The following is a 120,738-nucleotide window of genomic DNA, read 5'->3' as shown; positions in this document are numbered from 1 at the left end:
GTCACGATACTAAACATAAAGAACATTTAGAATTTAGAATGTGTGTGTTGTCACCCCAGGGTCACAATACTAATCATAAAGAACATTTAGAATTTAGAATGTGTGTGTTGTCACCCCAGGGTCACAATACTAATCATAAAGAACATTTAGAATGTGTGTGTGGCCACCCCAGGGTCACAATACTAATCATAAAGAACATTTAGAATTTAGAATGTATGTGTTGTCACCCCAGGGTCACAATACTAATCATAAAGAACATTTAGAATGTATGTGTTGTCAACCCAGGGTCACAATTCTAATCATAAAGAACATTTAGAATTTAGAATGTATGTGTTGTCACCCCAGGGTCACAATACTAATCATAAAGAACATTTAGAATTTAGAATGTATGTGTTGCCACCCCAGGGTCACAATTCTAATCATAAAGAACATTTAGAATTTAGAATGTATGTGTTGTCACCCCAGAGTCACAATACTAATCATAAAGAACATTTAGAATGTATGTGTTGTCACCCCAGGGTCACAATACTAATCATAAAGAACATTTAGAATGTTTGTGTGGCCACCCCAGGGTCACAATACTAATCATAAAGAACATTTAGAATGTATGTGTTGTCACCCCAGGGTCACAATACTAATCATAAAGAACATTTAGAATTTGTATTATTCAAAAACATCAAATACCATCTTTTTGTTTTCTACGGTTCTATGATATTTTGGCCATATTGCCCAGCCCAACTTGGGATTTGGTGTAGAATGCTCTGTGTGAGGCCGCCTTTTGAACCTCCCTGGAGTCTGTGGATCTGAAGATCCTCTCCTATAAAATCTCCTTGCCTCCACGTGTTATCCATACACCCTTCCTGCACTCAGTTCGCCTCGGGCATCTCTTAAGGTCACATTTTCGTCCAAATGCGGCCTTTGCCCATGAAAGTCATGGTTAAATCAAATCAAAAATTGTATTGGTCACATACACATGTTTAGTAGATGTTATTGCGGGTGTAGCGAAATGCTTGTGCTTCTAGCTCCAACAGTGCAGTAATATCTAAAAGTAATATCTAACAATTACACAACATATACCCAATACACACATCTAGTTGTCACGTCCTGACCATAGAGAGCTCTTATTTTCTATGGTAGAGTAGGTCAGGGCGTGACAGGGGGGGTTTATTTAGTTCTATGTTGTTTGGTTCTAGTTTCTGTTTTTCTATGTTGGGTTTTTTGGATGATCCCCAATTAGAGGCAGCTGGTCATCGTCTCTAATTGGGGATCATATTTAAGTAGTTGTTTTTCCCACCTGTGTTTGTGGGAGATTATTTTGGAATTAGTGCATGTTGCACCTCTGTCGTCACGGTTTGTCTATAGTTTATTGTTTTGTCTTGCAAAGTTTCACATTCAAATAAAAGATGTGAAACGATACTCATGCTGCGCCTTGGTCCGTTCCTACACACAAGCGTGACACTAGTAAAGGAGTGGAATTAAGAATATAAAATTATATGGACGAGCAATGTCAGAGAGGCAAAGAATAAGATGCAGTAGAATAGGATAGAATACAGTATATAAATATATGAGTAATGCGAGATATGTAAACATTATTAAAGTGACATTATTAAAGTGACTAGTGATCCATTTATTAAAGTGGCCATTGATTTCTAGTCTGTATGTAGACAGCCGCTTCTCTGTGTTAGTGATGGCTATTTAACAGTCTGATGGCCTTGAGAAGCTATTTTTCAGTCTCTCGGTCCCAGCTTTGATGCACCTGTACTGACCTCGCCTTCTGGATGGTAGCAGGGTGAACAGGCAGTGGCTCGGGTGGTTGTTGTCCTTGATGATCTTTTTGGCCTTCCCGTGACATCGGGTGCTGTAGGTGTCCTGGAGGGCAGGTAGTTTGCCCCCGGTGATGCGTTGGGCAGACCGCACCACCCTCTGGAGAGCCCTGCGGTTGCGGACTGTGCAGTTGCCGTGCCAAGCTGCAAACTTGATGGTTAAGTTGGAGGCGTGCTTGGTCACGCAGTCATGGGTGAACAAGGAGTACAGGAGGGGACTGAGTACGCAGCTCTGAGGGGCTTCTGTGTTGAGGATCAGCGAAGTGGTGTTGTTTCCTACCTTCACCACCTGGGGGCGGCCCGTCAGGAAGTCCAGGACCCAGTTTCACAGGGCGGGTTTCAGACCCAGGGCCTCGAGCTTAATGATGAGCTTGGAGGGTACTATGGTAGTGAATGCTGAGCTATAGTCAAAGAACGTTATTCTTACATATGTATTCCTTTTGTCTAGATGGAATAGGGCAGTGTGATAGCGATTTCTTCATCTGTGGATCTATTGGGGCGGTAAGCAAATTGAAGTGGGTCTCGGGTGACAGGTAAGGTGGAGGTGATATGATCCTTAACTAGCCTCTCAAAGCACTTCATGATGACAGAACTGAGTGCTACGGGGCGGGATTCATTTAGTTCAGTTACCTTTGCTTACTTGGGTACAGGAACAATGGTGGACATCTTGAAGCATGTGGGGACAGCAGACTGGCATAGGGAGAGAGCTGGTCTGCACATGCTCTGAGGACGCGGCTAGGGATGCCTAGTGGGCCGGGAGCCTTGCAAGGGTTAACACGCTTAAATGTCTTACATCGGCCACGGAGAAGGAGAGCCCACAGTCCTTGGTAGCGGGCCGCGTCGGTTGCTCTGTGTTATCCTCAAAGCGGGCAGAGAAGGTTTAGCTTGTCTGGAAGCAAGACGTCGTTGGGGGGGGCTTCTGAAGCGCAACAGAGGTCACATGCCCTGTATCCGATCCGAGCTTTTCGAACCCGCGATATCCGGTTATGTGACCAGCTTTTTGCAGCGTCTCTCCCACTGGCATATAGCAGCAAGGGGCAAAGGTTAACTAGAGGTGTACACGCACACTCCACCAGGGGTCTGGCAGCGTCTTGGGCAATATTTAAAGGTTTGACTGTAGGAGATATTTGTGCTGCGGTGAGTTGGGCATCACCACCCATTTGTGTGAGGTTTTATTACTTAGCTGTGCTTACAGCCGGGAAAGGGGAACATCACTAGGCAGCGCACCATGTGCGCAATACCCCGACTGCCACATCTTGTGGGGCCGTTTCATTTAGTGTCCGTTGGGGTTGGCTTGGGATGGGATTCTATTCCCCCATAGTATGTTGTACCGATGTTGACCGACTGAAACGGAACGTAATGTCATGACTTTAACTACTGTTCCCTGAAGGAGGGAAACGAGGAACAACACCTGTTTGGCCTCGCACCACCCGTTTCTGAGCTCAATGAAGAGTGGTATTAAATTGAAGGAATGAATCTGAGCCTCACACTTATCACCGGTGGAAGGCTGGACAGCCAGCCAGGCGCAGATTTAGTAGTATGTTGTGCTTCGTTTCCCTCCTTCAGGGAACAGTAGTTATAGTCATAATGTTACGCTTGTCATATGATGTATTAAGCGCTTAAGAGTTAAATTAGGCCTCGGCATTGAACTTCAACTTAAATACTGGATCTTGCTTTCGGACAGTTTTTTGGTATTCATATCTCTGAAATGGACTCAAACTACGTAACATTTAGTGTCTCCTTACATTACGCTGGGAAAAACAGTTTTCATGTGCACAGAAATCCTAAATTATTTCAGTTTGAAAAATCCAATGGTTGATATAAATTGACAAATGACCAGTGGTGGAAGAAGTACTCAATTATCATAATTGAGTAAAAGTAAAGATACCTTAATAGAAAATGACTCAAGTAAAACTGAAAGTCACCCAGTAAAATAGTTATTGAGTTGAAGTCAAAGTATTTTGGTTTTAAAATACTTAAGTATCAAAAGTAATTAGATTTGGTAAAACATACTTACGTATCAAAAGTAAAAATAATTTCAAATTCTTTATATCAAGCAATCCCGACGGCACAATTTAATATTTTTGTTTTATTGACGGATAGCCAGGGGCACACTCCCAACACTCAGACATAATTTACAAATTAAGCATTTTATGTTTAGTGAGTCTGCCAGATCAGAGGCAGTAGAGATGACCATGGATGTTATCTTGATAGGTGTGTGAATTGGACCATTTTCCTGTCAAAATGTAACAAGTACTTTAGGGTGTCAGGAGTAAAAAGTACATTATTTTCTTTGGGAATGTAGTGGAGTAAAAGTTGTAAAAAAATTATAAATAGTAAAGTACAGATAACCCCAAAAACCAACTTTAGTAGTACTTTAAAGTATTTTTACTTAAGTACTTTACACCACTGCAAATGACAAACTGCATGCGAGGCAACAGCCAAAGTGCGGGGAAAACGTTGTTCAGAAGCAATGTCTAGAATATCTATCAGGGAACAATACTGTTCTCCACATTGGATTCAATATCCCTAACAAATGTATGTTCATAAGATTTACAGTAGGTTCTAGTCTGATTGATTTACAGCAGAGTTTGATTGATTTACAGTAGAGTCTAGTCTGATTGATTTACAGCAGAGTTTGATTAATTTACAGTAGAGTCTAGTCTGATTGATTTACAGTAGGTTCTAGTCTGATTGATTTACAGTATGGTCTGATTAGATCTAACAGAAAGCATCAAGATAATGTGATAAGGTTTTATGTGTTGCTGTGTGTCAGTTTGGACACGGAGATAGTTTCCACATAATGTGTAGAGACCTGTTCCTTGATGGATAGGCTATTGTACAACACACAGAGCTATTTTCCTTTATTCAGGACATTTAGAATGACAACTCATTACAGAGTAGCTAGTGGGATTATTCACAAAGTATTATTGGGTCCTCAGTAGATCATTGTTATTATTAGGTGAAGTTATAGGTCCTACAGTAGGTCATTGTTATTGTTAGGTGAAATGATGGGTCCTAGGCCTATGTTAAACATTAGGAACACCCTCCTAATATTGAGTTGAACAGCCTCAATTCGTCGGTACATGGACTCTACAAGGTGTCGAAAGCGTACCACAGGGGGTTTGGCCCATGTTGAATCCAATGCTTCCCACAGCTGTGTCAAGTTTGCTGGATGTCCTTTGGGGGGTGGACCATTCTTGATACACCCCGGGAAACTGTTGATCGTGAAAACCCAGCAGCATTGGGGGTTCTACTAAGCTAACATATGGAATTGTTTTAAGGTGGATCATTTAGCTATTTAGAATTTTAGGACCCCTTTTAGGTTTCAAAATATATACCGGTATAAAAAAAAATATTTTATGAAACATTGAATTTTGCCTCACTGCTATTATCCCATAGAAATGCATTGAATAAAAGATCCATACATGGAATAACAGATCCATACATGGAATAACAGATCCATACATGGAATAACATATCCATACAAGGAATAACATATCCATACAAGGAATAACAGATCCATACATGGAATAACAGATCCATACATGGAATAACAGATCCATACATGGAATAACAGATCAATACATGGAATAACAGATCAATACATGGAATAACAGATCCATACATGGAATAACAGATCCATACATGGAATAACAGATCCATACATGGAATAACAGATAGTACGAATCTAAAAGGAAGTTTGTTTTGAAGTCTCTGAGAGATATAAGAAAGATCAGGAAATGATTTTAATTAACACATGTTATACCCCTTTTTTTTGCCACCAAATGATATACTGTAGACTAACATTCATTTATTAAACTGGTACCGGACGACATTCAGACCAGTCTTGTCAGGCCTCTGTGTGTACACATGTACTTGTTTGTGAGGGACTTACCTTTCCACAGAGGGATCATATTATTGTGTTGCCAAAAACTGTTCAGATGTTTTTGTGAGAAGACCGATTTTCGGAATGTCTCATGGTCTGACAAACAATGATGTATCCCTACCACCTTTCACCGCATCTTAAACAGACACATTTTTATGGCATTGGTTTGTATTATGCTAATTAGATTACAGTGGGGGTGACCACATCAACTCGAGGGGGTTAACCTGTCTCCTCCCCTTCATCTACACTGATTGAAGTGGATTTAACAAGTGACATCAATAAGGATCATCATCTTTCACCTGGATTCACCTGGTCAGACTGTCATGGAAAGAGCAGGTGTTCCTAATGTTTTGTACACTCGGTGTATAAAGTCTTCTGTCCCTGTAAGTTCACATGTGGAACTGCATGAAATGTGTTTTAGTTTCCAGTCATTTAGAAATGTGATCCCAATGTCCCACATTGTCCTCTTTATTAATAGAAAGACTCATATACAGTATAGTATTAGTTTAAAACTAAAATGGACTAATCCTGGATCGCCCCCTGTATTATCAGCCACTGAAATAGGAGCGTCTTTGTCCCCTCTCTGTTTGTCTACTCAACCCAGAGTGAAACCAAAACACCCCATGTAGCCCATGGCAACCTGATGACTCTGAGTCACTTCATAAACAAGTACAACGGCCACCGTGGGGGAAAAACAACTGATATTCACCATCTGGGACCATTCAACAGTCTAGATTTACCAGGTTATTACTAAATAAACTGTTCACCATCTGGGACCATTCAACAGTCTAGATTTACCAGGTTATTACTAAATAAACTGTTCACCATCTGGGACCATTCAACAGTCTAGATTTACCAGGTTATTACTAAATAAACTGTTCACCATCTGGGACCATTCAACAGTCTAGATTTACCAGGTTATTACTAAATAAACTGTTCACCATCTGGGACCATTCAACAGTCTAGATTTACCAGTTTATTACTAAATAAACTGTTCACCATCTGGAACCATTCAACAGCCTAGATTTACCATGTTATTACTAAATAAACTGTTCACCATCTGGGACCATTCAACAGTCTAGATTTACCAGGTTATTACTAAATAAACTGTTCACCATCTGGGACCATTCAACAGTCTAGATTTACCAGGTTATTACTAAATAAACTGTTCACCATCTGGGACCATTCAACAGTCTAGATTTACCAGGTTATTACTAAATAAACTGGTCACCATCTGGGACCATTCAACAGTCTAGATTTACCAGGTTATTACTAAATAAACTGTTCACCATCTGGGACCGTTCAACAGTCTAGATTTACCAGGTCATTACTTCTAAATAAAAGTGCTTTTTAGGGTTCTCATGATTTCACAATTGTTGTTTTGATTATTGCTTGAACAGTCCCTAAGATAATATGTGATCTGTTACAGAAAACTGTGTGTGTGTCGCACATCACCACTTCACAGGAGAGGCATTTGAACGAAACCATTTTTTTCCCAGAAATGCCTTCTGGAACATGTAAACTTTCATCTGCCTTAATAACAAACTTGTATGCCATCTGTAAATCCCAATAAAATTGTTACAATTTAGTTGGTTTAGCCACGGAAAAAGTCAGGAACCTTCCCTCTAGCCACGATTGGCTGAGATAATTGATGGGCTGGACATGCCGAGAGATGAGTTTGGATTGGTCTGCCATGTAGCATGCTTCTGTCTATAACATGAGCTGCTCAGTATCTTTCTAATGTTTCCTCTTTTCTCCCATGTTATTCCATTGATACCAGGCACCTGCAACAAAAAGATCAGCTCAGATGTGCGAGTGCCGTTTTCGAAGTTGTGATGGTGGCAAAATACCTAATTTTGGATGCAGTGGTTGTTAGCTTGAATGCTAACGCTCATTGACATAGGCTGGTAGCAAAGCTAGCCAAAGAGCAAGTGCTTTTTAAGTATAAAACAATTGATTTGCGACGACGACACAAACATTATACTTTCAAATGCGCCTTACAATTGTAATTCAAAAGTAGTGTGAAATGGACTCATAAGCAACCTGTAAATGGAGGCTATTTTTGCTGTCAGCCTATGAGAACTCCCCTGAGTTTTCCCCCAATGAGAGTGAATTAGTGAATAGCGACACAGATCTTTAATGCTGCAATTTTTGTAATCACAAGAAAGGGGTCTATATTGGTGACCAAGAGTTGTCTGGCACACTGCTTGGGGTTTCAGCAACTTTAATAACTTATTTATAGCGTAGAACCATCCACTTTACTACTAATATATAAAAAAACAAGACAGAACATGGATGTTGTTGCTCACTTGACTGTTTTATTAATACTATTTTCAAATAAGTTTATAAAACCATTTAAACATTCATTACAGATGTAAGTTGTTATACAACATCATGGGCATCACCTTTTAGCTCAAAATCAACTGTAGATTTCTACTGTAGATTTCTACTTAACCATCTGTCTGACTTTGTTGTTCACACAGGAGAGAGACGTGACTATTGTGGATCCTCTGGGGAGCCTCAACAACATCATGAAGCTGACGAGGCAGAGAAGAGTCTCTCCACATCAGAATGTCTCAAACACCAGCAGAGACCCAGGGGGAAGAAACCTCACCACTGCTCTGACTGTGGGAAGAGTTACTCAAGATTAGATTCACTAAAGGTACACCAGAGAATTCACACTGGAGAAAAAACGAATAGCTGTTATCAATGTGGGAAGAGTTTCACTACATCTAGCCAGCTGACTATACACCAGAGAAAACACACAGGAGAGAAGCCTTACCATTGCTCTGACTGTGGAAAGAGTTTTGCTGTCTCAGGATATTTACAATCACACCAGAGAACACACACAGGAGAGAAGCCTTATAGCTGTCATCAATGTGGGAAGAGCTTTGCTCACTCAAACACACTGATATCACACTTGAGAATACACACTGGTGAGAAATCTCACAGCTGCTCTCATTGTGGGAAGAGATGCACATCTCTAGCAACCCTTAAAATACATCAGAGAATCCATACAGGAGAGAAACCTTATAGCTGTGCTGACTGTGGGAAGTGTTTTGGTTTGTCAGGACATTTAAAATTACACCAGAGAACACACACAGGAGATAAACCTTATAGGTGTGATCAATGTGGGAAGAGTTTTAGTCACTCAGGCGGCCTGATAGTACATCAGAGAATCCATACAGGAGAGAAACCTTATAGCTGTGATCAATGTGGGAAGAGATTTGTTACATCTAATAGTCGTAATATACACCAGAGAACACACACAGGAGAGAAACCTTACCACTGCTCTGACTGCGGAAAGAGTTTTGTTTCGACAGGACATTTAAAAGTACACCAGACAACACACACAGGAGAGAAGCCTTATAGCTGTAATCATTGTGGGAAGAGTTTTGTTACATCTGGTAGCCTGAAAAGACACCAGAGAACACACACAGGAGAGAAGCCTTATAGCTGTGATCAATGTGGGAAGAGTTTTGTTACATCTAGCTGTTGTACTATACACACAAGAACACACACAGGAGAGAAACCTTATCACTGCTCTGACTGTGGAAAGAGTTTTGTTTCATCAGGATGTTTAAAATCACACCATAGAACACACACAGGAGAGAAGTGTCATAGCTGTGATCAATGTGACAAGAGATACTCTGATAAAAGATCTCTGATTAAACATCAGAAAATTCATACATGAAGGAGTTTATCAATGAAATAATGTCACAATGTAGAATGTTTAACATTGTAGTATGAGTATGTTAATTAATAATGTCACAATGTAGAATGTTTAACATTGTAGTATGAGTATGTTAATTAATAATGTCACAATGTAGAACCCTAAACGTTTTCCCCCTTTTCTATTGATTTCAGCGTGATATTAGCCTCATCAGGGGAAAAATCCAGGCTCTGAATTAACAAAAAGTACTATTTATGTCATTAACAAAAAGTGATTGACAAATAAAGTGTTGCGTTACACTTATGTTGGCAACCCACTTAAATCAAAATGCATCACTTCAAACTTTAGCTGGCTGTTTTCTACTAATTGTCCTCTAACCAGTGATGTACACGTTATTCCCAGACTCCATGTGTTTTTTTAACTGTTCTAACCGTACGTGCAATCTCATCTCCCCCTTTCGCGCAATTGATTTCATATCGATATGAGTGATGACAAATAAGTGTTGCGTTTCTCTTCGTTTTAGTGACCCCTACATTTAAATGCATCACTCCAAAATGTAGCTGACTGTCTTCTGCAGGTTGTCGTCTAACCAGTGAGGTAAAATATATCTCCCATCTCCTTGTGTTTTTTGTTGTTGTGTTAGTTTCAACAGCACGTATAACCTGATTTCCCCCCTAATCATTATCAATGGTTTATTGCCAGTTGGCGCATGTCCACCTACGTAACAGCCACTGAAATCCAGTGGCGCGATTTTTGAATCGTTAGAAATACTATTACTTACATTTCTCAAACATATGACTATTTTACAGCTATTTAAAGACAAGAATCTCGTTAATCTAACCCCACTGTCCGATTTCAAAAAGGCTTTACAACGAAAGCAAAACATTAGATTATGTCAGCAGAGTGCCCAGCCAGAAATAATCAGACACCCATTTTTCAAGCTAGCATATCATGTCACATAAACCCAAACCACAGCTAAATGCAGCACTAACCTTTTATGATCTTCATCAGATGACACACCTAGGACATTGTGTTATACAATACATGCATGTCTGTTCAATCAAGTTCATATTTATATCAAAAAACAGCTTTTTACATTAGCATGTGACGTTCAGAAAAAGCATAACCCCGCAAACTTCCGGGGAATTTACTAACAGTTTGCTAAATTACTCACGATAAACGTTCACAAAAAGCATAACAATTATTTTAAGAATTATAGATACATTACTCTATGCACTCGATATGTCCGATTTTAAAATAGCTTTTCGGATGAAGCACATTTTGCAATAATCTAAGTACATAGCCCGGCATCACAGGGCTAGCTATTTAGACACCCACCCAGGTCAGCCTCCACCAAAATCACATTTCCTATAAGAAAAATGTTCTTACCTTGCTTGTTCTTCATCAGAATACACTGCCAGGACTTCTACTTCAATAACAAATGTAGGTTTGGTCCCAAATAATCCATCGTTATATCCAAACAGCGACGTTTTGTTCGTGAGTTCTAGACACTATCAGAATGCTTCATCACGGTGTCGCGCATGGCGCATTGGCGTGACAAAAAATGTCTAAATATTCCATTACCGTACTTCGAAGCATGTCAACCGCTGTTTAAAACCAATTTTTATGCCATTTATCTCGTAGATAAGTGATAATATTCCGACCGGGAATATGCATTGAGCCTAAACAGCCGAATAAAATTTCTCCTCAGGAGCGAATCGTGCACGCGCCTCATTCAAAGGTCCTCTGATCCGCCACTTGCCAAAGCCGATAATGTGTTTCAGCCTGAGGCTGCCTCGTTAACCTTCAGTTATTTCCCGGGCTCTGAGAGCCTATCGGAGCCCTGGGAATTGTCACGTTACAGCTAAGATCCTTACTTTTCAATAAACAGATGCAAGACGCACGACTCCTTGTCAGACAGGGTACTTCCTGCTTGAAACCTTGTCAGGTTTTTGCCTGCCATAGGAGTTCTGTTATACTCACAGACACCATTCAAACAGTTTTAGAAAATTCAGAGTGTTTTCTATCCAAACCTGAACAATAATATGCATATTCTAGCTTCTGAGTTGGTGTAGGAGGCAGTTAAAAATGGGCACATATTTTTTCCAAAATTCTCAATACTGCCCCCTATCCCAAACAGGTTTTAAAACAGTGTTTTTGGTGCTCGTTTACATTTTTTTTTAAGTAATATGATTACTATTGTGTTTGTGTAGATAGTACATTTTATGTTTAGGTTTTCAATATAGAAAAAAGAAAGAAACGCACACCTATAAAGGCGAGGTGCTGGCTAGCGGAGTAGAACACTAGAAAATAAAGGAAAAGCCGCACACTCTAAGAGCTCAGATGCAAAAATTTAATAACCAACGTTTCGACCATTTTTTTAAATATTTGAGTTAACCAATGATATTAGGCCACACTTGGCCATGATTACAAACACTTGTGTGTCTCCTGACACTATATAAATGACTCATCTCGCAGTGTTTGTGATGATACCCTGATGAAGACAGCTTAGCTGTCGAAACGTTGGTTATTACATTTTTGCATCTGAGCTCTTAGAGTGTGCTGCTTTCCTTTATTTTCTAGGTTGTCAATATATCACAAACTGTTTCTGCATATTGGTTATTGATTAGGACATGTTAAAACTGTTTTGACATTGGGCTATCCCACCTAGCAAAATCACATTGAAAAGACAAGAAGACTATGCCCGAGGTCCAAACATCGTTCGGTTTTGGTTGAAAGTTGAAAATATGTATTTTTCAGGTCCTTGTTTCAACGACTTGAAAACAACTTAATTCAACGTACTTGCAGCCTATACACATGGACGCAGTATTATTATTATTATTATTAAAAAGAAATGGGTCTATGAACAATCCATCATCACTCCAGTATTTCTTTACAACATTCAGGTTGTAGTTGACTTCTTTCCACTGAAGAAGTATGACTCAAATCACCTACTATATTTTATTCATATAATATAAATATTATTTATATTTCAAACATTCAGCCTGAAAAAATATAAATGTTTAATAATTCCATTCCTCACCATTAATTAAGTGAATTATTGCCAATACATATTAACATTCTGTTTTGATATTTCATCATATTTGCATTTCATGTAACATTTAGTAATCTTAATTATTTATGCAACCAACTGACAATTTTTGGGTTCAAATTATATTGTTTACAAAGAATGGAATAAAACAAGCTTTTCCTTAGAATGCTCATTAGTCTTTCAGTTTTTATTGTTATTCTTTAGTTTTTTTTACCCTTATGATTGTTTTGTAGTAAATATTTCTGTTTTTATTATTATTGCTTTTATTCGTCCATGTCTGAAATGTGCTGTATAAATAAAGCTTGATTTGATTTGAACATATTGTAAAACAAACGAACCCAATGACCGACCAATCAACAGACTCTTGCAAAACCAATGAACAAATATGTGCAAAAGCAACACGTATCTTGGTCCATTCTAGTATGAAAAACAGATTAAATTCAGTATATCTTCCACTGTCAAAATAGTACATTGTATGTAAGTTTAGTATCTCTTTTCAACCAATCCAGTACATTTTTTTGTTGAAAATTCTTTTTTTTTTTAAATAAAGAAATATGTCAAAGGATTCAACTACTGAAAACTGGAACAAACAAATGGATCAAACAGATCAATCCCACTTTTCCAGCCTGCTGAAGGCGTGGTGGGGTGGTAAACACCACCCCCGGCTCTACCAGGGGCTTGAGGTGGTCTCCCACAGCTCTGCTTATGTCATGTTCTGTGGCCTTGCTGTTCCATTTCTTGACTGTCCCTGCAGCACAGAAACACATTTAGTCATATTATATAAAACACTCAAAGTAATGGATATGGAGCATCTACGGCCTCAGTTACACCTGGCACCTAAATGTGACTTCCGTCATCCGATCAAGCTGGTCTGGATTCACAAAAGTCACAATGTGCTCGCATTAGATTTAGATTTGCCGGGATGGGCATTGTGTTCGGAATTTGACAGTCTGGACGCAATCAGGCCACCAAATATGCATAAGAAATGTAAAGAGACGGGGTGAATGAGTGGGGAAAGTACATTCTACACTGAAGAAAATTATAAACGTAACATGTAAAGTGTTGGTCCCATATTTCATGAGCTGAAATAAAAGATCCCAGAAATGTTCCATAAGCACAAAAACCTTATTTCCCTCACATTTTGTGCACAAATTTGTTTACATCCATGTTAGTGAGCATTTTATCCTTTGTCAAGATAATCCATCCACCTGACAGGTGTGGCATATCAAGAAGCTGATTAAACAGCATGATCAACAGATGCATATCTGTGTTCCCAGTCATGTGAAGTCCATAGATTAGGGTCCAATTTATTTATTTCAATTGACTGATTCCTTATATGAACTTTAACTCAGTAAAATCTTTGAAATTGTTGCGTTTATATTTTTGTTCAGTCTAGACAAATTACATTCATACTAACAAAGAACAAATGTGTGCCTGAGGGGAAATTAACTTACATACAGCCAAAAGGGGTGAGAAATTACACCAATATCAGTGGACAATTTGCACTAATGTAAATAAACATGGATGATGGAACATATTCCCTTTTGCTGATGTGATGAACCACTAAGGGGACATAAATATTTACTATCTAAACCATGTGTGACCTCTCACCTCTCTGGCTGTAGAAGTGTTCTTCCTAACCAGTCCCTCAACGGCTCTCAGACTGAGCTCCACCCTCACTGGGTCCTCAGAGGAGAGGAAGGCTGAGGAGGGATGGAAGGATGAATGGATCAATCAGTCAACAAGTCAGTAATATAAAGAGAGTGTTGATCATCTTAAATGTCCATCTCCCACCCATGGAGAGACCTATATACTGTATCCAGGGTTGGGTAGGTTACTTTCTAAATGTAATCTGTTAGTTACTAGTTCCTGTCTGAAAGTGCCATCAGTAACGTAACTGTTGGATTCCCCAAACTGAGTTACACAATCTGATTACTTTGTTACTTTTAGATTACTTTCCCCTTATTAAGAGGCAAAGGTTAGTACCACAGTAATAAAATCTGATTTGAAACCTAACTTTAACCACACTGCTAACCCTAATGCCTAACCCTTACTTTAATCACACTGATACCCCTAATGCCTAAACCTTACCTTAAATAACCCCAAACTTTTCCACACTGTTAACCCTAACACCATGCCCAAACCTGACACATCGCATGTGCGAGCGTTGCAAAATAAATGTACACATGCATGTTATTCAATCATTGCACCCACACTGCTCGCGTGCGCCAACGAGCGTCTGCGTTGCCAAGCGCTAAAATAGAAGTTGATTCTATTTGTGATGCAGAACCCGCTGCAAGTCCTGCCGCTCCCACCTCCTCATTGGTTTTTAGGAACATATACTCATGTGGGTGATTGAAAGATGAGCTGAGATCGGTCGTGGTAATGCATTTCATTATGAAAGTTAGTTTCCAAATTGCCATAAAAAGTCCAAAAAAAGAAAAAGAAGCCTGGAAGGAGGTGAGATGAATAGAAAGGATTTGGTTTGATCGTTTTATGTGTGGATTAATTTCGGAGTAGAGGACCTTGTTTATATCCTATGACAAATTAGCTAGCAACTGCAGGTTAGCTAGCTAAATAAAGAATCCAAGCAGTACATCTCTCCACAATAGTGTAAGATCTTCATAAATGTGTTCAATTAAAAGTTTACTGATGTCTTGCCACAGATTCCTTACATGAATACAATGCCAAAAAAGATGCAACGCTGTTTCTGGGTGGTCATTACAAAAGGTACAATTTGAGTTTGTTTTCCTACTTCTTCATATAGTGGTTTTCAGGATAATATTTATGAATAATTTTAAAGGAAACTCCCTTAATTTTGTTAACAAGAAGGTATGTGTGTGGCAACATCCAAACTTTTTTCCAACAGATGTTATCAATAAATCCGTTCCAACAAGGAATGACATAAGGTATAGATACAGCATCCTGCTGAAACAAGGTTTGTGTCGCTCTGTTGTTGAATGGACCAAAAGAGAAACAAATCTATCCTACTGATGAGTCAACACGGTCAATGGAAGGTAGGCTCTAAGGGTCAGGTCTTGACATGTTCCTGAATACTAAAACAACACCTGAGGGAATGGCAGCTAAAACAATGGCAACATCTTTAGGTGTTACAGGGACCTTGTAAAGCGATAAGAATTCCTTATAACTGAGTAAAAGGCCCTCTGCATTTACCAGTTGGCTCACCAATAGGATATTATTTACCAGTTGGCTCACCAATAGGATATTATTTACCAGTTGGCTCACCAATAGGATATTATTTACCAGTTGGCTCACCAATAGGATATTATTTACCAGTTGGCTCACCAATAGGATATTATTTACCAGTTGGCTCACCAATAGGATATTATTTACCAGTTGGCTCACCAATAGGATATTATTTACCAGTTGGCTCACCAATAGGATATTATTTACCAGTTGGCTCACCAATAGGATATTATTTACCAGTTGGCTCACCAATAGGATATTATTTCGGAACCAATATTATGAAAACAAAGAAGTATTTTCATACAATATGTCCCGATTATTCCATATATAATCTGTGTGGAGAAAAATGATGCTTATAAATGAAGGACCATGACAAGAAAACCTGCCGATGAAAAGCAGAAAGTTTCACTGGAACTTTGTCAATATTATAATTACAAACCAACATGAAGTTATGGCCACTGGAACTTTATCAATATTATAATTACAAACCAACATGAAGTTAAGGCCACTGGAACTTTATCAATATTATAACTACAAACCAACATGAAGTTAAGGCCACCAAAAGTAGAGAAGACATGATGAGGAATAAAATTCCATAGAAGTGGGTCTTAGGAATTGTTTTATCCAATTGATATTATTAGTATTATTTAAGGTAGTAAAGTCCAGAAAATTCAGGCCACCATTCTCATAAGTGTTCATTACAACAGTTGCCCTAATGTAATGGGTCACGGTTTCTCCACAGAAAGTTGAAAAGTTTCTGGTCTATCTCCTTGCTTATTTTACTGTCAAGATATAAAGATAGAGTATGAAGCATACGAACTTGGTAGAACAGAGTAGATCAATATGACGTTGCGAAATATTGCATTATCAGTAGTTTAGAAGATAGCCGGAAACAAGTTAATAAATAGGTAATAACGCAAAAACATAGCTGTTTGTACTTATAGGTATCCAGATCGTGACTACAACTCCGTTACTAAGTCTTTAACCACACTGTGTTGTTACATTGGTGGGTAAAAACGAATGCCCCCGAACCGTTAACTTGTTGTCTGAAAATAAAATATACATTTTACTCAACTGTGTTACCCACTCCAGCCAGCAGATGGCGGTATGGGAATTTAAGGCAATGCTGTTAGTGTGACGTATAATCTAGTGGACGGAACGCTTCTTTCAACAGCAGCAACAGTTAGTAAGAAACCTCGGTAGCTTGCTAGACAAAATAGCCGATCCAATAAAGCTCTTTAGACGCTTTCGTGTATATCAGCCTCTGTGTTTTAAACCCACTTCTTTCGTCTTGTTTGTTATCCCATTTATTTATAAATTTTACGTTGTTATTAGTCAGCTAGCGGGCTGGTTAAGTTAGCATTAGCCTAGCTAGCTAACATTCCCGACCATGAGCTCACTAAGCTACTCTCCTCCTGCTAAAGAAGAGCAGGCCTGCTGGACGGAGAAAGAAACTCTCGTTAAAGAGGAGGAGGAAGAGGAGGATGTCACAATACAAAAACAAGTAGAGGGTGAGGCTTTTACCGTGAAAGAAGAAGAGAAAGACGTTACAGTGAAAGAAGAGGAAGACGCGTTTAGAGTGAAAGAAGAGGATGTTACTGTAAAAGAAGAGGAGGAAGAGAACGTTTTTGGAGTGAAAGAGGAGGAGGGGGAGATGACTGTCACATCGAAAAAGGAGGAGGAAGAAGAGGAGGAAACTGGATATCTGGGCCCGGTTTCCCAAACGCATCTTAAGGCGTCCAATGGTTCTAATGATGAACTCAGCCGTAAGATGGTTTTGGGAAACCGTTCCCTGATTAACACTAGTAAGTACTGTCTTAAATACAGAGGCACAAACTCTGCAGTTGTTGAACTGATGTGTGTTAAAGGGGAAATCTGCAGTTGTTGAACTGATGTGTGTTAAAGGGGAAATCTGCAGTTGTTGAACTGATGTGTGTTAAAGGGAAAATCTGCAGTTGTTGAACTGATATGTGTTAAAGGGGAAATCTGCAGTTGTTGAACTGATATGTGTTAAAGGGAAAATCTGCAGTTGCTACATCCATAGTCAGACTATTTATTTATAGCCATTGATTCTTGAAGAATATAACACATGCCTCATGAGCTTAGTTCAACTGTTGTACCCCATCAGAACCTCAAATAAGCTTGTTTTACTCCAATGTTCAGAAACAATGTAAATCAACACTGTATAGCCTCAACATGGTTAAAACTATAATGTTGATATCATGGATGGTCAGTCCTTGTATCCATAGGTCTGTCTATGAATTTGAGAGTAGTTACATTTCTCCAGCCCCATCCATCATCTTATTACCAAAACAGTGGTGGAATTACAGCTTTGTTATTGTTTGAACTGCAGATTGGTTGGTTGATTGATGTGGCTTTTTTAAAGGGACAAACTAGGATTTAAACAGAAACAAAATGGCTCCCCAGAGACTTGGTTTGGTAAACAGCTGAGGGATGGGGGCTGGAGAAATATAACCACTCTCACATTCATAGAGAAAGCTATTGTATCAACCTTAACCCAAAACCTAGAGACCTCGTCAAGAAGTTCAGACATCTTGGCGTAACAGTTATAAGGTGTTGGCTGGACAGTCACTGGACCCAGGTTTGAGTTCAGCTCAGGGCTTCCCCCTGAATTCACTACACTATGAATACAAGGACTGGCCATCCATAAGGTCAAAATGCTAGTTTTCACCAGATTTTGATGCTCTACAGTGTTTGTTTACACAAGTTTATGTTTTTGTTTCTGATGGTGTTATACAAGCTTATGTTTTGGTTTCTGATGGGGTTCAAAACAGCTGAAACATTTGAGTCATTTCTAAGTTATATTCTTCAAGAATCAATAGCTATTATGGCTGACCCTATTTAGTCGTTTGTTCGGTCAGATTGTTTTAGTCAAACTGTCGCAAATATATTATTATGTACGTACAGTCACTGTGGCGACGACGTCATCCATGCCCTTATTAATGAAGCCGTTGACTGATGTGGTAAACTCCTCAATGCCACCGGATGAATCCCTGAACATATTCCAGTCTGTTTTAGTGAAACAGTCCTGTAGCTGAGCATCCGCTTCATCGGACCACTTCCTTATTGAGCTGGTACTTCCTGTTTCAGGGTTTGCTTGTAGCAGGAATCAGTAGGATAGAGGAATGTTGATATTTACCAGATGGAGGGTGAGGGAGAGCTTTGTATGTGTCTCTGTGTGTGGACTAAAAGTGATCTAGTTTTCCCTCTAGTCCCCCTGATCTTACCAGATTCTGCTGTTCTGATCTAGTTTTTCCCTCTAGTCCCCCCTGATCTTACCAGATTCTGCTGTTCTGATCTAGTTTTTCCCTCTAGTCCCCCCTGATCTTACCAGATTCTGCTGTTCTGATCTCGTTTTCCCCTCTAGTCCCCCCTGATCTTACCAGATTCTGCTGTTCTGATCTAGTTTTTCCCTCTAGTCCCCCCTGATCTTACCAGACTCTGCTGTTCTGATCTAGGTTTTCCCCTCTAGTCCCCCCTGATCTTACCAGATTCTGCTGTTCTGATCTAGTTTTTCCCTCTAGTCCCCCCTGATCTTACCAGATTCTGCTGTTCTGATCTAGTTTTTCCTTCTAGTCCCCCCTGATCTTACCAGACTCTGCTGTTCTGATCTAGTTTTTCCCTCTAGTCCCCCCTGATCTTACCAGACTCTGCTGTTCTGATCTAGTTTTTCCCTCTAGTCCCCCCTGATCTTACCAGATTCTGCTGTTCTGATCTAGTTTTTCCCTCTAGTCCCCCCTGATCTTACCAGATTCTGCTGTTCTGATCTAGTTTTTCCCTCTAGTCCCCCCTGATCTTACCAGACTCTGTGGTTCTGATCTAGTTTTTCCCTCTAGTCCCCCTGATCTTACCAGACTCTGCTGTTCTGATCTAGTTTTTCCCTCTAGTCCCCCCTGATCTTACCAGACTCTGCTGTTCTGATCTAGTTTTCCCCTCTAGTCCCCCCTGATCTTACCAGACTCTGCCGTTCAATCCTGTCGATGCATAGAAAAACCAGCTAGATGTATATTGTCCTTGTTCAGCCATGACTCTGAGAAGCAGCTATATTATATTAGTATATTGCAGTTCTTAATGTTCCGTTGATAGGAGAGTCTCAAACAGACCTTGTCCAGTGTATTCTCCAGTGATTGCACATTTGCCAATAGAACTGAGGGTAGAGGAGATTTATTCACTCTAGGCTCATCAGGGTGCCCCCTGCGCGGGGCTCTATAGAACCTTCTTCGAGTATCAGGGATTTGGGCCTGGTCCCGGACAATCAATATGTCTTTCTCCTCTGACTTATTGAAGTAAAAGTCCTCGTCCAAGTCAAGGTCAGTGAAAAGTGTTCTGATATCCAGAAGCTCTTTCCGGTCATAGGAAACAATGGCGGAAGCATTATGTACAAAACAAGTTATGATCAGCATAAAAAACCTCACAAAATACCAAATTGGTCAGGAGCCCATAAAACGTCCGCTTTCCAATGCAGCACCATTCTAAATACAATTTTCACGAATTAGACTACGTGAACAAGAAGCACAAGATATTTTAATGGATGTGAGATAATTACCTTCTCTGTAATATAGTATAGCTTTGAAATCGGGACATTATGTACTTTCGAGGAAAATAGGCAGGTTTCTTGACTGGTTTTTAGAAGGGGTTTCGTGACTATGAGCTTAGCAAGCACGTGACGCAGCGTGACAACGTGAACTCGATTGGTCGACAGTCTGTTGGACGGGCGTTAGATGTTTGGAAACTTTTGAAACTTTTCCAGAAAGTTTTTCCTTTAAAACATTTTGGTTTACTAGCCTGTTAAATTTGAATCGCATGACGCGTTTGCTCTCAGTTAATCATGTGCTTGTAGATATTTCAATTTCTACTGTTTTTTTGCGATTGGCTTTACGAGCTGTGCTGGCTGGAATTGCATGGAGTACCAGCGTTAGCCTACGTTGCCTCCATCATGCCGCCCAAAGTTAAAGGTTGGAGTAATGGAGAGAACAGTGTTTAACTGTGACAGGTACGTGATCTTTTACATCAATATAAATATGTCCACAAGCAATCGTTACAGCAACAGGAAAATAGCTTCAAGAGCCTTGTCCAAATACTGGTGGATTGAACTAACAACAGAAGGGACGATCTGACCAGAGAGGTCCAAGACCTTAAGAACAGTTTACAGTTCTCCCAGGGAGAGGTTCATGTCCTGAAAGAGACTTGCAGCAAGATGGCAACAAACTGTAAGTCCCTGTGAGATGACGTCATCACTGTCTGTGAATTATTATTACAGATGACATCATCACTGTCTGTGAATTATTATTACAGATGACGACATCACTGTCTGAATAATTATTACAGATGACATCATCACTGTCTGTGAATTATTATTACACATGACATCATCACTGTCTGTGAATTATTATTACAGATGACATCATCACTGTCTGAATAATTATTACAGATGACATCATCACTGTCTGTGAATTATTATTGCAGATGACTGGGGAAACAGACTATCAAGATCACGTGTCAAACACAAGGACCACCGGCCCAATCCGGTCCGTGACACATTTCTATATGACCCGCGCAGTTATTTGGGTTGTCAATTCAGTTTGGCCTGCTTCCATACCGCTCGTGATGTGCTGCACTACAAGTCCCAGAAAGCACTGCCAACGTTCTGTACGCCTAACGTCAGTGGATTGCCACAGACACACCCCTCTTCCCAGATCCACACACAGACCAACACACGAGCCAGCCAGTGTGCTGTATCATAACACTAATGGTATCTACCAGACTGAAAGTTTAAACATGTAGGCTTAACAATGAATAACCTAAAAACGAAACTATTTTATTTAACACATATTAAACCACTTTCTTTTTTAGGCACCAAACAATTTCTATATGCTGTAGACTTCCATTCATTTATTAGACTGGTACCGAACTACCTTCAGACCAGTCTTGTCAGGTTTCTGGGCCTCCTAAAGCAAAACAATGTAGGTGATCATATTAGTGTTGGAGCCCAAACTGTTTGGACGCAACAAACGTTTTTTTTTCCCGTGAGAAGACTGATTTTTACAACACCACTGTTGGGAGGAGTTTCTGCAACATATTGCATGTGCTTCGCCCTCGTGCGGCAATTTCAGCACAGAAAGGGGACTATATTCTAGCCTAGAGTCATCAATGTTACTACTCAAGTGAAAAAAATAAGACAAAATATGACTGTTGTTGATCACTGACTGTCATATTAAGACAATTGTCAAATAAGTTTATAAAAGCATTTAAATATTCATTACAGATGTAAATTGTTGTACAACATCATGGGGATCACCTTTCAGCTAAAATAAACAGTGGGTTTCTGCTGTTATGGGCCTTTAACCATCTGTCTGACTTTGTTGTTCACACAGGAGAGAGACGGGACAATCGTGGATCCTCTGGGGAGCCTCAACAACATCATGAAGCTGACGAGGCAGACAAGAGTCTTTCTACATCAGAACACCACAAGAAACACCAGCGGAAACCCACAGGGAAGAAATCTCATTACTGCTCTGACTGTGGGAAGAGTTACTCAAGATTAGATTCACTAAAAGTACACCAGAGAATTCACACAGGCGATACAGCTCATTGCTCTGATTGTGGGAAGAGATTCACCTCTTCAGCAGACCTAAAAAGACATGAGAGAATCCATACAGGAGAGAAGCCTTATAGCTGTGATCAATGTGGGAAGAGATTTACTCACTCAAGCTGTCTGAAGGTACATCAGAGAACACACACTGGAGAGAAGCCTTATAGCTGTGATCAATGTGAGAAGAGATTTGTTACATCTAGCCGTCTGACTATACACCAGAGAACACACACAGGAGAGAAACCTTATAGCTGTGATCAATGTGGGAAAGGTTTTAATGTTCGAAGCGGCCTGAAAACACACCAGACAACACACACAGGGGAGAAATCTTTTAGTTGCTCTGACTGTGGGAAGACCTTTTCAAAATTATATACATTACAATTACACCAGACAATTCACACTGGGGAGAAACTTTATAGCTGTAATCAATGTAGGAAGAGTTTTAATCACTCAAGCTTGCTGAAGGTACATCAGAGAACACACACAGGAGAGAAATCTTTTATAGCTGTGATCAATGTGGGAAGCGATGTGTTACATCTAGCAGACTGACTATACACCAGCGGACACACGAGAGAACCCTTGTAGCTGTAATCGATGTGGGAAGAGTTTTACTCAGCCAAACATCCTGATATCACACCAGAGAACACACATAGGAGAGACACCTCATAGCTGTGATCGATGTGGGAAGAGATACGCTGGTAAAAGATCTCTGATTAAACATCAGAGAAAATACATATATGAAGGAGTTGTTTCATGACATCAATACGATAATGTCACAATGTAGAATGTTTTAACATTGTAGTAGGAGTATTTTAATGATGTCACAATGTAGAACCCTAAACGTTTACATTTTTGAAAACATTTTAGTCATTTAGCAGACGCTCTTATCCAGAGCGACTTACAGTAGTGAATGCATACATTTCATAATTTTTTTTTCCCGTACTGGTCCCCTGTGGGAATCACAACCCTGGCGTTGCAAACACCATGCTCTACCAACTGAGCCACACGTTTGCCCCCTGTTCTATTGATTCCAGCATGATATGGATATTAGCCTCAGGGGGAAAATCCAGGCTCTGAATTGAAAGAGTCCTATTGATGTGACACAACAAGTGGTGTGTTACACTTACCACGTTGGCGACCCACTTGAATCAAAATGCAACTCTTCAAAATGTAGCTAGCTGTTCTCTACAAATTGTCCTCTAACCAGTGATGTACACATTATTCCCAGATTCCATGTGGTGTTTGAGCTGTTAGTTTTAACGGGACGTGCAACCTCATCTCCCTCCTCTCGCGCAATTGATTTCAACGTGATATTCGTATGAGTGATGACAAAAACGTGTTGCGTTTCTCTTCGTTTTGGGGACCCCTACATTTAAATGCATCACTCCAAAATGTAGCTGACTGTCTTCTGCAGGTTGTCCTCTAACCAATGAGGTGAAATATATCTCCCGTTTCCATGTGTTTGTTTAGTTGTGTTAGTTTCAACAGCACGTACAACCTGATTTCCCCCCATCAGTGATTTATTGTTACAACAGTGTTTTTGGTGGTTGTGCAGTTTTATAAGGTGGTTGTTTAAAAAAAATACAAGTAATATGATTACTATTGTGTTTGTGTTGATAGTACATTTTATGTTTAGGTTTTCAATATATCACAAACTGCCTCTTCATGTTGGTTATTGATTTGGACACGTTATAACTGTGTTTTGACATTGGGCTCCTCCCACCTAGCAAAATGACATTGAAAAGAAGACTGCCCTGACATCCAATCTACGTTTTTTTTTTAACATTTATTTAAAGACGTATTTTTTCAACGATTACATGTTTTATTATTCCATGCCTCACCATGAAGTGAATTCTTGCCAATACATATTAACAAAGGGCTGTACATTTTGTTTTGATATTTCGTCATATTTACATTTCATGTAACATTAATCATAATTATTATTTATCCAACCAACTGACCATTTTTTGGTACAATTATATTGTTTACAAAGAATGGAATAAAACAAGCTTATATTTTTGGTTGGATATTACGTCCTATTCTTACTATTTTAATCAATGTCATTTCCTTAGAATGCTCATTAGTCTTTCAGTTTTTATTGCTATTCTTGAGTGTTTATCCTCTTATGTTTGTTGTGGTGTAAATATTTAGTGTAGTTTTTATTCGTTTTTATTACTTTTTTTCCTGTGAAGCGCATTGCGTTGCATCCATGTCTGAAATGTGCTGTCTACTGTAAGTCGCTCTGGATAAGAGCGTCTGCTAAATGACTAAAATGTCAAATGTAAAATGTATAAATAAAGCTTGATTTGATTTGAACATATTGTAAAACAAATGAACCCAACCACCGACCAATCAACAGACTCTATCAAAACCAATGATGAAATATGTGCAAAAGCAACACAAATCTTGGTCCATCTCAGTATATATTCAGTGTATCTTCCACTATGTCTAAATAGTGCATAGTATGTAAGTTCCTTATCACTTTTCAACCAATCCAGTACATTTTTGTTGAACATTTTGAAATTGTAGTGTAATATAGAAATACTCATCAACTGGCTGAGTCACCATTTAGTTTGGAAATGATCCAACCATTATGTAAGTTGGTGGAAATGATCCAACCATTATGTAGGTTGGTGGAAATGATCCAACCATTATGTAAGTTGGTGGAAATGATCCAACCATTATGTAGCTTGGTGGACATGATCCATCCATTATGTAGGTTGGTGGAAATGATCCAACCATTATGTAGGTTGGTGGAAATGATCCAACCATTATGTAGCTTGGTGGACATGATCCATCCATTATGTAGGTTGGTGGAAATCCCCATTGACTGGATGAGGGGTCTACATTACACTCAGTGCCCTCCACTAATATTGGCACTAAATATGAGCAAAACGTTTATCCTCTTGGTCTTTCATTCAAAATATTCACAAAAATCTAACCTTTAATTAAAGTCACATAATTAGAAGAAATACATTCTTATCAAATATACACTGCTCAAAAAATAAAGGGAACACTTAAACAACACAATGTAACTCCAAGTCAATCACACTTCTGTGAAATCAAACTGTCCACTTAGGAGCAACACTGATTGACAATAAATTTCACATGCGGTTGTGCAAATGGAATAGACAACAGGTGTAAATTATAAGCAATAAGCAAGAAACCCCCAATAAAGGAGTGGTTCAGCAGGTGGTGACCACAGACCACTTCTCAGTTCCTATGCTTCCTGGCTGATGTTTTGGTCACTTTTGAATGCTGGCGGTGCTTTCCCTCTAGTGGTAGCATGAGACAGAGTCTACAACCCACACAAGTGGCTCAGGTAGTGCAGCTCATCCAGGATGGCACATCAATGTGAGCTGTGGCAAGAAGGTTTGCTGTGTCTGTCAGCGTAGTGTCCAGAGCATGGAGGCGCTACCAGGAGACAGGCCAGTACATCAGGAGACGTGGAGGAGGCCGTAGGAGGGCAACAACCCAGCAGCAGGACCGCTACCTCCTCCTTTGTGCAAGGAGGAGCAGGAGGAGCACTGCCAGAGCCCTGCAAAATGACCTCCAGCAGGCCACAAATGTGCATGTGTCTGCTCAAACGGTCAGAAACAGACTCCATGAGGGTGGTATGAGGGCCCGACGTCCACAGGAGGGGGTTGTGCTTACAGCCCAACACCGTGCAGGACGTTTGGCATTTGCCAGAGAACACCAAGATTGGCAAATTCGCCACTGGCGCCCTGTGCTCTTCACAGATGAAAGCAGGTTCACACTGAGCACGTGACAGATGTGACAGAGTCTGGAGACGCCGTGGAGAACGTTCTGCTGCCTGCAACATCCTCCAGCATGACCGGTTTGGCGGTGGGTCAGTCATGGTGTGGGGTGGCATTTCTTTGGGGGGCCGCACAGCCCTCCATGTGCTCGCCAGAGGTAGCCTGACTGCCATTAGGCACCGAGATGAGATCCTCAGACCCCTTGTGAGACCATATGCTTGTGCGGTTGGCCTTGGGTTCCTCCTAATGCAAGACAATGCTAGACCTCATGTGGCTGGAGTGTGTCAGCAGTTCCTGCAAGAGGAAGGCATTGATGCTATGGACTGGCCCGCCCGTTCCCCAGACCTGAATCCAATTGAGCACATCTGGGACATCATGTCTCGCTCCATCCACCAACGCCACGTTGCACCACAGACTGTCCAGGAGTTGGCGGATGCTTTAGTCCAGGTCTGGGAGGAGATCCCTCAGGAGACCATCCGCCACCTCATCAGGAGCATGCCCAGGCGTTGTAGGGAGGTCATACAGGCACGTGGAGGCCACACACACTACTGAGCCTCATTTTCACTTGTTTTAAGGACATTACATCAAAGTTGGATCAGCCTGTAGTGTGGTTTTCCACTTTAATTTTGAGTGTGACTCCAAATCCAGACATCCATGGGTTGATAAATTGGATTTCCATTGATTATTTTTGTGTGATTTTGTTGTCAGCACATTCAACTATGTAAAGAAAAAAGTATTTAATAGGATTATTTCTTTCATTGAGATCTAGGATGTGTTGTTTAAGTGTTACCTTCATTTTTTTGAGCAGTGTATGTGTGGCACAATTATTGGCACCCCTTCCTTCAATACTTTGTGCAACTTCCCTTTGCCAAGATAACATCTCTGACTGAGTCTTCTCCTATAATGCGTAATGAGGTTGGAGAACACATGGCAAGGGATCTGAGCCCATTCCCCCATACAGAATCTCTCCACATGCTGAGGTCTACACTTGTTGACTCTCCTCTTCAGCTCATCCCACAGGTTTTCTATGGGGTTTATGTCAGGGGACTGGGATGGCCATGGCAAAACCTTGATTCTGTGGTCAGTGAACCATTTTTGGGTTGATTTTGAGGTGTTCTTTGGATCATTGTCCTGCTGGAAGATCCAACCACGGCCCAGTTTAAGCTTCCTAGCAGAGGCAGTCAGGTTTTGGTTTAATATCTGCTGGTACTTGATGGAGTCCATGATAATATGTTTCCTAACAAGTTGTCCAGGGCCTTTGGAAGAAAAACAGCCCCACAACATCAAAGATCCACCACCATAGTTCACAGTGGGGATGAGGTACGTTTCTGCATGGATATCTTTCTGTCTACGCCAAACCCACCTCTGGTGTTTGTCTCCAAAAAGCTATATTTTGGTCTCATCTGAACATAGAACCCGGTCCAATTGAAAGTTCCAGTAACGTTTGGCAAACTGTAGGCGCTTGAGTTTGTTGTTTGATGACAGCAAAGGATTTTTTCATGTCAACCATCCCAAACAACTTGTGGTTACGTAGGTGGCGTCTGATCGTAGTTTTGGAGACTTTCTGACGCCAAGACCCAACTAACGTCTGCAATTGTCCAGCTGTTATCCTTAGAGATTGTTTTGGCCACTCTAACCATCCTCCTCACTGTGTGTGGGGTCAATATAGACACGTCTTCTTTCAAGCCGATTGTTAACATATTCAGTTGCTTTAAACTTCTTAATTATTGCCCTGATTGTGGAAATGGCCATTTTCAACCGTTGCGCTATGGGAACTTGGCCTGTGTCAGCTCATATTTATACCCCAGTGAAACAGGAAGTCATGGCTTACCACGTAAGTGTTCCTAATTACTCAGGTGAATTTAAAAAACGTAAAATATGAATTTTAATATACATCTGTTAGATTTTACTAATAAGAATTTCTCGGGGTGCCAATAATTGTGGCACACATGTTTCGGAGGAAACTTTTTTTTTTTCAACCATTTTACTTCAATTAAAGGCTCAATTTGTGTGAATATTTTTGAGTGAAACACCAAGAGTATAAACAGCAAATACATTGTTTTCACAGCCCGATTTTGCTCATATTTACCAAGAGTGCCAATATTAGTGGAGGGCACTGTAGATGTGTAATAATGATGTTGAATAATAATAATAAACTACATTCATCAATCTGACTCCATTATCATGTGAATGCTATAGGGCCCATAATAGAATCCAGTGGATATAGCCAAGGTTGTGAGCCTTGCGTCACCACTCAGAATATTTTAAGATGCAAGTGTCTAGGTTTACCATTATGCAATTTCTTCAGAGGCCGAGGAACAAGGAGCTAATATCTTGCAATTGATGTATTAGCATTAAATGATTGAGCAGAGATGCACAGTTAGAGACCGAGCATATATGCTATGAGAGATGTTAGAGACCGTGCATATATGCTTATACAGTGCCTTCAGAAAGTATTTAGACCCCTTGACTTTTTCCACATTTTGTAACGTTACAGCCTTATTCTAAAATTGTCAATACCCCATAATGACAAAGCAAAAACAGATTTGAGATATTTTGCAAAATAAAAAAATAAAAGTCAAAATCACAATTACATTATTCGGACCATTTAAGTATTCAAGTATTCAGACCATTTACTCAGTACTTTGTTGAAGCACCTTTGGCAGCGATTACAGCCTTGAGTCTTCTTTGGTATGATGCTACAAGCTTTGCACACCTGTATTTGGGAAGTTTCTCCCATTTTTCTCTGCAGATCCTCTCAAGCTCTGTCAGGTTGGATGGGGAGCGTCGTTGTACAGCTATTTTCAGGTCTCCAGAGATGTTCGATTGGGTTCAAGTCTGGACTCTGGCTGGGCAACTCAAGGACATTCAGAGAAATCCTGAGACACCTTTGATAATTGTCTCCGTACTCAATAAATGGTGAAACACTATTTATTTATTTATTTTTTAAACCTTTATTTAACTAGGCAAGTCAGTTAAGAACAAATTCTTATTTACAATGACAGCCTACCCCGGCCAAACCCGGACAACACTGGGCCAAATTGTGCGCCGCCCTTTGGGACTCTCAATCACGGCCGGATGTGATACAGCCTGGAATGGAACCAGGGACTGTAGTGACGCCTCTTGCACTGAGATGCAGTGCCTTAGAACACTCGGGAGCCCCACTATTTGTGATGGTGTCCTTTGTTCCAATGTATCTGTATGAATCGTCCATTTCTCTCAGTCATAGTTAGTAGAATAATGAATGGATTGGTAAGATTTTAGAAGGTTAGTAGGAAAGTGAATCATGTAAACCATTTACATGTACTCACATTCATGTGAACATTTAGTATTTGAAACTCAAACATTCATTTCGAACATTCGTGAGACGCAGAAAAAGTGAAAAGATGCTGGAGTGCTTGACGCCATCTGTCAAGCATGGTGGAGGCAATGTGATTGTCTGGGGGTGCTTTGGTGGTGGGAGATTTGTACAGGGTAAAAGGGATTTTGAAGAAGGAAGGCTATCTACTATTATTCTGACAGGGACAGGCTATCACTCCATTTTGCAACACTTAATTGGACCCAATTTCCTCCTACACCAGGACAATGACAAAAGCACAGCTCCAAACTACACAATAACTATTTAGGGAAGAAGCAGTCAGCTGGTATTCTGTCTATAATGGAGTGGCCAGCACAGTCACCGGATCTCAACCCTATTGAGCTGTTGTGGGAGCAGCTTGACCGTATGGGACGTAAGAAGTGCCCATCAAGCCAATCACACTTGTGGGAGGTGCTTCAGGAAGCATGGGGTGTAATCTCTTCAGATTACCTCAGCAATTGACAACTAGAATGCCAAAGGTCTGCAAGGCTGTAATTGCTGCAAATGGAGGATTCTTTGACGAACGCAAAGTTTGAAGGACACAATTATTATTTCAATTAAAAATCTTTATTTATAACCTTGTCAACGTCTTGACTATATTTCCTATTCATTTTGCAACACATTTCATGCATGTTTTCATGGAAAACAAGGACATTTCTAAGTGACCCCAAACTTTTGAACGGTAATGTACATGCTATTCTGCATTTATTTTTGGTTATAATCATGTTACAATGCTGAATGTACAAAACATTAGGAACACCTGCTCTTTCCATGACATAGACTGACTGGTGAATCCAGTTGAAAGCTATTGATGTCACTTGTTAAATCCACTTCACACAGTGTATATGAAGGGGAGGAGACGGGTTAAAGAAGTATTTTTAAGCCTTGAGGCAGTTGAGGCAGTGTGTATGTGTGCCATTCAGAGGGTGAATGGGCAAGACAAAAGATTTAAGTGCCTTTGAATTGTCACGTCCTGGCCAGTATAAGGGTTAATTAGTATTGTAGTTTGGTCAGGACGTGGCAGAGGGAATTTGTTTTATGTGGTTCAGGGTGGTGTGTTTGTTAAAAGGGTGTTTGAATAAGTATTCCGGCGTTTTTGGGCACTCTTTGGTTTTCATGTATTTCTATGTTTAGTCTAGTGTGTGTGGTTCTATGTTGAGTTAATTGGGGTTGGACTTCCAATTGAAGGCAGCTGTTTGGTGTTGCCTTTGATTGGAAGTCCTATATTAGTTGGGTGTGTTTGTCTTGTATTTTGTGGGAGATTGTTCTGTGTTTAGCCTTGTGCCTTACCAGACTGTTTTTTGTTGATCGTTCGTGTTTTGTTATTTTTGTACATTCATTTTTGAAAGTAAATAAACATCAAGATGAGCCTGCACATACCTGCTGCGTTTTGGTCTACCTTTTCAGACGACGATTTCACATTATCGTCAGAAGACGAAGATAATTGTGACATGAATGGGATATGGTAGTAGGTGCCAGGCTCACCGGTTTGAGTGTGTCAAGAACCATCCAAAGGAAATCCAGCCAACTTGACACAATTGTAGGAAGCATTGGAGTCAACATGTGCCAGCATCCCTGTGGAATACATTTGACACCTTGTAGAGTCCATGCCCAGATGAATTGAGGCTGTAAAAGGGGGTGCTACTCAATATTAGGAAGGAGTTCTTAATGTTTTGTATAATCAGTGTACAGTTGAAGTCGGAAGTTTACATACACTTAGGTTGGAGTCATTAAAACTCGTTTTTCAACCACTCCACAAATTTCTTGTTAACAAACTATACATTTGGCAAGTCGGTTAGGACATTTACTTCGTGCATGACACAAGTATTTTTTCCAACAATAGTTTACAGACAGATTCTTTCACTTATAATTCACTGTATCACAATTCCAGTGGGTCAGAAGTTTACATACACTCAGTTGACTGTGCCTTTAAACAGCTTGGAAAATTCCAGAAAATGATGTCATGGCTTTAGAAGCTTCTGTTAGGCTAATTGACATAATTTGAGTCAATTGGAGGTGTAGCTGTGGATGTATTTCAAGGCTTACCTTCAAACTCAGTGCCTCTTTGCTTGACATCATGGGAAAATCAAAAGAAATCAGCCAAGACCTCAGAAAAAAATTGTAGACCTCCACAAGTCTGGATCATCCTTGGGAGCAATTTCCAAACGACTGAAGGTACCACGCTCATCTGTACAAACAATAGTACGGAAGTATAAACACCATGGGACCATGCAGCCGTCATACCGCTCAGGAAGGAAACGCGTTTTGTCTCCTAGAGATGAACGTACTTTGGTGCGAATTGTGCAAATCAATCCCAGAACAACAGCAAAGGACCTTGTGAAGATGCTGGAGGAAACAGGTACAAAAGTATCTATATCCACAGTAAAACAAGTCCTATATCGACATAACCTGAAAGGCCGCTCAGCAAGGAAGAAGCCACTGCTCCAAAACCGCCATAAAAAAGCCAGACAACGGTATGCAACTGCACATGGGGACAAAGATCGTAATTTTTGGAGAAATGTCCTCTGGTCTGATAAAACAAAAATAGAACAGTTTGGCCATAATGACCATCATGATGTTTGGAGGAAAAAGGGGGAGGCTTGCATGCCGAAGAACACCATCCCAACCGTGTAGCACAGAGGTGGCAGCATCATGTTGTGGGGGTGCTTTGCTGCAGGAGGGACTGGTGCACTTCACAAAATAGATGGCATCATGAGAATGGAAGATTATGTGGATATATTGAAGCAACATCTCAAGACATCAGTCAGGAAGTTATAGCTTGGTCGCAAATGGGTCTTCCAAATGGACAATGACCCCAAGCATACATCCAAAGTCGTGGCAAAATGGCCTAAGGACAACCAAGTCAAGGTACTGGAGTGGCCATCACAAAGCCCTGACCTCAATCCTATAGAACATATTTGGGCAGAACTGAAAAAGTGTCTGCGAGCGAAGGAGGCCTACAAACCTGACTCAGTTACACCAGCTCTGTCAGGAGGAATGGTTCAAAATTTACCCAACTTATTGTGGGAAGCTTGTGGAAGGCTGCCCGAAATGTTTGACCCAAGTTAACAATTTAAAGGCGATGCTACCAAATACTAATTGAGCGTATGTAAACTTCTGACCCACTGGGAATGTGATGAAAGAATTAAAAGCTGAAATAAATCATTCTCTCTGCTATTATTCTGACAGGGACAGGGAATTTTTACTAGGATTAAATGTCTGGAATTGTGAAAAACGTAGTTTAAATGTATTTGGCTAAGATGTATGCAAACTTCCGACTTCAACTGTATGTTCAAACTATTGTCACCAATCAACTGCATTACACTGAAAATAATAAAATTTCAGATGCTAATCTGGTCGACGACATTAGCTAGCTAAATTGGTTAGCTAACAAAACCCATTATGATGGTAAGCTAGCATGCTAGCTAGCCTGACTGCTACTTCAGTAATAATTGTTTGCAACAATAACAGCTGAGTTTAATGTCTTAAACAGTCCAAAACAACATATACTGTAAGCATGTTAGAGAAAAAACAATTATTATGAAATGTACATGCAAAATGCAAATAACTACAGAATCCGTCTAGCTGGTTACACTTTCCTTGTTCCTTGTTCTGTACAGTGGCTTTCCTTGTTCCTTGTTCTGTACAGTGGCTTTCCTTGTTCCTTGTTCTGTACAGTGGCTTTCCTTGTTCCTTGTTCTGTACAGTGACTTTCCTTGTTCCTTGTTCTGTACAGTGGCTTTCCTTGTTCCTTGTTCTGTACAGTGACTTTCCTTGTTCCTTGTTCTGTACAGTGGCTTTCATTGTTCCTTGTTCTGTACAGTGACTTTCCTTGTTCCTTGTTCTGTACAGTGGCTTTCCTTGACAGAGATGTCCTTGCATCCAGAAAACTAGACATCCCTCTCTCCTCAAGATGTTTCGCTCTTTCAACAAGATGTCCCTTTCAACATCCCCTCTAGGGCTCCCCTAGTGGTCAATGATAATATTACAAACCCCTCTCTCCCCTTTCAACGAGATGTCCCTTTCAACATCCCCTCTAGGGCTCCCCTAGTGGTCAATGATAACAGTACAAACCCCTCTCTCCCCTTTCAACGGGATGTCCCTTTGAACATCCCCTCTAGGGCTCCCCTAGTGGTCAATGATAGCAGTACAAACCCCTCTCTCCCTTTTCAATGGTGACGTCCAGCTCAACATCCATTCAACGGCTCTCCTAGTGGTCAAAGCTGAGCGGTACACATCCCCTCACTCAGAGAAGTCTCGCTCTTTCAACAGGATGTCCAGGTGCTCAGTACGGAAGGTCTTTGTCTTCCTCAGAGTTATAGCTGCCCCTCTGTCTGCAGATGGAAGGAGCCGAGATTTGGGACGTAAGGGGAGGATTACTTTGATGGACTTTATAGCAGAAATGAATGAAGTGTTGATGAAGAGTCTAATAAAAACCATGAGCTGGGCTTTTTTCCCCCAAAAACGTTGGTAGAGGTTCTGACTAATGGTGAGTAAACTGAGGGCTATAAAAATTAAATAAATATAATTTATTGGGTAAACCACCAATGTTTCGGCATCACCCTGAAGAAGGCACAGTGATGTGCCTTACAGTGAAATGCTTGCTTACAAGCCCTTAACCAACAATGCAGTTTTAAGAAAATACCAAAAAAGTAAGAGATAATAATAACAAATCATTAAAGAGCAGCAGTAAATAGCAATAGCGGGGCTATATACAGGGGGTGTCATGCCTGCTCCCGCTCTCCCCACCCAGAGATTGAGGGTGCCAGGCTCCCCAGCATTGCACACTCCTGCCACCATCATTACGCACACCTGCCTTCCCCCCGTCACGCGCATCAGCGATTATTGGACTCACTTGGACTCTATCCCCTCTGTCATTACCTTCCCTATATATATGTCTGGTTCCCCGCTCTGTTCCCTGCTTCAGCACTGTATGTCGTATGTCGTTGTTTACCCGTGTGCTGACGCTTTGCCTGTCTTGTTACATGTTTGTTCCTGATTAAATGTTGACTCCCCATACCTGCTTCTCATCTCCAGCGTTGGTCCTTACAGGGGGTGAATCAATGTACAGAGTCAATGTGCGGGGGCACCGGTGTCGAGGTAATTGGGGTAAGATGTACATGTAGGTAGAGTTATTAAAGTGACTATAAATAGATAGTAACAGAGAGTAGCAGCAGCGTAGAAGAAGGGGCTGGGGGGTGGGGCAATGCCAATAGTCTGGGTGGTCATTTGATTGGGTGTTCAGGAGTCTTATGGCTTGAGGGATGAAGCTGTTTAGAAGCCTCTTGGACCTAGACTTGGCTCTGCGGTACTGCTTTCTGTGCGGTAGCAGAGAGAACAGTCTATGACTAGGGTGGCTGGAGTCTTTGACAATTTTTAGGGCCTTCCTCTGACACCGCCTGGTATAGAGGTCCTGGATGGCAGGAAGCTTGGCCCTGGTGATGTACTGGGCCGTACGCACTACCCTCTGTAATGCCATGCGGTCGGAGGCCGAGCAGTTGCCATACCAGGCAGGGATGCAACCAGTCAGGATGTTCTCGATGGTGCAGCTGTAAAACCATCTGAGGATCTGAGGACCCATGCCAAATCTTTTTAGTCTCATCAAGGAGGAATAGGTTTTGTCGTGTCCTCTTCATGACTGTCTTGGTGTGCTTGGACCATGTTAGTTTGTTGGTGATGGGACGCCAAAGAATTTGAAGCTTTCAACTTGCTCCACTACAGCCCCGTCTATGAGAATGGGGCCGTGCTCTGTCCTCCTTTTACTGTAGATCATAATCAGCTCCTTTGTCTTGATCACGTTGAGCTGTAGTCAATGAATAGCATTCTCACATAGGTGTTTCTTTTGTCCAGGTGTGAAAGGGCAGTGTGGAGGGCAGTAGAGATTGCATCATCTGTGGATCTGTTGGTGCAGTATGCAAATTAGAGTGGGTCTAGGGTTTCTGGGATAATGTTGTCGATGTGAGCCATGACCAGCCTTTCAAAGCATTTCATGATTAGAGACATGAGTGCTACGGGTTGGTAGTCATTTAGGCAGGTTACTTTAGTGTTCTTGGGCACAAGGACTATGGTGGTCGGATTGAAACATGTTGGTATTACAGACTCCGACAGGGAGAGGTTGTAAATGTCAGTGAAGACACTTACCAGTTGGTCAGTGACTGATGTGGTGTACTCCTCAATGCCATCAGAAGAATCCCGGAACATATTCCAGTCTGTGCTAGCAAAACAGTCCTGTAGTTTATCATCCGCTTCATCTGACCACTTTTTTATAGACAAAGTCCCTGGTGCTTTCTGCTTTATTTTTTGCTTGTAAGCAGGAATCAGGAGGATAGAATTATGGTCAGATTTGCCAAATGGAGGGCGAGGGAGCCCTTTGAACGCATCTCTGTGTGGAGTAAAGGTGGTCCAGACTTTTTTCCCCTCTGGTTGCACATTTAACATGCTGATAGAAATGAGGTAAAATTGATTTAAGTTTCCCTGCATTAAAGTCCCCAGCCACTAGGAGCTGGCGCTGGATGAGAATTTTTCTGTTTGCTCATGGCGGTATACAGCTCATTGAGCAAGGTTTTAGTGCCAGCATCGGTCTGTGGTGGTATGTAGACAATTACGAATAATACAGATGAGAACTCTCTAGGTAGATAGTGTGGTCTACAGCGTATCATGAGATACTCTACCTCAGGCGAGCAAAACCGCAAGACTTCCTTAGATATCGTGCACCAGCTGTTTAGAAATATACAGTCATGGCCAAAAGTTTTGAGAATGACACAAATATTAATTTCCACAAATTTTGCTGCTTCAGTGTCTTAAGATATTTTTGTCAGAAGTATAATTACAAGCATTTCATATGTGTCAAATGCTTTTATTAACAATTACATGAAGTTGATGCAGAGTCAATATTTGCAATGTTGACCCTTCTTTTTCAAGACCTCTGGCATGCTGGCATGCTGTCAATTAACTTCTGGGCCACATCCTGACTGATGTCAGCCCATTCTTGCATAATCAATGCTTGGAGTTTGACAGAATTTGTGGGTTTTTGTTTGTCCACCCGCCTCTTGAGGATTGACCACAAGTTCTCAATGGGATTAAGGTCTGGGGAGTTTTCTGGCCATGGACCCAAAATATCGATGTTTTGTTCCCCGAGCCACTTAGCTATCACTTTTGCCTTATGGCAAGGTGCTCCATCATGCTGGAAAAGGCATTGTTCATCACCAAACTGTTCCTGGATGGTTGGGAGAAGTTGCTCTCGGAGGATGTGTTGGTACCCTTCTTTATTCATGGCTGTGTTCTTAGGCAAAATTGTGAGTGAGCCCACTCCCTTGGCTGGTAGCACTCACCTTGTCTTCTCCGGACAAGCTTTTTTCCGGATGCCCCAAACAATCGGAAAGGGGATTCATCAGAGAAAATGACTTTACCCCAGTCCTCAGCAGTCCAATCCCTGTACCTTTTGCAGAATATCAGTCTGTCCCTGATGTTTTTCCTGGAGAGAAGTGGCTTCTTTGCTGCCCTTCTTGACACCTGGCCATCCTCCAAAAGTCTTCGCCTCACTGTGCGTGCAGATGCGCTCACACCTGCCTGCTGCCATTCCTGAGCAAGCTCTGTACTGGTGGTGCCCCGATCCCGCAGCTGAATCAACTTTAGAAGATGGTCCTGGCTCTTGCTGGACTTTCTTGGGCACCCTGAAGCCTTCTTCACAACAATTGAACCGCTCTCCTTGAAGTTGTTGATGATCCGATAAAGGGTTTAGGTTCAATCTTACTGGCAGAAATATCCTTGCCTGTGAAGCCCTTTTCTGCAAAGCAATGATGACGGCACATGTTTCCTTGCAGTTAACCATGATTGACAGAGGAAGAACAATGATTCCAAGCATCACCCTCCGTTTGAAGCTTCCAGTCTGTTATTCAAACTCAATCAGCATGACAGAGTGATCTCCAGCCTTGTCCTCGTCAACACTCACACCTGTGGGTTAGAGAGAATCTCTGACATGATGTCAGCTGGTCTTTTTGTGGCAGGGCTGAAATGCAGTGGAAATGTTTTTGGGGGATTCCGTTCATTTGCATGGCAAAGAGGGACTTTGCAATTAATTGCAATTAATCTGATCACTCTTCATAACATTCTGGAGAATATGCAAATTGCCATCATACAAACTGAGGCAGCAGACTTTGTGAAAATGTATATTTGTGTCATTCTCAAAACTTTTGGCCATGACTGTACACAGGCCCCCGCCCTGTGTCTTACCAGAGGCTGCTGTTCTATCCTGCCGATAGAGTGTATAACCCGCCAGCTGTATGTTATTGATGTCGTCGTTCAGCCACGAGTCGGTGAAACATAGGATATTACAGTTTTTAATGTCCCGTTGGAAGGATATAAGTGTTTTCCGTTTGTTCCATTTATTTTCCAGCGATTGAACGTTAACTAGCATTACGGAGGGCAAAGGCAGGTTAGCCACTCGTGGCCTGATCCTCACAAGGCACCCTGATCTCTTTCCGCGAAATCTCAGTTTCCTTCTCAAACGAATGACTGTGATGAGGGTCTGTTTGGGTGTTTGGAGTATATCCTTCCCATCCGACTCATTAAAGTAAAATGATTCGTCCAATTTGAGGTGAGTAATCGCCGTTCTGATGTCCAGAAGCTCTTTTCGGTCATAAGAGACGGAAGCAGCAACATTATGTACAAAACAAGTTACGAACAACGTGAAAAAACAAACAAAATAGAACGGTTGGTTAAGAGACAATAAAACAGCAGCCATCTCCTCCGATGCCATCTTCAAATGTATAGCAATGGTTATCAACTGTACTGCAGGGATGGAACGCAAGTATAATTGAGTTCTACTCCAGTCTAGTAGGTGGCGGTAATGCAACATTGCACGCCAACTGCCGTTAAACCTCATCGAAGAAGAAGAATCTAGTGGACCACGTGACACGGGACGCTTCTTCAACAACAACACGGCTACTGATTCATTCAGCCGCCACTCGGTAGCTAGCCAACGTAAAACCAAAACATTGAAGCTCTTTAGACCATTTTTGTGTCTATTGATCTCGGTGTAATTTGCTTGTTAAGTTTACACATGTGTTAAGGTTGATTATACTGAGCCTAGCACTAGGCTAATGCTAATTTTAGGTAGCCCAACCATGAACTCACAAAGACACTCAACCATTAACTCACAAAGATACTTCTCCCCTGTTAAAGAAGAGGAGATCTGCTGGACGGAGAAAGAAGCTCTGGGTCTGAACATTGTCGTAAAAGAGGAAGAGGAGAATATTACAGTGGAAGAAGAGGAAGAAGCTTTCAGAAAAAAACAGGAGGACGAGGAGGCTTTCACGTTGAAAGAAGAGGAGGATGTTACAGTGAAAGAAGAGAAAGAACCTTTTGGAGTGAAAGAGGAAAAGGAGGCTATCTCAATAAAAGAGGAGGAAAATGTTTTGGGAGTGAAAAAGGAGGAGGTTGAAGGAGAGGAAGTGGAGACTGGAGATCTGATTGACACTAGTGAGTATTGTCTTAAACACGGACACACAACTCAGTTGTTGAATTAATGTATGGTTTTAAAGCCAAAGGGGCATTCCACCATAGTTTTACAATTAAATATGTTGTTCAGTACCGTAGGAATTGTTAAATGGGAAATCTGCGATTGGTACCTACATGTTTGGACTTTTAAATGAATGATACAGAGGCCTAGCCATTGATTCTTAGAGAATATAACTTAGAAATACCCAATGAGCTTAGTTCAACTGTCCTACCTCACCAGAACCCAAACCTGGTGTACTCCATTGTGTGTAAACAATGTAATTGTAAACAAACACTGTATAGCCTCAAAACGTGGTTGAAATTGTCATTTTGATCTCAGGCATGGTCAGTCCTTGCATCCATAGCTCTGTCTATGAATTTGAGAATGGTTACCTTTCTCCAAACTCATCCATCAGTGACAGTGGTGGGAAAAAGTACCCAATTGTCATACTTGAGTAAAAGTAAAGATACCTTATTAGAAAATTACTCAAGTGAAAGTCACCCAGTAAAACACTACTTGAGTAAGTCTTAGGTATATTTAAAACCAAATATTTTAACTATCAAAAGTAAATGTCATTGCTAAAATATACTGAAGTATAAAAAGTAAAAGTTTAAATAATTTCACATTCCTTATATTAAGCAAACCAGACGGCACAATTGTCAATTTAATTAATACATTTTTTGATAACCAGGGGCACACTCCAACACTCAGACATAATTTACAAACAAATCATTTGTGTTTTAGTTAGTCTGCCAGATCAGAGGCAGTATGATAAGTGCGTGAATTGAATCAGTTTCCTGTCCTGTTAAGCATTCGAAATGTAACAAGTACTTTTGGGTGTCAGGAGTAAAAAGTACATTATTTTCTTTAGGAATGTAGTGGAGTAAAAGTTGTAAAAAAATTATAAATAGTAAAGTACAGATAACCCCAAAAAATGACTTAAGTAGTACTTTAAAGTATTTTTACTTACATACTTTTCACTACTGCAAGGTGACGCTAAAACTTTTAATTTAGCCTCTATACTCCACCGTTTTGGATTTGAGCTCAAATGTTTCATGAGGCGACAGTACAGAATACCCTCCAACCTTTTGTTGGAGGGTAAACAAGAATATAATATGTTTCTACATGCTACCAGGATTACGGATTATCATAAATGAATTGTGAATATTGATGACTAAGAAAGTTAGAGACATAAACCTCAGACCCCCTAAGACATGCTAACCTCTCACCATTACAGAGGCATAAACCTCAGACCCCCTAAGACATGCTAACCTCTCACCATTACAGAGGCATAAACCTCAGACCCCCTGAGACATGCTAACCTCTCACCATTACAGAGGCATAAACCTCAGACCCCCTAAGACATGCTAACCTTTCACCATTACAGAGGCATAAACCTCAGACCCCCTAAGACATGCTAACCTTTCACCATTACAGAGGCATAAACCTCAGACCCCCTGAGACATGCTAACCTCTCACCATTACAGAGGCATAAACCTCAGACCCCCTGAGACATGCTAACCTTTCACCATTACAGAGGCATAAACCTCAGACCCCCTAAGACATGCTAACCTCTCACCATTACAGAGGCATAAACCTCAGACCCCCTAAGACATGCTAACCTCTCACCATTACAGAGGCATAAACCTCAGACCCCCTAAGACATGCTAACCTCTCACCATTACAGAGGCATAAACCTCAGACCCCCTGAGACATGCTAACCTTTCACCATTACAGAGGCATAAACCTCAGACCCCCTGAGACATGCTAACCTCTCACCATTACAGAGGCATAAACCTCAGACCCCCTAAGACATGCTAACCTCTCACCATTACAGAGGCATAAACCTCAGACCCCCTGAGACATGCTAACCTTTCACCATTACAGAGGCATAAACCTCAGACCCCCTGAGACATGCTAACCTCTCACCATTACAGAGGCATAAACCTCAGACCCCCTGAGACATGCTAACCTCTCACCATTACAGAGGCATAAACCTCAGACCCCCTGAGACATGCTAACCTCTCACCATTACAGAGGCATAAACCTCAGACCCCCTGAGACATGCTAACCTCTCACCATTACCAATAACAGGGTAGGTTAGAATTTTTTTGTGGTAATGATATTCATGCCTCTAACTTTCTCACTAATCATTATTCATGATTCATTCATGATTATCTGTAACCATAGCAGCATCAACATGAATATAGAAGTGTTCAGAAACATGTACTATTCTTGTTTACAATAAAAGTGACTCCAAAATGACATAATACATTATTTAACATTCATTTATATTAGGCACAACACAATCTAAAACACAACCAAAACAAATTGCAAATTGCATCCGAGAAGTTTGAGTCACAAACTTGATGAGGTCATTGCGTGCTATGAATATGGGACCAAATTCTACACGTTTGACTACTTTAATACACATACAGGCCTAAGTCAATTTGTCCAAGTACTTTTGACACCTTTTAAATGGGGAGACTAGATTTCATTTCTAAATGGTAAAACCGATATGGTCATTTCCATGTAAAAGGACCAATGAGCACCAACGAGAAGTTCATGTGAAATTGGGTATCAAATGAAAGCTAAGAGATTGTATATATATATTTTTTTAAATTAAGGCATATGTACATTTGAACCATTTTCCATCCCTATAAATTAGGAATAAGTAAAGGCTTTGATTTATTGTCAAACAGATGAAAAGGGGAACCTTAGAGAACCTCTGAGACCCCTTTAGAAGGTATCAGAAATACATCAAAACACAATGTTGAAGTAAAGGCCCCTGCCAACTAATATCAACACTTATATTTAGTTGTGGATATTTTTTTTCTGCCACTTTGAAATGGAACTGGTAGTGTTTTTAACTATTTTGCAGATATGAAGGAAACAGTCAATCATAATATCAGTCAAATTCCCAGTTTATGCTACAAAACCAACTCTATATGAGGTTTTTAAAATAGGTTCTACTTGATTCAACGTTCCATGATGTACACTAAGGCATTGTTGGTAGAATAGATGGATGCAGTTCAATGCATGATTAATATAATTCACCAATACATTTCTTGGTAGTCCAAAACATATTGCTATCAGGTTGTAAATTACAGCTGGCCTGGTACATTGTTTGCTGCCTCCATTCGGGATGCACTGTTTCAGTTTCAATGACTCAATATTTTGGACAAAAACAGATGAATGTAATGAAGGCTGGGAATGTCAATACAATCAGATTAGCAAGGCAAATGATCACAAGTCAGTGGCTAATAGGCTAGCGTATCTATGTATGTAGCTCTTTATTTAGCATGCTAAAAACATGGAGCCTAACCTTAGCTAGCTAGGTGCTGGGAGGATGTCATGTCATTGGAGGAGTGGGTGAGTGACTGACTTTTCCCCTCATCGTTTTTTTGGTGGCTACACAGCTAGAGATATCGGTGTCATTTGGTTAGCTAGCAAGAAATGCGAATTGCTATTGTTAGGTTGCGTCAATCGAATCTGGTATCAGAACAGAATTTAACACTAGGCTACTAAATATATTTTCAGCTGTTTATTAATAGAATTAGTCAAGCAGAATAAATGGTAAATGCAATTTTCGTATATACGGGTTCACTGTAACACCTCGCAGGGCAAACAGAGAACTAACTGTTCAAACACAAAGTTATTTTTTAATGCTCTGACAGATAGTTCCTGCTCAGAGCGGGCCTGTCAGAGTAGAGGCTGAGCGTGGTTTAGACTTGCTCAGCCTATCGCAGGCGCACAGGCTGGTCCCAGCCCTTGGCACATCACTGTTGCCAGGCGTAGTTGTCTTCCAGCTTATCTTCGTGTTTTTCACCCAAAAGTCAGTAACCCCAAGGACAGTATTTTTATTATGCTACAGTTATTCTCCCCTATATCAGTTCCTCACGAACACATGTCCTTGAGCGGCTTCACAACCAGGCATTGTGTGTGTCACGAGTCTACTCAGCCTACACCCTAGCTGCCCAGCAACCCTCCAGTTAGTCACATCTATTCTATGTTAATGCAATACAAACCTGTTATGTTTAACATTAATGTATTCATATGCTATGCAACACATCTAGTTTAATGAAATATAACCCAACACTATGCTAGCTAGCTATGCTGAACTTGAACGACTGTTATCCAGTTAGCATATCTCTTCAGACATTCACCCTGGCTAGCTACTCCGATTTCAGAGCACTCTCGTCTGAGTGTGCCAGAGCGCAGAATAACTGATGATTTTACGAACACGCCAACACCCGTTGAATATGGCAAGCTAGCTAGCCAACTTTAGCCAGTTAGCTTGGGTGCTTGGTTGGGACAAGCATACATTGGCAGAGAAGCTGCAGAAGGACAAACAGGCTGGTTACTATTGCATACCCATCGTTTATCAGTGCAATTTTGACATTTGAGAGGGTTTTATCTAATGTTCCTTTGTTAGATTTTAGCTCATCCTTGGTCTGGCTAGCATTAGTTGTTGTTCTTGTTGTTGTGCATATAGGGAAATATAGCCTACCTTTTCATGGCTGTTTGATCAAAAGGACTGTAAAGTTCCCAAATGTAAAGAGGACTCCCGTGGTGTTTCTATAGTTACAGAAATCCATCCAGGTGCATTTTGTGGCTTTTTGCCAAATGTGTTCTAATGATCTACAGTTGTAAACACACAGATCTACTGTAGCTCTGATTGGCTATAGCGCACCGTGTAGACTCTGGGTCCTGCCTGTAAACACACAGTCCAGTTCAAAGTGAATGATGTCAGGGCCCGTGTAGCAAATGGCTCGTTTGTATAAAGAGCTACTGTAGCTCTGATTGGCTATAGCGCACCGTGTAGACTCTGGGTCCTGCCTGTAAACACACAGTCCAGTTCAAAGTGAATGATGTCAGGGCCCGTGTGGCAAATGGCTCGTTTGTATAAAGAGCTACTGTAGCTCTGATTGGCTATAGCGCACCGTGTAGACTCTGGTCCTGGACGAGACAGATGTTTTTATAAGATTGTATTTACTACAGAGTCTATTCATTCTCCAAACACACGACCACTTTCCCACTCTGTTTTGCTATAGAATGTTCACAAATGCCTCAGTATAGGTAATTCCCAAACAGTCTAAGAATTTATAAAAAACGTGAAAATGACCATATCTAAGTGCTCGCTTGTCAGAAATTGTAAAACAAAAAGTGTCATATTCTTCCTGGGGGTGTATATGAACAACTTTCAATGCAATGTAACGAAACAAAACTAATTATGCAATAATTAGTATGCAAAACTAACTACGCGAGAGATTTTGTTGTAGGCAGAACGCTATTGTATTGACAGGCACGACTCAGGCCCATACTCTACACAGACCGGTGCGTCATAACCAGTCAGAGCTGCAGTAGGCCTATATGCAAATAAACAATTGCCATATATGGATCTGCGCTGTTCATTTTGAACTGGACTGTGTTTACAGCATGAGCAGTCGTGAGTAGATGCGCTTGTTTTGAGATCAAAGCGAGAGCTGCATGTAGCCACGTGGGCACATTTGTGCATTTGTTCATATCGTTTGCTAATTAGTGAGTTATTAGCCCAGTTATAGATCATTTGTAGTCAGCAATAGGGGAGGGATTGTTTCCTTCAAGAGCACAAAATGTGTACATTTCTAGCCATCTTTGAAAAGAGAGTCAGGTAAAGAGCTTTTTTTGTCTTAGGGGCAGTGAGTAGCTAAGTAGCCAATAGGCAGAGGGTAGCATAATGTGTCTGATTCTCTGTAATAAAGATATGGGAATAATTATGCATTTTATTTTGTAAATTGGTTTCTTGCATCAAACAACACAACATTTTCATTCACCTCCTTGTCTGAAGGACAAGTGGATAAACAGGTTAATGTAAAGCCCTGATGTTTTTTTTCTCCAAAAGTCTCATGGAATGTAGACCTACATTGAACACCACACTTTGGCTGCTACTGTAGCCTGAACAATAGAACAGCTATTTCCATGTTAAAATGTTATGGGATGCATTTTTTCCATGGTAGGCCACTCTGGTAGGCCTACATTATGATCAAATAGCCACAGTAGCGTACTTGACCACTGTTAACTGTAACTTAAAGCGGGTACAGCCTTCAGTCAACGTGCGCCGGAAATTGCACAGAATTTTCACAACATTCAAGTTTGCACTCACACACCTTAAATTTGCTCAGTTATAAAAAAATATATATATTAGATGTAACATTTGTGTCCTCCACCAACTGCTGTTTTCAGCTCTCACCATAGGCTTTTAATGTTTCTGATCTGGACGCCTGGTGACTCCAGAACAGTCCCGCGTCTCTTCTTAACCATTCCTGGGTGCAGTTTCATGTGTGTTTGGGGTCGTTGGCCTGCTGGAAGAGCCACAACCTTCAGTGGAGACCCAGTTTTTGGCCACTCTGATAATCTGCAGATTTCATGATGTCTTGCACATGTTCAAGGCCCCCAGTACCAGAGGCAGCAAAGCAACCTAGTACATCATTTTTATAAAACAAATCAAGAAATAATCAAATAGTTTGACAACACTGTATGGAAGGTTTTAAATTATATCAAACTCAAACTGTTTATCTTTTCCAGTGATGAAGACATGAATGTCTCATGGTATGGTGGGGTATGCAAAATGGGTCAACTTTGAGCACCTTTATCTCCTGTATGTTTTGGCATTGAAGTCCAAAAAGTCACTTTCTGAGCACTACTTCCATTGGCAAACATGTATGGAAATGTCATTTAAAAAAAAAAATATATCAAAAGGGATGCTTTCAAAAATGTATTGGATTTACCCTACATCCACTTTGTCACAACAAGCTTTCTTTTATTGAGGGATCTAGTCTGGATTAAACCTCATAGGAAGACCGTTTTATCATGTGGAGGTTTCATTCAGGTCTCTGTTTAACTAGATACTCTGTCTGTTTTTGGCAGGAGAAAGACCAGACTCTCACTCTGACCGCGGGAAGAGTCCTTCAGGGGAACCAGACTTGGAGACGCCCAAACCAGCAAGACAACATCACTGCTCCCACTGTGGAAAGAGTTTTAGCTGGTTAGGGTACCTAAAACGGCATGAGAGGACACACACAGGAGAAAAGCCTTTCCAATGTTCTCAGTGTGGAAAGAATTTTACCGTGTTAGTTAACCTGAAAAGGCATGAGAAAATACACTCTGGAGAAAAGCCTTATCACTGTTCCCACTGTGGAAAGAGTTTTACTCAGTTAGGGAACCTAAAACAGCATGAGTGGACACACACAGGAGAAAAGCCTTACCACTGCTTCCAATGTGAAAATAGATTTTCACGATCAGTGGACCTCAAAGCTCATGAGAGAACACACACAGGAGAAAAGCCTTTCCAATGTTCCCAGTGTGGAAAGAGTTTTACCGTGGTAGCTAACTTGAAAAGGCATGAGAGAATACACACTGGAGAAAAGCCATTCCAATGTTCCCATTGTGGAAAGAGTTTTACTCAGTTAGGGCATCTAAAAAAGCACGAGTGGACACACACAGGAGAAAAGCCTTATCACTGTTCCCACTGTGGAAAGAAATTTTCACGATCAGGGGACCTAAAAACTCATGAGACAACACACACACAGGAGAAAAGCCTTTCCAAAGTTCCCAGTGTGGAAAGAGTTATATTTAGTCACGGTACATAAAAGAGCATAAGAGAATACACACAGGGGAAAAGCTTATCCAATGTTCTTAGTGTGGTGAAGGGTTCTCTCAAATAGATGGTATGAAGATAGTTGAGAACAAAGCCTTATGTCCCTACAGTGGAGAGTGTTTTACCATGTTAGTTAACCTGAAAATACATAAAAGAATACACTCTGGAGAATAGCCTTTCCACTGCTCCTAATATGAAAATACTTTTACCAGGTTTACATGAGGGGTCACAGAGAAGAGAAGCACTACCACTGGTCCCACTGTGGAACAAGTTTTAACCAGTTAGAGAAGATGAAATCACACAAGGTGATAGAGGCTGTGTTCTGTTTTTGACTGATCATTTGGGTTTTTCTTTATGCCACCTGAAATCAAATAGTTTATATGAAATCTTCCTATAAAAATAGGCCTACTTAAAAAAAAATCATCTTGAGACATTAAAAAATAGCTCAAAGTCTGGGTATGTCTGGGTAGAATGGTAGGAGGTAACACAATGGGTATCTCTGGGTAGCCTTTTGACCTTCTATTAAAACAGGTTTTGCTCTTTGGTCTTCTATGGGTGAATAGAGGATTGTACTGTAGATGTAAGGATGGATAAATTATTGTATATTTAAGGATGGTTTCACTAGGGTGGATAGAGGATTGTAGAGATAAGGATGGTTTCACTAGGGTGGATAGATGATTGTAGATGTAAGGATGGTTTCACTAGGATATTGAATGGAAACCGAAACAGGGTCAAACAAGGAATATCCACATGGGCACTAAATGAAATACACTTCAACAAAGTTCTAAAACTATATACAATACACTTGGTAATGTTTCTAGCAATAAACAGGCTTTGAATATCACTTAGCACTCTTAACCAGAGGTAACTACAAACAATATACATCTACTATAACAATACTAAAGAGATACCTTGGCCACCACACACCACATTCATGTCATACTCACAGTCAATAACACATCTCTAGGGTTTCATGCTGGTCCATACTCACAGTCAATAACACGTCTCTAGGGTTCCATGCTGGTTTGGTTGAGAGAGGATTGATGACTGCAGATGGGGGCATTTAAAGGGCTAGCCCCACCCCTTTCAGGTTGAAGAGGTATCGTAGCAGTGTGTTTCTTTAATTGATGGATATCATAGCAGTGTGTTTCTTTAATTGATGGATATCATAGCAGTGTGTTTCTTTAATTGATGGATATCATAGGAGTGTATTTCTTTAATTGATGGATATGATAGCAGTGTATTTCTTTAATTGAACAGGATTACACTACATGTACATCAGTTCACATTAGTTACTGGGTAAACAATATGACCCAGTGTACAGAACAGGATTAGACTACATGTACATCAGTTCACATTAGTTACTGGGTAAACAATATGACCCAGTGTACAGAACAGGATTACACTACATGTACATCAGTTCACATTAGTTACTGGGTTAACAATATGACCCAGTGTACAGAACAGGATTAGACTACATGTACATCAGTTCACATTAGTTACTGGGTAAACAATATGACCCAGTGTATAGAACAGGATTACACTACATGTACATCAGTTCACATTAGTTACTGGGTTAACAATATGACCCAGTGTATAGAACAGGATTAGACTACATGTACATCAGTTCACATTAGTTACTGGGTAAACAATATGACCCAGTGTACAGAACAGGATTACACTACATGTACATCAGTTCACATTAGTTACTGGGTTAACAATATGACCCAGTGTACAGAACAGGATTACACTACATGTACATCAGTTCACATTAGTTACTGGGTAAACACTATGACCCGGTGTACAGAACAGGATTACACTACATGTACATCAGTTCACATTAGTTACTGGGTTAACAATATGACAAGCAGTCAAATGCGTTTTTTACTGGACACTGATTAAGCCTTGTCCTGGACCTGAACAAACTTAATGGAAATTCTATATAGAACAGGTTTTTTAGTCTGGACTAGGCTTAATCTGTGTCCTGGAAACTGGCCCTTCATGTTTTATATCTTCATGCCATTTAATGCATTCAAGTGAAATTACTGACTAAAATTACATTTCATTTAACATTGAGCTGTAGAATACAATTTCACTGAATAAACCTCATGACTTTAAAATTGGCAATAACCCATGTGTAGCCTACAATATGTACTGTATTACATTTCAGTCACACTTAAAATTAACAGACAATCAACAATGGTAGAATTTGTTTGGTGACAACAATGTTACAGACAAGAAACACTGTAGGCTTTAACATGGGGCATAACATTACATCCAGATAAATACAATAAAAACATTAGTTATATTGTCGCAAGTAGGCTATTTCATTTATTTATGTTCGAATTTTTTGTTGTTGTTATACCCATAATGCAACAAACTTTTGAAGACGGTGACCAACGTTGGTCAACTTCTTGACAAAAGTGATCTGCTTTAACGCGCCCGCTGATAACTAATCCAATATTTATCATTGCCGTCGTTTCCAATAGGAGAAAAATGAATCACAGTGGGCAAAACAAATAAGCAGTTGCGGCAGAGCCGAACACATGTTGGCAACATAATATTGGCGAGTTTTAGCATTTTTCCGTTATGGAACGTCTACTCTGTGACGTGTGCAATATCTCAATTCGCCCTTGCGTTCCGAAACAACTACATTCATAGAAACATTTTATAAAGGATGAACTCTACAAAACTTAGTGCACTCTGTTGGTAATATATTCTATTTTTGGGAAGAGAAAACTATATTGAGATTGAATGTTTAATCGGAGAGAAAATTAGCTCCATCTTCTCCTACTTCATGCCACTGGACTTCCTCTAATTACCATATTTGATGGCGAGACTAAGTTTAAATGGTTGCTTCAGATTTATAGCCCCTAAAAAAAAAGGCTAAAAAGCGTTCAAATGCTAGTCGGAACTCGAAAATTTGGAAATGTCTGACTTGCTAACTGGTTGAACATGTCTGGCACGTTAACGCGGCATCCGAAAATTTGATTTCCATGTGTTCTGACAACATTGATAAGATGTTGTCATGAAAAACATTCACTACCTCGTGCATGTTCCCATCAGTATTATTCCACCATGTCAGAGAAAACACAGGTGCTGATTGTTAAAAGGATTTGATTAATGCAACATATTTTCCGGAATACAAAAAGTATTTTTTATTTATTTATTTTATTTCACCTTTATTTAACCAGGTAGGCAAGTTGAGAACAAGTTCTCATTTACAATTGCGACCTGGCCAAGATAAAGCAAAGCAGTTCGACAACATACAACAACACAGAGTTACACATGGAGTAAAATAACATACAATCAATGATGCAGTAGAAAAAAAATAAGACTATATACAATGTTATATAAACATATTGTTTAATAGTGTTAGCCACTAGTGGAGGGTCATTATATACATGTATAAATTGTTCCACTATGTAGGAGGAGTATAGATCTAGCTGTTCATCTGTTTAAGTGAATGAATATGAAATTGTCTTAAATGCTTGTTTATATATATATATATATATATACACACACACACACACATCTTTTTTTGTCTATTAGCAGACGCTTTTATCTAGAGAGACTTACAGTAGTGAGTACATACATTTTCATTCGTACTGGTCCTCCGTGGGAATCGAACCCACAACCTTGGCATTACTGTTCGATTCCCACGGGGGACCAGTACGAAAGAAAATGCTCTACCAACTGAGCCATGCTCTACCAATAGTATTTCAATTCTCACTCTTTAAAAATCTGCACTAGTCAATCATCACATGTTTGTTTTTGTACGTTTCCATATAATATCACACTTCAATTAAATAAAAAATAAACGTTTTGTCTGAAAATATTTTCCTCAACGGCGTTACCCCCTCCAGTCAGCAGATGGCGATGTGCGTCTTTCGGGTGATGCTGCCAGAGTGTGACGTATAATCTAGTGGACAGGAGGACGCTTCTTCAACAATAACAAGTAGTCAGCTACCTTCATAGCCGACATAGGCAAAAACATTACATCTCTGTAGTCTGTTTTGGTATATATTATTCAGTGTGTTTTAAACATACTTCTGTCGTATCTATTTGTTGCCCATTTAATGTAATATTACGTTGTTTGTCGGGTAGGTGGCTAGCTAAGTTATTAGCAACTAACCTTAGGTTAGTTGCTAATGCTATCCAGCTAGTTAACATCCCCGACCATGAGCTCACTATGCTACTCCCCCCCTACTAAAGAAGAGGTCTGCTGGACAGAGAAAGAAGCTGTCGTGAAAGAGGAGAAGGAAGAGGAGGATGTCACAGCAAAACAGGAAGTAGAGGCTGAGGCTGTTACAGTGAAAGAAGAGGAAGAAGTTGCAGTGAAAGTGGAGGATGTTACTGTGAAAGAAGAGGGAGAGATTACTGTCACGTTGAAAGAGGAGGGACAAGAGGAGAAGGAGGGACAAGAGGACGAGGAGGGACAAGAAGAGGAAGATACGGGAGATCTGATTAATACTAGTAAGTCATGTTACTGTCTTAAAACAGGGGCACAAACTCTTCAATCATTGAAGATTGCAAGGTCACATGGTTGAAGAGCTATAGAAAGTTTCAAGTATTTATAGAAAAATGTGTACTTTATGGGAAAACCATAGGGTGCGCAATGTGTGTCCCGACCCTGTGAACAATGCAACGTTGGGTTGGGGTGTCTAGGTTACATGGCCAAGGACCTATTGAAATTGGAAGTGCTTTTTAAAAACATTAAAAACATTTTCTTAAAAAGTTTCTATTTTTTTTACAAATCTAGAGTGTGCAACATCCCTCTATGTTAGGAATAATGGACAGTTGTAAGTATGTTTCTAAATCACGTGGTGAAAGAGCTTTTTAATTTGTTTTTAAAAATCGAATATTTACATACATTTGTATAAGCGCTCCATGAGAAAACCAAAGGGTTTGCAATGGGTGTCCCTATTGTGTGAACAATCCTAAATTGCTTCAAGGTGTCTATGCAGAAGCAGATTGGTCATCTGGCAATTCTGGAATATGCCAGATGGGATGGACCCTTTTTTGTTGGGTGGGCTGGTCAAAATTGACACATACAAAAATATATTTTGTATATTAAAATTAAAATGGTGACGTGGCCGGCGCACCCTGGGGCCTGTTAAGATCAGTGGGTAATGGTGACGTGGCCGGCGCACCCTGGGGCCTGTTAAGATCAGTGGGTAATGGTGACGTGGCCGGCGCACCCTGGGGCCTGTTAAGATCAGTGGGTAATGGTGACGTGGCCGGCGCACCCTGGGGCCTGTTAAGATCAGTGGGTAATGGCTGGCCCCCCTACCAAAATGGGCCGGCCCGGTTTTCTAATAGGTTGAGCTGAGGTCATGCAAACTCACATTCAAAGTCAGACGTATCATCAGCATAGAGACCTGCTCCGACTCTGCCGTCAGTCAGACAGCCAAGGTCATGGACCGTCAAAATTGGAAAGGGTGCCTAAATGTAAAAAATACATTTTTTACATAGTTATTAGACATTGATTACACGATCACTTGTATTTCATGCCACAACGATTCATCGATGCTAGTAAAATTGTCTTGCACACCTACAATGCTGGTTATAAAAGAAAAGCTAGCTAGCTTTGTAGCTAGCTAACTATATAGCTAGGTGTCATCTAAAATAACCCTACATTTATAAGACAGTTTTTATTTGATTAATGGTGGTCGGACCCATCTATGTGAAGCTAGCCACAATAAGGATTAGTGTATAGTGAACTTTGTGGTTAGCCTTCAAAATAAAAGTGTGGGATAATTCTACTATTTGTATTCATTTGCTTCACTGTCAATGACACTTTTACTTTGATGGAACACCGCAATTTCACTATTTTGACTAATCCTTATTGTGGCTAACTTTACAATACATAACCAAGTCCGGTCGAGCCTCACTAGTCAGATGAAGCTAGCTGGCTGCTTATAACGTTAGCTTTGGGCAACAGGGTTAAGTAGCTGACTAGCTAACATTATTTATTTTCATGAACTTGTTATAGGAATTTTTATCTTTGATGATAATAATCAATAATCAATTCGCCTTGACTAATGCCCAAGGTTTGTAAGACAATGGGTTAAAATAATTAGGCAAGGACTCAACTTTCTGCAAAAGGTTTCTGTAGCTTTATTCATGAGAACGTTCTGAGGTCAGGATAACAAAACAGTCATTATATAGTTCTTGCTTTCTTACGCACATGCATTTACACACAAACTGTTGGTGACATGCAACCCCCATAGACTTCACACACTTGTTTATCACTATCCAGAGCTCAGCCTGTTCCTTTCCTTCAAGGTTAGGAATTCTCTGAAGTTTTACTCCCTTGACCATCTGCTTCTCTATCTCTCTATACTAATTGTATACACACATTTCTTTCCCTCTCCAGTGGTTCCTGGACTTTCCGGAACTAATCAAACTAATCGATCCCTACATTGATCATTACATTGATTATTCATTAAACCTGCTGTATGACTAATAATTCATCATGGTTTATTGATTCATTTACATTTATTAGATAATTCTCTTATCAGAACTAAAGTTCAATTTCAATAGGCGAACAACAAGTGGCAACCTAGCTAATACTTACTCACAAGGATTCCTAAATCATTGCTAAGAATACTGAAAATGACTGCAGTTTCTACTAGAGGTCGACCGATTAATTGGAATGGCCGATTTATTAGGGTTGATTTCAAGTTTTCATAACAATCGGTAATCGATATTTTTGGACACCGATTTGTCGATTAAAAATAAATAAATACAAAAATTATATATATATATATATATATATATATATATATATATATATATATATATATATTTTTTTTTACACCTTTTATTTAACTAGGCAAGTCAGTTAAGAACACATTCTTATTTTCAATGACGGCCTAGGAACGGTGGGTTAACTGCCTTGTTCAGGGGCAGAACGACAGATTTATACCTTGTCAGCTTGGGTATTCAATCTTGCAACCTTACGGTTAACTAGTCCAACGCTCTAACCACCTGCTTTACATTGCACTCCACGAGGAGCCTGCCTGTTACGCAAATGCAGTAAGAAGCCAAGGTAAGTTGCTAGCTAGCATTAAACTTATCTTATAAAAAACAATGAATCAATCAATCATAATCACTAGTTAACTACACATGGTTGATGATATTACTAGTTTATCTAGCCTGTCCTGCGTTGCATATAATCGATGCGCATTCGCGAAAAAGGACTGTCATTGCTCCAACGTGTACCTAACCATAAACATCAACGTCTTTCTTAAAATCAATACACAAGTATATATTTTTAAACCTGCATATTTAGCTAAAAGAAATCCAGGTTAGCAGGCAATATTAACCAGGTGAAATTGTGTCTTTTCTCTCGCGTTCATTGCACGCAGAGTCAGGGTATATGCAACAGTTTGGGCCACCTGGCTCGTTGCGAACTAATTTGCCAGAATTTTACGTAATTATGACATAACATTGAAGGTTGTGCAATGTAACAGGAATATTTAGACTTAGGGATGCCACCCGTTAGATAAAATACGGAACGGTTCCGTATTTCACTGAAAAAAAAAGGTTTTGTTTTCGATATGATAGTTTCCGGATTCGACCATATTAATGACCTAAGGCTCGTATTTCTGTGTGTTTATTATAATTAAGTCTATGATTTGATAGAGCAGTCTGACTGAGCGGTGGTAGGCACCAGCAGGCTCGTAAGCATTCATTCAAACAGCACTTTTGTGCGTTTTGCCAGCAGCTCTTCGCGCTGTTTATGACTTCAAGCCTATCAACTCTCAAGATTAGGCTGGTGTAACCGATGTGAAATGGCTAGCTAGTTAGCGGGGTGCGCGCTAATAGCGTTTCAAACGTCACTCGCTCTGAGACTTGGAGTAGTTGTTCCCCTTGCTCTGCATGGGTAACGCTGCTTCGAGGGTGGCTGTTGTCGATGTGTTCCTGGTTCGAGCCCAGGTAGGAGCGAGGAGAGGGACGGAAGCTATACTGTTACACTGGCAATACTAAAGTGCCTATTAGAACATCCAATAGTCAAATGTATATGAAATACAAATGGTATAGAGATAAATAGTCCTATAATTCCTATAATAAATACAACCTAAAACTTCTTACCTGGGAATATTGAAGACTCATGTTAAAAGGAACCACCAGCTTTCATATGTTCTAATGTTCTGAGCAAGGAACTTAAACGTTAGCTTTTTTACACATATTGGCACATATTGCACTTTTACTTTCTTCTCCAACACTTTGTTTTTGCATTATTTATTTGAGGCTAAATTGTTTTAATTGATGTATTATATTAAGTTAAAATAAGTGTTCATTCAGTATTGTTGTAATTGTCATTATTACAAATAAATAAATACATTTTAAAAAATCGGCCGATTAATCGGCATCGGCGTTGAAAAATCATAATCGGTCGACCTCTAGTTAGGATACTGCCGCCTTCGATGTGAGTTAGGGTTAGGACACTGCCGTCCATCGGAGTGGGTTAGGTGTTAGGACACTGCTGTCCATCGCAGTGGGTTAGGATACTGCCATCCATCGGAGTGAGTTAGGACACTGCCAACCATCGGAGTGGGTTAGGTGTTAGGACATTGCCGTCCATCGGAGTGGGTTAGGTGTTAGGACACTGCCGTCCATTGGAGTGGGTTAGGTGTTAGGACACTGCCGTCCATCGGAGTGGGTTAGGTGTTAGGACATTGCCGTCCATCGGAGTGGGTTAGGACACTGCCATCCATCGGAGTGGGTTAGGACACTGCCACCATCGAAGTGAGTTAGGGTTAGGACACTGCCGTCCATCGGAGTGGGTTAGGTGTTAGGACATTGCAGTCCATCGGAATGGGTTAGGTGTTAGGACACTGCCATCCATTGGAGTTGGTTAGGGTTAGGACACTGCCATCCATTGGAGTGAGTTAGGACACTGCCACCATTTAAGTGAGTTAGGGTTAGGACACTGCCGTCCATTGGAGTGGGTTAGGTGTTAGGACACTGCCGTCCATTGGAGTGGGTTAGGTGTTAGGACACTGCCGTCCATTGGAGTGGGTTAGGGTTAGGACACTGCCGCCATCGATGTGAGTTAGGGTTAGGACACTGCCGTCCATCGGAGTGGGTTAGGGTTAGGACACTGCCGTCCATCGGAGTGGGTTAGGACACTGCCATCCATTGGAGTGGGTTAGGACACTGCCGTCCATCGGAGTGAGTTAGGGTTAGGACACTGCCGTCCATTGGAGTGGGTTAGGTGTTAGGACACTGCCGTCCATTGGAGTGGGTTAGGTGTTAGGACATTGCCATCCATCGGAGTGGGTTAGGACACTGCCGCCATCGAAGTGAGTTAGGGTTAGGACACTGCTGCCCATTGGAGTGAGTTAGGACCCCGCAGCCATCGAAGTGAGTTAGGGTTAGGACACTGCCGTCCATTGGAGTGGGTTAGGACACTGCCGCCATCCAAGTGAGTTAGGTTTAGGACACTGCCGTCCATTGGAGAGAGTTCGGACCCTGCCGTCCATCGTAGTGGGTTAGGGTTAGGACACTGCCATCCATTGGAGTGGGTTAGGACCCTGCCGCCATCGAAGTGAGTTTTGGTTAGGACACTGCCGTCCATTGGAATGGGTTAGGGTTACGACGTTTATTCCACAGAGAGGCATCTGAACCGTCTGGAAAAATATATAAAAAAAACAGTAATAAACGATAACATTTATAATTCTAGTTGTTGATTTCAGGGAATGTCAGCTTAAATGTTGATGGATGCACTCTGAATAAAATGATGTTATAAATGACTAACATGTCAAAGTAAAATGTATGTGGAGGTTTTATTCAGGTCTTTATTTAACTAAATACCCTGTTTGTCTTTGGCAGGAGAGAGACCAGATTCTGACAGCGAGAAGAGTCCCTCAGAGGAGCCAGGCACAGAGACGTCCAAACCAGCGAGACGACGCCACTGCTCCCACTGTGGAATTTTTTTTACTAAGTTACGGAACCTAAAAGAGCATGAGAGGACACACACAGGAGAAAAGCCTTTCCAATGTTCCCAGTGTGGAAAGAGTTTTACCCGGTTAAGGACCTTGAAAAGGCATCAAGGTATACACAAAAAAGGAAGGAAGCCATACCACTGCTCTCACTGTGGAAAGGGTTTTACCAGGTTAGGGAGCCTGAAAATACATAAGAAAATACACCCTGGAGAGAATCCCTGCCACTGCTCTCAGAGTGGAAAGGTTTTTACTCCATTAGGGAGCCTGAAAACACACAAGAAAATACACTCTGGAGAGAAAGCTTACCACTGCTCCCAATGTGGAAAGAGTTTTACCCAGTTAGGGAGCCTGAAAATCCATCAGAGAATACACTCTGGAGATAAGCCTTACCACTGCTCCCACTGTGGAATGACTTTTACCAGGTTAGGGAGCCTGAAAACGCATGAGAGAATACACACAGGAGAGAAGCCTTTCCAATGCTCTCAGTGTGGAAAGTGTTTTACCCAGATAGGGAGCCTTAAAGATCACGAGAGAATACACACAGGAGAGAAGCCTTTCCAATGCTCCCAGTGTGGAAAGAGTTTTACCACGTTAGGGAACCTAAAAGATCATGAGAGAATACACACAAGAGAGAAGCCTTTCCACTGCTCCCAGTGTGGAAAGAGTTTTACCCACATACGGTATCTGAAAAAACATGAGAAAACACACACAGGAGAGAAGCCTCATCTCTGTTCCCAGTGTGGAAATAGTTTTACCCAGTTAGGGGACCTGAAAAGGCATGAGAGGACACACACAGGAGAAAAGCCTTTCCAATGTTCCCAGTGTGGCAAGAATTTTACTCGGTTAGGGAACTTAAAAGAGCATGAGAGAACACACACAGGAGAGAAGCCTCACCTCTGCTCCCAGTGTGGAAAGAGTTTTACAAAGTTAGGGGCCCTGAATAGGCATAACAGGACACACACTGTAGGGGATAAGCCCTACCACTGCTCCCAGTGTGGAAAGAGATTTAACTGGTTAAGGCATCTGAATAAGGATGAAAGAATACGTACACAGGAGGAGAAGACATACCACTGCTCTCATTGTAGAAAGACATTTTCACAGTCAGGGGACCTGACAAGACATGGGAGAATTGAGGAGCTATGTTCTGTCTGATTTTTTTCGACTGAGAATTTGTCTTTTTGGTTTATGCCACATTAAATAAAATTGTATATGTGGGTGATTCACATGAGACCAGTTTTAAACATGTCTGTAGCAATATACAGCTCCAGTCAAAGGTTTGGACACACCTACTCTTTCCAGGGTTTTTCTTTATTTGTTCTCTTTTCTATATTGTAGAATAATAGTGAACACATCAAAACTATGGAATAACACATATGGAATCATGTAGTAACCAAAAAAGTGTTAAACAAATCAAAATATATTTTATATTTGAGGTTCTTCAAAGTAGCCACCCTTTGCCTTGATGATAACTTTGCACACTCTTGCCATTCTCTCAACCAGCTTCACCTGGAATGCTTTTCCAACAGTCTTGAAGGAGTTCCCATATTTGCTGAGTACTTGTTGGTTGCTTTTTCTTCACTCTGCGGTCCAACTCATCCCAAACCATCTCAATTGGGTTGAGGTCGGGTGATTGTGGAGGTCAGGTCATCTGATGAGGCACTCCATCACTCTCCTTCTTGGTAAAATAGCCTTTACACAGCCTGGAGGTGTGTTTTGGATTATTCTCCTGTTGAAAAACAAATGATAGTCCCACTAGGCGCAAATCAGATGGGATGGCGTATCGCTGCAGAATGCTGTGGTAGCCTTGCTGGTTAAGTGTGCCTTAAATTCTAAATAAATCACAGACAATGTCACCAGCAAAGCACCATCACACCACCACCTCCATGCTTCACGGTGGGAACGACACATACGGAGATCATCCGTTCACCTACTCTGCGTCTCACAAAGACATGGCGCTTGGAACCAAAAATCCCACATGTGGATCATCAGACCAAAGGACAGATTTCCACCGGCCTAATGTCCATTGCTCTTGTTTCTTGACCCAAGCAAATCTCTTATTCTTATTGGTGTCCTTTAGTAGTGGCTTCACACAGTCTCCTATGAACAGTTGATTTTGAGATGTCTGTTACTTGAACCCTGTGAAGCATTTATTTGGGCTGCAATCTGAGGCTGCTAACTCTAATCAACTTATCCTCTGCAGCAGAGGTAACTCTGGGTCTTCCTTTCCTGTGGTGGTCCTCATGAGAGCCTGTTTTTTTTGTGACTGCACATGAAGAAAATTTAGAAGTTCTTGAAAGTTTCCGTATTGACTGACCTTCGTGTTTTAAAGTAATGATGGACTCATTTCTCTTTGCTTATTTGAGCTGTTCTTGCTATAATATGGACCATAATAATTGGCCCGACCAACCAGTGCTTCTGCACATTCGCTAACCGGGCTATCTGCATTGTGTCCCACCACCCGCCAACCCCTCCTTTACGCTACTGCTACTCTGTTCATCATATATGCATAGTCACTTTAACCATATGTACATACTACCTCAATCAGCCTGACTAACCGGTGTCTGTATGTAGCCTCGCTACTTTTATAGCCTCACTACTGTATATATCCTCGCTACAGTTATTTTTCACTGTCTTTTTACTGTTGTTTTATTTCTTTACTTACCTACAGTGGGGGGAAAAAGTATTTGATCCCCTGCTGATTTTGTACGTTTGCCCACTGACAAAGAAATTATCAGTCTATCATTTTAATGGTAAGTTTATTTGAACAGTGAGAGACAGAATAACAACAGAAATTTCCAGAAAAACGCATGTCAGAAATGTTATAAATTGATTTGCATTTTAATGAGGGAAATAAGTATTTGACCCACTCTCAATCAGAAAGATTTCTGGCTCCCAGGTGTCTTTAATACAGGTAACGAGGTGAGATTAGAGCACACTCTTAAAGGGAGTGCTCCTAACCGCAGCTTGTTACCTGTAAAAAAGACACCTGTCCACAGAAGCAATCAATCAATCAGATTCCAAACTCTCCACCATGGCCAAGACCAAAGAGCTCTCCAAGGATGTCAGGGACAGGATTGTAGACCTACACAAGGCTGGAATGGGCTACAAGACCATCGCCAAGCAGCTTGGAGAGAAGGTGACAACATTTGGTGCGATTATTCGCAAATGGAAGAAACACAAAAGAACTATCAATATCCCTCGGCCGGGGGCTCCATGCAAGATCTCACCTCGTGGAGTTGCAATGATCATGAGAACGGTGAGGAATCAGCCCAGAACTACACGGGAGGATCTTTTCAATGATCTCAAGGCAGCTGGGACCATAGTCACCAAGAAAACAATTTGTAACACACTTCGCCGTGAAGGACTGAAATCCTGCAGAGCCCGCAAGGTCCCCCTGCTCAAGAATACATATACATGCCCGTCTGAAGTTTGCCAATGAACATCTGAATGACTCAGAGGACAACTGGTGAAAGTGTTGTGGTCAGATGAGACCAAAATGGAGCTCTTTGACATCAACTCAACTCGCCGTGTTTGGAAGAGGAGGAATGCTGCCTATGACCCCCAAGAACACCATCTCCACCGTCAAACATGGAGGTGGAAACATTATGCTTGGGGGTGTTTTTCTGCTAAGGGGACAGGACAACTTCACCGCATCAAAGGGACGATGGACGGGGCCATGTACCGTCAAATCTTGGGTGAGAACATCCTTCCCTCAGCCAGGGCATTGAAAATGGGTCGTGGATGGGTATTCCAGCATGACAATGACCCAAAACACATGGCCGAGGCAACAAAGGAGTGGCTCAAGAAGAAGCACATTAAGGTCCTGGAGTGGCCTTGCCAGTCTCCAGACCTTAATCCCATAGAAAATCTGTGGAGGGAGCTGAAGGTTCGAGTTGCCAAAAGTCAGCCTCGAAACCTTAATGACGTGGAGAAGATCTGCAAAGAGGAGTGGGACAAAATCCCTCTTGAGATGTGTGCAAACCTAGTGGCCAACTACAAGAAACGTCTGACCTCTGTGATTGCCAACAAGGGTTTTGCCACCAAGTACTAAGTCATGTTTTGCAGAGGGGTCAAATACTTATTTCCCTCATTAAAATGCAAATCATTTTATAACATTTTTGACATGCGTTTTTCTGGATTTTTTTGTTGTTATTCTGTCTCTCACTGTTCAAATAAACCTGCTATTAAAATTATAGACTGATCATTTCCTTGTAAGTGGGCAAACGTACAAAATCAGCAGGGGGTCAAATACTTTTTCCCCCACTGTATTGTTCACATAATACATTTTTTGCACTATTGGTTAGAGCCTGTAAGTAAACATTTCACTGTAAGGTCTACACCTGTTGTATTCGGCGCACGTGACAAATAAACTTTGATTTGATTTGGTCTTTTACCAAATAGGGCTATCTTCTGTATACCACCCCTTGTGTACTACCTTGTCGCAACACAACTGATTGGAAACCACTTACTGGCGCCGACAGGGATGGTCGCCTCGCTTCGAGTCCTTAGGAAACTATGCAGTATTTTGTTTTTTTATGCATTTACAAGAATTTTGCTCCACTCGCATTAACATCTGCTAACCATGTGTATGTGACCAATACAATTTGATTTGATTTAAGAAGGAAAGCTATTCAACAAATTAACTTTTATCAAGGCACACCTGTTAATTGAAATGCAGTCCAGGTGACTACCTCCTGAAGCTGGTTGAGAGAATGCCAAGAGTGTGCAAAGTTGTCATCAAGACAAAGGGTGGCTACTTTGAAGAATCTCAAATATAAAATATATTTTGATTTGTTTAACACTTTTTTTGATTACTACATGATTCCATATGTGTTATTACATAGTTTTGATGTCTTCACTATTATTCTACAATGTAGAAAATAGTTGTTTTTTTTAATATAGAAAACCCTTGAATGAGTAGGTGTGAATGAGTGAGTGGGTGTGTCCAAACTTTTGGACTGGTACTTTGTGTGAATGAATGCTTTAAATTATATACAGTGAGGAGAACAAGTATTTGCTACACTGGCGATTTTGCAGGTTTTCCTACTTACAAAGCATGTAGAGGTCTGTCATTTTTATTATAGGTACACTTCAACTGTGAGAGACGGAATCTAAAACAAAAATCCAGAAAATCACATTGTATGATTTTTAAGTAATTAATTAGCATTTTATTGCATGACATAAGTATTTGATCACCTACCAACCAGTAAGAATTCCGGCTCTCACAGACCTGTTAGTTTTTCTTTAAAAAGCCCTCCTGTTCTCCACTCATTACCTGTATTAACTGCACCTGTTTGAACTCGTTACCTGTATAAAAGACACCTGTTCACACACTCAATCAAACAGACTCCAACCTCTCCACAATGGCCAAGACCAGAGAGCTGTGTAAGGACATCAGGGATAAAATTTTAGACCTGCACAGGGCTGGGATGGGATACAGGACAATAGGCAAGCAGCTTGGTGAGAAGGCAACAACTGTTGGCGCAATTATTAGAAAAGGGAAGAATTTCAAGATGACGGTCAATCACCCTCGGTCTGGGGCTCCATGCAAGATCTCACCTCGTGGGGCATCAATGATCATGAGGAATGTGAGGGATCAGCCCAGAACTACACGGCAGGACCTGGTCAATGATCTGAAGAGAGCTGGGAGCACAGTCTCAAAGAAAACCATTAGTAACACACTACGCCGTCATGGATTAAAATCCTGCAGCGCACGCAAGGTCCCCCTGCGCAAGCCAGCGCATGTGCAGGCCCGTCTGAAGTTTGCCAATGACCATCTGGATGATCCAGAGGAGGAATGGGAGAAGGTCATGTGGTCTGATGAGACAAAAATAGAGCTTTTTGGTCTAAACTCCACTCGCCGTGTTTGGAGGAAGAAGAAGGATGAGTACAACCCCAAGAACACCATCCCAACCGTGAAGCATGGAGGTGGAAACATTCTTTGGGGATGCTTTTCTGCAAAGGGGACAGGACGACTGCTCTGTATTGAGGGGAGGATGGATGGGGCCATGTATCGCGAGATCTTGGCCAACAACCTCCTTCCCTCAGTAAGAGCGTTGAAGATGGGTCGTGGCTGAGTCTTCCAGCATGACAACGACCCGAAACACACAGCCAGGGCAACTAAGGAGTGGCTCCGTAAGAAGCATCTCAAGGTCCTGGAGTGGCCTAGCCAGTCTCCAGACCTGAACCCAATAGAAAATCTTTGGAGGGAGCTGAAAGTCCATATTGCCCAGCGACAGCCCCGAAACCTGAAGGATCTGGAGAAGGTCTGTATGGAGGAGTGGGCCAAAATCCCTGCTGCAGTGTGTGCAAACCTGGTCAAGAACTACAGGAAACGTATGATCTCTGTAATTGCAAACAAAGGTTTCTGTACCAAATATTAAGTTCTGCTTTTCTGATGTATCAAATACTTATGTCATGCAATAAAATGCTAATTAATTACTTAAAAATCAGACAATGTGATTTTCTGGATTTTTGTTTTAGATTCCGTCTCTCACAGTTTAAGTGTACCTATGATAAAAATTACAGACCAATACATGCTTTGTAAGTAGGAAACACTGCCGATTTTGCAGGTTATGTAATGTTACAGCAAAGAGAGCTGTGGTCAGTCTTGTCCTGCGTGTTAGAGCTGAACATTACAGCTCACGGAGGTTAACCACTACCTACAGGCAATAATATTAAGGAAGCAATAGCTAATATATCATTTTGATTAAATATCTGTATTGATTATTATTACACTTGTGGCAATTGGATAACACACTGGTAATAAAAACCAAATGTATATTGTGTTAAGCAATAACACAGGGATATATTAAATCTCTCTTCCCCCTATAACCAGTGCTAGTATGATTGGATTATATAGATTCCAGGAGCTGATGGTCATAAATGACATCGTAATGTAATGCGTCGTAAATCACAGAACATCTAGGATTCTTCCAGTAGCTGGCAGCAATTATAATATTTCTGTATTTTGTTTACATCCCTCCCTCCTCCTAAAATATGTTTCTGAAAATGTTTTTTTTTTTTTTTTATATAATTAAACCACACACGGACAAGATTAATGGTAGACCAGGGATGCCCAATATTAGTCCTTGGAGGGCCGAAACACATCCTGCTTTTATGTTTCTACCTGGTAGTTAATTGCACTCACCTGGTGTCCCAGGTCTGAATTAGTCCGTGATTAGACGGAAACAAATAGGCTCTTCTAGTCACTCCCAGAACTGCCTATAAAATTCAACTTACAGGCCGTCAGGGCCAGGTGATTTCCTTTGTTTCATTGAATTCAAAGCCTCTTTAGTGATTTACAAACCTGAGTGGAATTCAAATTTCAATATAATTTATTTATAAAGCCCTTCTTACATCAGCTGATGTCACAAAGTGCTGTACAGAAACCCAGCCTAAAACGCCAAACAGCAAGCAGTGCAGGTGTAGAAGCACGGTGGCTAGGAAAAACTCTCTAGAAAGGCTGGAACCTAAGAAGAAACCTAGAGAGGAACCAGGCTATGAGGGGTGGCCAGTTCTCTTCTGGCTGTGCTGGGTGGAGATTATAACAGAACATGGCCAAGATGTTCATATATGACCAGCAGGGTCAGATAATAACGGATGTAAACAAATTTGTGCACAAAATGTGAGAAAAATAAGGTTTTTGTGCATATGGAACATTTCTGGTATCTTTTATTTAAGCTCATGAAATATGGGACCAACACTTTACATGTTACGTTTACATTTTTCTTCAGTGTAGAATGTACTTTCCCCACTCATTCACCCTCTCTCTTTACATTGCTTATGCATTTTCGGTGGCCTGATTGCGTCCAGACTACGTCAAATTCTGAACACACCCTGGTCTGAACACACCCTAAGTCTAATGCGAGAACCTCTTTAGTGATTTACAAAACAGAGTAGAATTCACCCTCAATTACAGGGACATACTGTAGAAAACGGAGTATAATTCCCCCTCAATTACAGGGACTGTAGTTCTGAATGTAGTTCTGAATGTGGCAAATGTAGCTTTTTTGCAACCGTCTTCCTAAAATTGTGAGTTTTAAACGTTTTCCATAAAAGGAGTTGACAAACGTTGATATTTCTATGGGATCTTTGCATAATACATCGTTCATTTTGAGTGCCGTTTATAGATTTTCTTTTTGTAGTTTCTCTTTTCAAAGGGTTTCTTTTCCCCCAATTTCTTCAATCCATTTTGCTCTTTATCTGACTGAAACACCCGTTGTAAAACTGTTTCTCTAGTTGTAAAGATTTCAGTTCAGACAGGAAATGGGGTTCCATTTGGGATTTGGACATAGACCTGGATGTGTCAGAAACCATAGAAACCACAGCTGTTGGTTGTAATTACAACACCTTTATCCGAAATAACACGGGGAGGGGTTAGATTAGGCATCTGGAGCTCTGTCTGCAACAAGCTCTCAGTCTCACTGTAGAATTAGACCTTTTCCCACTTTTCTCGAAATGTCACATTTTGATGCGTTTGGGATGAAATGTAACATTTTGAAGTTGCAAAAAAATAAAAACAAGTGCCTACCACTGGGATTGAAAATGTGACCCTCTGAGCCAGAGCTCTCAGATTATGTCCTAGCAAAACCCAAGCCTATTTGATGGTAATAGCGTTCACTGATACCTCTAGTGGCGACGTCCTGTATTGAGGCACACAGCTCCCTCAAGAGAAAAATACAACATGAAAATACAACATGTTTGGTTATGGAAAATATATTTCACAGCGGTTAAGATGGTGCAATTATTATCTACAAGTGTACTTGTTTGTTTTGTTACAAACTGATAAGGCAACATATTTTAATTTTAGCAACCAGTTAATGGAAGAGCATAAGTGCATCTTTAATAAACAATATAGTGAATATTTTTCTATACTGCGTTACCCACTCCAGTCAGCAGATGGCGATATGCGTCGTTTAGATGGGCTTCTTGCACGCCACAAAAAGCTTCAACAACAAGACTGCTTCAGACTCCAAAATAACCAACATAAAACTGAAACAATTAAGCTCTTTAGACCATTTTTATGTATATTGATCTCAGTGTTTTTAAACACAATCCTGTATCTACTAGTTAACTTTAACGTAATTTGCTCGTTCAATATACACATTTGTTAAGATTGATAATACTGAACCTAACCTAGCACTAGGCTAATGCTAACATCCCGACCATGAGCTCACAAATATCCTCCCCCGCTTCTAAAGAACAGGAGGTCTGCTGGATGGAGAAAGACTCTGAGGGGCTGAACATTGTCGTAAAAGAAGAAGAAGAGAAGCCTATTACAGTGAAAGGAGAGGAAGAAGCTTTCAGAATGAAAAGGGAGGAAGAGGAGGCTGTCACATTGAAAGAAGAGGAGGATGTTACAGTGAAAGAACCTTTTGGAGTGAAAGTGGAAGAGGGGATAGAGGCTGTCACAGTGGAAGAAGAGGAGGTAGATGCTTTCAGAATGAAAAAGGAGGAAGAGGAGGCTATCACATTGAAAGAGAAGGAGGAAGACGTTTTAGGAGAGGAGGAGGAGCCTGAAGATCTGATTAACACCAGTGAGTATTATCTTTATAACAGGGGCACAAACTCTGCAGTTGTTGAACTTATGTGTGGTTTTAAAGCCAAAGGGGCCATTCCACTGAATTTCTAGACTCAAATGGATACTTTGGGATTTTGGCAACGAGGCCCTTTGTTTACTAACCCCAGAGTCCGATGAGCTCATGGATACTGTTTTTATGTCTCTGTGTCCAGTATGAAGGACGTTAGATGTAGTTTTTGTTAGCCAATGATAATTAGCATTAGCGCAATAACTGGAAGTCTATGGGTATCTGTTAGCATGACTTTCTATAGACCTCCAGTCATTGAGCTAATTCTAGTTAGCAACTTTTTTTTCAAACTGCACACAGAGATTAAAAAGTTATCCTTAAATTCCTCTGACTCTGGGGGGAGATAAAGGGCAAAGTATCCCTTTAAAAAATATGTTGTTCAGTGCTGTAGGAATTGTTAAAGGGGCAATCTGCGATTTGTACATACATTTTGGGACTTTTGAATTAATGATATAGAGCCTTAGCCATCATTTATTGGAGAAAATAACTTATAAATCTCGAATGAGTTTAGTTCAACTGTCCTACCTCCACCAGGAACCAAAAATATAAGCTTGTTTTACTCCATTGTGTGTAAACGATGTAGTTGTCAAAAAGATGGTTAAAACTATAATGTTTATATCATGGATGGTCAGTTCTTGGCTTCATCGCTCTGTCTATGAATTTGAGTCGTTCCATTTCTTCAAACCCATCCTTCAGTGACAATACCCTATCTATTATGACAGTGAAGCTAAACCGTTTAATTTGGCTCTATACTCCAGCATTTTGGATTTGAGCTGAAATGTTTTATGAGGTGACAGTACAGAATGTTTTTTAGGGGGGGGGGGGGGATTTTCATATCTGTTTAACTGTTTAGAAATGAAAGTCCTTTTATGTATCTAGTCCCGCCCATTTTGAAGGTGTCATAAGAATTTGGACAAATCAGTCTTGTGAGCAGGGCTGTTGCTGTGGTGACCGTATTGCCACCACACCGGCAGTTATGAGTCATGACCATAGTCAAATTCCACATGACTGCTGAGTCACTGGTAAACACCTCTTATGCACTCTGGACATGCATTGGTAGTATTCAACTTGCTAACTACCATCAGGTCTCTTGTCCCTCCATCAGGTCGCTAATGGTCTGGTACTCAGTGCTGTATTGTCCCTCCATCAGGTCCTAATGGACTGGCACTCAGGGCTCTATTGTCCCTCCATCAGGTCGCTAATGGTCTGGTACTCAGTGCTGTATTGTCCCTCCATCAGGTCCTAATGGACTGGCACTCAGGGCTCTATTGTCCCTCCATCAGGTCCTAATGGCCTGGTACTCAGGGCTCTATTATCCCTCCATCAGGTCGCTAATGGTCAGGTAATCAGGGCTCTATTGTCCCTCCATCAGGTCCTAATGGCCTGGTACTCAGGGCTCTATTGTCCCTCCATCAGGTCGCTAATAGTCTGGAACTCAGGGCTCTATTGTCCTTCCATCAGGTCCTAATGGCCTGGTACTCAGGGCTTTATTGCCCCTCCATCAGGTCGCAAATGGTCTGGTACTCAGGGCTCTATTATCCCTCCATCAGGTCGCTAATGGTCTGTTACTCAGGGCTCTATTATCCCTCCATCAGGTCGCTAATGGTCAGGTAATCAGGGCTCTATTTTCCCTCCATCAGGTCCTAATGGCTGGGTACTCAGGGCTCTATTGTCCCTCCATCAGATCCTAATGGCCTGGTACTCAGGGCTCTATTGTCCCTCCATCAGGTACTAATGGCCTGGTACTCAGGGCTCTATTGTCCCTCCATCAGGTCCTAATGGCCTAGTACTCAGGGCTCTATTGTCCTTCCATCAGGTCCTAATGGTCTGGTACTCAGGGCTCTATTGTCCCTCCATCAGGTCCTAATGGCCTGGTACTCTGGGCTCTATTGACCCTCCATCAGGTCCTAATGGCCTGGTACTCAGGGCTCTATTGTCCCTCTAACCACTGAATGAAAATGCAATCGAAAATCACATCAAAACCGTATCATCAAAACAGTATCATGCTTTTGAAACTCACCGTTAAGCTACATGGACACTCTTACTGACAGTTGTGGCTGCTTTGCGAGATGTATTGTTGTCTCTACCTTCTTGCCCTTTGTGCTGTTGTCTGTGTCCAATAATGTTTGTACCATGTTTTGTGCTGCTACCATGTTGTGTTGTGTTGTTGTTATGTTGTGTTGCTACTAGAGTTGCACATTTTTGGGAATATTCAGAGGTGGAAACTTTCCGTGGGAATTAACGTGAATATATGGGAATTAATGGCAATATATGCAAATTAATATTAATACCATTTAAATGTAGATGTTTTTTGCGTTGGATATTTACCATATATGGAGACAGAAACATAAACATTTTACCTTATCATAAGTAGACATAATTGCAAATGATTAAATCCTTCAAATAGAGGATGCCTGTAATGCTATGCTTTCGCCGTAAAGCCTTTTTGAAATCGGACAATGTGGTTGGATTAACAAGAAGTGTATCTTTAAAATGGGATATAATAGTTGTCTGTTTGAGAAATTTGAATTATGAGATTTTTGTTGTTTTGAATTTGGCGCCCTGCAATTTCACTGGCTGTTGAATAGTGTGTCCCGCAGGTGGGACGGTAGCGTCCCACATACCACAGAGAGGTTAATCAATCTAAACACAATAACCCCTTAATGACAAAGCAAAAACAGATGTTTTTAGATATACAAGTTTTACGATTGGTCGAAAGAACAGAGGACTTTCGGTCGACCAAGATATTTTCTTTTAGTCGGACAGCCCTACAGCCCCTAAAACAATTACAAAAGAAATGACATTGAATACCCTTTTGAGCATGGTGAAGTTATTAATTACACTTTGGATGGCGTATCAATACACCCAGCCACTACAAAGATACAGGCGTCCTTCCTAACTCAGTTGCCAGAGAGGAAGGAAACCACTCAGTGATTTCACCATGAGGCCAATGGTGACTTTTAAACAGTTCCAGAGTTTAATGACTCTGATAGAAGAAAACTGAGGATAGATCAACAACATTGTAGTTACTCTACAATACTAAACTAATTGACAGAGGGAAAAGAAAAATATTCCAAAACAATCATCCTGTTTGCAACAATGCACTAAAGTAAAAATGCAAAACATTTGGCAAAGCAATTCACTTTTTTATCCTGAATACAAAGTGTTATGTTTAGTTCAAATCCAATACAACACATTACTGAGTACAACTGTCCATATTTTCAAGCATAGTAGTGGCTGTATAATGTTGTGGGTATGCTTGTCATCCTTAAGGACTGGGGAGTTTTTCAGGATAAATATCTTAGAGGAAAACCTGGTTTCCACCAGACACTGGGAGATGAATTCACCTTTCAGCAGGACAATAACCTACAACACAAGGCCAAATCTACAATGGAGTTTCTTACCAAGAAAGACAGTGAATATTCCCAAGTGGCCAAGTTACAGTTTTGACTTAAATCTGCTTGAAAATCTATAGCAAGACCTGAAAGTGGTTGTCTAGCAATGATCAACAACCAATTTGACAGAGCTTGAAGAATTTCGAAAATAATAATGGGCAAATGTTGTACAATCCAGGTGTGGAAAGCTCTTAGAGACTCACAACTGTAATCACTACCAAAGGTGATTCTGACATGTATTTACGCAGGGGGCTAACAAAACTCAACTGCACTTGACTTTTGGATGTATACCATCTGCTCTTTTATTGAGGGATCTAGTCTGGATTAAACCTCATAAGAAGACCATTTTATCATGTGGAGGTTTCATTCAGGTCTCTGTTTTAGTATTTAACTAAATACTCTGTCTTTGGCAGGAGAGAGACCAGATTCTCACTCCGTCTGCGGGAAGAGTTCTTCAGCGAAACCAGAACCAGAGACGCCCAAACCAGCCAAACGACATCACTGCTCCCACTGTGGAAAGAGTTTTAGCTGGTTAGGGTACCTAAAACGGCATGAGAGGACACACACAGGAGAAAAGCCTTTCCAATGTTCTCAGTGTGGAAAGAGTTTTAGCTGGTTAGTTAACCTGAAGAGTCATGAGAAACTACACTCTGGAGAAAAGCCTTATCACTGTTCCCACTGTGGAAAGAGTTTTACCCGGTTAGGGAACTTAAAAGAGCATGAGTGGACACACACGGGAGAAAAGCCTTATCACTGCTCCCAATGTGAAAAGAGATTTTCACGATCAGGGGACCTTAAAGCTCACGAGAGAACACACACAGGAGAAAAACCTTTCCAATGCTCCCAATGTGGAAAGAGTTATGTTAAGTTACGGTACCTAAAAGAGCATAAGAGAATACACACAGGAGAAAAGCTTTTCCAATGTTCTTAGTGTGGTGAAGGGTTCTCTCAAATAGATGGTATGAAGATAGTTGAGAACAAAGCCTTATCTCCCTACAGTGGAGAGTGTTTTACCATGTTAGTTAACCTGAAAATACATAAAAGAATACACTCTGGAGAAAAGCCTTTCCACTGCTCCCAATGTGGAAAGACTTTTACCTGGTTAGGGAGTCTGGATTCACATGAGTGGACACACAGATAGGGGCCTATAAAATCTGCGATACAGAGAAAACGGATGAAATCACAGAATCCAGAAAATAAAACGGAATTCAACAATATTCTAAAATGTTTTGAGCTTAGTAGGGAATCAACTAAATGTATTGAGAATGTATTAATTTGCCCACGTTCATCATGAGATGAACAGAATGCTTCAGTAAATCATATTTCCTGCAACTTTCTGAAGAGTGTCATGACTGTCCACGAGAATCCAAATAGGTCAGATCAGGTTTGCAATTAATAACTTCAATCAGACCCCCTTTGACCCGCAGAAAGGGGATAGGAAAGAGCTATTGGGGATCAACAACTCACATCCTGTTGTAAATCAAGGGGAGAAGATTCAGGTCTCCCTCTCCCAGATTCACCAAAGGAATGTCCTTTGTTTCAACAGGCTTTTCCCGTCGATTCTCTAACATGTTAAAAAGTGAATATGGGAACAATATTTATAACATAGAACGTGGGGAATGGTCAGAGGCGATCTAAAGAAAACTAATGTAATTGTTATTTTGTGATGTCATTAAAAATGTTATAAAGGAAATACTGTAACTTGGAAAGTATACCCACTATATGTGTGAAGTGTCCATCTGTGCATGAAATATGAAAAATTATTAAAGTGTTTTTGTTTAGAGAGGGGTGTGATTTGAGAAGGTATGAGATAATTGTTTTAATAATTGTTTTACGTAACTTCGCACAAGTGGGGCCGGAGGGCGGGCTGCCTTCTGAGAATTCGTAGGTGATTGAATAAACCCTTACTTCCTTCCATTCTGCTAGCAAACGTGCAATCTTTGGACAATAAAATAGATGACCTACGCGAAAGATTAAACTACCAACGGGACATTCAAAACTGTAATAGCTTATGCTTCACGGAGTCGTGGCTGAACGACGACACTATCAACATACAGCTGGCTGGTTATATGCTGCACCATCAGGATAAAACAGTGGCGTCTGGTAAGACAAGGGGCGGCGACTATGTATTTTTGTAAATAACAGCTGGTGCACAAAATCTAAGGAAGTCTCGAGCTATTGCTCGCCTGAGGTAGATCATCTCATGATAAGCTGTAGACCACACTATCTACCTAGAAAGTATTTTTCATAGCTGTTTACATGCCACCACAGTCAGAGCCTGGCACTAAGACAGCATTGAATGAGCTGTATTCCGCCATAAGCAAACAAGAAAACACTCACCCAGAGGCGGCGCTCCTAGTACCCGGGGACTTTAATGCAGGGAAACTTAAATCAGTTTTACCTAATTTCTATCAGCATGTTAAATGTGCAACCAGAGGGAAAAAAAACACCTTTACTCCACACACAGAGACGCATACAAAGCTCTCCCTCACCCTCCATTTGGCAAATCTGACCGTAATTCTATCCTCCTGATTCCTGCTTACAAGCAAAAATGAAAGCAGGAAGCACAAGTGACTTGATCAATAAAAAAGTGGTCAAAAGAAGCAGATGCTAAGCTACAGGACAGTTTTGCTAGCACAGACTGGAATATGTTACGGGATTCCTCCGATGGCATTGAGGAGTACACCACATCAGTCACTGGCTTCATCAATAAGTGCATTGATGATGTCGTACCCAGAGTGACCGTACGTACATACCCCAACCAGAAGCCATGGATTACAGGCAACATCCGCACTGAGCTAAAGGCTAGAGCTGCCGCTTTCAGGGAGTGGGACTCTAACCCGGAAGCTTATAAGAAATCCCGCTATGCACTCCGACGAACCATCAAATCTAATTTATTTATATAGCCCTTCTTACATCAGCTGATATCTCAAAGTGCTGTACAGAAACTCAGCCTAAAACCCAAACAGCAAGTAATGCAGGTGTAGAAGCATGGTGGCTAGGAAAAACTCCCTAAAAAGGCCAAAACCCAGGAAGAAACCTAGAGAGGAACCAGGCTATGAGGGGTGGCCAGTCCTCTTCTGGCTGTGCCGGGTGGAGATTATAACAGAACATGGCCAAGATGTTCAAATGTTCATAAATGACCAGCATGGTCAAATAACAATAATCACAGTAGTTGTCGAGGGTGCAACAAGTCAGCACCTCAAGAGTAAATGTCAGTTGGCTTTTCATAGCCGATCATTGAGAATATCTCTACCGCTCCTGCTGTCTCTAGAGAGTTGAAAACAGCAGGTCTGGGACAGGTAGCACGTCCGGTGAACAGGTCAGGGTTCCATAGCCGCAGGCAGAACAGTTGAAACTGGAGCAGCAGCACGGCCAGGTGGACTGGGCACAGCAAGGAGTCATCATGCCAGGTAGTCCTGAGGCATGGTCCTAAGGCTGAGAGAGAGAGAGAGAGAGAGAGAGAGAGAGAGAGAGAGAGAGAGAGAGAGAGAGAGAGAGAGAGATAATATACTTAAAATCACACAGGACACTTGATAAGACAGGAGAAATACTCCAGATATAACAGACTGACCCTAGCCCCCCGACACATAAACTACTGCTGCATAAATACTGGAGGCTGAGACAGGAGGGGTCAGGAGACACTGTGGCCCCATCCGATGATACCCCCGGACAGGGCCAAACAGGCAGGATATAACCCCAGGCAAAGCGTCAATACTATGATCGAATCGTGCTACACCGCCTCTGATGCTCTTTGGATGTGGCAGTGCTTGCAAACCATTACAGACTACAAAGGGAAGCACAGCCGAGAGCTGCCCAGTGACACAAGCCTACTAGACGAGCTAAACTACTTCTATGCTCGCTTCGAGGCAAATAACACTGAAACATGCATGAGAGCACCAGCTGTTCCGGAAGTCTGTGTGATCACACTCTCCCCGAACCGATGTAAGACCTTTAAACAGGTTAACATTCACAAGGTTGCAGGGCCAGACGGATTACCAGGACGTGTACTGCGACCATGCACTGACCAACTGGCAAGTGTCTTCACTGACATTTTCAACCTCTGCCTGTCTGAGTCTGTAATACCAACATGTTTTAAGCAGACCACCATATTGCCTGTGCCCAAGAAAACTAAGGTAACTTGCCTAAATGACTACCGACCCATAGCACTCACGTCTGTAGCCATGAAGTGCTTTGAAAGGCTGGTCATGGCTCACATCAACACCATTATCCCAGAAACCCTAGACCCACTCCAATTTGCATACAGCCCCACAGATGATGCGATCTCCATTGCACTCCACACTGCCCTTTCCTACTTGGACAAAAGGAACACCTATGTGAGAATGCTATTCATTAACTACAGCTCAGCGTTCAACACCATAGTGCCCTCAAAGCTCATCACTAAGCTAAGGACCTTGGGAATAAACACCTCGCTTTGCAACTGGATCCTGGACTTCCTGACGGGCCTCCCCCAGGTTATAAGGATAGGTAACAACACATCTGCCACGCTGATCCTCAACACCCCTTTGGAACAAACTTTATAAATGATGGGTTAGAAATTAACATACCAGACCAGAAAAACGTGAAGCTGCAGCTGCACGTTTAAAGTGGTTTAAACTTTGAATTTCAACACGAGGGTTAGAGACGATAAACTCACCATTGCGGACAATCACTGGTATGGCTGATTAGCTATCCTAACTAAAGTATCGTCGAAAGCGAATCTAAGTAGGACCCTTCTACTACTCTGCTCAAACCATCTGAATTACGCTACTCTCATTGCCCCACTGGGGAACCATCGACACGGCTGGCTAGCCTATCTTCAAAGAAGCATCTTCAAGAGCGAATTGAAGGGAAATAAACTCTGTAGTTCTGTTCAGGACGACCCAACAAGCCACTGGACCCCAGGACAACTACAAAGAAGGACAACAGCATAAGACTTGTCAGAACCATTTTGGACAATCAGATTCTTACAAGAGTGCCCTGAAAAGGCCCAACTCTCTTTCCAAGGTGGAAAGAACAGCCACTTGCTAGGGGTGCACTGAAATGGAAATTTCTCTTATTTTTTCCAGACCTCAAAAGTGTTCTCCTAATGTGGTTTACCTATTGTTGTGGACTTAGAACATCCAATGTTGCAGGTTATGTATTAAAGAAAGCATGATTTTTGAGAGCAAAAACCTGAAAGAATACGGGAAACCTGGAAAAACAAAACGGAGAAAACGAAATTTTGGGGGAAAACTCAACAGAAGCAGGCAAAAAGAATAACAGATTTTATAGGGCCCTACACCGAGAAGAGAAGCCCTACCACTGTTCCCACTGTAGAAAGAGTTTTAATCAGTTAGAGAACCTGAATTCACATGAAATAACACTTTCTGTAGGGAATCCTTTCCACTTTTCTCATTGTGGAAATGTTCCTGATCAGAGGACCTGACATCACATGAGAATAGAGAGGCTGTGTTGTAACTTATGTTTTTGACTGGTAATTTGTGTTTTTGTTCATGAAATCAAATTATTTATATGAAATCATACTAAAAAATAATAATAAAATACAAATGTTTTTGTTTTTCTCGTCTTGAAACATGATCATTAACAAATAGTTTAAAGACTTGGTAGGATGGTTGGGAGGTAACACAATGGGTATGTCTGGCCAGGATGGTTGGGAGCTAACCCAATGGGTATGTCTGGCCAGGATGGTTGGGAGGTAACACAATGGGTATGTCTGGCCTGGTTGGTTGGGAGCTAACCCAATGGGTATGTCTGGCCTGGATGGTTGGGAGCTAACCCAATGGGTATGTCTGGCCTGGATGGTTGGGAGGTAACACAATGGGTATGTCTGGCCTGGATGGTTGGGAGCTAACACAATAGAGCCCCACAGTGGAGGTGTCATAAAACCTATTGGTCAAACAGGGAAATGGTTCCAATAATTTTTTCCACCATTAATTTGTGTGTTTTATTTATGCCACCTGAAATCAAATAGTTTATATGAAATCTTCCTCAGAAATAGGCCTACTTTAGTTTTTTTCATCTTGATACATGATCATAAAAAAAGCTCAAAGTGTGGGTAGAATGGTAGAAGGTAACCCAATGGGTATGTCTGGGTAAACAATATGACCCAGTGTACAGAACAGGATTACACTACATGTACATCAGTTCACATTAGTTACTGGGTTAACAATATGACCCAGTGTACAGAACAGGATTACACTACATGTACATCAGTTCACATTAGTTACTGGGTTAACAATATGACCCAGTGTATAGAACAGGATTACACTACATGTACATCAGTTCACATTAGTTACTGGGTAAACAATATGACCCAGTGTACAGAACAGGATTACACTACATGTACATCAGTTCACATTAGTTACTGGGTAAACAATATGACAAGCGGTCAAATGTGTTTTTTACTGGACACTGATTAAGCCTTGTCCTGGACCTGAACAAACTTAATGGAAATTCTACATAGAACAGGTTTTTTAGTCTGGACTGGGCTCTGTGTCCTGGAAACTGGCCCTTAATGTTTTATATCTGAGTGAAATGACTAATTTAAAGGACAATTCATTTAACATCAGTGGTCTTAAGTAAATATACATTAAAATACAACTTAAGGAGTTTTTTGGGGGGTATCTGTACTTTACTTTACTATTGATATTTTGGACAACTTTTACTTGTACATCACTACATTCCTAAAGAAAATAATGTACTTTTTACTCCATACATTTTCCCTGACACCCAAAAGTACTCATTACATTTTGAATGCTTAGCAGGACAGGAAAATGGTCCAATTCACACACTTATCAAGAGAACGTCCCTGGTCGTCTCTAATGCCTCTGATCTGGCGGACTCACTAAACACATTATTTTGTAAATTATGTCTGAGTGTTCCCCTGGCTATCTGTAAATGTAAAAAAAAAACAAGAAAATGGTGCTGTCTGGTTTGCTTAATATAAGGAATCTGACATTTTTTATACTTTTTAATTTGACTTAGTTGAGCAATTACATTTACTTTTGATACTTAAGTATATTTAAAAACCAAATACTTTAGACTGTTACTCAAGTAGTATTTTAATGGGTGACTTTCACTTTTACTTGAGTCATTTTCTATTAAGGTATCTTTACTTTTACTCAATTATGACATTTGGGTACTTTTTCCACTACTGTTTAACATTGAACTCTAGAATCCAATTTTACTACATAAACCTCTTGACTCTATAATTGGCAGTGTAGAAATCCCCTACCATAACCATGTGTAACCTACAATATGTACTGTATTACATTTTAGACAATCAACAATGGTTGAATTTGTTTGGCTACAACAATGTTACAGACAATAAACATTGTAGTCTTTAACATGGAGCACAACATTACAGCCAGATAAATACATTAGCTATATTATTGCAAGTAGGATATTTCATTTATTTATGTTCGAAATTTGGGAAAAATGTGTATACCCATAATGCAACACACTTTGAAGGCGGTGATGTTAGTCAATGTCTTGACAAAAGTGATCCGTTCGAACGCGCCCAGTGATAACTAACCCAAGATGTATCATTGCTGTTGTTTCTAATGGCAGCAAATGAAGCACAGTGGACAGAACAGAGGAGGTGGGCAGAGCCAAGCACGAACTAGCGAGATTCTATTGGCGTGTTTTAGCATGTATTTGCATATTTCCATTAGGAAACGCCTAGTCTGAATTGTGCTTTCAATAACTCAATTCACCCTTGCACTCCCAAACAATGCAATATTTTGAATGATTTAGAAAGGGTCAACTTTACAAAATTTAGTGCACTCTGTTCTTAACAGATTTTATTTTTTGGGAACAGAAAACTGTATTGAGATCGAATTTTTCATAGATGAGAAAATTATCAACATGTCGGCCGAGTTTCGTCTAGCGCCATCTTCTCCCACTTCATTCCACTGGACTTCCTCTAATCATCATATTTGGTGGTGAGACTTAATTCTAAATGGATGCTTCAGATTTATAGACGACGTGATGTGTCTGGGTTCCCCCTTCTGGCTGTGATAAAAGCGTTCACATGCCAGTCGGAACTAGGAAACTTGGAAATGTCCGACTTGCGATGTTCACGTGAACGTGGCATCCGACAATTTGATGACGTTGTTCTGATAACAACATTGATAAGATGTTGTAATGAGCTGTTGTTCACGACCTCATGAATGTTCCCGTCAGTATTTTTCCACCATGGCAGAGAAAACACTGTTGATGATTGTAAAAAGGATTTGATTAATGCAATTTCATGTTTTTTACTGTGTTAGCCACTAGTGGACGTTAATTGTATACATCTATGTATTGTTACACTATATAGGAGGAGTAAAGACCAAGCTGTTCGTTTTTATATTATCTGTTTAAGTTAATTAATATGAATTTGCCTTAAATGTTTATGCAGATGTGCAGTCGTATAGTATTTACATTTTCACTGCACTAATCAATCAACACATGCTTATCTTTGTACGTTTCCACATAATATCACACTTCAATTAAATCAATAAAAAATAAACGTTTTGTCTGAAAATATTTTCCTCAACGGCGTTACCAACTCCAGTCAGCAGATGGCGATGTGCGTCTTTCGGGTGATGCTGCCAGTGTGACGTATAATCTAGTGGACAGGAGGACGCTTCTTCAACAATAACAAGTAGTCAGCTACCTTCATAGCCAAAAACAGTACATCTCTTTAGTTTGTTTTGGTGTATATTATTCAGTGTGTTTTAAACATACTTCTGTCGTATCTATTTGTTGCCCATTTAATGTAATATTTACGTTGTTTGTTGGGTAGCTGGCTAGCTAAGTTAGCAGTAGCATTTGGCTATTTGCTAATGCTAAATATCTAGCAAGTTAACATCCCCGACCATGAACTCACTAAACTACTACCCCCCTACAAAAGAAGAGGACTGCTGGACAGAGAAAGAGGGTCTCGTGAAAGAGGAGAAGGAAGAGGAGGCTGTCACAGTAAAACAAGAAGTAGAGGGTGAGGCTGTTACAGTGAAAGAAGAGGAAGAAGTTGCAGTGAAAGAGGAAGTTACAGTGAAAGAAGAAGATTTCAGAGTGAAAGAGGAGGATGCTATTTTTGGAGTGGAGGAGGAGGGGGAGATTACTGTCACGTTGGAGGAGGAGGAGGAGGAGGAGGAGGGACAAGAAGAGGAAGATACGGGAGATCTGATTAATACTAGTAAGTAATGTTACTGTCTTAAAACAGGAGCACAAACTCTTCAATCATTGAAGATTGCTAGGTCACATGGTTGAAGAGCTATAATATACTATAGAAAGTTTCAAGTATTTATCTAAAAACATGAAAGTGTTTTATGGGAAAACCCTTAAGTTGGTTTGAGGTGTTTCGGTCACATTGTGAAGGAGCTAATGAATTTTAATTTATTTTTTAATATATATATATATAATCACTTAAATATATATTCTACAAATGTTGCTGAAATGCTATGAGAAAACCAAAGAGAGAAAACCAAAGGGTGGGCAACTTGTCTACTTATATAAGGAATAATGGACAGTTGAAATAAGGCTGGTAGGTCACATGATTGAAGAGCTATAGACATATTTTAAATATTTATATAAATTGTGTAAGTTCTTTATGGGAAAACCAAAGGGTGTGCAATATGTGTCCCTACCCTGTGATCAATCCAACGTTGGTCTGGGGTGTCTAGGTCACATGGTCAAGTAGAGACCCAGAGCACGAAAATGGTATGGGAAATTAATTTTGCTTTGAAAGTTGATAAACTTGTAACCTCACTTTAGAGAAAATGGCCCCTTGAATGTTTTGGTACAACTACTGGAGAGCTCGTCTTTGTCCATACCCATTCAGCATCGTTCACACCCTCTTAAGCCTTTAGCTCCACCCATCTCTTTAAGGATTCACATGTGAGGCCATGTGCTAAACAGAGTGAGTATGGTAGTGTAGTAAACAACCAAAGATGTCAAGACTAAAGGCTGGTTTCTACTATGTCTATCGACATGTCTATAGACCGTTGTCACAGGGACATCATGAACATTCTATTGTCGTCTGACGTCAAACTTGTTGTCGTTTAAAAAAAAGTATAAACACAAAAATGACAGGCTGCATGACATCATCAGTCTGGTGGTCCAAAATAGCATAACTGGTGTATTTTAACACCAACACCATCTGTTTAAAAATGAATTTAGTATATTTCAATCTGTCAAACCAGGCGACTAAAACAAACTTTCTAAACAATGTTTTGGTTTGTTTCTAGTTTGTTAGCTAGCTATCTAACAATAAGTTAGCCAGCTAACTTATTGTTACATAGCCAGCTAACTTATTGTTAGATAGCCAGCTAACTTATTGTTAGATAACCAGCTATCTAACAATAAGTTAGCTGGCTAGCCAGTTCAAATAATGACCATATCATATAGCTGACAACGTCTTAACTTGCTTAACATAACTAGCTCATTTGTATTAATTATTACAGGAAAATAAACTCGCAACAAGATCATTATTTGCAAGTTATTTAGAAGTTAATAGCATATGACTGTGAGTATGACGAAATAAAAGCAGAGCATTCTACCGGAGAATTTTAGAACTTGGACACTGTCTTGTTGGCCTAATGTTATATCATAATTTGACTTTGGTGCAGGTCATGTTGTTGTTCGTGTTACCGCATCTGGTAAACACACGCTATATAAAATAAAATAAAAGTGTATTTGTCACATGCACAGGATACAGAAGGTGTAATTGCTACAGTGAAATGGTTACTTGCATAGTGGAGTCATTTGTTTTAGATTGTGAACCATAATCCCAACTCATAACGTTACTAAACCCTGCATGAATCTACAAGTAACTAAAGTGTACCAACTAACTAGGTTCAATCTTAGTTAGCGGCTCTGAGATACGAATAATATTTCTACACAGATCATACACGTAACATTAGCTAGCGAGCCAGCTAACAGTGTGCTTTAACTTGCAATGAAAACAACTTTCAGACAAAATTAGAAACGCATAATATCTGAAAATGTAGCTAGCTAGACTCTCTTACCCATATACATGGATGAAGGCTTCTCCCTCTCTGTCACAGATGCCATGGTTGCCCTTAGTTTGAAGTTGTAATCCGGAGGTGTTTTATACATCAGCCTTCTGTGTTCTCTTTTTGACTCCCTCCGCATTTACAATCAAACGTCTGAATTTTCTCCGTCTCCTTTGCTATGATTATCTGCTTCCACCGGGCATTCCACTGATTTTCAAAACTCGGCCTCTGTAATATTTTTCAAAAACCGGCATTAGAAAGGATTAGCTACACATACTAAGCAGGTCATGTTATAGACAGAAGCGTGCTAGATGGCAGACCAATCCGAACTCATCTCTCGGCATGTCCAGCCCATCCATTCTCAGCCAATCATGGCTAGCGGGAAGCTTCATGACTTTTTCTATTGGCTAAACCAACTAGGATCGTAATTTAACAATTTTATTCGTATTTACAGATGGCATACAAATTTGTTATTAAAGGCACATGAAATTTCACATGTTCCAGAAGGCATTTCTGCCTAAAAACTCATTTTGAATATAAAAATATTTACAGTATGTTTACGTTCAAATGCCTCTCCTGTGAAGTACTGACGAGCGACATACGCCTAGTTTCCTGAAACAAGTCACATATTTAAGTCGTTTTTTTTTCATAGAGCTCTACTTATTTTTATTCAGGTCAGTTTGTCTTTGATCAACGCCCTGTTTTTATTTAGTTTTTTGGGGGTAAATACAGTCACCGGAATTATTCCTCCACTTGCAAATAAAAAAACTCTCTCTTGGCAAGAAAAGTCAAGATCTGTTGTTGCCTCTTGTTAAAATCCAACCGCATAGCCAACCTCACACCACCAGTCTTTATTAAGAGGGCGCAACAGCGCCTCTGATTCTTAAGGCGTCTGAAGAAAATTCGGCATTCACCCGGGTCTTCTCCAAAATACTATGGTTGTACCGTCGAGAGCGTCCTGACCTGGCAGCATCACAGCCTGGTACGTGAATTGCTCCGCCACATGACCACAAGGCCCTTTAAATCCACATTAGCATTCCACAATACTTCAATACACTCTCACGGCTGTGATACGCTGACTGCACAAGCAGGCAGGACTTCTGCTTTCTCATTTTCCTGAATATATTATCCACTTTTCACTACGTTCAGCCCCCATAATAGGGAAACAATATGTGATTATACAAATCATGATATTTCACATTGTTCATCTGCATAATTTAAATCTGACCTTCATTTGCATGAGACAAAGTCCACTTGATCAATAGTTATTGCTCCTATGGTGCCACTGGTGCCAAGGATATCTATAGTGCCACCAACTGGTCTGGTGCAGCCATCTTAAGGTTGCAGCAACTTTATAGTCACACAGCTACTAAGGACATGTACATAAAGTGTACATAGCAAACGTATTAAATTCCTATAGCCCTGGTGTGATATGGTGCCATCTAGTGTAGCGTGTCCGACTTTGAATGCAGTAACTAATCATTCTCAAATTCATTAGAGGCTAATTAATTGAGTATATATATATATACCAAATCTGGAGTCAATCTGACTTGTGGTTCATAAGAAGATTTTTCAAGTATTTTTAGCATTAGCTTTAATTAGCATTAGCAAATTGTGGTAACGTGCATCTATAGCTGGTTCATGAGAAGAAGATTTTTCAAGTATTTTTACCATTAGCATTAATTAGCATTATCATTAGCATATGTGGTAACGTGCATCTATAGCTACAGTACGGCCATATTTACAGCAACCAATTTTTTTCTCAAAACCTTTAAAGACTGATGTAATGAGTCCAAAGGCCAAATTTGGAGTGAATCTGACTTAGTTTATGAGAAGTTTATTTGTTTAATGATTTATTTTAAATCATTAGCATTAAATAAAAGTAAATTGTTAATAGTTTCCTTATTTTTTTTAAAGATATCAATGCCAAACTTAAAATGGTTCATCATTGTAATGGATTTGATGACCCTAAAATATTTTAAGTTGATAGGCCCTTGTAGAGTGGATTTATGAAGGATTTAAATGGGAACGTTCAAAAAGAAGAAAGAGAATAACATGGGTTATCGGAGCTTCGCTGTGAACCCCTAATTAGCCATTCTAGTCATATCATAACTGTTGATGGGGTTTTTTTCAAAGTATTTTTTAGCATCATTAATTAGCATTAGCAGTGTCTTCTAAACGACTAAGATGTCAAAGTAAAATGTATGTGGAGGTTTCATTCAGGTCTCTCTGTTTAACTAAATACTCTGTTGGACTAAATATTCTGTTAAACTAAATACTCTGTTTGTCTTTGGCAGGAGAGAGATCAGACTCTCACTCTGACAGTGGGAAGAGTCCCTCAGAGGAACCAGACACAGAGACGTCCAAACCAGCGAGACGACGCCACTGCTTCAACTGTGGAAAGAGTTTTACTAAGTTACGGAACCTAAAAAAGCATGAGAGAACACACACAGGAGAAGAGCCTTTCCAATGTTCCCAGTGTGGAAAGAATTTTATTCAGTTAGCGAGCCTGAAAAGACATAAGAAAATACACTCAGGAGAGAAGCCTTACCACTGTTCCCAATGTGGAAAGAGTTTTAGGTTGTTAGGAAGCCTTAAGGAGCATGAGAGAATACACACAGGAGAGAAGCCTTTCCAATGCTCTCAGTGTGAAAAGCGTTTTACCCAGTTAGGGAGCCTAAAAGATCATGAGAGAATACACACAGGAGAGAAGCCTTTCCAATGCTCTCAGTGTGGAAAGCGTTTCACCCAGTTAGGGAACCTAAAAGATCATGAGAAAATACACACAGGACAGAAGCCTTTCCACTGCTCCCAGTGTGGAAAGAGTTTTACCTACTTAGCGCATCTGAAAAACCATGAGAAAGCACACACGGGAGAGAAGCCTCACCTCTGCTCCCAGTGTGGAAAGAGTTTTACCCAGTTAGGGGACCTGAATAGGCATGAAAGGACACACACAGGAGAAAAGCCTTTCCAATGTTCCCAGTGTGGAAAGAATTTCACCCGGTTAGGGAACCTAAAAGAGCATGAGAGGACACACACACGAGAAAAGCCCTACCCATGCTCACTGTGTGGAAAGAGTTTTACCCAATTAGGGTATCTGAAAAAACATGAGACAACACACACAGGAGAGAAGCCTCACCTCTGCTCCCAGTGTGGAAAGAGTTTTACCCAGTTAGGGGACCTGAATAGGCATGCAAGGACACACACGGGAGAAAAACCTTTCAAATGTTCCCAGTGTGGAAAGAGTTTTACCCGGTTAGAGAATCTAAAAGAGCATGAGAGGACACACACACAAGAAAAGCCTTTCCAATGTTCCCAGTGTGGAAAGAGTTTTACCCGGTCAGGGAACCTAAAAGAGCACGAGAGGACGCACACCCGGGAAAAGCCCTACCAATGCTCCCTCTGTGGAAAGAGTTTTACCCACTTTGGGTATCTGAAAAAACATGGGAGAACACACACACAGGAGAGAAGCCTCACCTCTGCTTCTTGTGTGGAAAGAGTTTTACTAAGTTAGGGTCCCTGAATAGGCATGACAGGACACACAGGAGAGGATAAGACTTTTCAGTGCTCCCAGTTGGGAAAGCGATTTAACTGGTTAAGACACCTGAATAAGCATGAAAGAAGACATACCACTGCTCTCATTGTGCAAAGACATTTTCTCGATCAGTGGAAAACACAACAGATAACTTTTCTTGCCCAGAGAGAGTTTTTTTTATTTGCAAGTAGACAAATAATGCTGGCGACTATATAAATATTTACAACAACAAAAATAAATAAAACAGGGCATTGATCAAAACCAAACTGAACTGACACAAGAGAAGACACGAGAGAATTGAGGAGCTATGTTCTGTCTGATGTTTTTGACTGAGAATTTGTGTTTTTGTTTATGTCACATGAAATCAAATTGTTTATATGGGTGATTCTCATGAAACCAGTTTTAAACATGTCTGTAGAAAATGTAGTTACATAACCATGATGCATCTGCAAAAATCAACTATCATTCTGAGGACTAAGTTTAGGCAAAGTGTCTTATTTTCAATATATTTTATTTTCGCCTGAATTTTGTACATTTTCAACCCTAATTCTCCAAAATGCGTCTGGATTAAATTCTTGGGTCATTTTTATACTATTTTACTTTAGAAAATCCTAACTTATTTAAAATAAAACCCAAAGTATGTTGCTGTAGTTTGTCCATAAATTATAAAAATTGTATATTAGTTGAAGTTTACATTATACTATAATATTTATTATGTACAAACACAGTGTCTGTGGACATGTTGGGGAAAGAGTCAGATTTAATACAAATACAAAATATTGTCAGTGTTATTTAACTCAGACCTTTACAAGAGCAATGTAAAAAAATATATATATAAATGTTTATAACAGTTATGGTAATTAGTACTTTGTGGAAATTGTGGTAAAATGCATAATACCTGATTTTTTTATATATATAATTACAATAATGAAATAGACAGTACACATTCTAATCTCAGCGATCCAAGAGGACATTTCATGACAAATGACACTTTTGGTGTAAAAAGTGACAATTTTGGGTTAAAATATGACCTTATTCTAAGATAGAGAGAGCTACTGTGGTGTTTTCATCTCGAGATATAATCATGTCTAAAATCACATAATCTAATCCCTTTTTTTTACGAGTGTTGATTGTGTGAATACAAGTATAAAACCTCTGTTATTAATTTTATGATTTGGATATTACTAAATGTAAATTATTATATAATTCAAAGGAAGTACAGTGCATTCAGAAAGTATTCAGACCCTTTGACTTTTTCCACATTTTGTTACATTACAGCCTTATTCTAATATGTTTTTTTCCCCTCATCAATCTACACACCATGAAAATGAATATTGAAATCAGACCTTCTTGTTGAGTGTCTGATAATCTACCATTTATATAGGAGTGGTTAAAACATGCTAATAACGGTCCTCTGAGTACATCAAAAAGGTTTGATATACCTCCACCGGTATGCCATCCAGCCCTGGAGTTTTCCCATCCTTAAAGGCTTTAATTGCATCAAGCAGTTCCTCCTCTGTAATTTGTCCTTCACATGAGTCTTTCTGTACAGATGTTAATTTTACATTATTATTAGGAAAAAAATCCATACAATAAGCTTTGGTTAGAGGAGTTGAAAATGAAAACATATGCTTAAAGTACACTGCTCAAAAAAATAAAGGGAACACTTAAACATCACAATGTAACTCCAAGTCAATCACACTTCTGTGAAATTAAACTGTCCACTTAGGAAGCAACACTGATTGACAATACATTTCACATGCTGTTGTGCAAATGGAATAGAAAACAGGTGGAAATTATAGGCAATTAGCAAGACACCCCCAATAAAGGAGTGGTTCTGAAGGTGGGGACCACAGACCACTTCTCAGTTCCTATGCTTCCTGGCTGATGTTTTGGTCACTTTTGAATGCTGGCGGTGCTTTCACTCTAGTGGTAGCATGAGACGGAGTCTACAACCCACACAAGTGGCTCAGGTAGTGCAGCTCATCCAGGATGGCACATCAATGTGAGCTGTGGCAAGAAGGTTTGCTGTGTCTGTCAGCGTAGTGTCCAGAGCATGGAGGCGCTACCAGGAGACAAGCCAGTACATCAGGAGACGTGGAGGAGGCCGTAGGAGGGCAACAACCCAGCAGCAGGACCGCTACCTCCGCCTTTGTGCAAGGAGGAGCAGGAGGAGCACTGCCAGAGCCCTGCAAAATGACCTCCAGCAGGCTACAAATGTGCATGTGTCTGCTCAAACGGTCAGAAACAGACTCCATGAGGGTAGTATGAGGGCCCGACGTCCACAGGTGGGGGTTGTGCTTACAGACCAACACCGTGCAGGACGTTTGGCATTTGCCAGAGAACACCAAGATTGTCAAATTCGCCACTAGCGCCCTGTGCTCTTCACAGATGAAAGCAGGTTCACACTGAGCACGTGACAGACGTGACAGAGTCTGGAGACGCCGTGGAGAACATTCTGCTGCCTGCAACATCCTCCAGCATGACCGGTTTGGCGGTGGGTCAGTCATGGTGTGGGGTGGCATTTCTTTGGGGGGCCGCACAGCCCTCCATGTGCTCGCCAGAGGTAGCCTGACTGCCATTAGGTACCGAGATGAGATCCTCAGACCCCTTGTGAGACCATATGCTGGTGCGGTTGGCCCTGGGTTCCTCCTAATGCAAGACAATGCTAGACCTCATGTGGTTGGAGTGTGTCAGCAGTTCCTGCAAGAGGAAGGCATTGATGCTATGGACTGGCCCGCCCGTTCCCCAGACCTGAATCCAATTGAGCACATCTGGGACATCATGTCTCGCTCCATCCACCAACGCCACGTTGCACCACAGACTGTCCAGGAGTTGGCGGATGCTTTAGTCCAGGTCTGGGAGGAGATCCCTCAGGAGACCATCCGCCACCTCATCAGGAGCATGCACAGGCATTGTAGGGAGGTCATACAGGCACGTGGAGGCCACACACACTACTGAGCCTCATTTTGACTTGTTCTAAGGACGTTACATCAAAGTTGGATCAGCCTGTAGTGTGGTTTTCCACTTTAATTTTGAGTGTGACTCCAAATCCAGACCTCCATGGGTTGATAAATTGGATTTCCATTCCATTATTTGTGTGTGATTTTGTTGTCAGCACATTCAACTATGTAAAGAAAAAAGTAGTTAATAAGATTATTTCTTTCATTCAGATCTAGGATGTGTTGTTTAAGTGTTCCCTTTATTTTTTTGAGCAGTATACTTTGCTTCCTCTTTCAAAATATAATTTAGTGAATCACAGGTGTCTCCGTCATTTGTGTCAAGTTTCAGTAGCATTTCTATGTTGAAGATGTAAACAAAATTATTTGGTACATTTTTCCCCAATAACATTTGTTATTGTTACCCATCACTGCCCTTCTTAATGAGAACTTCGAAAATCTCCCTGTTCTTTGTAGTTGAATCAGTGCTTTAAATTCAATACTTGACTGAGAGACCTTACAGATTCTGTATGTATGGGGGACTGAGGAAGAGTTAGTCATTCAAAGATCATGTCAACCTCTATTATTTCACACAGAGTGAGTCCATGTAACTTATTATGGGATTTGTTAAGCCACACTTTTATATATTTTTTTATTTAACTAGGCATGTCAGTTATGAACAAATTATTATTTACCCTAGCCAAACCCGGACAATGCTGGGCCAATTGTGCGCCGCCCTATTGGACTCCCGATCACGGCCGGATGTGATGCAGCTTGGATTCGAACCAGGGACTGTGGTGACACCTCTCACACTGAGATGCAGTGCCTCAGACCACTGCTTCACTCGGGAACTTTCACTCCTGAACTAATTTAGGCTGAATACTTATGCAACAAAATGTGAAATAAGTTATTTCAAAAGGCACTGTATTTTATACAAGGCTTGTCTGTTGAACGTTGGTTACTATGATGACAATCCTATGGTTGAAATTTCACTGTCACAACAATAGTTTACGTTGATGGAAATCCAATGTATTTTCCACGTCGATTCCATGTCACAATTTGTTGACAAATTACGTTGAAACATCATTGATTCAACCAGTTTGTGCCTAGTTTAGTATTTTCCTCTAGCTACTAGCTCAACAGCCACATCCTTTATTACCAGATTCAGCTGAGGTCTTGTACTTAAGGAATGATTTGTACCAAATACAACTCTCTTAGTTATGATAACATTGATAAGTTGTTGACATGAAAAACATTCACAACCTCATGAATGTTTCCGTCAATGTTATTCCACCATGTCAGAGAAAACACAGGCACTGGTTGTGTACTGAACAAAAACAAAGTGTTGGTCCCATGTTTCATGAGCTGAAATAAAAGAGTCCAGAAATGTTCCATACGCACAAAAAGCTTATTTCTCTATAATGTTGTGCACAAATTTGCTAACATCCCTGTTAGTGATTATTTCTACTTTGCTAAAATAATCCATCCACCTGATAGGTGTGGCATATTAAGAAGCTGATTAAACAGCATGATCATTACACAGGTTCACCTTGTGCTGGGTCGTTTTAGAGAATTTGGCAGTACATCCAACTGGCCTCACACCCGTAGACCACGTGTAACCACGCCAGCCCAGAATCTCCACATACGGCTTCTTCACCTGCGGGATCGTCAGAGACCAGTCACCCGGACAATTGATGAAATTGAGGACTATTTCTGCCTATAATAAATCCCTTTTGTGGGGAAAAACTCATTCTGATTGGATGGGCCTGATACCCCAGTGAAATCCATAGATTAGGCCCTAATGAATTTATTTAAATTGACTGATTTCCTTATATGAACTGTAACTCAGTAAAATCGTTGACATGTTTGCATGTTGCATTTATATTTTTGTTCAGTATAAAAATTATTTGATTAATGCAACATATTTTGGTCTGAATATCAATAAAATGTGGAACACCAATATTTCATATCGACTGGTACACCATTTAGGCGCGCTATAGACCTATGTGCTTATTTTGTTTGACTGAAGTAATGTAAAATGTGTCCTAAAATGATTTTGCTGCGTTACCAACTCCAGTCAGCAGAAGGGTGACGTGGGCTATATGCGTGACGTAGAAAATAGTGGACATGACGCCGCACTCCATCAACAACAAAGATGGAGGCACGCTACTTTACCTCAGGTAGTGAACTAACTATTTTGCTAGCATTTTTTAAATTTATTTACATTTGAGAACTCTTGATTATATATATAACTTTTTGTTAAATATCCAGGGACCTAACGTTAAAATCAGTGTGCTAGCTTGCTAGCTGCCCATAGCTAATTCTGTTTGATGAGTCCCAGCCAGCTAGCTAACGTTAGCTAACTGTTAGCCTTTACGACCGAGCGTTGAGGCACAGACAATATATTTGGTTGAGGCTAGCTAACTACCCTTAGCTACTAACTAAAAGTAACACTATTGTGGAGGAATTAGACTAGTCATTGAGTTAGCCACTGTAGTTAACTGGCTGTGTAAAGAAAATAATCTAGACCGACATTTCCAGACTCCAGAAAAGTGATTAACGAACGTCAGTTACCTCGTTTACACACATCTAATCACTATTCGACTGGTCAGCTGTGTTTTAGGTGACTGTAACGTTAGTGTCGCCTAGCCTGTCTAGCGGTCAGCTAGCTATTCCGGCGCCGCCGACCAACTGGCCCAGCCATGAGCTCGCTAAGCTACTTCACCCCGGCCCGAGAGGAAGAGCTGCTGTGGTCGGGGAACGCAGGCGCAGCCACCGGACCTCAACCCAGCACCCTCGGAGGAGAGGAGGCACGGCGCTTCTATCAAAGCCTCATAGAAGAGGGGGATGGAGGGGAGAGACGAGGAATGGAGCAGAGGGCGAGAGAGAACCGGAGGGGAAGAGCAGGGCAGCACGTCCAGGTACCACAAACACAACAAATATACCCTAGTAGCTACATCATCTATGATCATGACATGTATGATTTAAAAATAAAGTATTTCATCAGTATATATACACAGTACCAGTCAAAAGTTGACACCTACTCATTCCAGGGTTTTTCTTAATTTGTACTATTCTCTACATTGTAGAATACTATTGAATACATCAACACTATGAAATATGACACATGGAATCATGTAGTAACCAAAGAAGTGTTAAACAAATCAAAAAATATTTTATATTTGAGTTTCTTCAAAGTAGCCACCCTTTGCCTTGACAGCTTTGCACACTCCAGATGCATCAGTCAAGCATCTGCTGATTGACTGAAATGTAACTAAAGTACTCTTTCCCACAGGCTAGCAGGCAGCAGGCTAGCACCACCAGTGCTACCACGGAGCTGGAGGGGCTAAGACTGCTTCGTTGTGCCCAGGAAGGTGACCTGTCTGGGGTGAGAGGCCTGCTGTCCCGGGGGGTGGATGTCAACTTCCAGGTAGGTAACAGGAGGGATCTGAACCTGGGTCTCCCACGGGGAGAAACCAAGTAGGAGATTCGATTACTAGACCGGGTTGGCGGAGTGAAAAGTGATTTTCGTTTTTATCACCGGGCTGCTTCCCGGGTGTGAGCCAGGTGCCCCGTTCAAAGCCCACGGAGAAGATGGCTCAAAACAAAAGTGACCTAGGTGAAGCATGTAGACTAGACTAATGAGTAGGATGCTGTGTTTTCACATGCTAAAGTGGGGTTTTTGATAAAAAGGGTTTATTTGCTTGAAAATGGAGTATTCTTACCTCAGGAAGTTGGTGGCTCCTTAATTAGGGAGAACGGGCTTGTGGTAAAGGCTGGAGCGGAATCAGTGGAATGTTAGAAAATACATCAAACACATGGTTTCCATGGTTTCCATGTGTTGGATGCCACTCCATTTGCTCCATTCCGGCCATTATTATGAGCCATTCTCTCCTCAGCAGCCTCCTAAGTGTCTTACATATATTTTAAGATTACTGTTCTATTTGAGCAGGGCGCACCTCCCTCACCGGTTTCACCCAGTCACGCAACAGACCATAGCCCCGGTTCAACCTGGGGCAGTTTAATCAAATCACCTCAGTGTCCTGACCATTAGACCATAGCCCCGGTTCAACCTGGGGCAGTTTAATCAAATCACCTCAGTGTCCTGACCATTAGACCATAGCCCGGTTCAACCTGGGGCAGTTTAATCAAATCACCTCAGTGTCCTGACCATTAGACCATAGCCCGGTTCAACCTGGGGCAGTTTAATCAAATCACCTCAGTGTTCTGACCATTTGAACAAGAGGAATTTCCCTCTTTGGCCCAAGGGTGACCCTGATTATTTTTGAAGTCCCAGGCAGGACTACCTCATCAGGAGGAGCCAAACTCACTACATAAGGATGCCAGTAGTACAAGTACTGGATTCACGGTTTGTATTCAATTTAATAATAATCAAATGCATTGTTCTAAATGCATCTGTTTGCCAGGTTCAATTTAAAAGCTCCATGACAACATTTTCAAAACTCTTAAGATGTGTTTATTGTTTGGTGGAGTATGTCAAGTGAAAATATATCAGGTTTCAAGTTTTTTATTTTATTTATTGGAACAACCTACCGCAAACTTTTTGCCTTCAGTCCTGTTCCCCTTTAAAATGCTAACATGCCCTCGAACCAACCTCCTTCCCGTTGCCCTCGAACCAACCTCCTTCCCGTTGCCCTCGAACCAACCTCCTTCCCGTTGCCCTCGAACCAACCTCCTTCCCGTTGCCCTCGAACCAACCTCCTTCCCGTTGCCCTCGAACCAACCTCCTTCCCGTTGCCCTCGAACCAACCTCCTTCCCGTTGCCCTCGAACCAACCTCCTTCCCGTTGCCCTCGAACCAACCTCCTTCCCGTTGCCCTCGAACCAACCTCCTTCCCGTTGCCCTCGAACCAACCTCCTTCCCGTTGCCCTCGAACCAACCTCCTTCCCGTTGCCCTCGAACCAACCTCCTTCCCGTTGCCCTCGAACCAACCTCCTTCCCGTTGCCCTCGAACCAACCTCCTTCCCGTTGCCCTCGAACCAACCTCCTTCCCGTTGCCCTCGACCCAACCTCCTTCCCGTTGCCCTCGAACCAACCTCCTTCCCGTTGCCCTCGAACCAACCTCCTTCCCGTTGCCCTCGAACCAACCTCCTTCCCGTTGCCCTCGAACCAACCTCCTTCCCGTTGCCCTCGAACCAACCTCCTTCCCGTTGCCCTCGAACCAACCTCCTTCCCGTTGCCCTCGAACCAACCTCCTTCCCGTTGCCCTCGAACCAACCTCCTTCCCGTTGCCCTCGAACCAACCTCCTTCCCGTTGCCCTCGAACCAACCTCTTTCCCGTTGCCCTCGAACCAACCTCCTTCCCGTTGCCCTCGAACCAACCTCTTTCCCGTTGCCCTCGAACCAACCTCCTTCCCGTTGCCCTCGAACCAACCTCCTTCCCCGTTGCCCTCGAACCAACCTCCTTCCCGTTGCCCTCGAACCAACCTCCTTCCCGTTGCCCTCGAACCAACCTCTTCCCGTTGCCCTCGAACCAACCTCCTTCCCGTTGCCCTCGAACCAACCTCCTTCCCGTTGCCCTCGAACCAACCTCCTTCCCGTTGCCCTCGAACCAACCTCCTTCCCGTTGCCCTCGAACCAACCTCCTTCCCGTTGCCCTCGAACCAACCTCCTTCCCGTTGCCCTCGAACCAACCTCCTTCCCGTTGCCCTCGAACCAACCTCCTTCCCGTTGCCCTCGAACCAACCTCCTTCCCGTTGCCCTCGAACCAACCTCCTTCCCGTTGCCCTCGAACCAACCTCCTTCCCGTTGCCCTCGAACCAACCTCCTTCCCGTTGCCCTCGAACCAACCTCCTTCCCGTTGCCCTCGAACCAACCTCCTTCCCGTTGCCCTCGAACCAACCTCCTTCCCGTTGCCCTCGAACCAACCTCCTTCCCCGTTGCCCTCGAACCAACCTCCTTCCCGTTGCCCTCGAACCAACCTCCTTCCCGTTGCCCTCGAACCAACCTCCTTCCCGTTGCCCTCGAACCAACCTCCTTCCCGTTGCCCTCGAACCAACCTCCTTCCCGTTGCCCTCGAACCAACCTCCTTCCCGTTGCCCTCGAACCAACCTCCTTCCCGTTGCCCTCGAACCAACCTCCTTCCCGTTGCCCTCGAACCAACCTCCTTCCCGTTGCCCTCGAACCAACCTCCTTCCCGTTGCCCTCGAACCAACCTCCTTCCCGTTGCCCTCGAACCAACCTCCTTCCCGTTGCCCTCGAACCAACCTCCTTCCCGTTGCCCTCGAACCAACCTCCTTCCCGTTGCCCTCGAACCAACCTCCTTCCCGTTGCCCTCGAACCAACCTCCTTCCCGTTGCCCTCGAACCAACCTCCTTCCCGTTGCCCTCGAACCAACCTCCTTCCCGTTGCCCTCGAACCAACCTCCTTCCCGTTGCCCTCGAACCAACCTCCTTCCCGTTGCCCTCGAACCAACCTCCTTCCCGTTGCCCTCGAACCAACCTCCTTCCCGTTGCCCTCGAACCAACCTCCTTCCCGTTGCCCTCGAACCAACCTCCTTCCCGTTGCCCTCGAACCAACCTCCTTCCCGTTGCCCTCGAACCAACCTCCTTCCCGTTGCCCTCGAACCAACCTCCTTCCCGTTGCCCTCGAACCAACCTCCTTCCCGTTGCCCTCGAACCAACCTCCTTCCCGTTGCCCTCGAACCAACCTCCTTCCCGTTGCCCTCGAACCAACCTCCTTCCCGTTGCCCTCGAACCAACCTCCTTCCCGTTGCCCTCGAACCAACCTCCTTCCCGTTGCCCTCGAACCAACCTCCTTCCCGTTGCCCTCGAACCAACCTCCTTCCCGTTGCCCTCGAACCAACCTCCTTCCCGTTGCCCTCGAACCAACCTCCTTCCCGTTGCCCTCGAACCAACCTCCTTCCCGTTGCCCTCGAACCAACCTCCTTCCCGTTGCCCTCGAACCAACCTCCTTCCCGTTGCCCTCGAACCAACCTCCTTCCGTTGCCCTCGAACCAACCTCCTTCCCGTTGCCCTCGAACCAACCTCCTTCCCGTTGCCCTCGAACCAACCTCCTTCCCGTTGCCCTCGAACCAACCTCCTTCCCGTTGCCCTCGAACCAACCTCCTTCCCGTTGCCCTCGACCCAACCTCCTTCCCGTTGCCCTCGAACCAACCTCCTTCCCGTTGCCCTCGAACCAACCTCCTTCCCGTTGCCCTCGAACCAACCTCCTTCCCGTTGCCCTCGAACCAACCTCCTTCCCGTTGCCCTCGAACCAACCTCCTTCCCGTTGCCCTCGAACCAACCTCCTTCCCGTTGCCCTCGAACCAACCTCCTTCCCGTTGCCCTCGAACCAACCTCCTTCCCGTTGCCCTCGAACCAACCTCCTTCCCGTTGCCCTCGAACCAACCTCCTTCCCGTTGCGCTAGAACCAACCTCCTTCCCGTTGCCCTCGAACCAACCTCCTTCCCGTTGCCCTCGAACCAACCTCCTTCCCGTTGCCCTCGAACCAACCTCCTTCCCGTTGCCCTCGAACCAACCTCCTTCCCGTTGCCCTCGAACCAACCTCCTTCCCGTTGCCTAGAACCAACCTCCTTCCCGTTGCCCTCGAACCAACCTCCTTCCCGTTGCCCTCGAACCAACCTCCTTCCCGTTGCCCTCGAACCAACCTCCTTCCCGTTGCCCTCGAACCAACCTCCTTCCCGTTGCCCTCGAACCAACCTCCTTCCCGTTGCCCTCGAACCAACCTCCTTCCCGTTGCCCTCGAACCAACCTCCTTCCCGTTGCCCTCGAACCAACCTCCTTCCCGTTGCCCTCGAACCAACCTCCTTCCCGTTGCCCTCGAACCACCCTCCTTCCCGTTGCCCTCGAACCAACCTCCTTCCCGTTGCCCTCGAACCAACCTCCTTCCCGTTGCCCTCGAACCAACCTCCTTCCCGTTGCCCTCGAACCAACCTCCTTCCCGTTGCCCTAGAACCAACCTCCTTCCCGTTGCCCTCGAACCAACCTCCTTCCCGTTGCCCTCGAACCAACCTCCTTCCCGTTGCCCTCGAACCAACCTCCTTCCCGTTGCCCTCGAACCAACCTCCTTCCCGTTGCCCTAGAACCAACCTCCTTCCCGTTGCCCTCGAACCAACCTCCTTCCCGAACCAACATCCTTCCCGTTGCCCTCGAACCAACCTCCTTCCCGTTGCCCTCGAACCAACCTCCTTCCCGTTGCCCTCGAACCAACCTCCTTCCCGTTGCCCTCGAACCAACCTCCTTCCCGTTGCGCCTCGAACCAACCTCCTTCCCGTTGCCCTCGAACCAACCTCCTTCCCGTTGCCCTCGAACCAACCTCCTCCCCCTTGCCCTCGAACCAACCTCCTTCCCGTTGCGCCCGAACCAACCTCCTTCCCGTTGCCCTCGAACCAACCTCCTTCCCGTTGCCCTCGAACCAACCTCCTTCCCGTTGCCCTCGAACCAACCTCCTTCCCGTTGCCCTCGAACCAACCTCCTTCCCGTTGCGCTAGAACCAACCTCCTTCCCGTTGCGCTAGAACCAACCTCCTTCCCGTTGCCCTCGAACCAACCTCCTTCCCGTTGCCCTCGAACCAACCTCCTTCCCGTTGCCCTCGAACCAACCTCCTTCCCGTTGCCCTCGAACCAACCTCCTTCCCGTTGCCCTAGAACCAACCTCCTTCCCGTTGCCCTAGAACCAACCTCCTTCCCGTTGCGCTAGAACCAACCTCCTTCCCGTTGCCCTCGAACCAACCTCCTTCCCGTTGCCCTCGAACCAACCTCCTTCCCGTTGCCCTCGAACCCAACCTCCCTTCCCGTTGCCCTCGAACCAACCTCCTTCCCGTTGCCGCTCGAACCAACCTCCTTCCCGTTGCCCTAGAACCAAACCTCCTTCCCGTTGCCCTCGAACCAACCTCCTTCCCGTTGCCCTCGAACCAACCTCCTTCCCGTTGCCCTCGAACAACCTCCTTCCCGTTGCCCTAGAACCAAACTCCTTCCGTTGCCCTAGAACCAACCTCCTTCCCGTTGCCGCTCGAACCAACCTCCTTCCCGTTGCCCTCGAACCAACCTCCTTCCCGTTGCCCTCGAACCAACCTCCTTCCCGTTGCCCTCGAAACCAACCTCCTTCCCGTTGCCCTCGAACCAACCCTCCTTCCCGTTGCCCTCGAACCAAACCTCCTTCCCGTTGCGCCTCGAACCAACCTCCTTCCCGTTGCGCTAGAACCAACCTCCTTCCCGTTGCCCTCGAACCAACCTCCTTCCCGTTGCCCTCGAACAACCTCCTTCCCGTTGCCCTCGAACCAACCTCCTTCCCGTTGCCCTCGAACCAACCCTCCTTCCCGTTGCCCTCGAACCAACCTCCTTCCCGTTGCCCTCGAACCAACCTCCTTCCCGTTGCCCTCGAACCAACCTCCTTCCCGTTGCCCTCGAACCAACCTCCTTCCCGTTGCCCTCGAACCAACCTCCTTCCCGTTGCCCTCGAACCAACCTCCTTCCCGTTGCCCTCGAACCAACCTCCTTCCCGTTGCCCTCGAACCAACCTCCTTCCCGTCGCCCCTCGAACCACCTCCTTCCCGTTGCCCTCGAACCAACCTCCTTCCCGTTGCCCTCGAACCAACCTCCTTCCCGTTGCCCTCGAACCAACCTCCTTCCCGTTGCCCTCGAACCAACCTCCTTCCCGTTGCCCTAGAACCAACCTCCTTCCCGTTGCCCTCGAACCAACCTCCTTCCCGTTGCCCTCGTCTTTAACACCGGTTGTCTTCTCTTACTAACTGCTTTACTGAGGAGTGTCTGCTACATGACCAAAATGTTCTCTATACATTCTTCTTAATGTCTTTCTCTCCCCCTCTCTCTCTCTCTCTCTCTCTCTCCTCTTTCTCTCCCCCTCTCTCTCTCTCTCTCTCTCCATCTCCTCTTTCTCTCCCCCTCTCTCTCTCTCCATCTCCTCTTTCTCTCTCTCTCTCTCTCTCTCCATCTCCTCTTTCTCTCCCCCTCTCTCCTCTCTCTCTCTCCATCTCCTCTTTCTCTCCCCCTCTCTCTCTCTCCATCTCCTCTTTCTCCCCCCCCCTCTCTCTCTCTCCATCTCCTCTTTCTCTCCCCCCTCTCTCTCTCTCTCTCTCTCTCCATCTCCTCTTTCTCTCCCCCTCTCTCTCTCTCTCTCTCTCCATCTCCTCTTTCTCTCCCCCTCTCTCTCTCTCTCTCTCTCCATCTCCTCTTTCTCTCCCCTCTCTCTCTCTCTCTCACTCCATCTCCTCTTTCTCTCCATCTCCTCTCTCTCTCCATCTCCTCTTTCTCTCCCTCTCTCTCTCTCTCCATCTCCTCTCTCTCTCCATCTCATCTTTCTCTCCCCCTCCCTCTCTCTCTCTCTCCATCTCCTCTTTCTCTCCCCCTCTCTCTCTCTCTCTCTCCATCTCCTCTTTCTCTCCCCCTCTCTCTCTCTCTCCATCTCCTCTTTCTCTCCCCCTCTCTCTCTCTCCATCTCCTCTCTCTCCCCCCTCTCTCTCCATCTCCTCTTTCTCTCCCTGACTCTCTCTCCAGGACAGCTGGTGGTGGACAGGTGTGATGTGTGCAGCGGCGGCAGGGCAGCGGGGTGTCGTTAGGCTCCTCCTCCAGCAGGGGGCGGCGTGGGTGGGCGTGGTGGACACGCAGGGCCGGGACGCCAGGGAGCTGGCTAGGATGGCAGGGCATAGCGGGGTCCTAGAGGAACTGGACCACTACGGGTCTCCGCAGGACTGTGACCATGAGACGGGTGACCGGCATGGGAGACAGAGGGGTCAACACAACCATTACAGGAGAGAGACACAGGACCACAGGTTAGTGACTGACTGACCACAGGTTAGTGACCGACTGACTGACTGACCACAGGTTACTGACTGACTGACTGACCACAGGTTAATGACTGACTGACTGACTGACTGACTGACCGACCACAGGTTAGTGACTGACTGACTGACTGATTGACCGACCACAGGCTAGTGACTGACTGACCGACCACAGGTTAGTGACTGACTGACTGACTGACCACAGGTTAGTGACTGACTGACTGACTGACTGACCACAGGTTAGTGACTGACTGACCACAGGTTAGCGAACACAGTACAGTCCCTGGCTGTCTGTCATGTGGTCGACCATACTAGACTGACGCAGCCACTTCATGTTTGATTTAACCCACCTGGAAGACCAGGTGTTGTGAATATAGACAATCCCTGAACTAACCAGTTGGTCAGGTGTGGTGAATATAGACAGTCCCTGAACTGATCAGTTGGTCAGTTGTGGTGAATATAGACAGTCCCTGAACTGATCAGTTGGTCAGGTGTGGTGAATATAGACAGTCCCTGAACTGATCAGTTGGTCAGGTGTGGTGACTATAGACAGTCCCTGAACTGATCAGTTGGTCAGGTGTGTTGAATATAGACAGTCCCTGAACTGATCAGTTGGTCAGGTGTGGTGAATATAGACAGTCCCTGAACTGATCAGTTGGTCAGGTGTGGTGAATATAGACAGTCCCTGAACTGATCAGTTGGTCAGGTGTGGTGAATATAGACAATCCCTGAACTGATCAGTTGGTCAGGTGTGGTGACTATAGACAGTCCCTGAACTGATCAGTTGGTCAGGTGTGGTGAATATAGACAGTCCCTGAACTGATCAGTTGGTCAGGTGTGGTGAATATAGACAGTCCCTGAACTGATCAGTTGGTCAGGTGTGGTGAATATAGACAGTCCCTGAACTGATCAGTTGGTCAGGTGTGGTGAATATAGACAGTCCCTGAACTGATCAGTTGGTCAGGTGTGGTGACTATAGACAGTCCCTGAACTGATCAGTTGGTCAGGTGTGGTGAATATAGACAGTCCCTGAACTGATCAGTTGGTCAGGTGTGGTGAATATAGACAGTCCCTGAACTGATCAGTTGGTCAGGTGTGGTGAATATAGACAATCCCTGAACTGATCAGTTGGTCAGGTGTGGTGACTATAGACAGTCCCTGAACTGATCAGTTGGTCAGTTGTGGTGAATATAGACAGTCCCTGAACTGATCAGTTGGTCAGGTGTGGTGAATATAGACAGTCCCTGAACTGATCAGTTGGTCAGGTGTGGTGACTATAGACAGTCCCTGAACTGATCAGTTGGTCAGGTGTGTTGAATATAGACAGTCCCTGAACTGATCAGTTGGTCAGGTGTGGTGAATATAGACAGTCCCTGAACTGATCAGTTGGTCAGGTGTGGTGAATATAGACAGTCCCTGAACTGATCAGTTGGTCAGGTGTGGTGAATATAGACAGTCCCTGAACTGATCAGTTGGTCAGGTGTGGTGACTATAGACAGTCCCTGAACTGATCAGTTGGTCAGGTGTGGTGAATATAGACAGTCCCTGAACTGATCAGTTGGTCAGGTGTGGTGAATATAGACAGTCCCTGAACTGATCAGTTAGATCAGTTGGTCAGGTGTGGTGAATATAGACAATCCCTGAACTGATCAGTTGGTCAGGTGTGGTGACTATAGACAGTCCCTGAACTGATCAGTTGGTCAGGTGTGGTGAATATAGACAGTCCCTGAACTGATCAGTTGGTCAGGTGTGGTGAATATAGACAGTCCCTGAACTGATCAGTTGGTCAGGTGTGGTGACTATAGACAGTCCCTGAACTGATCAGTTGGTCAGGTGTGGTGACTATAGACAGTCCCTGAACTGATCAGTTGGTCAGGTGTGGTGACTATAGACAGTCCCTGAACTGATCAGTTAGATCAGTTGGTCAGGTGTGGTGACTATAGACAATCCCTGAACTGATCAGTTGGTCAGGTGTGGTGAATATAGACAGTCCCTGAACTGATCAGTTGGTCAGGTGTGGTGAATATAGACAGTCCCTGAACTGATCAGTTAGATCAGTTGGTCAGGTGTGGTGACTATAGACAATCCCTGAACTGATCAGTTGGTCAGGTGTGGTGAATATAGACAGTCCCTGAACTGATCAGTTAGATCAGTTGGTCAGGTGTGGTACCTAGCTGGAACACCATCCTGCAGTATCTGAGGCTCTCCAGGAACAGGCTCTCCTACCTCTGTCCTAGTGTAGAAATAAGACCTGAGATTGAAGGATTGTTGTCAATGAGATACTCATTTTTCTCCTCCCTTGTTGCTCTTCTCTCTCTCTGCTCCCCCCCCCCCCCCCCCCCCCCAGTTCTCCCCCAGCGGTAGCAGCAGTCCAGACCCATCATAACCAGTCCACCCAGAATCAGACCCAGTGGTGTCCAGTCTGCAGTGTCCACTATTCCTCTCCTCCAGAGACGCACCTCTCCTCCACCCTCCACCTGTTCTCTCTCTCCCGCCCTGCTCCCCCTCCCCACTACTGCCTCCCCCCCTCCACCCCCGCCTACCAGATGATGCTGCGCTCCGGATGGACCCCTGGGGGGGGGCTGGGGCCCGCGGGGGAGGGTCACAAACAGCCGGTCCGGACCGTCCTGAAGAGGGACAGTAGAGGCCTGGGGTACGGACCCACACCCCGACCTAAGATCACACACTTCCAACCTAAAGACCCACAGGCAGTCAGACGGACGGGGAAGGAGGGTCGGGGAGAGCGGGGGAGGAGGGGGATGAAGGAGGAGAGCAGGAGGGAGGAGAAGGACAGGAACTGGGAGAGAGACTTCCGCTCTTCCTTTAACACCTTTGACCCCTGACCTCTAAATGCTGACTCAGGGAACACATGTGGTGTGATCACCTGTTGTAGTCAGTTTCTCTCTAGTGTACACTGTTCTCTCTCTCTCTCTCTCTCTCTAGTGTACACTCTGCCTTCTCTCTCTCTCTAGTGTACACTCTGCTTTCTCTCTCTAGTGTACACTCTGCCTTCTCTCTCTCTCTAGTGTACACTCTGCTTTCTCTCTCTAGTGTACACTCTGCCTTCTCTCTCTCTCTAGTGTACACTCTGCTTTCTCTCTCTCTAGTGTACACTCTGCTTTCTCTCTCTCTAGTGTACACTGCTCTTTCTCTCTCTGCGCTTTCTCTCTCTCTCTCTGTGTCTCTCTCTCTCTCTCTCTCTCTCTCTCTGTAGTGTACACTGCTCTCTCTCTCTCTCTCTGTCTCTCTCTCTCTCTCTCTCTCTCTCTCTCTCTCTCTCTCTCTCTCTGTAGTGTACACTGCTCTCTCTCTCTCTCTCTCTCTCTGTCTCTCTCTGTGTCTCTCTCTGTCTCTCTCTCTCTCTCTCTGTGTAGTGTACACTCTGCTCTCTTATGTCGCATAGCAAATGCACCAGGAAGAGTAGCTGCTGCTTTTGCAACAGCTAATGAGGACCCTAATCAAATACCAAAGGGTCTGAATACTTATGTAAATAAGGTATTTCAGTTTTTTATTTGTAATAAATTTGCAAGCATTTCTAAAAAACAGCTTTTGCTTTGTCGTTATGTGGTATTTGCTCCACTCTACCTGTTGTCCACAGGGCCAAGGGCCCATTTATGGCTTGATAATGAAGTGTTACTCTACTGAGGAGTTACACTGGGGCTTGATAATGAAGTTTTACTCTGTTACTGAGGAGCTCCACTTGGGCTTGATAATTAAGTGTACAGGATGGGAACAATAACTGCCCGAGTTACACCAGGAACGCACAATCCCTCCATCAGTGCTCAGACTGTCCACAATAGGCTGAGAGAGGCTGGACTGAGGGCTTGTAGGCCTGTTGTAAGGCAGGTCCTCACCAGACATCACTGGCAACAACGTCACCTACAGGCACAAACCCACCGTCGCTGGACCAGACAGGACTGGCAAAAACTGCTCTTCACTGATGAGTTGCGGTTTTGTCTCACCAGGGGTGATGGTTTCGGATTTGCGTTTATCGTCGAAGGAATGAGTGTTACACCGAGGCCTGTACTCTGGAGCGGGATCGATTTGGAGGTGGAGGGTCCGTCATGGTCTTGGGTGATGTGTCACAGCATCATCGGACTGAGCTTGTTGTCATTGCAGGCAATCTCAACGCTGTGCATTACAGGGAAGACATCCTCCTCCCTCATGTGGTACCCTTTCTGACATGACCCTCCAGCATGACAATGCCACCAGCCATACTACTCATTCTGTGCGTGATATCCTGCAAGACAGGAATGTCAGTGTTCTGCCATAGCCAGTGAAGAGCCCTGATCTCAATCCCATTGAGCACGTCTGGGACCTGTTGGATCGGAGGGTGAGGGCTAGGGTCATTCCCCCCAGAAATGTCCGGGAACTTGCAGGTGCTTTGGTGGAAGAGTGGGGTAACATCTCACAGCAAGAACTGGCAAATCTGGTGCAGTCCATGAGGAGGAGATGCACTGCAGTACTTAATGCAGCTGATGGCCACACCAGATACTGACTGTTACTTTTGATTTTGACCCCCCCCCCTTTGTTCAGGGACACATTATTACATTTCTGTGGAACTTGTTCAGTTTATGTCTCAGTTGTTGAATCTTATGTTCATACAAAATTTACACATGTTAAGTTTGCTGAAAATAAACGCAGTTGACAGAGAGAGGATGTTTCTTTTGCTGAGTTTAATTAGCTCGTGTGCTTTTCTCATCAAGGAGGGTATTCTATATGCAGTATGTTGTTGGGGTCTGTAACTATGGTTACCAGTAACAGTTTCTTCCCATTCAACAGACAGTTCAGTAATAGATCCATGTAATTTCAGTTGATTTGTCTGCCTGCCTGTCTGCCCCTCTGTCTGTCTGCCTGCCTGTTTGTCCGTCCGTCCGTGCATTGGTATATTGGATTGTGTATAAAAGTGGATCCTCCTGATTGTATTTTCCTTCCTTTTTAGACTATATAGGCCTAATAAAATTGTTACAATGGTAGGCAACTGTGTGTCTCTGTCTGTCTGTCTGCCTGTCTGTCTGTCTGTATGGTGACTAAAAGTGAAGTTAATGCCTCAACATGCCGAATTTATCTGAACTATGTGAATTTCTGTCGGTGTCCGTTTTGAAAGTGCTGAACGACTAGGTCTACTTAGTCACAGCTCATTTGCTTATGCTTAATGATATAAGAACAAATGTTATGAGTTTACTGAACCTAAATGTAATAATGTTTGTCTATGGTTCAAAAGTCTGAACTCATTGCGGCGTTCGTTGTTATTGAAGGAGAATGCGGTTCTTATTGAGTTCCACAAATCCACAAGGAGTCAGTAGAAGCCATGTTTATTTAAGCAAGTCAGCCATATCAGCTATGTTTTTTTAAAAGGCAGTAAATGAGGCTGAATGAACTGTTTAGCTGCCAGACAAGGCTCAGCTGATAGCCAGGTGTAGCGGTGGTAAGGATTCACTCCATGGTGCTGAAAAGAAAGCTCTGCTGTTGGGACAGCTTTATGTAGGCCATAACAGTTTGTGGGCACCGTTTGTCACTGTTATAGCTCAATTAATATATTGTTTAGTGTTGTGTAGTGGCTTTTCTGGCATGCATCTACAACAAAAATGTTGAGTTTGCCTCACCAAGATGTACATGCTAACACCTGAACTGGCCAAGGTAGAGTACATGATCAGTGAATATATTAAATGTACAGGCTACAATGTGGGGATCTCATGCATGGTAATAACGACCTGTATATACGACGATAAAGTTATATTATATTCTACTCAATCCATAGGCTTCATTGATGCCTTTCAGAGTGTCTTGAATTCAATACAACCGGCTATGATAGCTGAGGTTCATAGCTAGCTAGCAAATATTGACGTTATAATATTGACATTTAACAGTAATTTTGTCAAATTTCTTTGGGTGATTAATGATTAACTGGTGGAAACAATTAAAAACAACTGTTGTGAACTCATATTTATACCAACCGTTGTAGGGTCCAAACACAGATTGGCATCAAAGCTACACATAGGCATACAGTTATTTTTATCCTCCACTACACAATAAGTAATAAAATAGTTAGCTAGCTACGTTACTTCAGCTGCATTGTATGGCAAATATCACCAAGGCATATTTGCTGGCAGCATTGTGGTAAAGTCATCTCTGGTAGGTAGAATGGTGAAACTCATTTTAGTGTTTGTTTGTAATTAGCACAGCCAGGCACAGAACACCACACAGCCAGGAACAGAACACCACACAGCCAGGAACAGAACACCACACAGCCAGGAACAGAACACCACACAGCCAGGAACAGAACACCACACAGCCAGGCACAGAACACCACACAGCCAGGAACAGAACACCACACAGCCAGGCACAGAACACCACACAGCCAGGCACAGAACACCACACAGCCAGGCACAGAACACCACACAGCCAGGAACAGAACACCACACAGCCAGGCACAGAACACCACACAGCCAGGCACAGAACACCACACAGCCAGGCACAGAACACCACACAGCCAGGCACAGAACACCGCACAGCCAGGAACAGAACACAGCCAGGCACAGAACACCACACAGCCAGGAACAGAACACCACACAGCCAGGCACAGAACACCACACAGCCAGGCACAGAACACCACACAGCCAGGCACAGAACACCACACAGGCAGGCACAGAACACCACACAGCCAGGCACAGAACACCACACAGGCAGGCACAGAACACCACACAGCCAGGCACAGAACACCGCACAGCCAGGAACAGAACACAGCCAGGCACAGAACACCACACAGCCAGGAACAGAACACCACACAGCCAGGCACAGAACACCACACAGGCAGGCACAGAACACCACACAGCCAGGCACAGAACACCACACAGCCAGGCACAGAACACCACACAGCCAGGCACAGAACACCACACAGCCAGGCACAGAACACCACACAGCCAGGCACAGAACACCACACAGCCAGGAACAGAACACAGCCAGGCACAGAACACCACACAGCCAGGCACAGAACACCACACAGCCAGGCACAGAACACCACACAGCCAGGCACAGAACACCACACAGCCAGGCACAGAACACCACACAGCCAGGAACAGAACACAGCCAGGCACAGAACACCACACAGCCAGGCACAGAACACCACACAGCCAGGCACAGAACACCACACAGCCAGGAACAGAACACAGCCAGGCACAGAACACCACACAGCCAGGAACAGAACACAGCCAGGCACAGAACACCACACAGCCAGGCACAGAACACCACACAGCCAGGCACAGAACACCACACAGCCAGGAACAGAACACCACACAGCCAGGCACAGAACACCACACAGCCAGGCACAGAACACCACACAGCCAGGCACAGAACACCACACAGCCAGGAACAGAACACCACACAGCCAGGAACAGAACACCACACAGCCAGGCACAGAACACAGCCAGGAACAGAACACCACACAGCCAGGCACAGAACACAGCCAGGAACAGAACACCACACAGCCAGGAACAGAACACCACACAGCCAGGAACAGAACACCACACAGCCAGGCACAGAACACCACACAGCCAGGCACAGAACACCACACAGCCAGGAACAGAACACAGCCAGGCACAGAACACCACACAGCCAGGCACAGAACACCACACAGCCAGGCACAGAACACCACACAGGCAGGAACAGAACACCACACAGCCAGGAACAGAACACCACACAGCCAGGAACAGAACACCACACAGCCAGGCACAGAACACCACACAGGCAGGAACAGAACACCACACAGCCAGGAACAGAACACCACACAGCCAGGAACAGAACACCACACAGCCAGGAACAGAACACCACACAGCCAGGAACAGAACACCACACAGCCAGGAACAGAACACAGCCAGGAACAGAACACCACACAGCCAGGAACAGAACACCACACAGCCAGGAACAGAGGCACAGAACACCACACAGCCAGGCACAGAACACCACACAGCCAGGAACAGAACACCACACAGGCAGGAACAGAACACCACACAGCCAGGAACAGAACACCACACAGGCAGGAACAGAACACCACACAGCCAGGCACAGAACACCACACAGCCAGGAACAGAACACCACACAGCCAGGCACAGAACACCACACAGCCAGGAACAGAACACCACACAGCCAGGAACAGAACACCACACAGCCAGGCACAGAACACCACACAGCCAGGCACAGAACACCACACAGCCAGGCACAGAACACCACACAGCCAGGAACAGAACACCACACAGCCAGGAACAGAACACCACACAGCCAGGCACAGAACACCACACAGCCAGGAACAGAACACCACACAGCCAGGCACAGAACACCACACAGCCAGGAACAGAACACCACACAGCCAGGAACAGAACACCACACAGCCAGGCACAGAACACCACACAGCCAGGAACAGAACACCACACAGCCAGGAACAGAACACCACACAGCCAGGAACAGAACACCACACAGCCAGGCACAGAACACCACACAGCCAGGATCAGAACACCACACAGCCAGGAACAGAACACCACACAGCCAGGAACAGAACACCACACAGCCAGGAACAGAACACAGGCAGGAACAGAACACCACACAGCCAGGAACAGAACACCACACAGCCAGGAACAGAACACCACACAGCCAGGAACAGAACACAGGCAGGAACAGAACACCACACAGCCAGGAACAGAACACCACACAGCCAGGAACAGAACACAGCCAGGATCAGAACACCACACAGCCAGGAACAGAACACCACACAGCCAGGATCAGAACACCACACAGCCAGGAACAGAACACCACACAGCCAGGAACAGAACACCACACAGCCAGGAACAGAACACCACACAGGCAGGATCAGAACACCACACAGCCAGGAACAGAACACAGCCAGGAACAGAACACAGCACAGCCAGGATCAGAACACCACACAGCCAGGAACAGAACACCACACAGCCAGGAACAGAACACCACACAGCCAGGAACAGAACACCACACAGCCAGGAACAGAACACCACACAGGCAGGATCAGAACACCACACAGCCAGGATCAGAACACCACACAGCCAGGATCAGAACACCACACAGCCAGGAACAGAACACCACACAGCCAGGAACAGAACACCACACAGCCAGGAACAGAACACCACACAGCCAGGAACAGAACACCACACAGCCAGGAACAGAACACCACACAGCCAGGAACAGAACACCACACAGCCAGGAACAGAACACCACACAGCCAGGCACAGAACACCACACAGCCAGGAACAGAACACCACACAGCCAGGAACAGAACACCACACAGCCAGGAACAGAACACCACACAGCCAGGAACAGAACACCACACAGCCAGGAACAGAACACCACACAGCCATGAGAAACGTTAGTGGGGAGAAAAAAACCATTGCCAAACAAAATCTTTCCCAACAATGGTTAGGGTGTAATTTAATTGTGCAGCATAACAATATACCTACTCAATTATTTCTGGTCTAAGGATTGATCTGTAGAGTTCTATGTCAGTTATTCTGATCCTGTCAGAAAGAGCCAGAGGAAGAAACACACAACCTCAGACTAGTTATTACCTCAACTACCGGTACCCCCCTGTATATAGTCTCCACATTGACTCTGTACCAGTACCTCCTGTATATAGTCTCCACATTGACTCTGTACCGGTACCTCCTGTATATAGTCTCCACATTGACTCTGTACCAGTACCTCCTGTATATAGTCTCCACATTGACTCTGTACCAGTACCTCCTGTATATAGTCTCCACATTGACTCTGTACCGGTACCCCCCTGTATATAGTCTCCACATTGACTCTGTACCGGTACCCCCTGTATATAGTCTCCACATTGACTCTGTACCAGTACCCCCTGTATATAGTCTCCACATTGACTCTGTACCGGTACCTCCTGTATATAGTCTCCACATTGACTCTGTACCAGTACCCCCTGTATATAGTCTCCACATTGACTCTGTACCGGTACCCCCTGTATATAGTCTCCACATTGACTCTGTACCGGTACCCCCCTGTATATAGTCTCCACATTGACTCTGTACCAGTACCTCCTGTATATAGTCTCCACATTGACTCTGTACCGGTACCCCCCTGTATATAGCCTCCACATTGACTCAGTACCGTAACACCCTGTATATAGCCTCCACATTGACTCTGTACCGGTACCCCCTGTATATAGCCTCCACATTGACTCTGTACCGGTGCCCCCTGTATATAGCCTCCACATTGACTCTGTACCGGTACCCCCTGTATATAGCCTCCACATTGACTCTGTACCGGTACCCCCTGTATATAGTCTCCACATTGACTCTGTACCAGTACCCCCTGTGTATAGCCTCCACATTGACTCTGTACCGGTGCCCCCTGTATATAGCCTCCACATTGACTCTGTACCGGTACCCCCTGTATATAGCCTCCACATTGACTCTGTACCGGTACCCCCTGTATATAGTCTCCACATTGACTCTGTACCAGTACCCCCTGTGTATAGCCTCCACATTGACTCTGTACCGGTGCCCCCTGTATATAGTCTCCACATTGACTCTGTACCAGTACCCCCTGTATATAGTCTCCACATTGACTCTGTACTGGTACCCCCTGTATATAGCCTCCACATTGACTCTGTACCGGTACCCCCTGTATATAGCCTCCACATTGACTCTGTACCGGTACCTCCTGGATATAGTCTCCACATTGACTCTGTACCGGTGCCCCCTGCACATTGACTCTGTACCGGTTCCCCCTGTATATAGTCTCCACATTGACTCAGTACCGTAACACCCTGTATATAGCCTCCACATTGACTCTGTACCGGTTCCCCCTGTATATAGCCTCCACATTGACTCTGTACCAGTACCCCCTGTATATAGTCTCCACATTGACTCTGTACCGGTTCCCCCTGTATATAGTCTCACTATTGTTATTTTACTGCTGCTCTTTAATTGCTTGTTACTTTTATTTCTTATTCTTATTTGTAATATATATATTTTATTTTAATTTTAAACTGCATTGTTGGTTAAGGGCTTGTAAGTAAGCATTTCACTGTTGTATTCGGCGCATGTGACTAATAAAATGTTTATTTGATTAGACAGAAATCACATTATGTTAAAACATTTTATAAAGCCTGAAAAGCTAAACACATGTATACAGCTGTGACTAAAGACCTTAATTTGCAGAAGTTCTGAGATCGCTGTGTGTTGTTCATTCAAAGTCTACAAAGCCATCGTGCACGTTTTGTGAGCACGCCCCCATTTAGCGGGTGTTATCTGCATTCGCTATGAACGCCGGACATTTAGTGGCATACTACTAGCAGACAAACACACAGGAACCAGTGAAATGAACAATTCTAGCTTGTGGATTGGATAATTGTGACGTTTATGATAAAAACGTAATGTGGTTAATATAGTAAGGGGTATATTATATATATATAATATATATGGTAAGGAGTATATTATATATTATATATATGGTAAGGAGTATATTATAAATATTATATATATGGTAAGGAGTATATTATATATATTATATATATGGTAAGGAGTATATTATATATATTATATATATGGTAAGGAGTATATTATATATATTATATATATATGGTAAGGAGTATATTATATATATTATATATATGGTAAGGAGTATATTATATATATTATATATATGGTAAGGAGTATATTATATATTATATATATGGTAAGGAGTATATTATATATATTATATATATGGTAAGGAGTATATTATATATTATATATATGGTAAGGAGTATATTATATATATTATATATATGGTAAGGAGTATATTATATATATTATATATATGGTAAGGAGTATATTATATATTATATATATGGTAAGGAGTATATTATATATATTATATATATGGTAAGGAGTATATTATATATATTATATATATGGTAAGGAGTATATTATATATATTATATATATGGTAAGGAGTATATGCAATGGCAGAGCCAGAGTGAAATTCCCCTTTATATCCAGAGGAACACTTTTTACACATGTCACTTTGGCTACATCGATTTCTAGCAATCAAAGTTCTCTCATCTCTCTGTAGATCATTCACCACCAGCTCTCCCTGCTCACCTCTCACACAATCTCCCTTCTCTCTCTCTCTCTTTCTCGCTCTCTCTCTCCCCCCTCTATCTCTCTCTCTGTCTTTGTCTATCGCTGGCTCTCTCTGTCTCTCACTCTCTCTCTCTCTATCTCTGGTATCATGAATCAGCACTCTTCTACCCTGCTGAATGGAATGAAGAAGCAGGCAGATAAAGACCAGGCCATCGAACTGAAGGAGAGAGTCCTGACCTCTGAACCCTAACCTCTGAACCCTAACTTTTCACCTTACACCTCTGAGTCTTGATTGTAATACACACACACACATATACATATATATACAGTATTCACACCCCTTGACTTATTCCACATTTTATGTTAAAAAATATCTAATTTACATAAGTATTCACACCCTTGAGTCAAAACATGTTAGAATCACCTTTGGCAGTGATTACAGCTGTGAGTTTTTCTGGGTAAGTATCTAAGAGCTTTGCACACCTGGATGGTACAATATTTGCCCATGATTATTTTCAAAATTCTTCAAGCTCTGTCAAATTGGTTGTTGATCAGCCAGGATCAGCTGATTTAAATCAAAACTGTAACTCACTCGGCCACTCAGGAAGATTCAATGTCTTCTCGGTAAGGAACTCCAGTGTATATTAAACCTTGTGTTTCATGTTATTGTCCTGCTGAAAGGTGAACTTGTCTGATGGAAAGCAAACTGAACCAGGTTTTTGTCTAGGATTTTGCCTGTGCTTAATTCTATTCCATTTTTTTTTATCCTTAAAAAGGTCCCTGGTCCTTGCCGATGACAAGCACACCCATAACATGATGCAGCCACCACCATGCTTGAACATATGAGAGTGGTACTCAGTGCTGTGTTGGATTTGCCCCAAACATTAGGTTTTGTATTCAGGACATAAAGTTCATTTCTTTGCCATATTTTTTGCATTATTACTTTAGTGCCTTGTTGCAAACAGGATGCATATTTTGGAATATTTGTATTCTGTACAGGCGTCCTTCTTTTCACTCTGTCATGTATGTTAGTATTGTGATGTAACTACAATGTTGTTGATCTATCCTCAGTTTTCTTCTATCAGAGTCATTAAACTCTGTAACTGTTTTAAAGTCACCATTGGCCTCATGGTGAAATCCCTGAGCGGTTTCCTTCCTCTCTGGCAACTGAGTTAGGAAGGACGCCTGTGTCTTTGTAGTGACTGGATGTATTGATACACTATCCAGAGTGTAATTAATAACTTCACCATGCTCAAAAGGGTATTCAATGTCTGCTTTTTTGTACCCATCTACCAACAGGTTCCCTTCTTTGCGAGGCAGAAAACCTCTGTCTTTGTGGTTGAATCTGTGTTTGAAATTCACTGCTCGACTGAGAGACCTTACAGATCATTGTATGTGTGGAGTACAGAGATTAGGTAGTCATCATGCTAAACACGATTATTGCACACAGAATGAGTCCATGACACTTATTATGTGACTTGTTAAGCAAATCTTTACTTCTGAACTTATTTAGGCTTGCCATAACAAAGGGGTTGAATACTTATTGACTCGAGACATTACAGCTTTAAATGTTTTATTATGTTGTAAAAGTCTCTAAAAAACAATTTCACATTGACACACTTCACTTTGTGTGAAGGCCAGTGACACTAAATCTCAATTGAATACATTTTCATTTCAGGCTGTAACAATAACAAAATGCGGAAAAAGTCAAATGGTGTGAATACTTTCTGAAGGCACCATATATAGTATAATATAATATATATATATATATAATATATAATATTCCACTTAACAGACGCTTTGATGTTTTTTAAGGCTATACCTGCTTGGAGTCAGTAGTTGTGGTCAGTAGCTGTGGTCAGTAGTTGTGTGGACAGTAGTTGTGTGGTCAGTGGTTGTGTGGTCAGTAATTGTGGTCAGTAGATGTGTGGTCACTAATTGTAGCCCCTAGTTGTGGTCAGTAGATTTGTGGTCAGTAGTTGTGGTCAGTAGTTGTGGTCAGCAGTTGTGTAATTGTGGTTGTGTTGCAGGTTCTTTGGGCCCTACAGTATGGATGTGGTCACCAGCACAGCCTTCAGTTTGGACATTGACTCTCTGAACAACCCCTCAGTAATTTTGTGGTTGTGGTCAGTTATTGTGGTCAGTAATTGTGGTTGTGGTCAGTTATTGCGGTCAGGTGTTGTGGTCAGTTATTGTGTGGTTGTGTGGTCACTAGTTGTGGTCACTAGTTGTGTGGTCAGTAGTTGTGGTCACTAGTTGTGTGGTCAGTAGTTGTGGTCAGTAGTTGTGATTTGTTGTGGTTAGTAGTTGTGGTCAGTAGTTGTGTAGTTGTGGTCAATATTTGTGGTTGTGTGGTCAGTGGTTGTGTGGTCTGTAGTAGTGTGGTCTGTAGTTGCGGTCAGTAATTGTGGTCTGTGGTTGTGTGGTCAGTAGTTGTGGGCAGTAGTTGTGGTCATTAGTTTTGTAGTCAGTTATTGTGTGGTCAGTAGTTGTGTGGTTGTGGTCAGTAGTTGTGATCAGTAGTTGTGGTCAGTAGTTGTGGTCAGTGGTTGTGGTCAGTAATTGTGTGGTTGTGGTCAGTAGTTGTGGTCAGTAGTTGTGGTTGTGTGGTCAGTAATTGTGGTCAGTAGTTGTGGTTGTGTGGTCAGTAATTGTGTGGTTGTGGTCAGTGGTTGTGGTCAGTAATTGTGTGGTTGTGGTTGTGTGGTCAGTAGTTGTGGTCAGTAATTGTGGTCAGTAGTTGTGGTTGTGTGGTCAGTAGTTGTGATTGTGTGGTCAGTGGTTGTCTTGTCAGTAGTTCTGGTTTGTAGTTGTGGTCAGTAGTTGTGGTTGTGCAGTCAGAAGTTGTGTGGTCAGTAGTTGTGGTCAGTAATTGTGTGGTTGTGGTCAGTAGTTGTGCGGTCAGTAGTTGTGGTCTATGGTTGTGTGGTCAGTAGTTATGTTTTAGCATGGTCTGCGCCATCGTTGCTAATATAGATGAATAAAGAAGAATCTCAATTGTATTTTCTTGATTCCTGGCGTCCTCTTTCCCTGACTCCTTCTCAAAACCCATCGGATGAGAAGGACTGCGATGAACCATGGAAATGCAATTGAGATTTTCCCTTGCCCTGTATTCAACTCTATCTCTGTTGATACTTCACACTTCAAGACACTGGGGGATGCTCTAGATCAGTGGTTAGGTTAGTATCTAAAGGTTCAAGTTGGGACTGGGTCAGGGGAATCTGGTCCTAGATCAGTGGTTAGGTTAGTATCTAACGGTTCAGGTTAGGACTGGGTCAGGGGAATCTGGTCCTAGATCAGTGGTTAGGTTAGTATCTAACGGTTCAGGTTAGGACTGGGTCAGGGGAATCTGGTCCTAGATCAGTGGTTAGGTTAGTATCTAACGGTTCAGGTTAGGACTGGGTCAGGGGAATCTGGTCCTAGATCAGTGGTTAGGTTAGTATCTAACGGTTCAGGTTAGGACTGGGTCAGGGGAACCTGGTCCTAGATCAGTGGTTAGGTTAGTAGCTAAAGGTTCCGGTTAGGAATGGGGGCTATGGGATCTGGGCTGGGGTGGGTTATGTAACAGATGAGATTGTAGCTGACCTGACAGGAAGTCCAAAGATCAACGCAACATACACAACGCACATGCCCACACACGCGCCCACACACACATACAGCTGACCCAGCAGTTTCGAACCAGCTAGTTGGAAATCATGGATACATTAAACCTAGTCCTGGACTAAAACACACTTTCAATGGACGTTACCCATAATGCAAATTGAGTCCAGGGCCGTATTCACAAATCGTCTCATAGTTGGAGATTGACATCCAGTGTTATTTCATTTAATATGTTTATTTGAACAGGGACAATATAAAATCAAATCAAAGTTTATTTGTCACGTGCGCCGAATACAACAGGTGTAGACCTTACAATGAAATGCTGAATACAACAGGTGTAGTAGACCTCACAGTGAAATACTGAATACAACAGGTGTAGACCTTACAATGAAATGCTGAATACAACAGGTGTAGACCTCACAGTGAAATGCTGAATACAACAGGTGTAGACCTTACAGTGAAATGCTGAATACAACAGGTGTAGACCTTACAGTGAAATGCTGAATACAACAGGTGTAGTAGACCTTACAGTGAAATGCTGAATACAACAGGTGTAGTAGACCTTACAGTGAAATGCTGAATACAACAGGTGTAGTAGACCTTACAGTGAAATGCTGAATACAACAGGTGTAGTAGACCTCACAGTGAAATGCTGAATACAACAGGTGTAGTAGACCTCACAGTGAAATGCTGAATACAACAGGTGTAGTAGACCTTACAGTGAAATGCTGAATACAACAGGTGTAGTAGACCTTACAATGAAATGCTGAATACAACAGGTGTAGTAGACCTCACAGTGAAATGCTGAATACAACAGGTGTAGTAGACCTTACAGTGAAATGCTGAATACAACAGGTGTAGACCTTACAATGAAATGCTGAATACAACAGGTGTAGTAGACCTTACAATGAAATGCTGAATACAACAGGTGTAGTAGACCTTACAATGAAATGCTGAATACAACAGGTGTAGTAGACCTTACAGTGAAATGCTGAATACAACAGGTGTAGTAGACCTTACAGTGAAATGCTGAATACAACAGGTGTAGTAGACCTTACAGTGAAATGCTGAATACAACAGGTGTAGTAGACCTCACAGTGAAATGCTGAATACAACAGGTGTAGTAGACCTTACAGTGAAATGCTGAATACAACAGGTGTAGTAGACCTTACAGTGAAATGCTGAATACAACAGGTGTAGTAGACCTTACAGTGAAATGCTGAATACAACAGGTGTAGTAGACCTTACAGTGAAATGCTGAATACAACAGGTGTAGTAGACCTTACAGTGAAATGCTGAATACAACAGGTGTAGACCTAACAGTGAAATGCCAAATACAACAGGTGTAGACCTAACAGTGAAATGCTGAATACAACAGGTGTAGTAGACCTTACAGTGAAATGCTGAATACAACAGGTGTAGACCTCACAGTGAAATGCTGAATACAACAGGTGTAGACCTTAGTGAAATGCTGAATACAACAGGTGTAGACCTAACAGTGAAATGCTGAATACAACAGGTGTAGACCTAACAGTGAAATGCCAAATACAACAGGTGTAGACCTAACAGTGAAATGCTGAATACAACAGGTGTAGACCTTACAGTGAAATGCCAAATACAACAGGTGTAGACCTAACAGTGAAATGCTGAATACAACAGGTGTAGACCTTACAGTGAAATGCTGAATACAACAGGTGTAGTAGACCTCACAGTGAAATGCTGAATACAACAGATGTAGACCTTACAGTGAAATGCTGAATACAACAGGTGTAGACCTCACAGTGAAATGCTGAATACAACAGGTGTAGTAGACCTTACAGTGAAATGCTGAATACAACAGGTGTAGACCTCACAGTGAAATGCTGAATACAACAGGTGTAGTAGACCTTACAGTGAAATGCTGAATACAACAGGTGTAGTAGACCTTACAGTGAAATGCTGAATACAACAGGTGTAGACCTCACAGTGAAATGCTGAATACAACAGGTGTAGTAGACCTTACAGTGAAATGCTGAATACAACAGGTGTAGTAGACCTTACAGTGAAATGCTGAATACAACAGGTGTAGTAGACCTCACAGTGAAATGCTGAATACAACAGGTGTAGTAGACCTTACAGTGAAATGCTGAATACAACAGGTGTAGTAGACCTCACAGTGAAATGCTGAATACAACAGGTGTAGTAGACCTCACAGTGACATGCTGAATACAACAGGTGTAGACCTTACAGTGAAATGCTGAATACAACAGGTGTAGACCTCACAGTGAAATGCTGAATACAACAGGTGTAGACCTCACAGTGAAATGCTGAATACAACAGGTGTAGACCTCACAGTGAAATGCTGAATACAACAGGTGTAGTAGACCTTACAGTGAAATGCTGAATACAACAGGTGTAGTAGACCTCACAGTGAAATGCTGAATACAACAGGTGTAGACCTTACAGTGAAATGCTGAATACAACAGGTGTAGACCTTACAGTGAAATGCTGAATACAACAGGTGTAGACCTCACAGTGAAATGCTGAATACAACAGGTGTAGACCTTAGTGAAATGCTGAATACAACAGGTGTAGACCTTACAGTGAAATGCTGAATACAACAGGTGTAGTAGACCTTACAGTGAAATGCTGAATACAACAGGTGTAGTAGACCTTACAGTGAAATGCTGAATACAACAGGTGTAGTAGACCTTACAGTGAAATGCTGAATACAACAGGTGTAGTAGACCTTATAGTGAAATGCTGAATACAACAGGTGTAGTAGACCTCACAGTGAAATGCTGAATACAACAGGTGTAGTAGACCTCACAGTGAAATGCTGAATACAACAGGTGTAGACCTTACAGTGAAATGCTGAATACAACAGGTGTAGACCTCACAGTGAAATGCTGAATACAACAGGTGTAGTAGACCTTACAGTGAAATGCTGAATACAACAGGTGTAGACCTTACAGTGAAATGTTGAATACAACAGGTGTAGACCTTACAGTGAAATGCTGAATACAACAGGTGTAGTAGACCTTACAGTGAAATGCTGAATACAACAGGTGTAGTAGACCTTACAGTGAAATGTTTACTTACAGGCTCTAACCAATAGTGCAAAGAAGGTGTTAGGTGAACAATAGGTATAGAAATAAAAACAACAGTAAAAAGACAGGATATATACAGTAGAGAGGCTACATACAGACACCGGTTAGTCAGGCTGATTGAGGTAGTATGTACATGTAGATATGGTTAAAGTGACTATGCATATATGATGAACAGAGAGTAGCAGTAGCGTAAAAGAGGGGTATACTATATATAACACAAGTGTCAGAAGTGGGAAGTGATGCATTGCACCAGATTTAGCTAACAGCTCATTTACATCTGCAGTCCTCCAAATACATAGATATATGCTATGTCATGTTATTCTCTATATATCCCATTGGAGATGGACAACCAGGCTATTCTGATGCCCAAACGACCAATCAAACTGAGGCTGGAGCCCCATAGCAACGCCCCTAGCAACACCACTGCTGCCTTTCTGAAGAGTCCACTAACAACATGACCAAATGCAGAAGTAACCTACCCTACCCTAGAGTACCCTACTCTACCCTAGAACACCCTAACCTACCCTAGAGGACCCTATCCTTGAGTACACTACCCTCCCCTAGAGTACCCCACCCTACCCTGGGGACCCTACCCCACCCTACCCTGGTATACCCTACCCTACCCTGGATTACCCTACCCTACCCTGGAGTAACCTACCATAGAGGACCCTACCCTGGAGTACCCGACCCTACCCTGGATTACCCTACCCTACCCTGGAGTAACCTACCATAGAGGACCCTACCCTGGAGTACCCGACCCTACCCTGGATTACCCTACCCTACCCTAGAGTACTCCACCCTACCCTGGAGTAACCTACCATAGAGGACCCTACCCTGGAGTACCCGACCCTACCCTGGAGGACCCTACCCCACCCTACCCTGGAACACCCTACCCTACCCTGGAGTACCCTACCCTACCCTGGAGTACCCAACCCTACCCTAGAGCACTCTACCCTACCCTGGAGTACCCCACCCTAGAGTTTCCGACCCTACCCTGGAGAACCCTACCCTAGAGTTTTCTACCCTACCCTGGAGTACCCAACGCTACCCTGGAGTACCCCACCCTACCCTGGAGTACCCTACGCTACCCTAGAGTATACTACACTACCCTGGAGCAACCTACCCTACCCTAAGTATATTACCATACCCTAAAGTTTCCCACACTACCCTGGAGGACCCTACCCTACCCTGGGGAACCCTACCCTAGAGGCCCCTACACTACCCTGGAGGACCCCTACCCTACCCTGGGAAACCCTACCCTAGAGTACCACACCCTACCCTGGAGGACCCTACCCTTGAGTTTCCTAATCTTACCCTGGAGATCCCTACCCTAGAGTTTCCTAATCTTACCCTGGAGACCCCTACCCTAGAGTTTCCTAATCTTACCCTGGAATCCCCTACCCTAGAGTTTCCTACCCTACCGTGGAGTATACCACCATACCCTGGATTATACAACTCTACACTAGAGTATACTACCCTCCCCTTGAGTTTCCTAATCCTACCCTGGAGACCCAACCCTACCCTGGAGTGCCCTACCATCCCCTTGAGTTTCCTATCCTACCCTACGCTAACCTGGAGAACCCCAACCCTACCCTGGAGTATACCACCCTACCCTACCCTGGATTATACTACCCTACCTTGGAGGACCCTTCCCTTGAGTTTCCTACTCTACCCTGGAGCACCCTACCCTACCCTAGAGTATACCACACTACCCTGGAGTATCCCATTATACCTTGGATTACCCTACCCTCAAGTTTTTTATTATTTTTATTTCACCTTTATTTAACCAGGTTGGCCAGTTGAGAACAGGTTCTCATTTACAACTGCGACCTGGCCAAGATGAAGCAAAGCAGTGCGACATAAACAACACAGAGTTACACATAAACAAATGTATTTAACCTTACCCTACAACACCCTACCCTAGAGAACTCTACCCTACCCTAGAGGACCCTATCCTACCATGGAGTACCCACCCTACCCTGGAGATACATAACCTAGGGTACCCCCCAGAAATATCTGGGAACTTGCAGGTGCCTTAGTGGAAGAGTGGGGTAACATCTCACAACAAGAACTGGCTAATCTGGTGCAGTCCATGAGGAGGAAATGCACTGCAGTACTTAATGCAGCTGGTGGCCACAGCAGATACTGACTGTTACTTTTGGTTTTGACCCCCTCTTTGTTCAGGGACACATTATTCAATTTCTGTTAGTCACGTCTGTGGAACTTGTTCAGTTTATGTCTCAGTTGTTGAATCTTATCTTCATACAAATATTTACACGTTACGTTTGCTGAAAATAAACACAGTTCACAGTGAGAGGACGTTTCTTTATGTATTGATTGATTGATGTTATTTACCAAGACATATTCACAAATTCATTCAACTAGGCTCCCGAGTGGCGCAGCAGTCTAAGGCACTGCATCTCATTGCCAGAGGCGTCACTACAGACCCTGGTTCGATTCCAGGCTGTATCACAGCATTGTCCAGGTTAGGGTTTGGTCAGGGTAGGCCTTCAATGTAAAGAAGAATTTGTTCTTAACTGACTTGCCTAGTTAAAGGTTAAATAAATAAAATAAAAATCCACACGTGTTTCTTTTCTGATCTTAATACTGCCCTGTGTGGCAATTGGATGTAAATACACAGTCCTGGTAGCTCGCCTAGTCCCATTGCAAAGTACTGATCAACTCTCCACACTTTCCAGTTCTCTTGTACTTTCCGCATTTATAAACACAGTGTAGAGAATCTCTGGTCACAATGTCAACCTCCTTCACACAGAGCAAAGTTCACCTTCATATCCCGATACAAAACAAACGTCGAAGATAGCAGCGACCAAACAAGTAATCAGAAAACATTTCTCAATCTGGCCCGGAACCAATTCCATATGTCAATCTGGCCCGGAACCAATTCCATATGTCAATCTGGCCCGGAACCAATTCCATATGTCAATCTGCCCCGGAACCAATTCCATATGTCAATCTGGCCCCGGAACCAATTCCATATGTCAATCTGCCCCGGAACCAATTCCATATGTCAATCTGGCCCGGAACCAATTCCATATGTCAATCTGCCCCGGAACCAATTCCATATGTCAATCTGGCCCGGAACCAATTCCATATGTCAATCTGGCCCCGGAACCAATTCCATATGTCAATCTGGCCCGGAACCAATTCCATATGTCAATCTGGCTCCGGAACCAATTCCATATGTCAATCTGGCCCCGGAACCAATTCCATATGTCAATCAGGCCCGGAACCAATTCCATATGTCAATCTGCCCCGGAACCAATTCCATATGTCAATCTGTCCCGGAACCAATTCCATATGTCAATCTGGCCCGGAACCAATTCCATATGTCAATCTGGCCCGGAACCAATTCCATATGTCAATCTGGCCCGGAACCAATTCCATATGTCAATCTGGCCCGGAACCAATTCCATATGTCAATCTGCCCCGGAACCAATTCCATATGTCAATCTGGCCCGGAACCAATTCCATATGTCAATCTGGCCCGGAACCAATTCCATATGTCAATCTGCCCCGGAACCAATTCCATATGTCAATCTGGCCCGGAACCAATTCCATATGTCAATCTGGCCCGGAACCAATTCCATATGTCAATCTGGCCCGGAACCAATTCCATATGTCAATCTGGCCCGGAACCAATTCCATATGTCAATCTGGCCCGGAACCAATTCCATATGTCAATCTTACCCGGAACCAATTCCATATGTCAATCTGGCCCCGGAACCAATTCCATATGTCAATCTGCCCCGGAACCAATTCCATATGTCAATCTGCCCCGGAACCAATTCCATATGTCAATCTGCCCCGGAACCAATTCCATATGTCAATCTGGCCCCGGAACCAATTCCATATGTCAATCTGGCCCGGAACCAATTCCATATGTCAATCTGGCCCGGAACCAATTCCATATGTCAATCTGGCCCGGAACCAATTCCATATGTCAAGCAGGTGTCCTCCTGTTCCTGGAACCGAATATTAACCCTTTCCCTTCCAAGGGCATAGTCTGTTAAGTGTTTACATTTTAGGAAGAAGGGAAAAAAGGTATATATTTCTCAAATCTGAAGAAAATATTTTAACTTAGTATTAGTTGGAATTGCAGGCTCACACCTTAGATCTTTAGATAGCTTCACTTTTCACCTAATTTAATATGTATATATACAGAACCAGTCAAAAGTTTGGACACACCTACTCATTCATGGCTTGGTCT

The 120,738-nt window shown here is 42.6% G+C and overlaps 2 protein-coding genes, 1 long non-coding RNA gene and 2 pseudogenes across 3 annotated transcripts; all 5 read left to right on the top strand.

Moving 5' to 3' along the window:
- Window positions 1-7,814: 7,814 nt before the first annotated feature.
- Window positions 7,815-23,020, top strand: LOC115178567 (zinc finger protein 658B-like; annotated as a pseudogene).
- A 15,328-nt stretch (window positions 23,021-38,348) lies between these two features.
- LOC115178494 (gastrula zinc finger protein XlCGF17.1-like) lies at window positions 38,349-47,054 on the top strand. Its single transcript, XM_029739706.1, has 2 exons — window positions 38,349-38,853; window positions 45,782-47,054. Exons 1-2 carry the CDS (start codon window positions 38,475-38,477, stop codon window positions 46,501-46,503), a joined length of 1,101 nt encoding a protein of 366 aa, XP_029595566.1. The 5' UTR covers window positions 38,349-38,474; the 3' UTR covers window positions 46,504-47,054.
- An 18,912-nt stretch (window positions 47,055-65,966) lies between these two features.
- On the top strand, window positions 65,967-71,369 carry LOC115178500 (uncharacterized). The gene is made up of 2 exons (XR_003872641.1): window positions 65,967-66,006; window positions 69,866-71,369. It is a non-coding gene; the product is annotated as an uncharacterized LOC115178500 (long non-coding RNA).
- Window positions 71,370-78,317: 6,948 nt separating this feature from the next.
- LOC115178566 (gastrula zinc finger protein XlCGF26.1-like) lies at window positions 78,318-85,151 on the top strand (annotated as a pseudogene).
- Window positions 85,152-89,020: 3,869 nt separating this feature from the next.
- LOC115178493 (G patch domain and ankyrin repeat-containing protein 1) lies at window positions 89,021-100,651 on the top strand. Its single transcript, XM_029739705.1, has 5 exons — window positions 89,021-89,109; window positions 89,542-89,850; window positions 90,225-90,359; window positions 97,428-97,702; window positions 100,059-100,651. The coding sequence occupies exons 2-5, from the start codon at window positions 89,632-89,634 to the stop codon at window positions 100,552-100,554; spliced, it is 1,125 nt and encodes a 374-aa protein (XP_029595565.1). The 5' UTR covers window positions 89,021-89,109; window positions 89,542-89,631; the 3' UTR covers window positions 100,555-100,651.
- The last annotated feature ends 20,087 nt before the right edge of the window (window positions 100,652-120,738 follow it).

Source organism: Salmo trutta, chromosome 38 (assembly GCF_901001165.1).
Source record: "Salmo trutta chromosome 38, fSalTru1.1, whole genome shotgun sequence".
Lineage (NCBI taxonomy): Eukaryota > Metazoa > Chordata > Actinopteri > Salmoniformes > Salmonidae > Salmo > Salmo trutta.
Note: the sequence above shows the minus strand (reverse complement) of the source record. Positions and strands in the feature narration are given on the sequence as shown.

Bases quoted from the DNA above. Each gene is read 5' to 3' on its own strand.
- LOC115178494 (XM_029739706.1), top strand. From the start codon at position 38,475: ATGCTAATTTTAGGTAGCCCAACCATGAACTCACAAAGACACTCAACC. The intron at 38,854-45,781 runs GTGAGTATTGTC...TGTTTTTGGCAG, and splicing joins TGGAGATCTGATTGACACTA to GAGAAAGACCAGACTCTCAC.
- LOC115178493 (XM_029739705.1), top strand. From the start codon at position 89,632: ATGAGCTCGCTAAGCTACTTCACCCCGGCCCGAGAGGAAGAGCTGCTG. The intron at 89,851-90,224 runs GTACCACAAACA...TCTTTCCCACAG, and splicing joins GAGCAGGGCAGCACGTCCAG to GCTAGCAGGCAGCAGGCTAG. The intron at 90,360-97,427 runs GTAGGTAACAGG...CTCTCTCTCCAG, and splicing joins GGGTGGATGTCAACTTCCAG to GACAGCTGGTGGTGGACAGG.